We start from the raw sequence: 134,896 nt of genomic DNA, 5'->3' as shown, positions 1-134,896 counted from the left end.
ACGAAGTGCGGGAATCGTCAGAGGTTGCATCCACACCTTCATATGTATCGGGCACGCCACTGGGCAAGCAGCCCGTCTATCCAAAAGGAGCCAATCAGCTGCTGGTTGCAAGTGCCACTCAGGTGGGAAATAATTTTAATTTTTTGGAAATTAATTATTGTCTATTTTGGGGTTTTCTTCTTAAGATCCTTTTCTTCCATAATCCCTATTCTATGATAATTGATCCCTGTGATTTTTTTATCCTTTTCTACAAACAGTAGGCATTTTTATGAAGTCTTTCCTATAAGACTTGCTTTTTAAAAATGATTTGTTTAATATTTAAAAAGTTTTTGATTATGCAGTTCAAATACTAAAAAAAATACCAACTTTCCTTAAGAAACCATTAAGTATAAGTGGTATTTTTCTTCAAGAACTTTTCCTATTCATTTTTTATCATTTCTTGTGATATTTTGTTTGAAAATGAATATTTAAATTAATTTATATTATGAAACTTTAACTCAACTCAACATGGTTAAGGAAAAATACTAAAAAAATACATGAAAAACCCTAAATTAGAGCAGATTAAGGACATTTATTTAAAGATGCATTCAATTACTACAAAATAATAGTTTTTTTGGAAGCTACACTGCGTATGCGTAATATTTATCTTTAAGAAGTTTCCCTCCTTATGTTGTTGCCCTTTTTTCTATAATTTAATTTCAAAAATATTATTTTAATCAGTTCTATCAGAAAAACCTCACCTTTATAACAATTTTTTACGGTTTTTCATAGTATTTTTTAAAGATTACTTTCTGCTTGATGATAGATCATGACCCCTAAAACAATATGACTTAAAATTACGTATACGCACGGTAGTACAACAAGATGCATAGACTTCTTTAGTTCTAGTTTCTCCCGAGAAGCTCATAACATTTTATTTCATTTCCATAGATGGATAAATATAAATATATATATTTTTTAAAATCCTACTCAATTCTTTTATATTTTTTTTTATTTGGTAACCCCTTTAGGTGTCGGCCTACAAGCGTGCCTTCCGCAGCCAGCAGCAGATGCTCAAGGCGGAGATGCTGAACCAGCAGGCCAAGCTCCTGCAGCAGGAGGACAACCCTCAAGCTAACTACCCGCCTTCGACTTCCCATCCCAAGGCCATGCCCACGCCATCGCCAGTGGTGGCCACTGGAAAGTTCAGGTCCGGTGAGGCGGCAAATGGTGGTTTGCCGTTAACGGCGCCGCCACTTCAAAGCCACCGGGCACCACCGCTACCCACTGGCCGGGCTGGAGTTCGTCCCATTGCCCGGAGGAATGGTGTTGGGGAGAGTAGCCGTGGCATGGCCATTCGTCATTCCAGGCGTGACATGGGAGGCGCTGCAACCACCTATCTGAGAAGCAGGGAGAGTGGCTCGACAGGACTACGGATTAAGGCAGATGGTAGGCTTGAAATATATTTTGCAATACTGTTTTTGCTTTTTAACACTGACATGCTTTATAAAAACTTTCTAAGCACTTTTTAACACTAAAACCAACATGGTCATACTTTATATTCATTTTCCAACACTGAACTATACATTCTTAAATGTTCTAAGCCCTTTCCAACACTAAAACCAACTGTTACTTACAGCCACTTCCATAACAGAGCCCGCACAAGCGATAAGACGCCGTTTTCCAACACTTACGCCGCCCACCTACCGATCACTTCCGGACTCAACAACAACAACAACAATGGGCCGGACAGCAGTGCCACAACTGAAAATAACAACAAAGACAAAAACAAGAGGGAGCAAGCAATCAATTAACGCGGCAAAGGAGAGAGACCACCAACAAGAGAGAACCAAACAGCAGGATAACCGTAATTGGGATCGCTATCGAGAGGGAGCACGAGCCAGAATAGCGGGAGACATGGCCATAGCCAGTGCTGCGGCCGCCACAACATATTCTTCAACAAGGCCCAGACGAACAAAGATGGCGCTGACAGCGCAGCAGCCGCAGCATTATCATTTGCGCCATGATAACGGTACTAGTAGTGCGCTTCTTGGCTTCCGGCGTGAAACGCCAAGCCGTGCAGCGTCAAGGCTGCTGCAGCGACGCGAAGATTCTGGCTTGCAGTCGCGCTCACAGTCGCAGTCGTCGTCGCATCTGCAGCAGCAGCAGTCGCAGTCGCAGCGCCGTCAATTCCATTACACCGTTAATCCTCCCTGGCGTCCCCTTTACTAAAGACGATGGTGGACAATAACCATCGTATTCCTATAATTATTTGGGGAGATAAGCAAGAAAACAAGAAAAATAATGAAAAACTAAGAAAAGAGAAAGCAATATCAAAAATTTAGAAATCTTCAGGGTTGCCCGTAAACACTGCTGCTCAACTGGGCTTGTGGAAACCAAAAATTTTCCTTGTGTTTTTGTACTGAGTGTGTTTTGTAATAATGCCGTAACATTCAGATACGTAACACGTACGTGTGGACACAAGTACATATATGCAGAGAGTAACAGAGTGTAATGAATTGTAAATTTACCGTTAGCATAAATTAACAAAATAAAAGTGATAATTATAAGAAATTTTGAAGTTTTATGATAGTTTTTCAACACTTATTTGTATTAAAAAGGGATCTGGTCACACTAAATAGACTTAATAACTAAAAAGATCATGCTTGAAAGCAATATTTTGCATAATTTTGACCATAATTTGCAAAAATATACACGAACTGAACAAATATCGGTCATAAAATATCTAAAATTAATAATTTTATAAAAACTATTTGTATTAAAAACTGATCTGGTCACATTTAACAGGTCAATAACTACAAAGACCACTTAGAAACAAAATTTTAAATTTTTTTACCATTATTTTTAAAGATATTCAAAAGCTGAACAAATATCGCTCATAAAATATCTGAAATTTAATTATTTTATAAAGACCTGGTCATACTTAAAGCCTCACTCACTCACTAAAATGTTTATACTGTTAACCAACATTGTACTATTTTTCTAACCTCTCTCTCTAATTTGCATAACATTTTCAACCAAAGAAATAAAAAAGCAAAAACCGATAACAATTTAAAACCAAATTTTAGCAAAAAAGAAAAAAAACAGAGATAGAACTAATGGTTAAAACGAGATAGACAGACAGACCGACTAAAATGCAACGGTAAACAAAATTCGAAAAGTGGACAACAGAAAATTGGTTGCCGCGTTGCTAATACAAGTGGTGCGGGTTAGTACTAGTAATGGTGACCCACAGTTCGATACTAATTTCAATACACCACAACATTCCGTACCACACCACACTAAACCAAAACAACAACAACACTAACAATAGTAAAAACCGAAACAGACAAACAAGACAGAAGAGAGGAGGAGACTCATAGGCAAACGCAACCTACTTCTCCCACTATTTCCCGTATCAACAACACAGCATTAATTTTTCATGCAGATTTAACCGTTACATGACAGGACCAACAAACGTTGGCGAAGGGACAGTGGAAAGGAAATGAATTTCAAAGAAGAATACAAAGTTTGAATAAAGAAAGAAAGAGAAGCCAACAGGGCGTATGAGTAATAAAAATAATCACTCATACGCAAGCGAGAGTACGCTTTGTGAAGAATTCCAACTTTGGTCACACTTTTCAAGAAAACCGTATAGTTTTTAAAGGAATTAAATTAATTTAATAATAAGAATAAATTTATAACTATTTTATTTTTTAAATTATTTTCTTAATCGTTTCACAAACCACTTTGGTCACACTGTGCTCATGCACATCAATGTCAAACTGGCAAGATAAGCGTCGACAACAACAATAAAGAACCTAAAGAAACGCAGGAGACAGCCCAGGATAGTCTCAAAAAAAAAAAAAAAAGAAGAGGGAGCAAGGAAAAAAAATAAAAAAATATATATAGCATCCCCTCGAAAGGAAAAAAAAAAGAAGAAGAACAGTTGCGACAAGAAGACGGCAGTTGGGAAGTAAGATTTTGGGGGGTGGGGGATGGTTGGTGGATTTGGTTGGTTTTTGGCTTGTTGTCAGACCAGCGAATTGTTGCCGCGTTCTTTGATAAATGATGATGCGTGCCACATGACTGGCCATATCCAGGACTTCAGGACGCAGTCCAAGACAACAGAGAACCAAAGAACCAGAGTGACAGACAAATAGGCTCAGTTTAACGTTTGAACTGAAACTTTCCGACTCGCCGACTGGACTGTCTGGGCCAAAAAAAGATTGACAGTTTAACAATGTTGGTAAATACCAACAGAAAAATAGGAAAAAAATTTAAAGAAAACCAAGCTAGTTTTTAAAACGATTGAGAAAGTAATAGTTTTATTTGAAATTAAATGGTAAGCTTTTAAGTTGGCTTTTAAGGGCTTTGTATATTTATTATTATTATCGAATTAGTTAATTTATTTTTTAAGCTATAATTTTTCCCTTAAAAGTGTGACCAAATTTCCAAGTTTTCACAAAGTTACTCTCTCTTGCATTTGAGTGATTAATTTTATTACTCATACGCCTTGTTGGTTTCCTTGATTTTTTTTTTTTTAAGTTTCAGAGCCTTATCTCTAAAGTTAAGAGACTAACTACTACTATAGCTATTTAGTATATACCTTTAACTAAAATTCCTCTATATATTTCCACTACATTTACATTGAGCACTTGCTCTGGTTTTCTAAATTGGTTTCGATTCAAAACAAAAGCCAATTTCCATTGGCATAAATAAATAAAAATCAAATTAAATTAATTCCAACACAAAGTGGCATATCCTGGGTGCCCTTTTTTTCCTTCTTTTTGGCAACAAAAGAGCATCGGAGCAGTAACCGGGGTATAACATACATAAAAGGCAATAAAATTAAATCAAATCAAATTAAATGCGCATATGTATGGCATTTTATGAGCTGCGCATTGCCCTTTTCCCTAAAAACCAAAAGAAGAAAAGGAATATAGAAGGTTAGTTAGTAAAAGTGAAAGGATTAAAGCGAAAAACCACACAAAAGGATACTTGGCAAGGGGGCCGCCACAACCGCAACCTATCCCAGCACCAATTCAAGATGCTTTCAGATGGGTCTATTTTACACTCTTTTTTTTATGAAAAAGGGTATGTTTAATTATTAAGTCTTAAAAAAAATTATATAAAATAATTTAATTTAATTTATAAAATTTTAAAAAAGAAAATATTGTCTCAAAAGGGGTCGAACTCGTTCTTTAAAACCTCTATAAACCTTAATTTTTCTTTAAAAATTTTATGCTTTTATTTAAAATAGAGCATCACACCTTTCATTATTTTTAAAAATTCCTTATTTTGTAGTTCTTTGGCTTTTATTTTTTTTTGTTGGCTCCTTATTTTTGGCAATAAAATAAATCCACCGCAAAGCCGCTGCGGGTAGATTGCTCGGTTGACCCCAAAAACCAAAAACAACAAAAATTCTATATTTAAGAAAATGTGGAAATGGCAATGAGAATTTTCACACAAAGTAGGAAAAGCAGCATCTGTAGCATCTGTTACGTATACATAATCAGCTAGAAGGTCCTTGGAAATATATACACGGTTGGCTTACGATTCTTGGAGCTAATTCAGTTATGTTGTCTTCCGTTTGGATACTTTTCATCGTTAATGTGTCGGTGTGGGAGTCCCAGAACTATTTCCAGTAAGCAAAAGCATCGAGTGTGCCTGGATTCCTGTACATTGTCGCATCATGTCCGAGTGCCCATTTCCTGGCCAGGATATTCCAACCTACCACCCCATCCTCCCATACGAAATCCGCTATTCTGAGGATTTCTTTGCTAGACTTTCTTGGTGCTTGATACACTGGGAGAATTTCCACTTTTCTTTTGTTTTTTTTTAGAAGATTTCTTAAGAGACGCTGTCGCATAATGTACGGCTCATAAAAGCATAATTTGTCAGAAAAAGCATGCTTTTTTATAATATTTCCCTAAAAAATCACCCAAAGATGCATTTCAAGGTAGGTTTTATAGGGTTTCTAGCTTTCGCTCTATCGCACTATATCTTATATTGTTTATTTTTGAAAAAATTCTTTATAGACGCTGCCACATAATGTACGGTCCATAAAAGTATGCTACAAAAAGTATAATTTTTAAGAAAAAGCATCCTTTTTTATAATTTTTCTCTAAAAAATCCCACAAAGATGCATAAAATATAGGTATTATAAGGTTTTTAGCTTGATGCCCTTTATCCTTTTTTTTTCTTTCAGTGCACTATCGCTCTATCGCACTCTATCTCTTTGGGCTTCCCTCTCTCCCACTCGTTTTGTGGTCATTTCAAATTTTCATTTCATTTGCCATAAAAAGGAAATTGGTTTCGTATGCCAGTTGACATGGCCCTTTACCACTAACCGGACGATCCAAAAGGGAGGATACCCCTAAAGGGGGTGTGCATGTGTGTGTGTGTGTGTGTGTGGCAGTTAAACACATAACTGCAGCAAACAACAAGCTGAAATACCTGACAAGGGAATGGAGAAATGGCAAGAGCAGTGGCAGTAGCAGTAGCTGAAACTAAAAAGGATAAGGGAAGGATGTCAGGACAAAGCATAAATGCCAGGAGCTGTGTTTAAGCTCCTTGGGCCACTCTATGGGGGGAATTTTTGTGACAGATTCGACCGAAACACAGACCCCAACCAACATGATGGAAAATGCAAGAGGGGCGAGACAGTGGAAGGAAAACAGGGACAGGAAGGATACTGCTGGACTCTCTGTTTGCTTTCTGGGGAGTTTAAGTCCCTAATTAATGAACTGCTTATGACACCCCTTGGTCACTTATTAATGAACTGCTTTCCAACGAGGTCTTTTTTTTTTAGGAAATAAAACCCAGGACACACTTTAGAAGCAAGTGATGCACCTACGTAGCATCCTCGTATATTTAAGATGAAAAGTTTCTTCTTTTTTTTATGGTTTTCTATGAATTTTTTGGTAGGCGGCACAATGAATTCCTAATTTTATGTTAAAATATATGGTTAAAACTTTAAATTAAAGGTGATTCGTTTAAATATTTAAATATTCAAAAATCAGGGGATGGTTTTGTGAAGAAAAATATAAGATTTATGATAGAAAATCTTTGTATGAATTAAAATAATTATGTATTAAAACAATATAATAATAATATTTGCAAATAAATATTTCAACTTACATGCTTTACTGTACTTTCATAAACATTTTGCCTTCAACCGTACTTCTATTTATTCGCTCTCTGTTTTTTTTATTAGCGGTACTTTATATTGGAGACGCTTCTCTTTAAATGATGTTCCATCCCCCTCTTGCACACCTAAGCACACGCGGAACCGCAAAAACGACCTAAATTTCACTTTATTTTAAGAGTTAAACCATAAAATATATTTAAATTGATAAATACTTTTATTAAAAATAATAACTTAGTTTTTTGTACATTAAAACTATTTTTTACGGACGAACGATGTTAAACTTATGAACTCACTCTAGGTAATGACTAACAAGCAGAGAGCGAAGAACGGGAGACACCTCAAAATGGACATAAAAGGGGAGAGCATAGGATCCAAACAGGATCCCAGGCTTTGATCAAGGGAGAGAGAGGGTCATGGCGAGAGCAGGTGCTGAGTAAGAACGGGAATGAGTGGGTGTGGGGATGCTTAAGGTTATAAAGGATCCAAATATAATCCCTGCCTTCGATCAAGGAAGAGAGAGAGACTGAGTGAGAACGGGGCTGAGTGGGTGTGGGGATGCCTAAGGGGATGTGAGGGTAATTAGGGAGAAAAGAGGTTGATTGAGAGAGAATGAGAGTAAAATAAGATGGCCCCAAAGATGGCCGATTTTGAGCATTTTCAAGAATTATTTCCATTCAAGGACTTTTTAAGGATTTTACATATTATACTATTCTTATTATAATTTTAATCCTTTTTATCCCGATGTTCTAAAAAAATGGAATTTCCATTTATTTAATAAAGATATTTGCATTATATCTTTTGGAAAATTGTGCAGGTCAAGACGTCCTTTTTAAATTGAATTCCTTTCGCTAGCTTTTCGGCCAATTTCCATTTCCATGCTCAGCACGCACGGTTTACAAAGTGCAACTAACTTGAAAAATTTAAATTTACTCTTTTTTTCATCCCTCCCCCCCTCAAAGCTCTCGTCTCCTCCGCACATTCTTTTTGTTTCCTTTTTTTGAGCGCGTTTTGCGGCACAAACAAATATTAAATTAACACTCAAACACACTTACACACGTTTACTGAAATAAATGGGTGAACAAAAAAAAAAAAAAAACAACAAAATGAAAAATACTAGAGCGCGCAGAAATTTTAGAGTTAAATTCAGGTCAGGGTTGCCAAGCGCCCGCGACGACGACGACGGCGATGATGATGGCAATGATGCCAGAGCAGCCACAGAAGTAGAGGCTACAACAAAAACAACAAACAGCACACAATGTAAGGCAGACATACACACACGCAAGGATATCAAGGAAAAAATTATAGAAACACAAATTTAAAAAAATTCCAAGGAATGAATTTTATTTAAAAACTTCATCAAAAAAAATGGAAAAACTAAGTCTTTTACAATTTGGGTTTATCAATTTTTAATATAACTGCTAATATTTTTACCTCCATTGTACTTAAACAGTGAAAGAGCAAGAGAAAGCACAGTAGAAAGGGAAAGCAATTTAGTTCAAAGGCATTTTCGAAGCATAAAAAAAAAAATTACAAAAAAAAAAACCAGAAAGTGCAACCGAAAAACGCACAAAAAATAATTCAGAGGGGAAAAGTGCAAGCGATAAAAATAAATAATGAAAAATGAAATAGGCGAGCAACAAAATTAAAAATTAATTAAATATGTATGCCGAGCATTAAGCTTTTAACTTAAATCTTTAATAATCAACTCTAAATAAATAATAAATAAGAGTCAGTCAGAAAAAATCGGTGCAAGAGTGCTCACAAAAACCAAATGCAATTAAATATTGAAAATATTTTCACAAAAATCACAGACAAAACAAAGCAAGCGCGGAATTTTTGACAGGACAACAAAAAAACAAAGGATATAAGGGAAAAGGACATCGCACCCCGTCGCTCATAAAACCGTTATGACACTTGCTTAAAATTCAGTGAACTGCAGTGGCTTTATTTGACTCACTGTGGCAGCTCACTTTTTTCACAAACTGTGACTTTTAATCACGATTTAAACAATAAAAAATGTAAGCAGTATCAACTGGACAAAAAAATATCAGAATATATATTTAAATACAATAAGGAAAATGGAATATAAGCAAACCCTAATTTTAGAACAAATGCAACAGCTCTTTAAAAGCTAACAAACATTTTTAAAAATCCAACACAATATTTTGTTTTTATATTTTAATCCAGATTAACAGAAAATCGCATTTGAAAACTTTTAAGGCATTCCCCATAAGGATCGGATTAAAATTGCCGAAGATATAGCCTTCGACCTGGGTCATTCTAGGCCCAATGCACTTTCCAGAATTTTGAAGGGGACCCCCTGGAAAATTTGACAAAAAATCTGAAAAATATTTTATTGCTAGATTTTGATGCAGGTCGATGGAGAATCGATCCACAAATCGTTTAAGCTATCCCTCTCAGGAATCGGATAAGAATTGGCAAGGATATAGCCTTCGACCTGGGTTAATCTGGGCCCCCATGCACTTTTCAGAATTTTGAAGGGGACCCCCTAGAAAATTTGACAAAAAATCTGAAAAATATTTTATTGCTAGATTTTGATGCAGATCGATGGAGAATCGATCCACAAATCGTTTAAGGTATCCCTCTCAGGAATCGGATAAGAATTGGCAAAGATATAGCCTTCGACCTGGGTTAATCTGGGCCCCCATGCACTTTTCAGAATTTTGAAGGGGACCCCCTAGAAAATTTGACAAAAAATCTGAAAAATATTTTATTGCTAGATTTTGATGCAGATCGATGGAGAATCGATCCACAAATCGTTTAAGCTATCCCTCTTAAGAATCGGATAAGAATTGGCAAAGATATAGCCTTCGACCTGGGTTAATCTGGGCCCCCATGCACTTTTCAGAATTTTGAAGGGGACCCCCTAGAAAATTTGACAAAAAATCTGAAAAATATTTTATTGCTAGATTTTGATGCAGATCGATGGAGAATCGATCCACAAATCGTTTAAGGTATCCCTCTCAGGAATCGGATAAGAATTGGTAAAGATATAGCCTTCGACCTGGGTTAATCTGGGCCCCCATGCACTTTTCAGAATTTTGAAGGGGACCCCCTAGAAAATTTGACAAAAAATGTGAAAAATATTTTATTGCTAGATTTTGATGCAGATCGATGGAGAATCGATCCACAAATCGTTTAAGCTATCCCTCTTAAGAATCGGATAAGAATTGGCAAAGATATAGCCTTCGACCTGGGTTAATCTGGGCCCCCATGCACTTTTCAGAATTTTGAAGGGGACCCCCTAGAAAATTTGACAAAAAATCTGAAAAATATTTTATTGCTAGATTTTGATGCAGATCGATGGAGAATCGATCCACAAATCGTTTAAGGTATCCCTCTCAGGAATCGGATAAGAATTGGCAAAGATATAGCCTTCGACCTGGGTTAATCTGGGCCCCCATGCACTTTTCAGAATTTTGAAGGGGACCCCCTAGAAAATTTGACAAAAAATCTGAAAAATATTTTATTGCTAGATTTTGATGCAGATCGATGGAGAATCGATCCACAAATCGTTTAAGGTATCCCTCTCAGGAATCGGATAAGAATTGGCAAAGATATAGCCTTCGACCTGGGTTAATCTGGGCCCCCATGCACTTTTCAGAATTTTGAAGGGGACCCCCTAGAAAATTTGACAAAAAATCTGAAAAATATTTTATTGCTAGAATTTAATGCAGATCGATGGAGAATCGATCCACAAATCGTATAAGGTATCCCTCTCAGGAATCGGATAAGAATTGGCAAAGATATAGCCTTCGACCTGGGTTAATCTGGGCCCCCATGCACTTTTCAGAATTTTGAAGGGGACCCCCTAGAAAATTTGACAAAAAATCTGAAAAATATTTTATTGCTAGATTTTTATGCAGATCGATGGAGAATCGATCCACAAATCGTTTAAGCTATCCCTCTTAAGAATCGGATAAGAATTGGCAAAGATATAGCCTTCGACCTGGGTCATTCTAGGCCCCCATGCACTTTCCAGAATTTTGCAGGGGACCCCCTAGAAAATTTGACAAAAAATCTGAAAAATATTTTATTGCTAGATTTTGATGCAGATCGATGGAGAATCGATCCACAAATCGTTTAAGGTATCCCTCTCAGGAATCGGATAAGAATTGGCAAAGAATTAGCCTTCAACCTGGGTTGATCTGGGCCCCCATGCATTAGAGTCAAATTAGAGTCCTGGGCCATATTAGAGTTTTCTGTCTTTATTTTTAATTTCAAAAGAAAGTCCTTGAAAAGCTTGGTATAAAATATTATTTTACCAAATATGAAAAAAGGAAACAATTTAAGTTTGATTTAATTTTTGAAAAATTATTGCCCTCCTCCTCGCTTCTCATAGGTCGCACTTAAGAAAACCTAAAAATTGAAAAAAATATTTTGTTTAATAATATTGTTTCCTGTTTTTTTTTTTATTAATAATTGGTCAGAAATTGTGCTCTGTGTATCTCTTCGTTTTTTATCTTTATCAAATCAATAAAATCTGCATCCCTTTCTGTGGAAAATAAATACAAAATAATTTGCATATTTCTGTTGAATTTTGCGCATTTTTTTGCATTTGTGTCTGGTAGTTGGCATATCTCTTTCGACGGATGTCTGTCAACTAAGGTTCTTATTTCTAGCATGTTTGTGCATGCTCTGATTTTTCTTTTTTTCACCATTTTTTATATGCATATTTTTCTGATATTTTTTTTGTTGTTTCTTTCATACATACTTTCTGGCAAGTCAACTTGAACAGATTTACTGTCAATGGCCCAAAGCAACATACCAGGCTCATATCTAGTCGCCCCCACGCTGCCCCACTGCCACGCCTCCTTCTAGCCATTTGGCATTTGGTGTGAAGAATGACATGCTAGAGAGTGAGAGAAAGAGAGAGAGAGAAGAACCCTTCAAAGCTTTTTGGCTGCTGTTTGTTTGAAGCTTCTCTCTTTTTTGTTTTTGGTTTTGTTTTTTGTGCGCCTTTTAAGTGGCAACTACTTTGCACCTCTCGGCGGTTCACACGCACCTGCCACAGCACACCTTGCCACAGCACACACACCTCAGTCTAACCAGAGCCCCCCAAACGTCCATTCATGTCTGACTGTCTGTGGTGCCGTCTCTTTCTAGTCAAGTGTTTTGGCCTTGGGTTGGTATTCACCTTTTTTTTTTTTTTTGAAAATCCTTTTTTTTTCCACCTTGGCACACATGTTACACCTAAGAGGCCACACACCAGCACACACCACACTGCGTATACGCAATTTATGTAATCAAAATGAAGTAGCAGACGAGGGTGCGGTGAGGGGGATGGGTATAAAAATTAAAATAAATAAATTATGTTGTGAAAATTAATGCAAAAGTTTGGGGCTATTCAACAACAAATTTTTAACAAGCTCATACAGAAAATAAATTACATAAACTTTTCCCACTAAAAACTTTAACCAATTTATATTTAAAATAGATTAATTTACTTAATTTAAGTTTTAAGGTAAAATAAATAAAAAAGGGTCAAGAAAATTGATGAAAATTCTCCTCCTCAGTATTTTGCAATTATTTGCAGGCCAAATTGCAAACAAATTTTATATAAATTATGGCCTATAATTGTAGGGAGAGGGGGCGGTGAGGAGACTGGAGAGAAGGGGGGCCTACGATTTATGGTATAAAATTTAATTTTGCGGCTTTTTAATCAACAGAAATCAAATGCAGGGCAACATTGTGTACGAGTTATGATTTATTCAAGCCCGCATATAATTTTTACTTCCAACTACATTATTATTTTTCATATCTTAACCCATTAAAATTAAAAATGTTTATATAAAATTAATATATTTAAAAATATTTCATTGAACAAAAAAATAGAAGAAAATATCCATACATATAGGGACATGTGGTGGGTTAATGTGCGTGTGGGATACTGCAATCAGGGGGTTAACCCCTCCAGAACAGAGCAGAGAGTCAGCTGTGGCGGTGGCACCCCAAATTGATGCATGTGCAGCAGCACGTTCCGGCAATGCCACTAAATCCCCTCTAGGACAACAGGCGACAGGCGGAAAGCCACAAAAAGGGGCGTGGCAACTGCCACTGGGGGTAGGTGGCAAGTACTACCAGGCAGAAGGGGCGATTGGGAGGGGGGGAACGAGTTCAGTGTCAGTTTGGTTTGGTTCGGTTCGGTTTATTTGAAAAAGCAGCATCGATATGTTATTTGCATGTGTCCAAAAAAGGGGGGGTGGAATGGGGCGGGGTGGGGGGCAAGGTGAATGGGGAGAGGGAGAGGGGGTGGTACAACCCAAGCAAATCCCATGGCAACTTTTTGCCACGCGAAACTTTCTCAGGCAAGTTTATGCATGAATAAAGTGAAAAGCTGCAGGCAAACACATGTGCACTGAGAGAAATTAAATATTAAATCTTGTATTTAGACTTTTTAAATAAGAATTAAAATTAAAAATAAAACAAGGTTATTAATTTATTAATAAAAATTGCTATTATCCTAACCTAGCTTTTCTTATAATTTCATTTATTTTATATGGAATATATTTTTAGTATTTTTTTGCAGTGTTTATTATCGCACACACTTATACAGATGCCGTTGCTGAAACAGAAACAGTTGCCACTGCAATATAACTGAAAAAAGTCATTTCGTGTTCTACCCAGTCGCGCATAATCCGGCGAAAAGTTGCACTTTATTTAGTACAGACATGACAACATATGTTGGCCAACTTCAAATTCACATTAGGCGGCTTGTTTGGCATTCTGGCAGACGGCCAAAACACCATTTAATATCAACTTTCTTTTGGTGGCAAGTAGCAAAAATTCAAATGCCCGCCAATGCTTGAATTAGAGATGGCACTGGCAATACCGTTAAGGATGGGCAAGGATTCTAATCAGAATTTTGTTCGGAACTAGTTCGCTGAAAGAGCTGGTAGAAAATTAAAACTTTTTAGAAAATTTTTAAAACTAAATAAAATAATAATAATAATGGTTTTAATAATAAATTATAAATTTTAAATTTAATTTAGCAGTATTTGTCACTCTAGTAGTTAATATTTTTAACTTTTTACATTAGCATTTTATTATCAAATTATGTATGACTGTTTTTATGAATTAAATTCATTTATTCTACAATTTATAATATTTTATATTTATTTAAAAAAAAACTAGTTCCGAAATAAAAGAACTAACCGCTTAAACTGCACAGCTGTTGCGATATTTTATCGCCTCGTGTGCAACGGTCACACCATTCCACATCACACGCACACATACCATTGCGCTCTTCGCTCGCAAACACACACATACGTGTACAAACACGCACGCACACTCGTACAAGGTGCGAGTACGAAAACAATTATTTTCCACATCGCTCGCATAGCGCTCGCAAACGATACGATTCGGTGGCGATAAGTGGATTGGATCGCACATTAGAACCATGTCAGCGGCTGGCAGATCGGACGACGATCCCGGCCAGAATCCTGCTGTGGACATAACGCCGGATCCGGTCCCATCTACGCCTCCCGTAGCCGAAATCGCCGCCTCCAGTGTGAGTGTTTTTCTGCCTTTTCTCTGCCCTCTTCCTCTCTTCTTTTCTACCTTCCGAGCTTGGAGCTGTGTTCTTTTTTTTTTTGCTGACGACGACGGAAGACACGTCAACTTCTCTGCAACATTGTGGGTCTGGTTGTTTACATTGTGGGGCTACACTAGACAACATGGAACCTGGTTTTCATCGGGTGGAGACTCGCAGGATATGTAGGATAGGAAGCCACTATCAGGGTTACTGGAGGATTCAAAATTAGTTGAAAGTTTTACGTACACTAGTCTGCAGGTTTTTGGTTTAGTTTTTATCTTAAATATTGTTTTTAAAGTCTGAAATGTCATAGATTACTATATTTTATTATTATAAACTAGCCTACAAGGTTTAGGAACTAAAATAGCTTATAATATTATGAAATTCTAGTCTAATTTCAGGTTCTAGTTAGTTACACCCTCCTCCAAAGCTCTAAAGAGTTCTTATAGACCTCTTCCTAGTCTAGAAACCATCTGGGAAGTCGTAAAGAAACCAAACCCATAACTAAACCCTTATCTTGAACACTGAAATATAGGAATTTCTTGGATTTTTGTTCCAGTTATCGTGTTTATGATTCAGAATTATTATTTATGTGGCTATCATACCTTCAAGTTTTAAAGATTTATCGTTATTCCGGCCTTGAAAGAACCCCCATATCATCTAGTTTCCATTGAAATCTCAACTAATATCGTATTATTTTCTCACAAAAATTTTGTAGATACGTTCCGGCTTGGCTGAATTGGAATTACGATCATCGCAGGTTTTGCAACGTTTGGAGAACGTTAAGATATCATCGACCCCGGAGGATGGTAGCCCCTCGACGGACAGCAAGGAGAACCATGAGAAGGAATCGGTTGACTACTTACTGCCGGCCGAGAACCGAGTACCCTCGAATATCCTCAAGTCGCTGGAACAACTCGTCTCGTATACGGACAGCGATGATGATCCTGAATTTCCACTGCCCGCTCTGGACGATGTCTCCCACCTGGCGCTGATATCGCACAGCATCGTGGCCTATCTGTCCCACTTGGATCGCCAACAGCTGCTCCGGGTGACGAATAGCATCTCGGGTGATGCCACCCGATGGCTGGGAACGTTGTTTCACTTCAATAGTCCCGCCAGTAGCTTTCACGCCGACAACGCAGATGCGGTCCTGAGGACAGTACGACTGGCGATTGTGGCAAGGTGTCCGGGATATCTGGAGGGCGGTATACCGGCCCTGGCCCAGCCCACGTTCTATATATCGGAGAATACGACGCCCGTGAGGCTGCAGTATGCCTGCCGGCAGTTGGGCATTCCACTGGATGCCATTAAGATCATACCGGAAAACAGTCAGTTCGGGACGATGGACATTGGACTGCTGCAGAAGCAGATCCAGATGGATGTGGCGGCCAATAGGACACCGCTCCTGGTGGTAGCCGACATTGGGGCCTCGCTCTGCGGCTACATCGATAATCTGATCCGGCTGCGGGATGTGTGCAAGGCGAACAACATGTGGCTCCATGCCAGTGGACACGGCCTGGCCGCTCTGGTCTGCGCCCAGTATCCGGGACATGTGGAGGATGTCCTGCACTCGATGGCCCTGAATTTGGGCAGCTGGCTGGGTGTGCCCAGTCTGCCCATCGTCCTGCTGCACCGTCCGCTCCAGAATAGCGCACTGAGTGCCTTCGAATCCGATCCGATTCTTTCCAGGCGCTTGAACTCGCTGTCCCTGTGGACGAGCCTGCAGGCGCTGGGACGAAAGGCGATTGCCGAGCGACTGCATGTCGCCTTCCAGACGTGCAGCATTCTGTTCGAGATCGCGTCCAAGTGCGAGGGCATCCGGGTGTTGAGTCACACGCCGGGCGCCCAAACCGGCGCCTCGCTGTCGGACATCATCCAGAGTCCCTTTGATATCCAGGCCCTGTTCGATGCCGCCGCTCCCGTGGTTGCCTATCAGTTCGATGGCAGCACCACCATTCCACTGGGGTGCAGTGGCTCCTCCTCTGTTGCCACCGCCGTTGCCGATCGCGATGTGGTGGATGGCCTGAAGCCACTGGAAAAGGTCAACAATGCTTCCTACTTCGATCGCCTCAACTCCTGGCTAGGCCAGATCTTGCAACGCGATTGTCCCAATGTGAGTAGATACTACTACTTGATGTGTTCGGTCGTCTAGATCCTCCAACTGCTCTTCCTTTCCAGTTCGATTTTGAGGTCATTGAACATCCAACGCATGGCAGTTGCATCCGCTACTGCCCGTTGGAACTGGGCCTGGGGGAGCAGCCACCCAGCTCTGAGAACCTGGAGAGCTTTGCCCAGAGCCTGGAGGCGCACGTGGACATCCTACGCGCCACCATCAAGCACAAGGCACGGTTCATCCATCTGGTGGAGCGCAGTGATGTCCTGCGACTCGTCCCCTTGCCCGAATGGGCCGGCATGGGCGGTGTCCGGTTCGTACCGGAGGGTTGGGAATCCCTACTAACCGATCAGGCCAAAACCGAGTTGAATAAGCTCAACATCGATCTGGTGGAGGCCCTAAAGTCCACGGACAATGCCTTTTCCTTGGGCGAGGGCACTGATGGACTGATTTGTGTACGCTTCGGCATGGTTACCCACGAGACGGAGGTGGAGGAGCTCCTAGATCTGGTGGTTACGGTCGGCAAGAGTGTGCAGGAGAACTCCAGGGTATTGGACACCATGTCGGAGATTGTCAAGAAGGTATAATCATTCGTAGTTGTCATCCCAAGCGATTATATAATTTTTTTTAATTGCAGGGCATTGAGGCAGTAACTGCAGACTTGCAACGTGAATCGGAGGAGAAGCTCTGGCAGGAGGGCATCCTACGGCATGTGCCCGTGGTGGGCAGGGTCTTCAACTGGTGGTCACCGCCCGCCAAAGAGTCTGGCATCAAGGGACGCAGCCTCAATCTTACCCAGGGCGTGGTCGAGAGCACCGAGAACATTTACAAGTAAGATTTGTTAATATTTTATTTAAAAAATGAAATCTAACTAATGGATCCTTTAAGATACCACATGCAAATGACCGGTGCCACTGCTCATCAGTTGCCGGCGAATCGATCGCCACCCACTCCCATGGTTCAGACGCCCGTGGGTGCGCCAACCACGCCACCCGTCTTTCCCAAGGTGGAGCCCGAGGTGGAGCAGACCACCACCAGCACCACAACCAATCCAACAGAACTGGCGGATGCCACGGCAGTCGAAGGTGCTCCACCGCCCACGCAAAACCATGTGGATCACGCTCGATCGGTTAGCCAGAGCAGTGGAGCATCCTCGAATGTCCCGGAACTGGTGCCAGCTAACAGTGCAATTAACAATAATTCTAATTCAAGTCTATAAACAAAAAAAAGAATCAATTAGGAACCTTTTTTTAGAGCAAAGGCACACCACCACCACAGCAATGGATTTCAAAAGCGGGAGAGGCCTTAGGTAACATATATAGGAAGCAGTCTTTAAAAAAAAATACTAAATTAAATATCAAAAAAATAACAACAATGCTGATATTAAAAAAAATTAAACAGATGTAATAGGCTTAGCTAAAAAAAAGAAAAAGGCTTCATTTAAAAAAAAACTTTCCCTTAAAAAAAAAATTAAGAATTCCAAAGAACTAAAGATGACCATAAAAAATCCAATTTAATTGCTTTTACGTATTTATATATATATATACACCTATATTTTTATTGCCCATGATGATGATCTTAATGCATATATATCTCCATATTATATTTTATTAATTTACCTTGTATACATTACATACCTTAATACCTTATATACCATATTATTTTATTGTTGTTGTTGTCTCTGAGCCCCAAAAGAAAGAAAATGCTTGAAAAAATCCCCAAAATCCAATTTACAGATGTATATTTATCTATATATATTATTATTTTTAAATAATATTTTATTATTATATTTTATCTCTTATGTATTTATTTGTTCAGAATGCAAGTACCTTTGAGAAAGATATATATATATATATATATATATAAACACATATTTTAAGCAATTGTTCAATGTTCAATTGTGCAAAGCAATAAATTGCATTATTCTAATTTTTTTAGAAGCTAAGATAAACCTAAAAAAAAAAAAGAAAAAAAAAACAAAAATATATAAATATTAAATTAAATAATTAAAAAAAAAAAGGTATATATTTATTATACTGCTGCTGTAATAAGAAAACAAAAAAAAAAACTGCACAAATTATGATAAAAAAAAATAATAAAATGTGAAATAATTTAGAAAGAGATGGTTGTTTCTATGTATAGCCGTGCTCCTCTGGTTTATAGACCCACCTTTCACTATTTTCCCACTTTAAGAAAAAAAACAACTTTTCTCCATCTAACTAATGCAATTAAATTTTATACTTTTATTTTATTTTTATTTAATATTTTGTTGGTTTGTGTTTTTTTTAGCGTTTTTTTACTTTTTCGCTATCTGCTTTTGAAAGAATTATTTTCCACCACTCTCTGTTTCATGGAATCTTGGGATATTCCGTATATGAGGGCATAAAATATTTTTCATTCCAGAATACTGTTTTGTTGTTTTTCCCAAAAAATTTCGACCGGGGGCGAAAGTGTTTTCTGGAACACACACTTACTTATTTCTTAATTTTCTTCGGGTTTCTGTTTTTTTTTTAGCATTTCGTATTTCTTACAAGAATTTTCAAATTTTTTTTTTAATGATTTATTAGAATTACTTGTTTAATATGCCACTAAGCGTTTCGATTTTTTTGCCTCTTTTTCTTGTTTTTTTTTCTTTACATTTTCTTTAACTATATTGTATGCATATTACTATTTAATTATATATATATATTTTTGTTTTAATATATATATATATATGTTGTACAACTTGATCTGTTTTTTTTTTGCCTTATTGCTGCTACCGTTGAGCGTTTTTCGAAAAAATTGTTTGCGAATTTCGTTCGTTAGAGTTTTTATCATTTTCGGTTTTTTGTGTTTTTAAGTTTTTTTTTTTTTTTAATAACTACAACGCGTACGATGACAACATTTAACACAGAAATATATTTACGAGCTAATTGTGTTGTATTTATTTTTTATATATTTATAATGTTATTTTTTTATGTGTAACCAGAGTTTTATTTTCGATCTAAGCTCGAAAATTCTCTGAAAGAAAACTCTTCAATATTAAAGAGGGGGGTTCGATTCCTTGTGAGAATATTTAATTATTTTTTTTGCCAATTTTTTTTTTTGTTGATTTGGAAACCCTTAAAGGGTTGGGTTTTATTGCAGGTTTTTTTCTAATTGTTTTACCCCCTTTTTTTTATTGAGAAGAGCTTTAATTTTTTTGTCAGTTTTTATTTGTATAACATTATATTGTATTTTTGTAATTGTATAATAAGCGAATAAAAAACTTGATTAGTTTGTTCAGTTTGTTTTTACACAATCTATACATATTTACTTTTTTTTTTTATTTAAAATTTCCCGCTTCCTTTTTTTAATTAAGATTATTGAGTTTAATTTCGATTTGAGTACTCGATTGTTTAATATCTTACAATTGATCGTTTTAATGTGCCATATATATATTTAGGGTTCGTTTCTATATATATATATATATATATATATATTTTGTATATATATAGCTAAATCTGTATATATATTTTTGAGTACGTTTTTTTTCGCTGTGTGGCTTGCATATATATTTCTTGTGTGTTGTTGTATTTTTTTTGGGCAGTGTTTTTTGGATTTAATTAGTTGATTGGCCTCATCCATGTATATTGTGTGTGTTTTGGCCTCTGGTCTCCGCTGATTTGTTCCGGAATTCCTCCTCCTTCACTTCAGGAATTCCTCACCTCGTGTGGGGGGAAGGGGGGGGGCAGTACTTTGTATCGTCTTTTAATATTGCTATCGGTTCCATGCCAAGTCAAATGTTTAATTCTCTCATCTATTTGGTTATTTGGTTACTATATTGTATGTGCTCGATGGCCTTTTGTTTTAGCTACTAAATATACAGTTAGCCCTCTAAATATATATACTATATATAATATATATATACTTTCTATATCAGTGTCCTTGTCTTTTGAATGTCTGTTCTATATATATATTTGTTTCCATTTCTTTTTATTTATTTATGTATATACTATATATGCATATGTGCTAGTTTATTTTTAATAAATGCATTCCATGTTAAGCTTAGGTTAATACACAATAAAATCGCAGGCTCAAATCCGTCTGTCCCTAAATATCGATTTAACCCGCCAGTCCCGGACGATTCCCCGAGGAATCCTCCACAGCACAACCCAAAATCCAGGACAGAGTCGAGCTCTAAAACGGTCTTCTTCTCTAAATGGCTATGTGGCAGTTAAAAATTAATAATAATTATATTATAATCATAAATAATTATAAATATTTAGTCTAATTTTTGGATTATATTTTTTTTTTTAACTTAAAATTAAGTTTTGGTGTATTTTCTTTACACGACAAGGAACTCAAACCCATATATTAAAAATATTAAACAAAATCTAGGTTATGTAAATGACTTAGTTGTAGTTTCTTAATTTATTTGTGCGTTTTAACAAATGATTAAATATTTTTTAAAAATAAAATGTTTTATTTTGTGTTGCTATTTTATATAAGAAACTAAATGGAATATTATTACTTGGAAACACCATGTTGGAATGAAGGAATTTCAAAATATCACATATATTTAAAAATAAACAAAAAACTGCCACACCCATTTATACGCCCATTGAGAGACCCGTTAGTCGGTTTATATAAAAAAAATTGACTCTCGACCTAAATGCCTTAAAAAATCTGTTTTTTTTTTTTGCTAAAGTTTCTACTACATTTTCGATTCTAGAACTTATGCCTACGATCCGAATTAATTTTTTTTTAAATAATTTTTTTGTGGTTGCTTGAAGGTTTTTAGGTTCCATTCTGTTATTTTTTCTTCCTCGGTTTTTTTTTTTTTTGGGTATACATACAATTAATATATATTTATTTGGTTTGTTGTTTCATAAATAAGTTATGGTAACTTTTTTTTTGGTTTTAAAAAAAATTGTTTCGTTTCGACAATTTTTGTTTTTTAAAATTTGTAAAAATATGCTATTATCAAAAAGGAATAACCGTGTCCTAAATGGATACATAATATACACACATATATATATATATATATGTATATGTATATATATATATAGATATATTCATATAAGTAATAGATCGCTGATATATGTTACAAATACAAGTTTCTGTGTCCTGTTTACTGTCTGGTATCCGTCGTTTTGGTCACTGTGTGCGTGTGTTAGTGTCCTTGTTGTCCTTGTTTAAAGTTAAGATATAGTTTATAGTGTAGTATATAGTATGTACAAAAAAGTCGAAAAGCAGGATTCCGGTCTAGGATACGATTACGATATTACGATATACGTTAAATGCAACAAATCAAGAAGAGGAACACTCGCCGCTCCAACAAACTTTAAACCCACCATTCCTAATCGTTCTCATCGTTCTGCTCCCCCGATTCCCGATTCATTTCTAGCCTATATATTTCTATCATACACGAATTCTAGGAAGACACCCCCCAAAACCCAATCCCAAATCCTGACCAATTCCATTTCCCCATTATATCATTTTTTTTTTTTTTTTTTGCCATTGGATTCCATTTTACAGCTCCGTCACCGCATAATTACTCTCGTCGGTTATCGCTGGCGGTGGCGGAGGCAGATCATCGTCATCGTCCACTTGTCCGCCACCTCCTCCGGTCACTCCTCCGCCGGTGACACCGCCTCCTCCATTGTGCAGGACCTTGCCATTGGCCGCCTGGCCCATTCGTCCCTTGGCAGTTGCCTCATTTTGCGCCTCCAGCGGCGGCGGCGGCAGCGATGTGTCCTCGTTGGTGTTTCCTCCTCCGACTCCTCCGGTGCCACCTCCGCCATTCTGCAGACCAGGTCCTCCTCCGCCGCCGGCATCACCCAGTGGCTGGGCGGCTGGCGGTGGCGGCGAAGTGGGCGTGCCGATGCGCGGTGGCGGTATGGCCTTCATCTGCGGCGGCAACTTCATCGGCGGACGCTGCAGTGTCCTAAAGGGGGGTTTCAAGCAAGGTATTTAATATTTTTTGAGTAACTTGGGGAAAGGTTTTTCGGCAGAAACCGAAAAGTTTGGAGGGCTATCATTTTAAGGTCTTTTATTAAAGAAATTAGTTTTTTTTATTTGGAAAGTAAGGTTAAGTCTTATTATGTGTTGAATATTTTTCATGTTTAGACTTGTCTGAGTGAGTATTCTTGAGTATTTTTAGAAGATAACCTTAAAATGATATAAAGGATGGTTTGAAACATGTTTAAAAAAAGACAAATTATAAATAATATAAAAGGCTTATGGATGTACAATATTATTTCATTTTGAGGCTTTTTTTTAGATTTTTACGGACACACGGACAAGCGGACATGGCAACAAAATATTCCAAAATATAGAATTATTTACTTTTTTTGAAGCATTAGAATACAGGTCCGATTAAATATAAAAGAAACATACATTTTGTGTATAATTATAGATAAAATTTAAAGATTTTCTTCAAAATAAAATAAAACAGACAGTCATATACATATGTTAAATATATATATATATATATATATAGTCTTGTGTTTTTTTACTTAAAAATGAAATAAAAATAAAAAAAACAAACAAATATTTCACGTTTGATTATAGAAGAAATTTAAATAATTCTTTAAAATATACTGGTTTTCATTTCTTAAATCTTGGCATTTTAGTTAACAATTTGATACAAAATAGGTTAATTAAAGAGATTAACTACACAATTTTTATATACAATAGTTAATTTTCAGATTAATTAACAAAAAACAAGACACTAACGAACAATATTCATAAATTTAAAGAATTTATAGTATTTTTTGGCTTTTAAAACAACGAAAAAAGTGCACAAAATTAGATCATAACTAATACAAACTATAGTTCTACATAATGCCTGTATAAAGCCCTGTATATAAAGCCTTGGGCCATAAAAATTAATAACTAACAAAGCTCATTAAAAGTAATTGTAAAAAATAATACCAACTAACTAATAAACTACTAAACTAAACTATACTGAAATTTCTTCAAAACCTACTTTGAATAATTCTGATGCTGGGCCTGCTGCTGCTGGTAGATGGACTCCACCTTGGGCTGCTCGGCATCCTTGGGTATTTCCGGCAGTGGGCAGTTGAGGATTGAGGGCTTGTACTTGGGATCGAACTTGCCGCCCTGCCGCAGTGTGGAGCACTTGTAGATCTGCTTGTCCCGGTCATAAATCGAATTATCCATGGCCGTGCTAATGGGTATAACATCCGATTCCTGTTGCTGCTGGTGCTGTTGTTGCTGTTGTTGATGGTGTTGCTGCTGCTGCTGCTGGTGGTGTTGCTGTTGCTGTTGCAGTTGCTGGTGTTGCTGTTGTTGCTGCTGGTGTTGCAGCTGCTGCTGGTGCTGTTGCGGTGACTTGAGCTGATGCAATTGCTGCTGCTGTTGGGAAGGCGGTGGCGGTTGCTGTTGCTGCTGGTGGAGACTCGGCGGCGGATGCTGATGGGCCGGAATCTGGGGGCCGCCCTGACTATTCTGCCGGCGCATCGTGGCCAAGTTGGAGACATAAATGGAGCCCTGGCTAACCGCCACCAGGGGCTGGTAGATCGAGTGCGGATTACCGTTTGCGGCCGCTGCCGCCAATTGTGGCGCCAAATGGGCCGGAATCTGCTGATATATCTGACTCTGTCCCGGGCCCAAGTGATGCGGTGCATGATGGGCGGCTGTCGTATACGTCCCATACTGGGCCTGGGCCTGTTGCTGCTGCTGCTGCTGATGGTAGATGGCATGCTGATGCTGCACTGCAGCTGCCACAGCGGCTGCCGAATGCGAATGAGGATGCTGATGTGGATGCGGATGTGGATGCTGATGCGGATGATGGCAATATATCGGTTGTGGTCCACCCAATTGTTGTTGTGCCTGTTGTTGTTGCTGCTGCTGCTGTTGTTGTTGCTGTTGTACCTGTTGCTGCTGGGCCGCTGTCGTGGGGGTTGCTCCTGCAATAGCTGCTGCTGCGAAGGGGGGTGGCGACGATTTTCAGTAAAAGTCATTGGCTTCCAATGTCTTGCATTGTTTGCTTAGGGTTGCATATTTACCATTATTGGGACCTACGAAAAAGGCACACACACACACACAACAAATTAGCAATAGGCGGGTCGGACGTGGGGATGGTGGATGCACAGGATGCAGGATGACGACGCAGTTGCAGGTGGAAACGTTGGATGGGCGCAGGTAATTTTTTTTATTTTTTTATTTTTTGGTCGCATGGAATGAGATCATATTTTGAAGAAAAAAAAAAAGAATACGATTCGTGATGAGAACAAATTGAGCGGTTTTAATAATTTCATTTACTAATTATATAAATATACTATTCAAAATGATTTACTAATTTTATAGAAATTTTATAAATAAATAAGATAAAATTTTTGTTTTCTAAATTTTAATAAAAACCAAGCCGTAGTTGAACTCGGTCTTAAGTTATCGTTAAAGGTTATCGATTTCGAAGGTTTTAAAAATGTCTATTATAGTTTAAATATTTTCTTTATCTAAAAGAAATTGTGAAAATGTTACATTTTGTACAAAAAACAGATTTTTGTCACAAAAAGAAATATAATAGTGACCGTAGTCGAACTCTGTCTGATGTTATTATTTAAGGTTTTTAGTTCAAGAAGGTTTTTAAAGCTTCTATAATTTTTTTAATACATTCTTTAACAAAAAAATGATGAAAATTATTCAATATTTTAAATTTAATACAAAAAACTATTTTTTTTTCCATAAAGTCTAATAGTGGCCTTTTTTTAGTCGAACTCTGACTGACTTTATTTCTTAAGACTATAGTTTATGAAGATTTTAAGAATTTCTATAATATTTAAAATATTTTTTTAAACCAAAACTAAAACAAAAACACCATTTTTAAACAAAAATTAATTTAAAAAACATTCTTTTGAAAAATCCAATTCGAAATCCCCAGCTCAATTCGATCTCTTATGCTTACAGAGGTCTCCTACTTCCTACATATGGAAATTCATGTACATTGATATAAAAAGATGGTAAACAAGCACTGAGAAAAAATGTTTATATCAAAAATATAACTATAAAATATATAAAGATTTATAAATATTTTTCAAAAAATAAATACAATTTTCAACTAGAATTTTAGCAATAATATAACAATCTTTAACATTTTTTCTCAGTCCTTGGAGACAATGGGCATGTGGGTCGTCAAGAATGAGATGTGTGTGGTTTTTGGGTTTCGATGTCCAGGCACTTACCGGTCATGTGGGTGGGGCTGTGGTTGTGCGAGGGCAGCCTGCCCAGCGTGTGGGTGCCCATGGCGCGCATGTTCTGCTGGATGTGGGCGTGGGCCATCATCTCGTGCTGCTGCCGCTTGCTGGGATGTTGCAGGGTGTGCGATCCACTGATCACCGGTGGGCTGAAGTGCCTGCAAATTAGATTATAACCAAAAAAAAAGTAAAGAAAACAAAGGCCCCCCCCCAGAAATAAAACCCCAAAAAATAATAAAGAACAACAACGGGACGAGAGAGAGCAGAGAAAGAGAGAAAGAGCGAGAGAATGGAGGCGGGAATCGGAGAGGGGCGGGTCGCATGGGAGAATGGGTTGTCAAAAATTATTTTTTTCAAAATATTTTCAAAAAAATTTTGGAGGTTGGAGGGTAAATATTTCAAATATTTACTCTTCAAATCAAGAAGATAAATCCATTAGCTATATCCTAGCTATATCCTTTTCGCAAAAGATCTCTACGATCGGAAACAGACATATTTTCAAACCAATATTTCCAAAAATCAAAAATATTTAGATGAAAATGGTATAATTTTTTCCCTTTTTCGAATTTCCAATTTTTTTTTTTTTTTTTTTGACAACCCTGGCTACGGGGGTTCTTCACAAACATACCCATTATGGTTCCTTGGCAGCGTCCTGGCTGCATTCATCATTTGCTGATGATTCTGCGGAGCCGGATGTGAAATATAGGATGGTTCGTCCACCTGGGCGTAGTCATTTCGCTTCCTGATATATATCCACGTGTGCGAGTCCACCCACACCATAATCGTCAGGAGTATGGCAGCTATGAAGCTGGCAATCAGCATCAGGACCAATCCCAGTAGTCCGCCCTCACAAAGTCCTCGGGCAGCGGCCAGGAAATTATGATGCACCGCCTTACAGTCCACCAGAGCAGTCAGTTGGGTGAGCAGGCGTTCACTGCTATTGAGATCGGCATTGACAGCTCCCAGTTTCGGCTGGAGGCCGGAAGACTTGAACAGCACCAGGGATATCTTCATAACGGTGGCCATGGCACTGCGGGCGTTGTTCAGCGAGTTTTGTGATTCCCGGAGGCGTTGGGTAAACGGATTCGTGTGTCCCGGTTCGCATTGAGTGTAGTGGAGCAGGACGTTGGTGGGCAGATCCCGGGGGGCAGTGGAGACCAGAAAGTCGGCTGGAGAGATGCACAAATCCCCGACGGCCACCGAGGAGGAGAGATACAAGCCAGACATTAGCCAGGATCCGGTTACGGCCAGCAAACCGCAAACGCTGAATAGGATGAGGGCACATCTCGAGTGCCGGGCCACGCCCACCAGCAGCACGGCACAGAGGACAAGTAGCAGAGCCAGAGTAGCCACCGTTCCCGGCCAGCGGATTAACTCCCACTGATCACCGCGCTGCAATGGAAAGAGTTACGATACGGAATCCAAAAAAGGATAAAGATAATCCCTTACCGTTAAGAAGTGTGTCATGGAGATGCTCATGAGTGGCCGTCGGATGTCGGATGCCGCATTGGTAGCCAGCGTAACATTACCCTGGACAATATTCAGCGATACGAAGAGCTTGGAGAGGGCGGTCTGATTGGAAACCGGCTGGTCAAAGATATCCGCCAGTTCCACCAACTGCGGCCGGATGCGATTCGTCAGCGTATTCTCAAGGATGTGCGTCTGATTCCGGATTGTGGTCACCAGATTATCCACCTTCCTGCCCGCCGTCAATACCTCCAATAGTCCATTGTGCAGATCATCGTTTCCATACAGTCCCAAGCCGATCGCAGCACAGCACATGACGGTGACGATCGAGAGAGCTACCTTCAGGCTGGTAATGGAATGGGCCGGACGTGGTTTTCGGTCACAGCATCGGGTCATCAGATAGAAGAGCAGTCCCAGCAGGGAGACAATAAGCAGAGCAGCCGGAACCGAGCCCAAAATGCCCAGACTCTGTGGGGTAAAGGAAGAGATGATGAGAATCATACAAGAATTCATTGATTACCAGGTAAGTGACTTGAAAATTTTACATTTTTAGAAGAAGTTTTATAATATTTTTTATTTTTTGGGGTTTTTTAAATAATTTTAAGCTTGTTTTTGTTTTTTTATATTTTTAAAACAACAAATCTATAAACTTTAATGAAAACTCACAACGTAAGCATTCAGATCATGGGTTATTTCCTTAATTACAATGTATGCGACTTCAAAAATTATAAATTTTTAAGAAGTAGGGACTTAAAATAGTAACTTTTTAACAAAATACTTAAAAAAATAATACATTTTTTAAAGTAAAGGCTTAAAAATACACATATATATATTTCCTTTAACCCCTATGGGGTCTTTACCTCCAAATAGATCTCATCGTTGGGTCGAAAGGTGCTGTTGATCTTGTGAAAGGTAATATTGTAGTGGGGCAGGGCGTGGAGCAGCTTGGCTATCACCGGCACCTTGTACTGGTCCGTGAACTCGTGATAGTCGCCCATCCTCGCCTGGTATCCTCGCCGCTTCCGCTTTCGCTACTACTTCTCCTCCTTTTCCTTCTTCCTTCTCCCCTTCGCGTTGGCTTTTATCGGCGCGTGGGCGTCCCCCGGCGTTTTGTTCCCTCTTGCTGCTAACTTGGGTTTGGGGATTTTGTTCCAGCTACGTGCTCACGGGCCTGAAAGTTTCTTCCTTAACCTCTTGACACCAAATCCAAATTGCCGTGCACTGCCAACCAAAGGATACAAAAAAAACAAGACACAAAAAGGGTTAAAATCATATTGAGTATCGTTCGTATAACGGTTATCGTAACCGTAATTAATTTCTGCCAGCTCAGCAGGTTAAAAGTGCAAGTACCCGACCCAGAAATATCTTAGCATACTTTTTGGGGGCAAAGAAAGGAGCTCTCTTTTTTTTCTAAGGACATTCTTATACTTTCAAAATATTAATTTAAATATATTTATTATTTTAATATTTTTATATTTTATTTCTTTTTCTTATTTTCCTTTTTTGCGATCTCCAAAGCCCCACACACACACAACAGCACTCTCTCGCAAACACACACACACACACGTATGTACCCATATGTGGGCGTGCATGCGTGGGCATGGCCTTAATTGCTCAATAAGTAGGTTGCCAGCAGCCGCCCCCACATTTTTGGGGCACTTTAATTTTTAATTAAACAATAATAACGGTTGAATGCGTAGGTAGCTCTGCTTTATCCGTGGAATTGCTGTGATTTGTAAAATAACTAACGAGTTACTTTTTTTTGGGCGTGAGTGTTGTTATTTGTCTCAGATTTTGGTTTTTATTGATGCTGAATGCGGATGCTGCTTCTGCCCAGCGCAATAACTGTTCACTTGTCTTCCTCTTCCTGCCTCTTCGCTTAGTGCAACAACACGCAGCGCACAAACAACAAACACACGGTACACGCGGGGACTAAGCGAGTAACGGTAACAGGCGAAGGAGTGCTCTCTCGTTGGTCTCTCTCGGCACACTCGCTCTCGCGCTCTCTCTCTCTAAATCTCACTCTCTCTTGTGCTTGCTCTCTTTGTCCCTGTGATGCGCATGTGTTTGTATATCTATTGATTAAAATTTGCTCTGCTTCTGCTCCTGCTATAGCTTCCTTATTCCTTTTTGGCAGTCTCTCGTAATTGCTGCGCCCACTTTCCGCCCACCACGCCCCCCATCCGTAGCCCATCTTGCTCCAACCTCCATCTCCTGCCCTAAAAGGAACTGCAGTAGTTCGCCCCATCCCTCTTCCACACACTACTACTAGTGCAACAATAACACACACACACACGAATACGAATACGAATACGCATAAATTAAATTCGCCAATTTGATTTTAAAATATTATCATAATTTTAATTAAGAATTTGATTTTTTTCCGGCCGTACACACACACACATAGAGACAGCCGCACAAGGAAGACACCAAAACAGAATCGTTGTACAACAAACAAAGAGAATACACGGAACTATTACTTTTTGTTGCACTCTTAATTTGATAAGCTTTTCTTAATCTTTCATCTCTGGGGCTGTTTTTGTGGTTTTTCGCGCTTCTTGCTTCTCATTTAAACCATTTGTTTCGAAAATAAGTCTTTCTTTTTTTGTATTTTTGAGTGAGCTAGTTTTTTTGTTTTTGCAATTTTAAAAAGGCAACACAACACACGAGCAGGACCTTCACATTCCGAAGACTGGGCAAAGTATGAAAATTTCGCGTCGTTCGATTTGGTCACACCCTCTGGATTATGCACACAGGGTTCGTTATTTTTTTTTTTCAGATTTTTTTTGTGTCCCGAACAGTGGGCGCAGGATCATGCGCGCAGGATACCGGGCACTTAGTGTGACCAAACTTGCTACACCACTGAATGTCCTTTTTACGGTTTAAAGCTCTCTTTTTACTAAAATGTTAGTTTTTTCCCTTAAAAATATTTGAATATTTGAATTTTTTCTTATTAAAACTTATTTTTTATATATGGATTAAGATTTTATAAAAAAAAAAATAAATTGTACAATTTTTAAAACTTTTTTTTCAAGTTGTAAAGAAGTTGTTGTTCTTTAAACAGCTATATTATATGATAGATAATTGTATTTTCAAATAATAACGGCATTAAAAGACTTAAATTAATCTAATTAACTGTTAAAATTCATAACTGTTCATATATAAAGGTTTTTCTTTTTAAAATATTAAAATATTTGAATTTGTTCGTATTTAAACATAGTTTTTATTTACGGATTAAGGTATTATTGAGAAAAACTAGTTTACCTCAATTCAAATCAAGGTTTTTAATCCTATTTTCAAACGAAAATTCTATAAGAATCAAACGCATAAAAATTGTATAATATATTTCAGTTAAAAAACATATGCTAAAACTCTGAAAAAAATAAAATTTATAACATTAACTTTAATGAAATTAAAATTTGTAGAAAACAAAGCACAAAAAATAATAATAAGAATATTTTTATGTTGATTTCAAGACTCTTTTTTTCAATTAAAGAAAAATTTTAAACTTCAAGAAGTAGTAGTTATTCTTTGGACAGCTATATTATAAGATAAAAAATTGTATTTTTTAATAATAACGACGCTAAAAGACTTAAATTAATCAAATTAACTGTTAAAATTAAAAACGGTTCATAAATGAAGAGCTATTATTAAACAGTGATGGCTAAAAGTTTCATAATACCTTACAGTATAGACAATATAAATAAAATACCAAGAACCATAAGAATAAAAATAATACTAAAACATAAAAAAAAGTTTGAATCATTTTTTTAACCTTCCTAAATATTTATTTTTAGTAATAATCTTATTTTCAAGTAAAAATTAAACGAAAACAATTCGTCATCACTGTTAACGACTTGCTTTGCAACACTTTTAGTGTTGGTTAACAACACAGCTGGCCCAGTGTGCGATTAGTGTGACCAGAGGCTAATCCCACCTACAAAGTGGCCAACAAATACGTGAGCATTTGTATGGCAATGTGACGAACGGTCATCGCTCGCAAAGAGCGCAATTTTTTTTTTCAGTGCAAATAGGAATAGCGAGCAAAATAACAAAAAAAAGAAAAAAGAAACGAATCAAAAAAAAAAGAGGGCCAAGCAGCTAAAAGCGCTTATTTTGGTGTGTCGGCGTGTGCCCGAATGATAACAGTTTTATGTAGTTAGATCCCACAATGAGTGTGCTGCCGTTTGTACGCGGTGTGGATTTTACCAAAAATGATTTTAGCGTAAGTATCGTCGGCCAGAAACAGGCCGTACAAATGGAAACAGGTCATCCCGGGGTATTAGTCATAATGTGTGTGTGCATTTTTGGGTTATTTTGTGCAGAAAACATTCCCCAGCAGTATGCGGCAAATGTCGCGGGTGCAGTGGCTCAATCTGGATCGCACCCAGCTGGCGGAGATACCCGAAGAGCTGGGCCACCTGCAAAAGCTGGAGCATCTATCCCTGAACCACAATCGACTGGAGAAGATCTTTGGTGAGCTGACAGAGCTAACATGCCTGCGTTCCTTGGATCTGCGGCACAATCAGTTGAAGAACAGCGGTATACCGCCGGAACTGTTCCATCTGGAGGAGCTGACCACTTTGGACCTGTCGCACAACAAGCTGAAGGAGGTGCCGGAGGGCTTGGAGAAGGCCAAGAATCTGATCGTCCTCAATCTCAGCCATAATGTCATCGAGAGTATACCCACGCCGCTTTTCATTCACCTCACGGATCTGATATTTCTGGATCTGTCGCACAATCGCCTGGAGACACTGCCGCCCCAGACCAGGAGGCTGATCAATCTGAAGACTCTGGATCTGTCGCACAATCCCCTGGAGCTGTTCCAGCTCCGACAGCTGCCGTCACTGCAAAGCCTCGAGGTTCTCAACATGAGCGGCACACAGAGAACGCTCCTGAATTTCCCCACCAGCCTCGACACGTTGGCCAATCTGGTCGAGCTGGATCTGTCGCACAATTCCCTGCCCAAGCTGCCGGATGTCGTCTACAATGTGGTGACCCTGGTGCGTCTGAATCTGAGTGATAATGCCATCAACGAGCTGAGCGCCAGCGTGGAGCAGTGGCAGCGCCTGGAATCGTTGAATCTCTCCCGGAATCAGCTAACGACCCTGCCCGCCGCCCTCTGCAAGTTGCCAAAGCTCCGTCGATTGCTCGTCAACGACAACAAGCTGAACTTTGACGGCATACCGTCAGGGATTGGGAAACTGGGTGCTCTGGAGGTCTTTTCGGCGGCGAACAATCTCCTAGAAATGGTGCCCGAGGGCCTGTGCCGATGTGGTGCTCTCAAGCAGCTAAACCTGAGCTTCAACCGACTGATCACGCTGCCCGATGCCATACACCTGCTGGAGGGACTCGATCAGCTTGACTTGCGCAACAATCCCGACCTTATAATGCCGCCCAAGCCGAGCGAATCGAGCAAGGCCACCAGCCTGGAGTTCTACAACATCGATTTCAGCCTGCAGACCCAGTTGAGGTTAGCCGGCGCCGCCGTTCCCGCCTCCATTCCCGCTGCCGTCACGCCCAAGGACTCCACGGCCCGTAAGATACGATTACGTCGCGGTCTCCGGCCCGAGGGCGGTGACCAGGACGCTGCCAAGGTGCTTAAGGGCATGAAGGACGTGGCCAAGGACAAGGAGAACGAACTGGCCGATGAGACCGGCAAGCCGGAGTCTCTGAAGCCGAAACGCTGGGACGAATCGCTGGAGAAGCCCCAGCTGGACTACTCCAAGTTCTTTGAGAAGGAGGACGGCCAGCAGCCGGGTCTGACGATTTGGGAGATCGAGAACTTTCTGCCCAACAAGATCGAGGAGGTGGTGCACGGCAAGTTCTACGAGGGCGACTGCTACATCGTGCTGAAGACCAAGTTCGACGACCTTGGGACCCTCACCTGGGAGATCTACTTCTGGATCGGCAACGAGGCCACGCTGGACAAGCGGGCCTGTGCGGCGATCCATGCTGTGAACCTGAGGAACTATCTGGGCGCCCGGTGTCGCACCATTCGCGAGGAGCAGGGCGACGAATCCGAGGAGTTCCTGGCCCTCTTCGACACGGAGGTCATCTACATCGAGGGCGGACGCACTGCCACCGGTTTCTACACGATCGAGGAGATGATTCACATAACCCGCTTGTATCTGGTGCATGCCTACGGGGCCACTGTCCACCTGGAACCGGTTACCTTGTCGCCCAGCTCCCTGGATCCCCGGCATGCTCTCGTCCTGGACATGGGCACCACCATCTACATTTGGCTGGGGAAGAAGTCGAAGAACACCCTCAACTCCAAGGCCCGCCTGATGGCGGAGAAGATCAGTAAGATGGAGCGGAAGAACAAGTGCGAAATCGTGGTGGAACGGCAGGGCGAGGAGAGTCCCGAGTTCTGGCAGGGCTTCGACCTGACGCCCGAGGAGGTGGCGGAGCTGGAGGAGCCCAAGGAGCATTGGCCCGACGACTACCAGCCGGTGCAGCCGCGCCTCTACCAGGTTCAGCTGGGAATGGGCTACTTGGAACTGCCGCAGGTGGAGCTGCCCGACCAGAAGCTCTGCCACACCCTGCTGAACAGCAAGCACGTCTACATCCTGGACTGCTGCACGGACCTGTTCGTGTGGTTCGGCAAGAAATCCACGAGATTGGTGCGCGCCGCTGCCGTGAAGCTGAGCCGGGAGCTGTTCAACATGATGGAGCGACCGGAGTGTGCTCTGGTGATGCGCGTTCCGGAGGGCAACGAGATGCAGATCTTCCGCACAAAGTTCGCCGGCTGGGACGAGGTGATGGCCGTGGACTTTACGCGAACGGCCAAGTCGGTGGCCAAGACGGGCGCCAATCTCACCCAGTGGGCCAAGAAGCAGGAGACCCGCACAGATCTGGCCGCCCTCTTCATGCCCCGCCAGGCGGCCATGCCCCTCGCGGAGGCCGAGCAGCTGGAAGAGGAGTGGAACTACGATCTGGAGAACATGGATCCGTTTGTGCTCGAGAACAAGAAATTTGTTCGCCTGCCGGCCGAGGAGTTGGGCCATTTCTACACCGGCGAGTGCTATGTGTTCCTGTGCCGCTACTGCATACCCGTGGAGGAGCCGGAGAACGGTGCCGAGGAGGGGCAGGACGACAGCAAGGCGTCCAACAACCAGCCCGAGGATGAGATTCAGTGCGTCGTCTATTTCTGGCAGGGACGCAATGCCGGCAATATGGGTTGGCTCACCTTCACCTTTACGCTGCAGAAAAAGTTTAAGGCCATGTTCGGCGAGGAGCTGGAGGTGGTTCGGATCTTCCAGCAGCAGGAGAACCTCAAGTTCATGTCCCATTTCAAGCGCAAGTTCATCATACACACCGGCAAGCGGAAGGACAAGGCTCTGACCGCGGATGGGAAGGCGCCGGTGGAGTTCTTCCATTTGCGTTCGAACGGTGGAGCACTCACCACACGCCTCATCCAGATTAATCCGGATGCAGTGCATCTTAACTCGGCCTTTTGGTGGGTATTAGATTCTAGGCTTTAGTTCTAGTTTGGAAGCTTAGATACTATACTTGAGATAGTAATTGATCTTAAAAGTTAAATATTTTATTTTTTTTTTATTCTGGTCTTAAAAAAAGGGGCATTTTTAGTTATTATTATTATTTAATATTAAAAATTTTATAAAAAATAAGTGGTTTAAATTTCAGAATGATTTGTGAAGGGGTTTCCTGGTTATAGGGAAGGAGTTTATAGATATAGGGACTATTTCCAGTCAGTATTATTTCGGTTTATAGGACTCTCTATAATATTCTATATCTCTTTGAATAATGCTCCAATTTGTCTTAAATTTTTAGAGAATATTGCTTAAATATTATATTTTTAGAAACTATTATTTATAATTTTACCTTGAAGTAACCCCTTAAGGGTTTAAGCTCTATAAGCCCATATATTTTTAAAAAACAAGTCATGCCTTTAAGAACTTCCTTCTTTTATCTTATCAAAGCCATATCTTATAGAATTCTTCAACATTTTATTGATAATATCTTTAAAGATAAAGATATATATATATCATTGATTATTATTGCTTATTATTTATAGCTATATACTCCATGTGCCATTTGAAACGGAGGACGATTCACAGTCAGGGATAGTGTACGTCTGGATTGGCAACAAATCCTGCAACGAGGAGGCCAAGCTGATCCAGGAAATAGCCGAGGATATGTTCAACTCACCCTGGGTGAGCCTGCAGGTTAGTAATCTGATATATCATTAAGGAGATATATAGAATCCACTCCTAAAATCTCTTTCAGATACTCAACGAAGGCGACGAACCCGAAAACTTCTTCTGGGTGGCTCTTGGAGGACGGAAACCATACGATACAGACGCCGAGTACATGGAGTATACACGTCTGTTCCGATGCTCCAACGAGCGAGGATACTATACGGTGGCCGAGAAGTGCGCCGATTTTTGTCAGGATGATCTCGCCGATGACGACATCATGATCCTGGACAATGGCGAGCACGTCTTCCTCTGGATGGGACCACGCTGCAGCGAGGTGGAGGTGAAGCTGGCCTACAAGTCCGCCCAGGTGTACATCCAGCATATGCGGATCAAGCAACCGGAACGGCCGCGCAAACTCTTCCTGACGATGAAGAACAAGGAGTCGCGTCGATTCACCAAATGCTTCCACGGCTGGAGCGCCTTCAAGGTGTATTTATAATTTTAAGTGTAGAGCGGAAAAGCGGAGAGCCATTTAATTCTAAAATCACTAGAGTTTTCAAAGGGATTCTTCTTTATAATTCAAGCATCTTAAACGATTAAGTTGCTTCTTTTTTTAGAATTTTTTAATGATTTTTTTTTAACGAATTCTCTCTTTTTTTTTGGGAAATATTGTGCATGTGTAGAGTTCTTTTTTGTTGGTTGTCTGAGAAGAATTGAGAAATTATTTTAAAAAAATAATTCTAAAGTTAGGAACAAAGAGCTCATTTAAAAAAAAAAAACGAAAAAAAACTAGGAAAGATGGCTTTAGGGGGAGGGGATAGGGCTATTGCCGTGACAGAGCAATAGCCTCTTAAAAAAAAAATCATGACAAAAAAGTAAATTTTTACAAACATCTTAAAAAAAAAAAAATTACAAAAAATCGTATCAAGAGAGAAAGAGAGAGAAAACCCAATCAAATTACAACATGTTTGTACTTTTTATAAAAATTGTATTTAATTGTTTTGTATAATTAATATATACATATTTTTTTATTAGCTCACTTGCTCCCGCCCTTAACTAATTAGCTAACAAACTCCAACAAACGCCAAGTATTCGCCCCCCCCTCCCAAACACACACACACTCTATTACGAGAAAACCTTATAAATTATAAATATATATATTATTTTATATATACACACCCACACACACACGCGCTATATGTAATACATAATTACCTATATACAAATACGCAATATTTATATATACATACGCTGAGCCGAAAGGATTACTCCTTGTGCTAGTCCTTTTTAAAATGTTAACCTACTTAAAGCTAGCCTGTAATAAAAAAAAAAAACGACATAAAAACGCTAAACAAACAAAAAAAAAACAAACATAAACAAAAAAACTAATTGTACAAAAATGCCACGTATTTATTTTGATTATTTTTATTAATCCAAAATCCAAATGCCACCATCCCCTGAATAAAACAAAAAAAGAAAAACCATTGAAAAAGATTTAGAAAAAATTGGAAAAAACCCCAATCTGTGTTTCAGGCGGAAAATTGAGGCTTTGGGAAGGAGAAACATATCCTTGATTTTGATGCCCTTTCCTTATTTTCAGTTTTATGATTCTAAATAATAATAATAATACGTATGAAAAATTTTGTAAGAAAAAGCTGTTGAGACCAAAATAATCATTTGGTTAAATATTAAATGAAAATTAACAAAATCTATGATTTTTCAAATTTTTTTGGGTTTGAAAATGGGAGGAAATGGAAATTGGAAGGGTTTGTGGAACTTTGAAAGGTATATTAGAGATATAGTTTTAAGATTTTTTGAAACTTTAACTTTTTATTTTTGAATTTTCTTTTTAAACTATTTTTAAAAAATTTTTTAAATAATTTTCAAGCACTGTTTTATGTTTTATGATTTCTGTATATAATTCATATAAGGCAGTGTGGTCGATAATCCAGGTAGGTGATGAACTGCATGCCTTAGGATGCTTTATTTAAATCCTTTAATAATTAATGATAAATTATTTGTTAAACTTATGTTTTAAATCAGCCTCTTAAATACATACTTTATTAATAAATTATTTAATTACAAAATATTTTATTTAAGATCCAATTTTTTTTATCAAGTTTTTTTTTAATTTAAATTTATAAAAAAACCTTATTATAATTTCAAATTAATGAACTTTAAACTTAAAAAAGTTTAAATAAAAAAAAAATATATAATGTTGCCAGACCATTTTAAGACGATACCCAATCAGTGTTTGCAAACACCCACCGGTAGCCAGCATTTAGCGCGAAAAAATTCGCTGCCCAATACTAGACGGGCGATTTGCTGTTTTTGTTTGTATGCGTGCGCGTGTGTGTGTGAGTGTTGGCGTCGATGTCTCTTTAAAATTTTTGGTGCTGGTGCAATTTTGTTGAATGAAAATTGAATTGGCGAACGATAAACGTTTGCCCGTTGGCCAAAATACCCGCCACACGCTGCCAGGTAATGGACGGCATAATAAACCATAATTCAATTATTTTAATCGAAATGCATTTGGTTGCAGATTTAACGCGCGAGGATTCTGCGTGCTCCGGTTTTTTTTTTTTTTAGTGGGAAAACCTCTTCAATAGCGGGCCATTGAGTAGAGTGGTAGCAGCGGCAGCCGGATTTTCCGTTTAACCGGATTTGCCAATTAACATGGAGCTGTTCGACATGGTCAAGGCGGCTCCGCCACCGCAACGGATCAGTCTGGCGGAGCCCAAGTCATCGACTCCGTCCCCCATACCGCCGGACTCACCGCCGGAGGCGATAGGTAAATGCGAGTGTGTTGAAGCCCTGCCGCTATCAGCACCACAGCAGCGGTCACAAAAGTGGCGCCAACAATGGCTTGTAGTTCAGGCACACAAAGCGGGAGAATAATAAGAATTCTAAGAACTACCAGAATAAGAATATTCCGAGAATTATAAGCTCACTTTTTGTTTTTTTAATCTTTAGATTTTATATTTCAATTGTTATTTTTGAATGAATCATTCCATATTGGTTCTATTTCATAATTTTGGTCTTATCTCCGACATCTTTCAATGATTTTTTACAGTTTCCCCTTAATTGTATTTATTATATGGCCTTGAAATGATAGATTAATGGAATTCCTATATTTTTCTTTTGATTTTTTAATAATTATCTTTTTTAATTGCTTTTATTTGCTTAATAATATCATTAGCTTTAATATTGTATTCAAAAATTGTAAATGGGAAAATTATTTCTCATTTTTTGTATTATTATTTCATAATTAATAACTTTTAACTAAAAAAATCTTGTAGTACGTCATATTTTAGACCCTTAAATTAATATAAATTAAGTAGAATATTTAGTTATTAATTTTTTTAATCATTTTAATATATTTTTCCTCCTAAAAATTGATATATCCTTTGATTATTATAACCTTTTACATATTTTGCTTTATTTCTGTTTAATTCTATTATTTATTTAATGTACTAATCTATTCTTTAATTCTATTATTTAAAAGCAACCGTTTAATGACCGAAGGTTGTCATGATTTTAAGCTCAGTTTGAAAAACATACCCATACCTTAGTTTAAAACTGAACTTCAATCAGAAAGGACCTATCATCTGTACCGAAACATATTCAAAATTCCCAAACCAAACTCAGTAGTCTACTAATATATTTCAAAAAGTTTCAAATGACTAAAATGAAAGATCTTATATTCGGTAAAAAAAATAAAATTTTATTTTTCCCAAAATTTAAATTCAAAAATAATAAAACTCTTCTTTTCCAAACAGAACCTGAGGATGATCTGAAGATTGGCGATCTTGAAGCCAAGAAGGAAGAGGATCTGATGGAAGGGGAAGGTGAAGAGAACAAAAAGGACGACGAGTCGCCCTTGAAACTTCCCGAAACAGTTCCAAAATCAAAGCCCAGTGAAGACGATGGCCAGGAGGACATCCAAGTAGATAAGGATTGGGATGACAAGTCACTAAACCAAAAGGAATCTCCGAAAAAACAGAGCCCAGCCATTGATGAAGTCGAGTCCGCTCCTTCCCCAACAAAAAAGCTAAAGGAAGATGACGACAAGCTGCCCCTGAACCAGGATAAGGATAACCAAGACGAGGACGATGAGGATCAATCCATCAATCTGATTCCAACTAAAACCAAGGCGCAGCAAAAGATGTTCAGTGACAACGAGTCGTCTGCCTCCCTGAGCTTCGACAAGGAGTGCCATGTCCGGGTGCGTCGCCTGACCACCAAGGAGATAAACAGTGCCGCCCGTTCAGTGTCCACCGCCACGGTGATTAGCAAGAAACGTGGACGACCGCGTCGCAGTAATCAGGGGGAAGCCACCACTCAAAAGAAGACCCGAACTCCGTCGCCGGTCAAGAAACAAAAGTCTCAGAATCAGGCCAAGATACACATTAAAGTTCCTTTGCTGCAGAATGGATCTAAGAAGCGACCTTATCAGGCTCTAGCCCGCACCCACACCCCGCCCCCCAGCTCATTGCCGAAGAAACCCAAGCTCCAGACCAAAGGGAAGCCAAAGGCAACTATCAACACCAGCCAGGATCTGATCAACACATTCGGCGCCCGATTCTTTGGGTGTGTGGTGAAGGTGAAGCGCACTCAGTTACCAGCAGTGTCGCCGACCAGGACTTATGGCGGCAGTGGTTCTTCATTCTTGGGCGGTGGTTCCAAGAAGGGACGACCCCGGAAGTCGAATCTGTCCGTTTCCTTCAGCGAAGCCGTCGAGATTCTGGGCAGTAACGAAAGCAATTCACGGCGCGCCACACTCAGCTCCAGTCACCTTTCGTCACCGAAAACGCCGGAACCGACACGTCTGCAGCGCGTCGATGACCGGGGTAATGTCCTGGAGGACATAGCGCTGAGTTCCTCGTCGCTATTCGTGGCACCGAACTCGGCGCCGCCACTAGGAAACCGCAATCGACGATCCTGCAATGGCTCGCGCCTGAAGAGGCCGATGCAGCGCCTACCTTTGGCCGATTTGGCCAGCCTGCGATTGGATGATGATTCCAAAACCGGCGAGGATGAAGATGCAGAGTATATAGGTCAGAAGATATAACAAATTTCCTGTAATTGTAACTAAAATCTGGGCTTTTTTTTTTTAGTTCCCAACGAGTTGCCTGGCGTGCAGCGATCTGGCACACCTCCTGCCAAAAAAAAGAAGATATCCTTCACCACGACAGTCAGCGACGACGACGAGGACGAGAAGCCAGTCATTAAAAAGTTAAAGGACACCTCCAAGAAGGACAATGCCACCAAAAAGCTCAAAGAAAAGAAATTAGAGAAAAAGAAAGATCAGGATAAGGAGATAAAGAAGGATCAGGATAAGGAGAAGAGTCCAAATAAGTCAAAGGATTCCCCCAAAAAAGACGAAAAGGAGATACAAAACGAAGGAGTTCAGACAGTAGTAGATTCGGAAGATAAACCGAAAGAGAATCCAAATACAGAGGAAGTATCCCCCAAGGAAGATGAAAAAACAGAACCAATCCATGAAGATAACAATGCCAAGGAAAGCTCCAGTGAGACACCCAACGCATCACAGCTCAACGAGAGCCCTGTGCCCGTCCCGGAGGTAAGCCAGGATGTGGCCGGCCTCGTCCAGCCCAAAGAGGTTGAATTAGAGGAGCAAGCTGAGGAAACCAAACATGACAAAGATGCCGAAACTGATGTAGAGGATAAGGATGGAAAGCAATTGAATTCGTTGGCCACAAGCGACGATGCCGATGATGTCGACGATGTCCTGGAACTGCAGACCAATGTGGACGACGTCCGGCAACTGCAGACGCCCACCTCCCGCCCCAATACACCGCCGACCAAGGAGCTGACCGTTGAGGAGACGACGAAGGAGCTGCTCCAGCGCATCGCATCACCCGATTCCGATTGCAGTTTCAAATCGGCAAGTAATGAGAAAATACCCAGTGGCGATGCCAGTAATGTGGTAGAAGCCTTAGAGGCCACACTGGGGGAGGCACCCAGTGGTGTGGGTGCTATAATCCCAACCGATTTGATTCCGCCCACAGATGAGTCCAGTGTATTAAACGGCAGTGAGTCCACCGATACCAACAGTGCCGCCGCCATTTCGTCGCAATTCTACTCCTCCATCGAGCCGATGCCCACTCTGGATGACGAGGTGCTCGACGATTTAGTCGGTGAGTTTATCCGTGTCGACCAGGAGGACGTATTGCAAGAGAGTTGAGCAAAAATAAAAAAAAAGGGTTGTTTCCAAACATTTTATTTCGTTTATACATGTTATGCTTTCTGTGCTATGTAGTTGTGATTGTGTTTGTCCATTTACTGACCTTTTGACCTTCTATATTAATAGTTTTATAGTTCAATAAGTTCTTTAAGATATAGATTATCTAAAAATTTGTAATGGTTTACCTTTCAGAACCCGACTTCCAACTAAACTCTAGCCGTCATGCCATCTCCAGGGGCGCCTTGGACGACATTATGACGGCGTTAGAATCCTAGGATTACATGAATCAGCCACAGCTATAGATACACCCACTCACTCATCCACACACATAGTCTCAGATACACAAATACTGGGGCAACACACAACGCAAGGTGACGAATATCTCGGTAGATTCCTTTCTAAAATTTAAGAAAAAAGTCATTTATTTTTTATTTGAAAAACATAATCATTAAGACTCAGCCCCCGAAATATATCATTTCTCATGAAACTATACTTGATATATATATATATATTCATATATATATTTGAAACAATTTTTTTTTTTTTCGAAAATAAGTTAAGATTTTTTTTTGGAGCCACTTCTAGTCGGCTTACTGGACAGGAATACATGGAAACAAGAAAAGAACTCATGGGCACACGCTACCTAGTTTACAATTCTTCGTAAAATTGATGCGTTAGTTAAGTCAAAAGTCAGAATAAAAACTAAAATATATATAAATGTATATCTTTATATATATATATATAAATAATATAAAAGAAAAAGAGTGTGTTAGAAGAGAAGTTACATATATGTCTATTGTTTAAGTTGCTTAAGAAGAAAGTTGGTTATATTACTTACATATTCTAAGAAATTCAAAATGTTCATTTGTTTAAATTTAAGCGTTTAAAATCCGTTTTTTTTCAATATATACTTTGATTTTCAAAAGAAGAGAGATTTGAAATCAAAAACTCAAGTAAAAACACCTTAAATTAGATGTAAATTTGATGTATTAATGAAAAACAAAATAATCTGTATGTATGTATAAAGAGAGAAAAAAAAATTCAAACAAAAAAAGAGAAAAATGTTTCAATTTTTTATGGTGGGTATTGAAAAATTATGTCTCTTTTTTGTTTTTTGATATTATTTTGATTATATTTTGTCTGTTTTATTTTATTTGAATCTTTAAGCTACACAAAGTTGCCATATCTCAATAAAGTTGCCAGATCAAGAACAAGCTTTGGCGCCAATTGTAAAAATTGCATGTCTTTCTAAAATGAGATTATTTTCATACATTTTTCTCCTTTCTTATGTTTTATTTTCAACTATTATTATTTACTTCATTATGTCATTATAATTATTTAATTATTAAGTTTAACAACTCAATGTTTTTTTGTATATGTCCTACGTTTTTGTTTTTCTATAACATTTATTTGTCAAATTACTATTATTATTAATCCAATACATCTTAAATAATTAAGATAATGTTAATAAAAAAGTAACTATTCTGGGTTCTTTACATTTTGATTTAATGTTTTATTAAATTGTATTTTGTTTAAGAGTTAAGGAAGGCTGTAAGAGATAGTATATGATTTTAAAATGCTTCATAGTTAAAGCTAGTTATAGCTAGTAACTAGTCATAGCTAGTTATTATTTTAAGACTTTATTTTAAAAGAAAAACTAAAATTCCTCAAAAAACTTGTAAAAAATTTCAGCCAATGTTGCCACACATGTCAAGAACTAGTGGCAGCCCCCCCAAAAGTTTTGTTTTCCATCCAAATGGCGGAAAGTCAAGAGCTCCCTTTAGTCGCAACTTTGACTTGTTGTTCGACGGTTGGCCTCTCCTCCAGAGTTTCCGGGAGACTCGTCGTCGATTTTCCGGTCAGTTTGGCGCGTCTGTGAAAAAATTCAAACGAAAAACCCAAAGAAATTGTGTTGTGAAAAATGGACAGGCTGGACAATCAAAGAAAGGGCCTAGGTCCCTAGAAAATCTAAAAAAAATTCAATATTTAATTAATTAATATTATAAATAAAAAAAAAATATATAAAATTGTAAACCAAATTAAAAAATATAGAAAAAAATGCCTGTGAAAAAGGTTTCCGTCAAGGAATATGATTCGCAGGATGAGGCCAGCACCGAGTTGCTAGAGAAGCTCAAGCATCTGGATCGTCGGGTGGAGATCGTCGAGGATGGCGCTGCCGGAGGAGCCGGGGGGCGTGGCCGCGGTGGCAAAACCTCACCCGCCTGGTGGCAGTCCGTGAAATGGAAGTCGGCCCTCAATCACATCGGATTGCTCGTTTCGCTGTCCATTTATTGCGGCGTGGGCGGCCTGGTAAAAACGTGTTTCCATTTTTCCCACTAGACCCGAACATAACTAAACAAATATTTAATTATTATTTATTTTTTTTCTGTCTTTCTTTCGGTTTCTGTTTCTGTTTTGGTTTATGCTTTTTTTTCCAGTCTTTTTTTTGCGATAATTTTGTGGCTACCGTGAAACATGCAAAAATGATTTTTGCCGAAAAATGGCCAGCATTCGAAATATTGTTTGGCGGCAGATCCGAAAAGTCCGAAAAACAAAAACCTAGAAATACAGTAAATAATCGGCAAGGTAGATTCATTAAATGCAACAAAATATTAAGAGTTTTTTTAGTGGAAAATATATTAGTATAAATAAATAAATGAAATAAAGGTAAAGAAGATTTTACTTAACTTTTGTTTAAGATTTTAAAGAAAAGTAAAGAAATAAAAGTTTGAGTTTAAAATTCTTGTAGTTTATGAGTGCTAATATTAAGCTTACAAATTTTTTTAAAGCTTAAAGAAAAATGAAAATCTTGTTTAATTTCTTAAAAAAAAACAATATTTTAGACTTCGTCAAACTTTTCTATACATTACTGTATAAATACGAATAAAAACAATTACCCAAACAGAACCCAAATTTATTGCAGTGAAAATACTAAAAATTAGCTCAAAATTAAGTCATAAAACTATTTTGTACATTTAAGTGCGCCGCCCTCGGAACCCCGCCCTCCGACCCACCGCTAATTGCCAGAGGAATATGCAAAAAAAATATATATATATTTATATTAAGATATTCCAGTCAGACATGAAAAGGGGTAGCGGGGATCAGGATGAGGAACTGCATCCATGGGGCAGACCATGTGCGACCATGGGAGCCATAGAGGGTCCAGGGTTTTTGGCTTAATTTTTTTGTTGTTATTTTTGGGAAATTTTGTGAAATTTGGGCCTTGTCTAAACATTTACATTTTCGCCAATGACGTCGTTTTGGCCAAGAAATAGAAACAAAAAATAAAAACTACAACCCGCACTGACCAGACCGCGTTCGAAATTGATGCCGTCAGTTGTCCGAGACTGCAAAATAGCTGCAGTTAATAGGGAATAGCCACCGAAGTACACTGAAGAAAATACTACACCTATAAATGTATTAAATATATATTAATTTCTAAACATTTCATTTAATACATACTGAATACTTAATAGTTTTTAAATATTATCTGTAACTCTCAGAGTAGTGTTATAAATTTTATTTCGAATTTTTGCCAGTGTAAGCTAGAAAAGGTACACCCGCCAAAGGACTGCGAGGGAGGCAGGAGCTTAATTGTCGTGTCCCAGGACTTGACATATGGCCGAGTGTCGTGCCGGCGTGGTATTTGTTATATTGCCTCTCAATTTCCTCAAGCACCGACAATTACGGGGCAAATGAGGGGGAGGTGGTGGGTGCAGATCCGGCAGGGATATAGCAAGGATATAGCAAGGATATAGCGAGGATTAGCTAAGAAGTAGGTGGAGTCGTGGGGTCTTCAATGAGCTGTATTAATGGCCATCGAAGTGAATCCTGCAAAGCTGATTGATATTCGTAATAGAAAAGAGATTTTATTTACCAGGGATTTTTTTTATTTAGATTTATTAAAAAGCTTTTCTATTTTTTAGAATAGTTTTCTTTTAATTTTCCTGGAAATGCAAAAAAAAAAGAAATCGAATCAATTTTTTATTGACTTCCCCCGGTTTGGCAGCCAACATGATTCATGATGGCCTTAAATTCTTGGTTATTTCTGGTCAAAATCAAATTAGTTTTTGTCTCAACCCCTCTGACCCCAGGGTTGGCCCATTTATATAGTTGGCCCTATCAACACCTCGCTGATATATCTGGCCATTTGCGCAGATTTCTGGCAACAAAAGCTGAGCATTAATCAGGCAACACATTCGCATTCATATGGATTATTGGATGGGCAATCGGTCCAATATTCCCCCTATTTCCCCCTATCACCTATTAGTGGACCCTTCAATCAGTAAAGAATTCCCACCCTTTCCCCCTCTCCTAGCTGTTTTTTTGGCCAGAATCTACACACATGTTGGCTAATTACAAGCACTTTGCATTCATTGGATTTTTTTCTTAATTATTTGACTATTTTTAGCTTTAAAATGTTAGTTTTTTTTTTATATTTTATTTATTTAATTTTTTCTTGAACCCTTTTCAAACCATTTATTAAACGGATATGAATTCTTGGACATTCAACGGATATCGCTTTGAAGTTTTTCTTTCGGAATTTATCCTGAGATTTTTCCTTAGAGTTTCCTTTAGATTTTCACACTTTTCTTGCCCTTTTTTTTGTTGTTTTGTCAGTTCAGTTTTTTTTTGTTGTCGGAAATCAGTTTTGTGTCAAGTGACCGGCAAAGGAAACTTGTTTTTCTGGGATTAGTTTACAAAAAAAAGTTGTGCCAAGTCTGTAAATAGCATTGAATTATGATATTAGTGCGGGGTTAAGAGGAGTTTTTTGGTTAAAGTGATAGGTTTTTAAAGGTATTGTTTTTATATAAAATAAAAGATATCTTTTATATTGAAAAAGATATAAAAAAGCCTTTCTCTCAAAGCGTTCTTAAGTAAAGTTACCCTAGCTAGGTATGGAACCTTTGAATATCTTCGAAAGACTCTTTCTTAAACACACCCTTTTTATTTTTTATTAATTAGAAATAAAAACCCCTAATCAAAAATCACTTCAGATAAGCCACTTTAAAGCCAAATCAATTTTAAAAAAGCCCTCAAAAGCATAAAATAAAAAGACTTAATTGACTTTGTTAACGAGCTCTGGTAACCATGGCGAGCAATTGGCTTTTATCCTGTTTATGGGTTTGTTACTGGTTCGTTGTCTTTAATCCCGGAAAAGTTTGTTTATTAATTAAGGCCAGGACACAGGATCCAGAGGGGAGGGGGATGGGGAAGCTGAAGCTCAAATTGCAGGCCAAACAGCCTCCCTATCACATATGGCCACAACGAAAGTGGCTATAAATCATTTTAATTAGCATTTTGTAGCATACTTGAAGGCGTCATCGATTCGTCCATGTGAGATGTGTCCTGTGTGTCTCTTTGTGTGTGTGTCTCTTTGTGTGTGTGTGTATGAGTGTCCTTTGAAAAATTTGAGTAATTTTAGGCCAAAAGAATTAAGTTGTTTGGCCAAAAAACACAGCCAATTAGACCAAAGTTAACCCAACCCTGATTTTTTTTCGCTTTCTTTAGACTTTTTTTTACTTTCTTTTATAAACTTATATGTATGAGTTACTCTCATATGTGTGTGTGTGTTTATCTGATTAACTGACCCATCCAAGCCTACCCAGACATGATTTTTCATATCAAGGACGATTCGGTTGGCCCTGAAATGGAAACCAAAACCAAAAATCAGGAACTAGGCTCGGCTCTCCCTCCATTCTCGATTGTTTGCAACAGGAAAGTGGAGGAAAATGGAGGAAAATAGTGGGAAATGCGGAAAAATCACGTCAGGCATACATTAAGGAAAATCGTTTGTCTTGAAAATCTTTTAAAGAAACTATAGTGAATATCTTAAAAAAAATTTATGATAATTTTTAATATAAAAAATAGTTTAATATTTTTTATTTTATTTTGAATTTTATTTTTCTTCAAAAAATCTTCCTTAACCCAAAACCAAAAGCAAAACACACATTTCTAACCAAAATCCTTATCCAAAAGTCACTTCAACTTTGGTTTGCTAATGAAACCATTAGGTTCGAACGCCCTAAGCTATGCAACACTTTGTTCTGTATCACTTTTCTACTTTTTTTTTTTGCCAAATTCTGCTTGCAAATTCCAATCATGTGTCCCCCCCAAAAAAAAAACACCCAAAAATTGCGTGCAAATTGCCGAACAATGACAGGACAACCGATTCGTTTCGATCCAAATCGAGACAAAGGTCAATACTAGAACCCCCCCTCCCTATAAAAAAGGAGGGGGTGAAATGATGAAACTTTTCCCTTGCAAATCCAAAGTGTTCAAGTGTATTAACAAAAGTGGCAGATGAAGTTCTGCGGCCCATCAATCGGGTCACGCATGAGGCATACAAATCACTGAATATTTCAATTTATAACCAAAAGAAAAACAAAAACAGTCAAGAGGTCAGTCATAAAATGGCTAGGTCATCCACTAACAACAAAATTTAAATTGAAAACGAAAGGAGAAAGAAAATCTAGTTAAAATACTTGTTTTTTTGAATAATTTTGCAAGAAATGGTTGTGGGTTTGTTTGTTTCTTGAAAGTAAATAATAACTAAACTAAACACTTAACTAGATAAGAAAAAAATCGTAGATAAATTTTTAATAAATTTAACTTCATTAGACTATTATCGGCAAGTGGCTTGTTTCTTTTTCATTTTTACACATGTCCAATCAACAGATACAAGATAAAAGATACAAGATACAAGATACTCGTACAAATTATTTCTGGCCAAAAGCCAAAAGTCAATAGCCAAAATGTATAAGAATCCGAGCAGGAAAATCAACCTCAAGTGGGAAGTGGCCGTAAAATTATGAACAAATTATGCGCCGACAGGCAGGTGACAAGTATCTGACAGATTTATGCGGCCAGTCACCGAGTGTGAAATGAATTAAATGTATACTATTTATCCCCCTTTCCCCCTCCAGATTACTCTCCATCCCACAAAAGCTATCCAACGTCGCGTGTCTTGGCTAAAAATAAAAATATTTGGAAAAATTGAGTCATTTTTGTGGCGGGATATCTTTGTTTTCCCCGCGAGACAAATTAAGTGGAAAATATATATATATCTTGTGATATATATATTTGTTTATGCCAATATTAAATTGAGGTTACAAAGTGCATGTAGCAGTTAACCCGATTTCGTTTAAAGCCTCAATCAATCAATCAACCATTCAAGCAATCAATCGTTAATGTCCCAGCCAGTTGGTTTTTAGCACTTATCAGTTTTTAACTTTTTAATCATTTGTTTACATGATGGACTTTATATATTAAGTTTATTTGTTTTAAATAAAAGTTTATGGATTTAAAAAAGCTTAAATTTGAAGGTATTTAAGTTTTTGGTTTTAATATTTAATAGCAATGTAGAAATACAAAATTTAAGATTCTTTTTAGGCTTGGTGTTCTTGGAAGGGACTTTTTTCCTGTAATATTATGTTTTTATTCACTTCGTGTTTTTCTCTGTTAAATTATATATTGTTTTAAATATTTATTTAAAGACTTCACCCACTTTTCTGGTGATTAAGGAATATATACGTCATTGTCTTGACAAAAGCAACAATTATTTTCCAGACCGACGCAGAGAATTTTTTCAGCATCACCTCTATTTATTTTTATTACTTAAGTACACTTACGTACACAAGTTTAATGAAATTAATTGAAGGTTTTTGATACTTTTATTTGTGTAATCCCTTAATTAAATAAAATGTTAATATACAAAATATTTATTGAAATATGTAAAATAGTAAAGTTTACCGGAAAGTCAGTGTAACTTTTATATTATAAGAAATAATATCTAAAGTAAGTAATATCTAATATCTAAGTACCTCAATACCTCATAAATTTTTTCAAGTGCCTCTATCATTCTCACATCATTCGCTTTTGTTGATGTTTTTTTTTGGGATTGGGATCTTCTGGGATTTTCTGGCCGCCCCTGGCCCAAGCGGCGTATGAGTAATATGCGTATACGTGATTTTTTAAATGCCACGGCAACAAGCAATCAGACAATGAAAGAAATGAGAAAAAAAAGCTATGTTTGTTTAATTATTTAACATATTTTTTCTTGAAGCGAATAAACTAGAAGAATTCTGGGGAAAATAAATTCCAAATCATTTGTAAACTATTTGGGGGAATTAAAGTATAATTATGATGATGATTGTTGCGGAATTGTTGTTGTCTTTTCCGTTTCGGCTTAAAATTATTAATTGTTGTTGTTTGTCTGTCTGTCAAAATAAACTATTCATAAAAATCTCATATTTTTGATTTGGATTTTTTTGTTGCGGATAGTCTAGCAATAATAATTTTTGTAAATTTATGTTTCGCTCTGATTGTTGATTTGATTTTGATTTATTTATTTATTTAGCATAAAATTAGGGGTGGTGGGGGGTTGGGTTGAGGTGATGAAAAATATCGTTGCAGTGTGAAATTTAAATTGGCCAAAAAAAAAAAAATCAACAGACGTGAAAAATAACAATAATAAGAAACAAATTTATGTGGAGTTGGCATGTCAAGGTTCGAATTGTGTTGTTTTTCCTCAAGTTTTCTTCAGGTTTATTTTTGTAGGTGGTTTCCCCCCTCAAAAAAAAAGGAAGTGCCTTATAACAAAACGTTCGACGTCAAATTAGCATAATTGAAAAGGAAAGTGGGGAATTTTTGGGGGGATTTGCTTTAAGCCAAGAAAGTAGTACTACTTCCAAACAAATAAATCTTGTATGCTCTTTTTTTCGTGAAATACTTGCCAGAAATTATTTGGCAAGACTTTGAGGTTGTTTTTGAGGAAAAACATATGCTTTATGATTTGTTGAAATTTGATTTATTTTCCTATTGGGTTTGGTCTCTTAATAATTTTTATTTACATGAATTCTCGTTAAAATGATTTATAGCAGATGTGGGGGTTTTTTTTAAAGAAAAGATATTCAACAGGTTCTTTGGGAAATTACTTTGAAACTCGTTGATGTGATGATTAAAAAAAAAATCATTAACAAAACATAGAGAAAAATATTTCCTAATATAATTTTATTTATGGTTAGTACTAGAATATTTCTGAAAATTGGTTCTTAAAGTTTATTTATTTTTAGCCAATATATTGTTTTCAATATGAAAAAGCGATTACCCCTCCATACACTGCAACCAAATACACTTTCTTTCGCCAAATTTAACCGCAGCAATTACCTGAATAGCATAGAAAGCAAAGCAAAACCAAGGAATCGCAACAAGAATATGCAGAAAACAAAATCGCACCACAAACCAAACTAGAACTCGGTCAAAACTTCGTCTTAGCTTGGCCATTCTGGCGCCTTTGCGTGCCAGCACGTGCAAAAAAAAAATCAGAAAAAATACTCCCCAAAAAGTCAGCCCCATTAACTTACCTACGAAACCCGTCCCACCTCCTTCTCGCCTTTCAATTACCCCACCCCATTCCTCTCAAGAATTGACGCAGCTTTGATTGTTTTCTTTTTTTTTTTTGGTTTTTTTTTTATTTGTCGACACAATCTTTAGCATTTTCTTTGACAGAAGGAAGGAGAAGTCGAAGCACGCGAGCCAAAGGACTCAAAGCAACTCAATTTTTAAAGAAATCGCAGCAGCAGAAGGCGATCCTTAAAAGCAGTTTTTAGAGGGTATCATAGAGGGTATATGGGGCTTGTCTGTTTGGCTAGGCTGTTATCTTATTTGAAAATTTTTGAAAAGAATAGGAAGTCTAGGAACTAGAGGCATAATATTTACAAGAGTAGTACCGGGTATTATACAGTGTTTTGGTTTGGACTTTAAATTATAAGAAATTTAAACTATATAAACATTTATATAACATTAATGACTATGAAAAAGTAGCCACATATTTCTTAAGTATTTTTTATAGTTAATTAATTTTATTACATTTTTTTTATACTTTATATTGTGTTTTTTAATTCTTAATAAACCCCACCATATGTGTGATTTATACTCGAAGTTCGAACAGAAATAAATCGCAGGCTTGCAGAAAGTTGCGTGCAAAATTTTTGCATGTCAAAATGGCGTTGATTGATGATGACTTTTAGTGCGTTGGTGTGTGTGTTTAAGTAGAAGTAGTAGTGTGTGTGAGTTAAATGCATATAATGCGCATACGCAGCGTGTGACAGGAAAGGGGAGTTGGTGTTGGTGAATAAAAAAAAAAGGATGTTTGAGGCCACGGACTTGACTCAACATATTTTCCGCCAAGAATTGAGCGACAAGCGGTAAACAATAAAATCACTTACACCCTTACACACACTACCATACACCCTCACACACACTCTAACACGCACTAGTGTAAATAAATTGATGTAATACTTTGGCTGGAACTTTGACAGGCAACAAAATGCATTAAACTTTTGCTTCACTCCCATCGAAAAGGGGGGGAAAACAGTTATGAAAGTTGCATAAGTTGATTATGGAGATTGGGGAGGTGGTGTGGGTGTTCATATATGTACTATGGACTTAATACTAAACACACAAGCGGTGGCACTTAATCGCCTTAAGGTCTTAAACTTTAACTTGAAAAAGTTTAATTGATTTTGAAATATTATAGTTAAGGTATATACAACATTGTTAGACTAATTTAATACTTTATTCCGCTCTAGAATAGCTAAACAAAACATAGTATTTAAAAACCAATTAAGAACCTTCTCATGATCATATTTGAGTGGCAGATTTCTCCCCCCTCTTTCAGAAAAGCTATCACTTTCATGATTTGACCGACACTTGTTCAAAAATATGATGCCATCTTCTATGCAAATTGAAAAAAAAATCCGAAAAAAATCAAAAATAAAAATGAAATAGAATAAAACACACAAATCATTGTGAGCCGCGAAGAACTGGCAATCTCATTAGCGAACAAATTCATCCGGCAGCTGGCCACAACACAGTGTCAATCAAAAGTCTACACCCCCAGAATCTCATCCACCTCCCCCTCCTTGGATAGATGCCAAAAACTTAGGGACTGGAAGGGGGGTTGCTGCTGTGATTGCCAGTTCATAATTAGGAAATTAAAAAGCTATTATTTAAGAGTCGACAAGCTAACTTATTTGTTAGATTATTTTTCTTAATTTGTATGTTATTTTTTAGATTTTATTTTATTTTTAAAGTGTATAGTGTTTTTTTGTCTCATTAAGACACTTGATAAGTCAAGGGCTTGTCTGTCAGTTTGAACAAGTTTTTCGGTAATGAGCTTAAAATTAAGATGATTTTCCAAATTTGAACAGCTCCAAGACAGGTTATAGGTGTGTTTTATTTTATCTTTATAGTTTATTAGTTATCTCTTAGGGCTTAAAAATGACTCATAATTTATTCATGATTTAATGTAGTTGTAAGCTTGGCAATTTGCGAGCATAACTTGTTGGTTTTTGGGAAAATTTTAATGAAAACACGCAAGGTTTTTATCAACAATGAGACACGGAAATTAAATAATTGCTTATGTTTTTAGTCTCTAAAAATGATATTTAAAATGTAATTTATTGTTAATTTATTTGTACTTTAAGAAACAGTTTTTAAAAGCTTTTAATATCATTAGATTTGTTTATTTAATAAATTTCTTAAGAATAATCTTTTGAAACCCTGAAAAAAACCCTTATTTTTTATATTTAATAAATAATTTGTTGTCCTAATTTTGATGTCAAATTTTACGTTAATTTGGCTTGTAATTTTGGTTTTCATTTGCCATGTGGCACGCAATCTTAAGACCCTCTTCGACGGGCTTTAATCTTTTTGGTCGTCTCTCCGGCTCTTTTGCCTTCAGCTGCCATGTTTGGATTTTCTCGTTTTTTCTGGCTGAAAAAAACGCGCCAAAAACGCACACAAATCAAATCTGGTAGGTGGAAATGGCATAGAGCGGAGGGGGAGAGGGTGAGGAAGGGGTGGCCGCATATATATTAACTTTAACAGCTGATTTGTTGGCGTGGCATGTAAATTGTGCGCGTGTGGTTGCTACTTTTTTTTTTTTAACTTGTCACGTGTTGATGGACACGCAAAAAATAAAACATAAAAAAAAAACTGAAACGTATACAAAATTCAAATAAATAAATAAAAAAAGGGTGGGTCTGCTTTGTGGCAGGAGGTAGGTGGAGGGGGGAGTGGATATGCCTAGTAGTGCTCATGTCGGATTTATTACGACTTTTGACCTGACAGGCTCCAAGTGATGTCAAGTGGCTGCTTTTAATCCTATTTTCTGTTATTTTTACTTGAAAATGTAATAAAAGAATGGTTTTAAAAAAAATCATATATTTTGAATTAATTTTTAAGTTTTAAATCATTTTGAAGAGGTTTTTTATGAGTATATAAAAAGGTTAGGGAGGTCTTATATATCTTACCTTAAACCTTATCTTTTGAAAACAAAGAGCTTAGCTTCTTTGGTTTTACAAATTAATTTTAAATATATTATGTTACAGCTATAAACATTTATGAATTAATTTTATTTTATTTAAAAAAGAAATTTCCCTTTTAAAGCTAAAAAAGTCTTCTTAAAATCCAATCCTCTTTAAGAAGAGATTTCTGATAATTTCCGAATCCCGAGTGTCCTGAGGGAAATCAAGTGTGGCATGTGCCGCAAGTGTGGTGTGTCCAGTGTCCAGAGTCTAGACCCGATAATGATAACAATCTCGGGATTTTTTTTCGGCACTGGACTTTCGGCCCAGCCTACTTATTTGGCCCTTATTTGGGTCAAAAAAGAAACATTAGCATAAAATGGAGATCTGAACGTGGAATGGAATGGCACTTTTTGTGTTGGAAATTGGTTAATTAACAGCAGGTGGGGCTACAAAATTATCATACCACCTTTCTGGCTTTTTAATGTGATTTTGGGTCTTCTTTTTTTTTGTTCTTAACTTGGCCATAGTTTGCCGGCCTTGGCCATAATAATTACACATAAATATGTCAAGTGGCAAGAGAAGTTCAAGAGAAAAAAAAAAGTGCCAAGTGCTCTGAAATGGCCAGCCATGGGCGGTCGGCAATAAAATCCCATAATCCCATTTATATTTACGATTATAATTGGTTGGTCTTTTTTCCTCTTTCCTGATGCTACTAGGCATTTTTTGAAGTGTAATAAAGGGCAATATAAAATTTTATAAATGCCTCAAGCTGTTTCTGAAGTAATATATTATTAAAAGTTTTTATTGGGCCTTTTTAAAAGACAGTTTTTATGGGGAGTTCTTAAATAAATATAACAAATAGATTTTTTTTAAAGCAATGAAAGTGTTATTTATGAAATAATTTTTTCTTAAATCTAAGACCTCTCTCTCATTGAACAAAATTCCTGATCATAAAACACAAAAATTCCAAAAAACAACCTCATAAGACTTAAATTATGAGCAATTATCTGTTAAATTTTGTGAGTAAGAACTTCTGAGCTTTTTATTCACTTAATGTGCTTGTCAAATTTACGTTTTGGCAACATAAATCCTAAGATATTTCGGCTACCAAGCCAACTAAACATAAAATCATTCAACAAGTTGCGCCGTTAACATTTTACAATAGATCTCTGGGCCAGAAAGGCTTCAAAAGGCCATTCCGTTTTATTGCCAAAACACTCAATAAATAATGAAAAGTTAATGAACTGACAGCGATTTATGCACAGCCCAGCTAAGAGGAAATTATATCTAATTTTTGTATCAAATCATAAACTTATAAACTCATAAAATCAACAACAACAAAAACCGACAGGAAAAAAAAGAAGTGCTGAGATTCTTTGACGCGGCCCACCCGCGGTTTTAAACGCGCACGACACAAAAACGCACCGATACGGAAAATCTCCACGAAAAACGCCGGAAAATCCCAACAAAAAAATGAAAACAAGAAAAGGGAGAGTTTCTTTTGGGTTTGAAACGAAGTTTGTATGCTCTAAGAGATAGTTAGGATATAATTAGGGGACTGATTTTTCTAAAGAATATAGAATGAATAAGTCTTTTAATTAAAATCCACTTTTTAGGTTAATTTCCAGGTTAAATAACACAAAACCCCGTACAAAAGAGTATAACAAATTAGTGTTTTTTCCGCATTTTTCCTTGTTTTATTTTTTATGCTACTCATAAACAAACACGAGTTTTTGCAAGGGCTTCGGGGGAATGGAGAGGCATCGAAGTAAAATAATATTTAAGGTTAAAGGGGCGCCCAATGGACGCCGTTGGCCATTTTCGCATTTACACGACGCTTCCGTTTTGGCAGAAACTCTGTAACTTTCTCCACTGCCACTACTTTCTTCACTTTCACCCATTCCGTTCATTTTTCATACAATATTTATATATTTTTGGGCCAGGGTCCTGCAGGTCATTGCCGCCCTTGGAACTAATTTTCAATAAATAATATCAATTTATATTTATTATGCATTGGCTTTTGGCGCATTTGGTTTTTATTTTTCCCCCCCTTTAGTATTTCATAATAATGTGTTTTTTTTTTGCGTTTTTAGGCTAAATAATCATAAATAGCAAATTGAAAGATTTATTGTTATTTCTTCAAGTTCGTTGAGTGAAAGAGTCTATGGATTTTGGTTAAATTTGTGGGGTAAATGGTAAGAAGCTTTAGGAATTTATACTATTTTAAATAAAATGACTTTTTCTTTTATTTATAAGTTTTTAAAAGCCTTAAAGTGTATTTTATATATTTACTTCTGAGAACTAGACTCTTAATGAAAATCTAGTCTATAAAACTTAATCCTTAAAATATGCCTATCCTATGCCATTTTTTTTTGCCAAAAAACAAGCACAATGACTTTTGTTTTTTGGCTTCCATCAGCCTTCAATCCGTGACCTTGTTCCGGATCCGGAAAAGTGCGGCCATTCCGGAAAAGTGCCGCTCAGTCTACGGACTGTTTACGGAGCTTGGTGTTTGGTCTCGCGGAGGAAATGAATTATCACCCGCTAAATGGGCGCGCACATCATTATTAAACACACACCACCCTGCCCCTTAGAGCACCCTAAGCCTCGGGCTCCCCTTTTTAACCCACGCCCCTGGCGAAAGCATTTTCCCTGAATTTTCCTTCTCCTCCCGCAGCTTTGCTTTTTTTTGTTCATTTTTTCGCCATTGTAATGAAGAGAAATTGCGCTGGACATTGCCGGTTGTTATTATTAAAAAAAAAGGAAAGAAAATAAAAACAAAAACACAAGACAAAAGAATATATGAGGCAAGATAATATATAGAGGAGTAGCAGCTGCAAAAATGGGATTACGGAAACTGGTTGTTCTGGAAACCATATTTTCCTGAACTCTCCCGAACTTGTCAATCTGGATTAGGTCCAGCCCTGTTTTTGGTATTTTGGGAAGTTACTTGAAAAGGCACACCCAAAAATGAGCAAAATTTACACTCAAATAATTTAAAGGGTTCATAGATGAATATTACAAAATAAAATTAAAGAAAGATTATAATTTAATTGGAGATATTTTTACTTAAACCTTGGTTCATTATTAAAAACAATATGTTCAAAAAATATTAAGGACTTAGCTTTTAAATAAAACCATGAATCTAACTCTACCTTAAATATTTCTCTTCGAGAAATCTAATTTTTTCAGTGTATTGCCCAAGTCCCCATTCAGGTGGCCACTCCATTATTTCCATATGTCGTGCGTTAATTGCCGCACATGTAAGAATCCTTTGGGGCTAAAAGGATACGGGCCGGAATCTGATGGGGGAGATGGTGTTTGGCTAAAAGGAGGTTGAGGAGGAGGTGGATTAAAGCACTCAAGTAGCGCTGCGTGTGATTTATGATGTGCAAAATGGGGTGACAAAGTGATAAGTACCATAAGCTGGCCAAAAAGCAAAGAGTTTTGGACAACAAGGAAGTCACATGGCCGCGAAAACTGTGATTTTATGGGCTAAAACATTGAAGCCTAAACCATTTGTCATAAATTGTTGGATTATTGTCTTGAGAGTTAATATTTTATATTTCGTGTAAAGAATAAATTAAAAACATTGTTTGATGATTTTAGGTTTTTAGGGAGAAATATTTAAAAATTATAGTTAAAATAGTACTACGAAGAAAACACACTTTCAAAGTCCATAAGTAAATCATGATTTAAGCCAACTCGCATGTCATTTGTGGCCCTTTCATAACTCTGGGGATTTGCCTGTTTTCCGCTCCTCTTGGCCTTCTTCTGGTCAGCAAACAAAAAGCAGAAAAAAGCAAAATGTCCAAGATAAACCCATGTCTAATAATAATTATAATTTATGCGCCAGCACAGAAATAAACCCGCAGACACATCTCCCAGACACTCCCCAAACTTTCAACTTTCAACTCTTAACTGTGTAACTTTGAATTGCCACCAAATTACAGATCTGTCCGTCACACAACTACATATATATCTTATATATATATAGTACAGATATATACGGACCATCTAGAGTGTCATGACACCATTGGGGCTGCTGGAAAAGGACACCAAATTAATTAGACAAATGTTGATTTAGGGAATTGCAGACTTGACATTGCAACTTGCATTCTGCAACTATATAGAAACGAATTCAATTCATATTTTTGATTATTAAGAATACGTGCCTGGAATTTTCAAAAAAAAATAAAATAAATAAAACTTTATCAAAGTCAAGAAGTCACTCCAAGGTCTTGGGTATTTTTTTTTTTCGGTGAAAAAGATAAATTGTCTGACACATTTAAATTGAATTTCCATTGGCTGCTTTTGCCAGCATTTCCAGTGTGTGGTGTTGTTTTAAAAATAAAACTCAAAATCAATTTGTACAAACTATTTTTATAACAAAAACAACAAGATGAATTGAAGACGAAGAAGAGTACTACAAGTTAAACAAATTTCCACAAGATGATGTGCGAGAAATTGAATGAAGATTTGATTTTTCATTCTTTATTTTTTTCTTTCTAATTTTTTCGCACATAAAACGTGAAACATCAAACAAGCGGTGGAAAAAATTTCTAGTGAATGAGTTGCCATGATATTAAATTCATATATATTTATATTTTTTTTTTTAGTTATGGCTTTATGTTTATAAATAGGCAGCGGGGGTGAAGGCTAAAAGGCTAAAGTTCAAAATCAAATGGAATTCCTGGAATTCCAGAAAATTAACTATGTTTGGGTCTTGAATTTTAAATAACAAATTATTCCCAAATTTTACATGATGTTAAAGTAGTTTTTTCCATATCTTTTCTTCAGATATTTCGTCATTTAGAACGTCCTGCGGAAGTGGAGCGTCTGGACCATTTAAAGGATGTGGTGAAGACCCAAAGGGAGCGTTTTATGAGCACAATTTTAAACAACACCGAGGTGCATAATCTTAATGAACTCTTAGCCTTTGAATTGGCTAAGTATGAAGCGGTATATACTTTGAAAAATAAATTTTAAATATTAAAAAATTAATATTAAAAATTATTTAAGGCCGTTCAAGAGGCTGCGGAGGGGGGACTATTAATAGTGGCCGATAAAGACTTTCCAGAGCCATATGAGCGATGGAGTATTCTTCAAGCTGTGTTCTTCTCATCAACTGTGTTAACCACTATAGGTTTGTTAGACTTTATTTTTTAAACAAAATTATTTAATATTTACATTTATTTCTAGGCTATGGGAATATTGTGCCTGTAACTACCGGTGGTCGGGTTTTTTGCATTTGCTTCGCCCTCATCGGAATACCCTTCACTCTCACAGTGATCGCCGACTGGGGCAGATTGTTTGCAACAGCGGTTTCAGTTTTCGGAAAACACATGCCAAGTAAGTACATACAAAATATTAGTTATAAAATATATTATACAATAGGCAATTGAATAAAATTGAATACTTCATTTGGAATATTTTTTATATGTGTACGTCAACACGGCGTATGAGTAATAATCAGGCCCATGCGGAATTATACTGCCCTAGTGATGGCTAGCGATAGTTGCCAATTTGAAATTTTGTTGCTGAAAAAGTAATAAATACAAAAAAATTTATTTAAAATAATAAAAAAAAACATCGCCCTCCTCCTCGATTCTCAATGGGTGTACTTAAGCTTAATAAGTATTTAATTATTTTATTTTTTTTTTTAATTTAATAAAATTAATTGTTTGCAGAAGTCTTTCCAAATGCTGAACAAAGCACAAGGAGCACTAGATAACAGAGAGTGGTGGTCTATGGTGATCGTTGCATGAGCCCCCAAGCGTATAACTAAGCCAATTTCCATCCGATTCTTAAGCGGAATACCTTAAAAGCTTTCTAGGACGATTCTCTATAAATCTGCATTAAAATCTTTTTTTTTTTTTAATTTTTTTTGAATTTTTTCTCAAATTTTCTGGAGGATCCCCTTCAAAAATTGAGCTCTATATGGCCCACCGTGAAGGGTATAACTTTGTCAATTTCCATCCGATTCTTAAGCGGAATACCTTAAACGCTTTCTAGGACGATTCTCTATAAATCTGCATCAAAATCTAGGAAGCAAATTTTTTTTGAATTTTTTCTCAAATTTTCTGGAGGATCCCCTTCAAAAATTGAAAATGGCATAAGGAGCTCTATAGGGCCCACCGTGAAGGGTATAACTTTGCTAATTTTCATTCGATTCTTAAGCGGAATACCTTAAACGCTTTCTAGGACGATTCTCTATAAATCAGCATCAAAATCTAGGAAGCAAATTTTTTTTGAATTTTTTCTCAAATTTTCTGGAGGATCCCCTTCAAAAATTGAAAATGGCATAAGGAGCTCTATATGGCCCACCATGAAGCGTATAACTTTGCCAATTTCCATCCGATTCTTAAGCGGAATACCTTAAACGCTTTCTAGGACGATTCTCTATAAATCTGCATCAAAATCTAGGAAGCAAATTTTTTTTGAATTTTTTCTAAAATTTTCTGGAGGATCCCCTTCAAAAATTGAGCTCTATATGGCCCACCGTGAAGGGTATAACTTTGCTAATTTTCATCCGATTCTTAAGCGGAATACCTTAAACGGTTTCTAAGACGATTCTCTATAAATCAGCATCAAAATCTAGGAAGCAAATTTTTTTTGAATTTTTTCTCAAATTTTCTGGAGGATCCCCTTCAAAAATTGAAAATGGCATAAGGAGCTCTATAGGGCCCACCGTGAAGGGTATAACTTTGCTAATTTTCATTCGATTCTTAAGCGGAATACCTTAAACGCTTTCTAGGACGATTCTCTATAAATCAGCATCAAAATCTAGGAAGCAAATTTTTTTTGAATTTTTTCTCAAATTTTCTGGAGGATCCCCTTCAAAAATTGAAAATGGCATAAGGAGCTCTATATGGCCCACCATGAAGCGTATAACTTTGCCAATTTCCATCCGATTCTTAAGCGGAATACCTTAAACGGTTTCTAAGACGATTTTCTATAAATAAGCATCAAAATCTAGGAAGCAAATTTTTTTTGAATTTTTTCTCAAATTTTCTGGAGGATCCCCTTCAAAAATTGAAAATGGCATAAGGAGCTCTATAGGGCCCACCGTGAAGGGTATAACTTTGCCAATTTCCATCCGATTCTTAAGCGGAATACCTTAAACGCTTTCTAGGACGATTCTCTATAAATCAGCAACAAAATCTAGGAAGCAAATTTTTTTTGAATTTTTTCTCAAATTTTCTGGAGGATCCCCTTCAAAAATTGAAAATGGCATAAGGAGCTCTATAGGGCCCACCGTGAAGGGTATAACTTTGCTAATTTTCATCCGATTCTTAAGCGGAATACCTTAAACGCTTTCTAGGACGATTCTCTATAAATCAGCATCAAAATCTAGGAAGCAAATTTTTTTTGAATTTTTTCTCAAATTTTCTGGAGGATCCCCTTCAAAAATTGAAAATGGCATAAGGAGCTCTATAGGGCCCACCGTGAAGGGTATAACTTTGCCAATTTCCATCCGATTCTTAAGCGGAATACCTTAAACGCTTTCTAGGACGATTCTCTATAAATCAGCAACAAAATCTAGGAAGCAAATTTTTTTTGAATTTTTTCTCAAATTTTCTGGAGGATCCCCTTCAAAAATTGAAAATGGCATAAGGAGCTCTATAGGGCCCACCGTGAAGGGTATAACTTTGCTAATTTTCATCCGATTCTTAAGCGGAATACCTTAAACGCTTTCTAGGACGATTCTCTATAAATCAGCATCAAAATCTAGGAAGCAAATTTTTTTTGAATTTTTTCTCAAATTTTCTGGAGGATCCCCTTCAAAAATTGAAAATGCCATAAGAAGCTCTATAGGGCCCACCGTGAAGGATATAACTTTGCCAATTTTCATCCGATTCTTAAGCGGAATACCTTAAACGCTTTCTAGGACGATTCTCTATAAATCAGCATCAAAATCTAGGAAGCAAATTTTTTTTGAATTTCTTATCAAATTTTCTGGAGGATCCCCTTCAAAAATTGAAAATGGCATAAGGAGCTCTATAGGGCCCACCGTGAAGGGTATAACTTTGCCAATTTTCATCCGATTCTTAAGCGGAATACCTTAAACGCTTTCTAGGACGATTCTCTATAAATCAGCATCAAAATCTAGGAAGCAAATTTTTTTTGAATTTTTTCTCAAATTTTCTGGAGGATCCATGCATTCGCATATAGGTACATAGATACATATTATTCATAGGCTTGCATTGTTGTGTATTTTCCTTTGATAAAAGCTCACCTTGTCTAATATTTTCTTAGCCAAGCCTAAGTTTACCAATTTTATTGGAAAGACCTGGTTCTACGCCATTCTGGCCGTGTGTTTCCTGGGCGTTTACTTGGCCGCCGGAGCGGGCCTTCTTCTGCTTTGGGAAGACGACTGGACCTTCTTCGATGGCTTTTACTTTTGTTTCATTACAATGACGACTATAGGCTTTGGTGATTTGGTACCAAGTAGGTATTGTTTGTTACTGAATTACTAAATTTATTTAATTTGTTTTTAAACCCTTTTTTAGAGAAACCCAACTACATGCTGTTGTGTACCTTGTATATTCTGATTGGCTTAGCCTTGACATCGACTATTATTGAGTTGGTGAGACGACAATATGCCACCAGTTGGGCCAAATTGCAGGTAAATATAACAGATTATATATATACCTTACAATTTTTTAATAAATATTTTTTAGGAACTATCTGGACCCATGGCGGAGACTCTACGACGTTTGGGAGAAACTGCCGGCACAGGTCTGGATTATACAGCTCTACAGAAGGTCTTGACGGTAAAAACAATTTAAATCAAATGTTTGACTAAATTTTGAATATTCTTAATTATAAAATTATATTTTTTAGGTATCCATGCCCAAGTGGAATACGAACAAAAAGAACGAACACAGTCCCGATATTGCTGCCTTGGAGGCAATCACAAACGCGATATTAAAAGAAGTCAAGGAGGCGCAAAATAACAAACCAAAGGTCCTGCAAATTGTCATCTACGAGTCGTCTGTCTAAAAACCAAAATAATAATACTAATTTAAAAAATACATAAATCAGCAAAAAATAGAAAGAGGAAAGGGCTTCCGTAGCATACTTGTGGGCGTTTGGTGGAAAAAAAAATGAAAAAATATCATGAAGAAAAAATATCAAATGTAGTTAGGCTTCCGCTTCATCCATGGGTACAGTGGACACTGGCTAGAGCGTACCACTGCCAGACTTCCATAAGTCAGTGTCCGTACTTATAGCTATTATATAGTCAAAATGTCTAGGCAATAATCATATTGCTCATACGTACTGAGATCAGCAAACAAAAACATAAATCGGAAAACCACAAAAAAAAATAATTTAATATTCTTAGTCTTAGTTTTAAATTAAAATAATTTTTTTTTTGAGGAACTGTAAAGTTAAGTTACCAGTAATATTAATTGTAACACTTGTCCATACTATTATAAACTATCTGCATAAATGTCATCTTAAAAATAAATCGGAAAAAAGACTTTCAGAATTACACTTTGTTATTCATGTATTTTTATTAAATTTTCAACTATTCTATAGAAAGATTACGCTTATTTTTAAAACCAACTTTAAGCTTAGTAGGTTTTTATCGACTTTGCTTAAAAGCTAAAGTAGCTTTAACTAAATTTCATGGTGAGGCTTCTACTTTCTCTGAAAGCTTTAGAAAGAACAGAGATTTTCGAGGGCGGTTCACATTATCCGATTCTGTGCAAGACCCCTAAGAGGCTTCCTCTGATTATTACTTGGAGTACAGTAGGGGAAAAATAAAGGGATTTGGATATCCATCTGTGTTGAGTTTAATGCTAAACAAGTTATATTGTAAAATTATTTCCTTCTGCATTTTTTTTGAACCTTTGACTCTGTGAGTACCGGGTATGAATATTTTGATTTATTTTAGAAGTACATGTATAGTTTCAGGGTCTTATGGGTTGCTCATACTCTAAAAACCTTTAAATATCCGTTTTATTTTTTCCGTTTTTTCTCTTTTTTTTTTATATATTCTATATAAAATATATATATTTTTTACAGTGTATAGTGCACATTGTTGGCTATAAAAGTCGTTCGCACCGTGAGCAGTCGGTAGTCGGAAAACTGTGAAGGGAGCGCGAAGTGTGGGACGTGGGTCCATCGTTTGTGATTTATATACGAGTATCTGTATCTGTAATTGTATCAGTAACTGTATCTGTAACTGTACTGTATCTGTATCTGTATCGCCTTATAGTTGTTCCCTTATTTTTTATAATTTTTTTTTTTTCGGTATCCAACTATCCAGTGTCCAGTGAGGGAGTGAGTGTGTGGGTTGATTTTGTGCGATTCTGATTCTGATTGTGATTGTGATTCTGATTTTTTTGTTGGCTGCCCCGGCGAGGGGACATCTCCGATTAGTCGAGCGCTGGACGAGCAGCGAGTAGCATCCGGTCCACCGTTCCGATCCGATCCGATCTGATCCGATCTGATCTGGCCCCGATCTGATCCAATCCGATCCGATCTAATCCGATTCGATCATAATTCAATATAAAATTAATTTTATTTTTAAGATCCAGCCCGCATGGATAGCTGATAATCAAATAACACAAAAAAAAAACATAAAAAGTGATTCATACCCGATACTTTCGGGTCTTGTGTTTGTGGTGTTTCCTTTTTTTTTAATATTTTTTTACTGGTGAATTAAAGTTAAAAATAAAAGAAAATAAAAGAGATATCAAAACAAGGACAGAGACAGCGAGTAAGCAAGACCGAGCGAGAGTGAGAGCAAAAGAGAGAGGAGATCCTTGTAAAAAAAAAGAAAATGGAAGTTCTGAAAAAGGATGCAACCCTGGGCTCGCCCAGCAGCATGTTCTACTTTCTGCTGTTGCCAACCCTGGTGCTCTGGTACATCTACTGGCGCCTCTCGCGGGCCCACCTGTACAGGCTGGCTGGCCGCCTCCCGGGACCACGGGGCCTGCCCATCGTGGGCCACCTCTTCGACGTCATAGGACCCGCTTCGTGTAAATTTCCACAAGCCAATCAAAAATATTTAATAACTAACAGAGATAAACAATTCAATATTCAAAAACACTTTCTAAAAAACTATATTTAAATAATGAAAAACATTTTCATGCAAATATCTCCTTTAAATGCTTATTAAACATTAACTTTCTATTTTATCTTAAAGAAATCGTATTTGAAATACGTTTATTACATTTATATATATTTGAAACGAAATCATCATAAAGTTTTTTTGGAATTTGTCAAAATTATTAAGAAACCTTTATTAAATAACAAACCTTATTAAATAACAAGAAAAAATAGTGCATGAAAATTATTTATTTCCACTTCAAAATAACTTCAAAAATAAAAACTAGAAACTAAAATAGAAACTTCTATAATCTTGCTAAGCATAAGTTTCTTTTTAAAAATCTTTATTTTGGCTTTAAAAAAAAATATTTTTAAAGTAGTTTAGTAGTATAAACACTAAATAATTGAATCTACTCTCCTGCAGCCGTTTTCCGAACCGTCATCCGGAAGAGCGCCCCCTTCGAGCACATCGCCAAGATGTGGATCGGCCCCAAGCTGGTGGTGTTCATCTACGATCCCCGGGACGTGGAGCTACTCCTCAGCAGTCACGTCTACATCGACAAGGCCTCCGAGTACAAGTTCTTCAAGCCGTGGCTGGGGGATGGACTGCTGATCAGTACAGGTGAGGGGGATCGAGGTGGGGGGAATACTGGGGGAGGGTGGCACCACCGCATCACCAAGCTACCGAACCATCAAACCGCCACTTGCCACTAATGCAATTTGCGGAATCATAAATTAATCAAGCGATCCACAAGCCTGACAGTTGGCACAACAATGCCGCTATAAATAAAATCAACGTCGCAGAAAACTCACCGAGAAAAATCATAATATCCTTATATTTTTAAAGAAAATAATAAATATTTTAAATAAATATTTACTTATTATTTTTTTTAAATAGGGAAGAAACTAAAGTATCTTTTTGAAGAAAAGCTTTGCCGTCTAAACTCTTGAACACCTATCAGGTTTATTGTTTTCTATTTTCGAATTCCCATTTTAAAGAATTAGTATTATTGCTTTTCTTATTTAATATTTTTTGTTTCTGGCAACCTTTTTTATTAATATATTATAAATTTTATTTATTCCAAATGAAACAAGTCAGAACCATTTATTTTTGTCAACAAAAATGATAATTGGAATATAGAAGGGAAAAATATACAAGGTAGCTGTTTCTAAATCTCAATACCTAATTTTTAAAGCAGCGTTAAAAATTTTAATAAAAAACATAAATAAAGTATACGATTCTGTTTATGTGAATATGAGTTTTAATCATTTTTTTTACATTTGATCTTAATTTATTTTGAATAATTCATTTAGTTTTGGTACGAGATTTTCCAAGCTCTTATAAAATAAGATACATATTACTCAACCTTTACTTTTAAAATACCTACTATTTCCTTAAATTAACCTCCGATTTTGGTCTGATTTTTTGAAGTTTATATATTTCATATATTTTGTTGTGAATTGCAGGTCAAAAATGGCGTTCGCACCGCAAACTGATCGCACCCACATTCCACTTGAACGTCCTGAAGAGCTTCATCGAGCTCTTCAACGAGAATTCGCGGAATGTGGTGCGGAAACTGCGTGCGGAGGATGGTCGCACTTTTGATTGCCATGATTACATGAGCGAGGCAACAGTGGAGATTCTATTGGGTAAGTGATACCTATACATTTATCCATATATATGTATAAAATATGTATAAAATACAATCAAAAACTATATAGATATACGCACAAATATATAAACACTGGAGAGACACACAAAAGTACAGTCAACTCACACGCATTCCCCATAATACCCATTAGCGTTTTTGTATTCGGATGCGTGTGTCCGAGTCACCTAATCCCCAAATACCAGATATTATGTATATAGTATATATAGGGGGCATAGATCCCCCTTGCCAGCCCTCCAAAACACACACAATTGAGCTCAGACCCATTTCCCTATATACTAACAAATCAAAAATTTCTGTACTCGCTTTTGTTGTGCTCTCCCCTTAATGGACACAAAAGATATACATATATCATATCATGTACACCTATCGGACTTGATATATACATATATGATATTCCTGCCTCAAAATCCGCCAAATTATGTAGCCATTTGACAACAAAAAACTGCTCTCAAGACGATCATGTGGCTTGGTTACAAAAAAATTACGAAATTAAAATTAATGGAAGCCACCAGATGACTGTCTTTGTAATGCTATTCATTCATGATTTATTGTCTAATTTGGGGGATATTTTTTATAAGGATTTCAAGGACTTTTGGTGGATTTTTAGATGATTAGTTAAAGTATTCATTTAGTTTCATGAAACTCAAATTTTCAAGAGGGGTTTAATGTGTTGGTTTGATCGAATTTTTTTAAATACCAGTAAAACAAATAATAAATTAATATAATATTATATTTTATTAGTTCTTAAATTATTCATTTTTATGGCAACTTAAAAATATGTAGGCAAATAAGTGAAGGTTATAGGCTTACATTTTGGCCAACAAAATTGGCCATAAAAACCATTTAGAAGCCACCCCCACCCTGTCTGGGTGATTTGCTCAAGAAACACGTCTTGGCACTGGGCGGCACTGTAAAAAAAAAGTGAAACCATTTGGTAGGCACTTTTGGAGCATTTGGAAGGCGGCCAATGTTAATGACATTGTGGACTAACTATTGCATTTTTTGCGAACTGCATTCGGATTGATTTCTAGGCTATTGCATAATCCAAGTTGCCTTCAATTGAAATGCAGCCAAGATTGCTAAAAAACCAAAAACAAAAAATGGAAAAACTTAAATTAAAAAATGAAAAAAAATGGGGCTGGGCTGAGTAATTAAAGGCACGTCGCATTGCCATTAAGCGTTTAATCAGGAAAATTTGAATGCAACTGCCGCCGCCGTGTTTTCATTTTTTAATTTCAGTTTTTTTTTCCTTTTCTTTTTTTTTGTGGCTTGATGGGGTCTGATTTTGACTCTGACGCAAACCCGGACAATTAGCAATTAAGACCTGGAAAAACTGCGAAAAATATGCAATTTAAGAAAGTCAACAAAACACAAAAATACAAACGAAAAATAGACAGGAAAACCCAATGTCAGGTTGTCTTATTGCCCGCCAGATGAATGGAAATGGAAAATTTATAAATGAATGGAAGCGTCTTTTTTGCTCATTTAGGTTTTAAAACGATCTTTTAGTATAAATTGGAGAGCTTTAGAAGCATAAATGTTTTCATAAATGTTTAATTATTCCTTTTAATTTAATTACATTATTTTGATTCTACGTTTTTCCTTTCTAGTTTTCAATGAGGGAAATATAACCCTACAAGAAATTAATAAAATAAATTGAAGGAATTCTTGTTAGAATATTTATTTTTTTACTAGCATACATTTATTTTAAAGTTTTTTTTTAATGGCGCCTGAAAGATTGAAAATGTTGAAGATAAAACAACAAACAATTCAAAAGATGTTAGAAAAGGTTGCCACTTTTTGAAAAAATGATTCACAATAGGATAGGCTGAAACCTAATTTTGATAATTTAATGTAATTTTAATAAATAAATTCAAAAATTTAGCTTATAATTGTATTTATGCATTTCTTAAGAAGCTCCTTATTTTTTTTTAATTTTTGTTGCCTTACTTTTTACTTAAATAATTTTTCATTTAAGCCCAAAACCTTAAAAACCTCCAATGCACTAATTTTTGAGCGAAAATTCCCTGAGCGAACTTTTCCCACAGCACGGTATACATTTTGCTGTGAGGCTCGCGGACCTGGTCGTTTATGTTGTCATCTATAGATCTATTTATGCATTGTATCTACAATTAGACAGTCCGGGGATGGCGGATGGATGGATGTATGGATGGACAGACGGATGGACCGACGGATGGATGGACAGGAAGGGGGGGCACTCAGGGACAAGGAGGGTCACCGCCGCCTGTTGTCTGTTTGTTAAGTTCAATTGGCGCTTGGGTCAGGCGAGTGCATTCCACTTCCCCCCATTTGTACTGGGAGGCCCATCGCCAAATCTCCGAATCTCCAAGCCCCACATTTTCACTGAAAAAAATCCGAATTATGCTGAGTTTTTTTTTGGCAAATTGCTAATGAAGTAGGAGGTATCATATAGTCTTGATATGATATTTTTTAAATAATAAAAATCACAAAAAAAAATTATTTATAATTATAAATAATGATATTTGTTCTCATTCCATAAACAGAGACTGCAATGGGAGTATCGAAAAAGACGCAGGATAAATCTGGATTCGAGTACGCCATGGCGGTGATGCGAATGTGTGATATCCTGCACGCCCGCCATCGCAGCTTCTTTCTGCGGAACGAGTTCATCTTCACCCTCACCCGTTACTACAAGGAGCAGGGACGATTGCTGAACATTATCCACGGCCTGACCACCAAGGTGATAAAAAGCAAGAAGGCTGCCTTCGAGCAGGGCACCCGTGGATCCTTGGCCCAGTGCGAACTCAAAGCGGCGGCTTTGGAGCGGGAACAGCAGGAACAGGATAATGCCGGAGCGAATCCACCAGCTACGAATGGTGAGGCGGTCACTCCAGTGGCAGGACTTTCATATGGCCAGTCGGCTGGTCTCAAGGACGATCTGGATGTGGAGGACAACGATATTGGTGAGAAGAAGCGTCTGGCCTTTTTGGATCTGATGCTGGAAAGTGCCCAGAATGGGGCTTTGATAACGGACACGGAGATCAAGGAGCAGGTGGACACCATTATGTTTGAAGGACACGATACGACGGCTGCAGGATCATCATTTTTCCTGTCCTTGATGGGCATACATCAGGAGATACAGGATCGTGTTCTGGCCGAGTTGGACTCGATTTTCGGTGACTCTCAGAGACCAGCCACGTTTCAGGTAAGTGTTTTGGGGGATTTAGCTTAAGCTTGAAGGGACATGGCTTAAAGCTTATTGGCTTATTTTAATTTTTAAGCTTGACAGCTCTGGACTTTATAGTTTTTAAAATACAGGCTTTTAAACTCACGGACAGATTTTTACTAGAAGCTAGTTTAAAGAGGTTTATAGAGTTCTTATAGAGTTAAAGGCATTTTTGAAGTTTCCCAATAATTTCCTATAATATTTCTCCAAAATTCCATACCAGGACACACTAGAAATGAAATATTTGGAACGCTGTCTGATGGAAACCCTGAGAATGTATCCCCCGGTACCGTTGATCGCCCGCGAACTGCAGGAGGACCTTAAGCTGAACTCCGGCAATTATGTGATTCCACGTGGCGCCACGGTGACTGTGGCCACCGTCCTGCTCCATCGTAATCCCAAGGTCTATGCCAATCCGAATGTCTTCGATCCGGACAACTTTTTGCCGGAACGTCAAGCCAATCGACACTATTACGCATTTGTACCTTTTTCGGCGGGACCCCGTAGCTGTGTGGGTAAGTATTTTTACGAAACTATTTTACTAAACTATTATATAAGTTAATATTAAAAATGTAAAAATATTTATTTAAAAAGGCCGCAAGTATGCAATGCTAAAGTTAAAGATCCTTTTGTCGACCATTTTGCGGAACTACCGTGTCTATTCGGATTTGAGTGAATCGGATTTCAAGCTGCAGGCGGACATTATCCTGAAGCGAGAGGAAGGTTTCCGTATCCGGCTCCAGCCGAGGACCAGATGAAGGACAGTACATACTGTACACCGTAAAAAATAAGCTACACAGAACGGACACTTATCCATAAATACAGCCCCACCACCCTCTTTACTTGTTGGCAAGTGATAGTCACCGGTTTATACAGTAATATATTTGATAATATTAAACAAATAATAAACCTGCTCTTTCCCCCCCAAAAAAAAAACAACAACACACTCAATCTATTAAATAGTATAAATAATTAATTATTTTTTTGTCGCATTTAACACGAAAAAAACCAAAAAAAAAAAAACACAACAACTATCATCATCCTTTAACTGTTTTTTTTTTGTTTATTTAATAATTATAATACCTTTTTTTGTGTAATGATTTTGACAATAAATCTTTGGTGTAATTATACAAAAAAGGGCGTGGAAGGGTTTTTATTTTGTGGAAGGGGTTTTTAGTAATCTTAAATTAGTTAATTTAAGAGGTTTCTTTGATAAAAAGGGGTTTTCAAATGTACTTTTTTGAATTATACGCACAGAGTTACCAGATTCATTGGAAAATGAGGCCTTGCTCATATAAACTATCGGTTGTTTTTAAATTAAATTAAAAGCTAATAATTGTAAAATATTTTTAAATTTTTTAGAGTAAGCTTTAAATTTTATTAAATTACCATTAAGCTCTCTATATCTTTACAAATGCAGTTATCGATAATCTATATCGGTTGGTGAAAAATCTAACAGTGCTGTTATGTACAGAGGTGAGTCCAAATTCAAATTATTGGCGCAAACATAATATTAAGTTAAGGAATTAAAGTTAGCAAGCTACAATTATTCTTCTTTAATTTCCTAATATTTTTTTTTTATTTTCAGTAAAATTCAAGTTTTAAAAGGTTTCCATTGAATATGTTTAGTATATTCCTCCAAATTATTCCTTTAAATAAATAAACAATTTTATGCACTTCTCGTGTTCTTAGTTTACGTTCTTGCCGCATAAATTAAACGTTTAATAAAAATGACCAGATTCCAGGTCCCCGGATTTCTGCAACACGTGTGAGTCATTACTTGTATTTTGTTTACCTTTTTGTACCCTTGGATTGTTACCTCATGGACCGGGGTATATACACTTTTATATCAATGGGTGATCTAACAAAATGCATAATAAACTTCACTCCGTTCCAATAAACTGAGAATGACATCCAATATAGCTGGTGAGTCTGTCAGTGTGTCAGTCAGTTCTCTGATCGAAAAACTAAGTCTATGCTAGTTTTGTTTTTATTTTCGAAAACCGGTTGGATTTTACAGAGAGCGCAGTTTTTTCTACCGGATCCGGCTTTACAATGAGATATTGATTCGATTCGGGGTGTCAGTTGTCTGAGAGATGTGTTTCTGATCGGTCCGAGAAATCCGAGTTCTATTATCTGGTGTGCTATTTTACATATACGATTTTTTTTTCTGTGCTCCTACTATTTTTGTTTTGTTTTGATTTGTTTTTATTCAGAGTGAAATCCATTACAATAATGTATACATTATTTTCTTTTGTTATCAGTTTAAAGTTTCTTAGTATAATTTAATTAATTACTTAAGTTTTTAAGATCCCTATTTATATTAATTTATATTTAATATTGCCAGAACCCAATCTCAATATTTACCATCATGAATTTGGAGAAATACTATCTTTTATATTTTTCCCTGCTTATCTACATTGATTTTTCCATTGAAGCTGATAAAAAACGTAAGTATTCCTTTATTTTTTTTTGGGAAAATTGTTTGGAATTTATTTTCCTTTATCTTTTATATTTTTCACTGCTTATCTCCTGTTTTGTCATTGAAGCTGATAAAAAATGTAAGTCTTTCTTAATTTTTTGGAAAATTGTTTGGAAGTTATTTTTCCATTTTTTTTCTTAGTGGGCGATGCCTGCCAGGTGACGGATAAGCTTCCCGGTATTTGTCGTAGCTCCGAAGAGTGTGAGCCTGTCATCGATCCTTATATTAAGTCGGGAGTCCTCAAGCTCGATGATGTGCCATCCTGCGGTCTAACGCCCTGGGGAGAAATATTTTGCTGTCCCACCGTTCCATGTTGTCCTTCAAATGGGTAAGATTAATGTACAATTTACAATGTGTCCAGTCTTGTTTTTAAATTTTAATTCCGATTGAATTTTAGCATTAGAGTGACCGTTTCTATCGTTTCTATCAAGCAAGGCGTTATCGTATTTCAGGATATTTATCTTCAGGCTTTAGTAATTCCACTATTTATTCAAGGTTTTTTTTCTTTCGTTTCAAGCACTTCTCCTCCCAAAGAATGGACGCCCAGTACTAGTAGCTCCACTTCCACCGTTTTCCGTCCTAGTGCCATTTCCAGGGTGGATGTCCCCACAAACGAACGCCCTTCGGTGACTTTTTGCAAAAGACTTAGGACGAAAGTCCGTCAAAATCAACTAACCATTCACATTGTGGGCGGAGTTCCGGTCGAACCGGGAATTTATCCTCACATGGCCGCCATTGCCTATAGTAGTTTCGGTACCTTTGACTATCGATGTGGTGGATCCTTGATCAGTAGCCGATTTGTCCTAACCGCTGCCCATTGTGTGAATACGGAGGCGAACACGCCGGCTTATGTTCGCTTGGGTTCGGTGAACATTGAGAATCCGGACCGAAATAATAGGGATATTAGTGTGGTAATTGTATTTAATCGTATTTTGGCGAAAACTATTAGTAATCCTATCTTTTTCACAGAAAAGTGTAACAGTTCATCCAAATTATGTGGGCGGTAAGTATGATGATATTGCTGTAATAGAGCTATCCCAGGATGTGGAAGAAACCAATAATATTCGACCCGCATGTCTCTACACGGATCCTCGTGATCCTCCACTGGATTCGAGACTTTTTGTGGCCGGCTGGGGTGTCGTAAATAGTACAAGTGAGATATTTCGTCACTGAGTTTTAACCTCATTACGAGGATAATATTCATATATTTTAATCCCCAGCTCGGGCCAAATCAAAAATCCTATTGAGGGCTGGCCTGGAAGTGGTTCCCCTCAACCAGTGCAACATCTCCTTTGCGGCACAACCTGCCTCGATTAAGGCCCTTAAACAGGGCATCATCGATACCCTGATTTGTGCCACAGCGATGCACAAGGACGCCTGCAGTGGCGACTCTGGCGGCCCCCTCATTCACGAGATCAACATCGAGGATGGCATCTATTCGATTTTGGGGGTAATAACCTCCGGTTTTGGATGTGCCACCAGTACCCCGGGACTATACCAACGTGTGGCTAATTATTTGGATTTTATTGAAGGCATTGTGTGGCCCGATGATCGGGTATAATGAAGTAGTATACATATGGAGCTAGTGCAACAAAAACAAAACTAAGAAATTGGCAAGAAATTTTAATTTTATTTAAAATTTTATACAAAAATCTGTGATTTCCAAAACCAACAAAAGAGATGTTAAAACTTAAATTTGGTTGCAAAAAAAAGGTAAAATAAATACTCATTTTGGGGGAAAAGTAATCGAACTCCAATTAACTTTTATTTAATAAAATATTGCAAAATAAAATATTAAAATTTAGGGTAACACGTAGTCGAACCCTTACCCAGAATGGTTGCTTTTTATGAGCGACTTGTATCGGTTGGGGTAACAAAACCGGTTCGTGCTCAGCGGGAGAGCCAGTCGAGGTAGATGGAAGATCTGGGTGCTGTGATCGCTATCAGCTGCTGCTCAGCTACCGTCCGGTGCTTTGGGGACTTGTGGTGTTATGGGGGCATCAGGGGACCTCGGGCTCTTCTTCCCAAGAGTTGCCAAGCTCCCAAGCTCCGTCTCCGGCTGTCTGGTGGCTCTGGGGGCTTCAGTGTTTAGTCAGTTGCTTGGACGAAGCGTTGCTGAGCGGTCAGGGATTCTCGGAATCTCAGTATCGTCTGTCCATTAGTCCATTAGTCCATTTCGTCGTGATATAGTCGTTGTCTTCTTGACCAGAGCGATAGCCACCGGTTTATAATCTGTTTTTTTTTTTTGTTTGTTTGTGCCTTGTGGTTTTTTTTTTGGTGATTCTTTATTATTTTGCTTAATATTTTTTTTTTGTATATTTGGCTTGTTGTGTACTAGAAGAAGTCACACTACGTATACGTATTCCTTTAGACGTTATCAAAAAAAAAAAATAACACAAAAAACAAAAAATTAAAACCGAAACGGGTCGTGTCAAAGGTGCGTTCGATAAGCCGCAAAAATGGACCAAAAAACAAATATAATAATTATATTATGTATATATACATACATATGGTATAGGGGGGGAGGTATTACATGCTCCGGATTGTGTTGTTTTGTTGGTCAGCTTCCGTTTGTGATTTACACGGGGGAAAATGGGCATTACCCGGCTCGGGCTTCGGCCGGAAGCCATTTAAACGGATCGCATACCTCAATTACTTGCGAATAGAAAAGCCCGTGATGTCACTATTAGTCGGACAATATATATTTATTTTTTTAAATTTATTGAGAACTGTTATGATAATTGTAGATTACCGTAACGAAATTTTAATAATAACTAATAGAATTTTACTTATAGAGAAGTCCCTTCGGAAATACACTTGGAAACTATTATAAAATCTTACAATGTCTGTGCTTTTTGTTAAAGAAATTCCCTCTTACAAGCTTAAACAAATTAAATTAATATAATTATTGACTGAAAGAATACATATTAATATTAATAATAGATTATCTTTTAAATATACTAAAAAAAATAGAAAACTTGACCAAACAATTGCTTTTTCTTAATAAATTTCCTCTTATTTTCCAATTTTTTTACCTATAACCGTTATTAAAATGTTTAAGATTATTTTAAAATAAAATCTTAAGCTTTTCTATAGAACATATTCATTTCACACTGTCTATGTATAAAAAATATAAAAAAAAAACTTAAAAAGTAGGTCAATGGCAATTCGCAATATCAGCTTAAGGTTTTTTTGTTTATTTGTGTAAACAGAACATAATACTAGACTATTTTATTGTTTGGTTTTCTAGAGAGAGAATACCATAAAAAAGAGGTATTCTTTATATTATATTATCTTTATTCTTTATATTCTTTAATTTAAAGCTTTTTATTTATTGATTTATTTTCTAAAAACTTCAGTTGACCGAAAATGCCCGCGGACTTGAAGAGAAATTGGTTCCTATTTGGTGTACTCATCTGCAGTTTTTCCAGTCAAGTGGCATTTGGAGATGGTAAGGAACCCAGAAACATATATCTTCTTAGAGGATTTAAGATTATTATATTATTTAATATTTTTCAGAGGGTGATGAATGCAAGGTAAAGCCCAATATACCGGGTATATGTCGGGCCTCCTCCAATTGCTTGAACGTCGATGGATATATAAGATCGGGGGCCTTGTCCACCAGTGAGGTGCCCAGTTGCGGTTACGGATTACGCGAGGAGATCATTTGTTGTCCCATTGTCGCCTGTTGTCCATCCACTGAGTAAGCCTGTGTGTCCTGTCCTGTATGTGCTTTTGTGTGTGTCCCCCCCGAGCAAGTGCCATTGATGTTGCATGCCTCCTCCGATTATCGATAACGCGACTAGACTAATATCTTTTAACCCCTTATAGTCGTAGTAGTAGCACAACAACTACCAGTACTGTCAGAACCACCAGTTCATCCAGTACTTCCACCACTTCCACGACCACTGAGCGTTCGAGAGAACCCCGATTGGATGAGAATGAAGTCTTCTTTGATTTCAATAAGCTCCTGGGAACCACCATCAGGCCACAAAAGACCCACGAGTCCCTGAAAATGCCCACCCAGAGTGTGGGTCACTGGGAAATAGCTCCGCCAAACACGATACCGATTAGTACCAACACAGAACGGACTTCCGGCCACTGGAAATGGAATAGCCCCGAGCCCAGGATAATAAATCGTCCCTTCACCACGCCCCGTTCAAGGAAACCTCAAGGGGAGTCCATGTCCAATAACCGAGACAATAATCTGATACATTTGGTGAACGATCGATTGCGGCAGCAAGGCATGGAAATTGAAAAAGCGCGGGAAGTTAAGCCGCAGGTTCCTGTTCAGGTTCCAGTCAAGGTTCCCGTTAAGACTCCTGTTCAGGTTCCAGTTCCCACCCAAGTTCCTGCTCCTGTCAACGTCCCTGTTCCAGTTCCTGTCACCCAGCCAACGGAAACAATGGATCCCTTTAAGCCCTTCCAGTTTCGGGGCGAAGACCGAAAGCCGGAGTCTTCGGGGTTTGTCTCAGATCTGATTTCTTTCTTAATGGCATGTGAACATCAGTTGGCCTCAGCCAGGGAGCCGCATGCATTCTCTGTCTCAGGCAAAAGGATCTATTATCCCTAATACTAATATTTTATTTCATTTCTTTCGATAGTGATAGGTTTTCCAAGCCCAATTCTACAACAGGACAGGAGACCAGAGAGCGACCGGCAGTGGCAGGTATAGAGGCTTATATACCCTTAATATCCTAAATATATATCCTTAATATATACTTCTTTAGCTTGCAGAAAAATTCGAGGTGATACTCTGCCCCTTGGAGACCGTATCCTGGATGGGGTCCGTGTGGGATTGGGCGTATATCCCCATATGGCTGCCATAGCTTACAACAGTTTCGGAACGACCGAGTATCGGTGCGGTGGATCCTTGATAGACGATCGCTATGTCCTGACGGCGGCCCACTGCATCAGCGAAGAATTCAGGCCGGCCTTCGTCCGGCTGGGAGCCGTTAATCTGAATGAACCCGACCGGGGTTATGTGGACATCAACGTAAACAACGTGCTGATACATCCAAACTATGTCAGCTTCAGCAAGTATTACGATATCGCCATCCTGGAGCTGGCGGAAGCGGCGCCCAGGAACGATATTATAAGACCAGCCTGCCTGAACACCGATATCCGTGATCCGCCACTGGATGCCAGTCTCTATGTGGCCGGATGGGGTCAAGTGAATCGCACCAGTAAGTTAGTAGTTAGTTCTTTCTGGAAAAAGCCTAATCCTTTCATTATCCTTGCAGCCAAGGCGCGTTCAACGGTACTGCTGCGAGCACCATTGGAACTGGTTCCGCTGAGCAAATGCAACGAGGCGTTCGCCAACCAGCCCACGTCCTCCAGGTCCCTGAAAATGGGCATCATTGAGTCGCAAATGTGCGCCGCCGACAGGCAGCAGAAGAAGGATGCCTGCCAGGGTGACTCCGGCGGCCCGCTCATCCAGGAGGTGAACATCACGGACAGCATCTACTACATCCAGGGTGTGATATCGGCGGGTATTGGCTGTGCCAGTGCCACCCCTGGTCTCTATTCCAGGGTTGCCGCCTTCCTGGACTATATCGAGGGTATTGTGTGGCCGGATAATCGCGTGTGACCAAAAAAAAAAACAAATTTGGTTTGAATCTCAGGACTGACTTAAAATAAAGGGCTTAAAGTAAAAACGTAGTTAAATATTTTGTTAATTAAAAAAATATTTATTAAACTTTCCAGGGCTGCACTAAAAAAGTGAAACGGTTTAAAAAAACTACAGATTTTATTAGCTAACTTAAAACTATAATTTACTTTTTATAGAGTATCAAATAATTATTATATTTTTAATACCCTTTTAATATGGTAGCCCTGGTTTTGGGCTAACTGTCAAAGTTTTGCCGCTTGCATCTTGCCTGCTTTTTCGTAAACAAAGCCCTTGCTCGCGCTCTCTCAAGCTCTCGCTCTCACACGCTCTCCCGCTCACCGCCGCTGACAGCACTGCCAGTTGAGCGAAAAAATGCCAACGAAAGCTGCTTACTGAGCTTCCACAGCCAGCTGTTTACCGTTACACAGAACGGCCGGCTTACTGCGGAGGCATGCCACCAAAAAAACTCACCCACCGCTCTGCGGCGTTTACGGGACCTGCTTAAATGCCGCCGCTTCTGCATTTTGGAGCTCAGTTGGTCGCGAGGCAGCGAACGATAACCTTCTCCCCCTCCAAAAAAAGGAACTGGAGAACTAATATCCAAATACTGAGTGAGAGCGTTTCTCAAAAGAGAGAACCTACGACGGAGACAGTTTCAAAAACAGTTTCAAATTCAAAGTGCGTCTTTTTGCCGATAGAATCCCGTTAGATTCAAATTCGTATTTTCGTGTCGAGTCGCGTTTGTTGAATTGTTTTTTTTATTATTTTTTTTTTCAAGTGATTTGTGTTAAAAACAAAATAAATAAAAACTAAATAAAACAAAGACATCTAAAAATAATAATCCAGAGACTTCTATTAACTGTTAATGTAAGTTAATTTTTATTATGGGTCTATTCAGTGATGTGTTCTGTGTGTGTGTGTGTTTGTGTGTTTGGCGGAAAGTGTTTTGGTTATTTGTGGTGATTAAACAACGGTTTTTATCGGCACTCCCCCCCCCACCACCACCCACTCGTTATTGCATCCCAGAATATGGTGGGAAATTGATTCCGGGGGCACATCTGTTTGTCCACCGATAACACTGTGGGTCCCCAGTCTGTGGCCTAATACCATTCGATCCATTCGAACCGAACCAATTTGTAACCCCGCTCACCCCCTACATACTGTCTTTCATCATTTTTGAGGTAATCAGAGCAGCAAACAACAGGTGCATGGTTAATGATTCAGGATTCGTACGGAGGGGCAGAAACAAAATAAATGCAAGTTTCCTGTTTTTGTTTTTTTTTTTTGGATTTTTGGGGCTCTTTAAGCCCACCTCGTCTAAGCCAACTTGACAAATGAGCCAGACTTGGCAGGATATTCGGGTATTACCTTAAATATGCTCGGACTTAGTCCCAAATCGCTTCAGTAATCCCGGGATAAGGCTATCACTTCCCCGCTATCATCCCCACGCCAAAGGTGACAAGAGCGTTAGGGAATCTAAATTGAATTAGATTCTATTTTTTTTTGTTTTTTTGGAACTTTAATGAATTATTTGTTAGGTGTTTAAGAATTCAATTTTAACTTTGAGGCTTTATTTTAGTTTAGGTTTTAATTTTTAAACAAAGTCGAAGTTATTAAAGAAGAATTTAAAGAAGATGTTATTATAGAAGTTATTAAATTTCTTAAAATGGAAAATTATCCTATTAAATTTTAACTTTTTTAAAAAATTTTAAATTTTTGGGCTTTGTCTTTTTTCACTATCTACTTTTAGGCTCTTCAAAAAAATGGTGTAAGGTCTTTAAGGTCCGAGAATTCTTGTTCATATTTCCATTTTATTTGTTAATATTTGTTTCTATCCTTAATAGTATTCTTTTTCTAAAAAAGAATAGTCAAATAATTTCAAAAACTATTTAAAAAGTACTTTCAAACTCCTATTTTAGTTTATTTCTTATTTTAGTTCTAATTTATTTTCATAATGTCCTGCTTAAAGCTATAAAAGTTTCAAGGTTTCTTATTCTAATAAATGTTAAGTCTATCCACTTTAGTTTTCTGATTAGAATTTTATATTTAAAAATTAAAACAAAACTTTACATGCCTCGAAGCAATTACATAGTTTTCATGGAATATTTATATCCAAATTATTCCAGGAAATTATACAACTTTATTTATTACTTTATATTCATTTAAAGTAATTTTAAAGTTTATGATTACAAAAAAAAAACAGCCTTTAAAACTAAAAATCCCAAATTCCAAAGCACATATTCTCTTTTTAGTTTTCTTTTTTTTATTAAAAGTTATATAGTTTAAAATTCCGAAAAATAATTAAGAATTCCTAACAAAAACTGTGAAAATAGTTGACACTTCCCAGCCACCTATCATTTGGTTCATAAATTTGCGTTTGGTCAGCGAATTTTGAAGTGAATTTTAAAGGATATCCTCTAGAACTTCCTACCTTACCCCCCCATACCCATACACCCCCTTTGCAAATTCGTCCTTGGTCCTTGGACACTATGTGGTGTTGGCGGTTAGACGAGTGGCTATAAATGTGACACTAAGTTAATAAATTTATGGCTAAAACACACCCAACACACACAGCTCGTGATGGCTGATGGGTGATCGTCGATGTGCTCCTGCTGCTAATTTCCCTTTGGCCGGACAAGCGGACACACGGACACACGGACACATGGACAACTAGAGGGAGGGTGGTTGGGGTTGCACGGCAAGAAATAAATTATACATCATTCATTTTATCAGATCAAACATTTGGCGTCAACAGCTAGCGAAGGGGGGACAGCCACGAGGATAGAGTGATAGAGTCCCCCCCTTTAATTTTGATAAGTGCTATCTAAATAGAATAATGATAATAAGCTCTGGTCACTGGCATGTTTTTTTTCTTTCAGTGCTTGTGAAATATTCGTGTGTTGTCGTTGGCGTTGGTATTAATAATATTTTTATTGGCCGCTTATTTGCCTTTCTCTTGCCGTGTGTGTGTGTCCACAACTTGACCCAACAAGAGTACTATTCGGTATTATAGACCCATACTACACATATACATATCTATGATGTTTAGGCCTGTTTTAATTAATAAGGTCTAGTAGAAGCACCGAGGTCAACAAGAAGACAATACCACACGTGGGTGTTGCATGAAAATCTTTTAAGTTTTTTTTTTTGTGCTTTAAGAAGCTTTTAAATAACAAGATAATATTAAAAACTTAAATAAATAAAAAGTTGGGATATATTGGATGGCCTTAGGAAATTAATTTTATAAACTAAATACAACTTTGGCAACTTTGTGAAATAATTCTTCATTTTGTAACTTCTTTATTAACTTTTAAATAATAGTTACGATTCGTAGTTCCAATGAAAACTTTTACGTAGTATTTTCATTCCATTCCAGTGAGATACTTTTGTTTAAAATAATTGTAAAACGACATAAAATCTCTTAATTAATTGCAAATTTCACTAAAGCCGATTTCAAAAGACTAGAAGACAAACAGAAGAAGATTTTTCAAACATTTTTATTCAATTTTGCTTATAACTTTTAATGTAATACCTTTAAAGGTACTTACTTTTAAAGGTACTTTCCCTTGCATACTGCCATTTCATTTCTATATTATTTTCTCTTCTATATGAACTTTTATAAGAAAAGTGTGTAAGCCAGCTTTAAGCCAACTTTTAGACTCTCAAAATCATGATTTACAATTTTCAAAGATTTCTTATAGATTTCTGTAATATTTTCACTTCCATATGAACTTTAATAACCAAATCGACTTGTAACGTGTGTAAAGCTTACTTTAAGGCTCTCAAAAAAGTGATTTAAAACCTCCAGAGATATGCAAAGCACTCCTGACATTTATTTAGAAGCAAGTAGAGTACTTTTCGCACCAAAACCATTGCCATTTCGGCGGTGGCCCCTCATCATCAGGTGCAACAATATTGTGTTTATGATCGACAGTATGAGATAAAAACCATTTTAAAGGTCACAGCTGCTTATGTGATGAAACAACAATTTGCACTTTTTATTTTTCAAAACATTGAAGTGTCCCCCGGACTCATTATAATGTCGGGAGGGGGCTGGGTGTTGTTGAATATTCATGTGCCAAATGTAATCACATTTTTGTCTACATTGTTTTTTTTTTATATTTTTGTGGATAGAAAAACACAAAAAGAAGAAAAGGAATGAAAAAATGAAAGAAAGCTTTCTTTTCCGGAGGCTGGAGGCTGATATTTTTGCTTTCCGGACCAAGTGACAGATTAAAGTGCAGCGTTTTATTTTCATTCGGAACTTAATCCTCTTCAATATCCCCAAATCCATGTCGGTGTCCTCGATTCCACCTGAGCGTGAATCAATGCTGGCCAAAAGACGGCTCCTTCCCCCCAACATCCTCCGCAAAAGCTACCAATTCTTCAACAGAAAGCTGACTTAAGCGATGATTTCTGTGATGTTTCCCGGGATGTTGTTCCTAGGAATGCAGCAATAAAAATGCCGAGATGGCTTTGGAATCCTCTCTAGGATGTTAGCCCAGTGGTGGGGGGTTGGGTATTACTTGGGTCTTTTGTGGGGGGAGGCAGGGAGTTTTGGGGCAGAAACTAAGCAGCTAATGGCGTTAGTTACTTAGCCCTCTTTTTTTTTTGTGTGTTTGTTGCGCCTTGACTGCCCCCCCCTTGAGCTGCACATAAATTTACACACAAAAGTTCATTTTGGTGTTGCGCGTAAATCTCTTCGCAAATCTCTCATTTCGCCAGCGAAGCGAAAAGAGTTTCGGGTGTAGATTAGTGCCTCGAAGTGCGACATACCCTGGGATTAAAATGGTATTTTATTTTAATCTCTATTAAGTGGGGGTTTTAATCAGTTTAAAATGGGAAGACAGCTTCTCAGGGGGAGTTGAAGTTTCTAAAGCTGGGGAGAGGATGGAAAGCATATCTAGGCTGCTAGATTTCTAGCTTTTAGCTTTCATTAAATAATAATTTTATTATAAAAAATTAATTTAAAAACCCTTAATTCACACTCTTTTTAAGTTTAATTAACTCTTTCGATCCTCTGTCTGCAGTTTTTAGAGCCGGAAATGACTCTTCTGTCTTGAAATGACAAGGGTTGCATATGAGGAGAGTTCCTACATACACGTAGTGGCAATGAGGCAACTTTCTGCCACTGCCCCACAACAAATGGCATACATAATAAGTGAGTGAGTAAGTGGGTGAGTGGGTGGGTGTGTATGAGGAGCAGTAGCCGGATCTGGAGAAAGAGCAAGGACCTGGGAGTCGGGGTAGACGTATTCCTGGCACTTAACTCTGATAAAGAATCAGCTGAACTCGGCAATGTGACGTTAGACATAATTTTTGCTTTATTTTTTTTTTGTTTTTTACTTTTATTTTTATTTTTATTTTGCAAGTATATGTATATGTATGTTTTTTGGGGTTCTGTTTCTGTTTCAGGTTCTGTTTCTGTTTGTGTTCCAATTTTTGTTGCTCTTTCTTAGGGGTTTCCTTTATCTTTTTTTTTTTTGGTCCCCCCCTCATGTTTTTTTTTTGTGTTTTGTTGAAAGGTCGTTGACAATGGCACTGGAAAACTCGGGAAGTGGGAAAACTCGAAAAGGGAAATTTATGGTTGGGCATTAAAAGAAAATTTAATCGATTCCCTTTGACTCTCGGGCTTAGCACGTGTGTGTGTGAGATGCCATTTCCCATTTTGCCGCTTAACCAATTTCCATACCGCCTCTTGTCTTTGTTGGAGACACTGTGAGAAAAATACGTTTATATTCTCTATTTAAATTCGATTTTTATAATAAATAGGCCCAGAAGTAAGCAAAGTTCATATTTACATATAGGTTAAAATTAAAAAGCTTTAGAATTGTACATTTTTGTTTGTTTTAATTCCAGCTAGGGTTTCCTTAAAATTCCCTAAAAAAACCCCTATTTCTTTATCTTTAAAGATAAAGAAATTTATATTTTTCTAGATATTTTCTATCTTTTCCATTCAATTATTAAAAATACTAGTAATAACTTTAATAAAAAACATAAAAAACCTCAAAAATCTTAACTTTTTCTATCATATTTCTCAACTAATTTATGTTTTGACTTAAAAATTGTTGAAGAAGTAAAAACTTTTAACTTTGGTTGATGTTTTTATTAAAAATATTTAAAATATGATTCCTAAATTTCAAATAAGACATTAAAATCCTCTTAAATCTTACCTATTTTTCGTTTATAATTCCCAATTAAGTTTTTTTTTGACTTCAAAGTCTTCAAAAAATGTGAAAACTTATACTTTGAAGATCCTATTTATTTAATTAAGATAGTTATGAGTTTAATCTTTCAAACTACTTTTAATAGATTTAAAAATGTTATTTCTTTTAAAAAATTCTTTAAAAATGCAACCTAACCCTAAATTTTTTCAAGTGCAACCCCTTCTCTACCAGCCTGTTCCTGTTACCATTCCCATTTGGTTTTTAGGCAAACAGCAGCGCGTGCCTTCGACTGCATTCGGGGTGGTGGTGGCTCCTACCAGCTTTTTCCTTCCTAATTTCCCAACCAGTCCGCCACCCCTACCAATCCTCCTCCTCCTGGAAGTGGAGGAAACCTGAAACACGCATCGTAAAACCCCCTCATGTCCTGCCGTGCTCTGTCACGTCCTGCGACTGCCGTATGGATTTCCTTAATGAAAGCGCCAAAAGAAAAACACTGGGAAACAGAGTCAAAAGTTCTGAAGAAGCGGCCTCCAAGGGGGTGGCTATATGGGTGGGCATATTGAGGCGGAAAGTACAAGGAGGAAGAGGGACAAGGACGACTGGTAGCGTTTACAATGCGTAAATTATTTTTCAGCTTTGTTGTCGTACTTGATATTTGAATGCCTGTTGCTGTTTCCACTCCCGCTATATGGCATGTAATTAAAAATGTTGTCACGGTCGCCAGAATTGGGGGATGGGGGAGAAACGGCAACTCTGGCGGTGACGTGGCCCTTAAAACGTGGCCAAGTTTAATGCCAAGACTCTGGGGGAGGAGTGTGTGATAAGTTGGTGTATCAGATATCATACTGCCCTATTGTCATAAATCTAAGGATCATTGCCTATAGAGGGTGTGCTTTATAGGGCTTACAAGTGTGTCCTTCTTCTCGTAAAAGCTCCTTGCTATGATCATGGTATAAATCCTTTGATGTGTGTTCCTTTTTTTTTGCTATTTTTTGGTCACTTGACAAAAGCTGATTAGCTGGGAACGTGGTAAGCGGAATGTCTGGGCCAGGGTTGCCACAATTATTTTAGTTTTATCAAAAATTAGGTGTTTTTTTAAGAGATTTTAGGGTTATTGTGTGGAAAATTGAATTTAATTAATGTTTTTCTAGTATTATAGGTAACCTTTCTCCTTAAAAGACACAAGAGAAGACAGTAGTAGTACCAGGTATCATATATAGTCGTTTAACTGTACAAAATTATTAGAATTTATAAAAAATAAAATTGAATAAAAATTTGTATTCATCGTAAAACCCGTAACAGCTCACTGGAACGTGATCGTGATCACCTCTGCGCTGGCTGACAAAAGCTGATTAGCCTGAAAGTGCTGCAGCTGGCGTTCGCACACAGTCTCTGCCATAAATCAGCACCCTTGTCAATTACGTGGGTGCTGTACTTTCCGGCATTCCATCAGTAAATTACAAAAAAAAAAAAAACGCGAAAATTCGCCATAAAATGTGAAAGAAAGGAAGGGCTCTGCCAGCTAATGGCCATAACATGGCCCATAATCTTCTTATTAGAAGCTCTCTCTTTTGGAGACTTTTGTTAATTTGCATTTTTTATTTATATATTTTTTTTTTTTTTTTTGGGAGGAGAAGGCTGACTTTAAGGAATCTCATTATTTGAAGAAAAATATTTTTTATTTAAAATGTCTGGAGAACCTTTTACTTTTTCTCTTTTTTTTTGGTTGCAAGTGTTAAGTGCTAGACATTTTAAATGGAAAGCTTTTAAAAAGGACCATTTTAATTCAATTAGTTGCTGGAAGAATAAAAAAATTATAATAATAATTATAATAATAGAAAATAGAAGAAGAAAATGTGTCACAGATGCCTTTCATCTGGGCAGGAGGCTGGCTGACTGGCTGTCAATTAGGCAACCTTGCTTCAAAATCAAGCCTTTTAAAATTGCCCGGCCGCAAATCGACAGGCCAGACCACCCACTGGCCCACCCACTTGCCACTCCCACTTGCCGGTACTCCCTCGTCAAATGAACTCATTAAAGTTAATGAATAACGAGCCGTGGCGAGCCGGGCCAGTCGCTTTTGATGGGCTTAAATGCGACTCGGCTCAAATCTAATCAGGTTCTGCACTCTGCTTCACTGTACAGTGAAGCTACCACCCCAGCCCTCTTCCCCTCTTTTTGGTCAACGGTAAATTAAGCTTATTAGATTATAATTGAAATAAGAACCCGTTGCCCTAAAAAAGTAAAAATATGAAATGGAAAAAAAAAAAAGTGTTTAATTGACTTCCAAGTATTTCTGATTTTTGGTTAAAGACTTAAGAATATTTAGTATAATAGGCTGGAAATGGCATTTTTAATTTATGAATAATACATTTTAAAAGAGAATATTAAAGGCAAAGGGCAAAAGGAGCTAAAGGGTCTTAACTCTGAGATCTAAAAGCTGAGATATTGGTTTCCGGGAATTTACATTAAAAGCTGGTGTTTCTTCTTCACGGTCTTTAAACTGGTCTAAATAAATATTGAAATAGGATTTAAGAAATAAAACTCATTAATATTAAAGCTCTTTTAATATAATAATTAATATTCGTTAACAAACCCCTTTTTTTAATGCAAATTTTGTAATTAAATCACTTTAGTTTCTCGGAAATGGAAATTCTGCCAACAAAGCCAAATATTTTTTGGCTTGAACTTTGGAATTGGAAACGGGCGGATACTTGATTCGTGTTGGCTTTTTAATTTTTTTTTTTATTCTCTCACTCTTTCTACTTTTTTTTTATTGTCCGGAACCAGGACGAAGCCTTTTTGTCAACCATTCAAAGCTTCCTGCCCTTTGACCTGGCTACCCCGCAGGAGTAAACCCCAAAAGGACGACTGCCGAGAGAGCAGGTGTAAGATTCGACCACAATTGAGGGGGGGGGGGGGGGGGGGGGGGGGGGCATAAAGAGAGGGCCCAGGGCTAGGGGGTAATAGGTTAAGGAAGCCAGAAAAGTTCACCGCACGCGCCGTCTGTCTTGAAGTTCATCAATAGTCGGGTCACGCATATGGCGGTAACGACTTCCAAAAATACGGGAACTCGTTCGGGAGCTCCCTCCCCCCCTAAGCCCCCTAAGAAAGGGTTGCTCAATTATGCAGGGTTGCCATCAGCTATTTTGAAAGTGTTTTCGAATGCTGGCCGCCCAAGCAATTAATTTCTCGGCTCGTGACTTTTTAATTTTGGAAATTGTTGCGAAAAGTTTTAAATGAAATTGCACCTTTCACCGATGCGTTCTTAATTCTATTTTGCCTGTTTTTTATGCAAATGTGAAAATGCTCTCAGCGGAATCTTTTGTGTTCTGAACACAAAAAAATGAAAATAAAAAGCCTATGGCTCGACACGTAAACAATGTCAGACTCTCTGTTCCCATTTCATGAGCAAAATAGCGAAATGCGGGTTCAAGGATTGCAGAAGCTGTGAACTCGAACAAAATATTGTGCAAAAAACAAAAAAAAAAAAACCGAAAAAAAAAGAAATCCAAGTCAAGGCAAAAACCAAGGGGGAGGTCAAGAGTCGTTCCCCAGATCCAGTGCAACCTTTGACCCCCTTTTCAGTTTCGTTTCTTTTTTTTCGTAAACCACATAAATGCAGTTGCTCTCGTTGGATAAACGGATTTTCTTTAAAAGGATTCCTTTCAAAAATCAATACACACAGGGGGGTTGGGTGAGGATTAAGTGTTAATGGGCATCCCCCTCTCCTTCTTCTCTTTCGACCTTCCACAAATCTCTGTTTAAAATTTTTGCACTAATTTGCAATTAGGAAACTTTTCAGGGATGCTTATCCTCTCAGTCCTCGGTTCTTAGTCCTCTGGGTAGCCTCTCTAACCGTGTTTGAATTCCTTTTGCCACAAAATCAAATAAAAAAAAAAAATAAAAACAAAAAAATGTTAAAAAAAAATTAATTCGCCTCGAGTCCCATCGAGATTAATCATACGCACCGTTAAACATTCTGACATTCTGAGTTGCAAATGGCGGTGCGGTATATATATTTGCAAAAGTCCTTTTGAAATAGTATATAGACACAAGAGATTTAAATTTTAAAGACTAATTGTTAATAAAGATATATTTATTCTATAAAAAGTATCATTAATTATAATAAATACTCAAACTTAGGACTTCTAGCTTTCAAGTTCTTAAAATAGTGTTATTGCTATTTTTTGTTACTAAAACCTTGGTTTCATCGAAAAGCTTGGTTTTAAAAACTTGGTCTATATGTTTAGTACATACAGATAGTAGTATACAGATCATAAAAAATTACTTTCAAAACTAAATAGATATTTTTCTTATCAAAAAACCGTAGTGGCTTGAAAGATATTTTTAGAAAACAGAGCCTAGGTCTACAGCTATAAGAACTACAGCTCTACGCACAGAATTAAAAAACAATAACTTATCTAAAAAAAAACTCTTGACCTAAAAATAAACTTTAAACTAATAAAAAATTAAAATCTTTAAAAGACAACTTGTATGTAAAGACTTGGACATGAATTCAGAAAAGTCTCAATATAATCGTTGGAAAAAATATGTACATGATGTATATTTTAAGGCCGAGACGCCACAGGCCATTGACCAAAATCAATGTGGCCCACTTGGGAGTTGATTTTTTTTTTATTTTTTTTTTTCACCGGAATTTTTGCAAGCATTCCCAGTACTACCCTACTACCAGTTACCAGTTACCAGTTACCATTACCGTTATGTACCGTTAGGTTCGGGAAATACTCCGGCTAGCAGTCAAGTTGCTTTGAAAATTTTTGTTGCTATTGACAATTGGCGATGTGGCAAGGACGAGGGTGGAGGTGTCTTGCAAATTGCAGCACAGAGAATAGAGAGAGAGAGAGAGAGAGGTAGAGGCAAGTCAATGACCGAGGGCGAGTTGCATGGGCGCCCTCCCATGGGTGGGCAGTCAACGCCTTCAAACACAGACACTGGCACACACTCGCAGGGACTTCCAGGACTGACTTTGGCAGGACTCTCTCAGGCAAATGGTCTTTGACTGCAAACTCAAGTAGAAACTTGTCAATTTCTTCCGACCCGCAGAGCTCACCCCCCTCCATTGCAATGGGGGGTTTTTCCAACCCAACCCATCCCACCCATCCAGCCATGCAGCCATCCATCCAGGCGTCCTCGTCCTTCATACTTCGTCCTGGTCTGGTCTTGCGCTTTTATAGTTGTCTTGTTCGAGCTGCCAGGCAAAGTAGCAAAATCAAATAAAAGCAACGACAACGACGATAACAGCCTGGAGTTATCCTAGATAAGGTCGAAGTGTTAATACCCTAATCAGGGAGGGAAGGGTCCTTGCCAGGGTAAGGCTCTTACATATGTCATGGAAATGCTGGCTGGGGAAGGGAATTTATAAGGATATTTTAGAGGAAAATATTGGCAGGCATAAATATTTGTTTATTGATGTTTTTAACTCTTAAATTAATTTATAATTTCATTTAAATATTTATACACTTTATATTAAAAATGTATTTCACAATTCAAGTCTTAATAATAAGCTAGTTTTTTGGGTTTGAGGCAATTTCTTGAATCTTTTTTTTTAAGAAATGACCTTTTTTGTATAACAAAATATACATTTTAAAACTTAATAAAAATTAATTAAAAATAACTAATATATTCTTTATTTAAAACTTAACTTTCTTATAAAAATAAATGTCTTTTAAGTTAATATTCTAATTTTTTCCATTAGAGAATCCATCCATCGTCTTTGGTTTTAACTTTAGGATTTTTCCAGTTTCCCTTCCCCAAATAATAACCGCAAGGCGAGAGAGGGGTTCAAGGGGGGGGGCAGGGTAAAAATCGATGGTGAAAACCGCTTAAGAAGTTGCAAGTTTTGTCGGGAAAACTGCCGGAGCTGATTAGCCAACGGCTTGCGAAATCAATTTCCGTTTAGAGTTTTCGTCCCGAACGGAGGAAGGTCCTGGTCCTAGAAGTGCCCGAAACCCAGAAGCCAGTAACCAGAAGGAGTAGCAATTACTTTGAGTGCCGTGGCTTGGCGAATCATTGAATTATCCATTCAACCATTCAACCATTCAGCCATCCAAGCATTCCTTCATTCATTCCATTTATATATGGTAGTAGGTAATGTCCCCCAAAACCCGAACTCGACATGCAAAAAAGTATGCAATTATTTGCACGCTTTGTCCTTTCCGCGGGGGGGACAGAGATCCCCCATCCAGGATGGAGGAACTGTTGCTCCTCGAGATAATAGAGACAATCGTCAATGGCCTGTGCGCCGTTACACGCCAATATGATTGATACAATTAAATTAATTAGCCCCCGACATGGCCGTAATGCGCTTCCGCAACTCGATTTCCGATTTCCGATCGAAAGGCAACGCAATGCGCAAATTAAATAATTGCGCAATTATTTTCTATATGTATGTTTGGATGGCAGGGAATACTAGTATCATTAGGAATGCCATGAATACGGAATCAAAGCTATCGATCCGTGAGTGGAGTGGCAGCAGTGGTGGGAGGTCAGTGTCCAGGATATGCACACAATTCTTGACGTCCTTAAGGACCTTAAGTTTAAGGGTGTACTTTCGGAGTAGCTTTTTTTTTATGAAACATAAACTGGGGAATGGTTTGGCAGTTATATCTTATTTTTTATTCTCACAAAATAGATATATTTATTCTTTTATTTTTTTGTGTATTTTTTATAATCTTTTTTTATATTCTTTCATCTACTTTTATTTAATTTTTTATAATTAAAGGTTTGAAAAAGTTGTTAGAGAAAAAGTAGAGTTACTTAGTCCCTTTTCAAGGTTTTTATTGAGTTCTTCAATGTAATATTTCTTATAATAATATTTCTGTTATAATATTATTATAACAATGTAAAACTAATGATATAAAATATTTAATCTATTTTTTAAACATTTTTTTAAGCAAAAAACTTACCAACTTTCGAAGAAAAAACAAAAAACCTTAAACCCTTTAGTCCCCTCGCAAGGTTTTCTTTGTTTCCTTAAATATATTATTTCTTCAAACAATATATCCATTATATTCTTTTCCATTTCTTATATAACTAATATTAAATGAATAAAATTAAATATTTATATATATATTTTTTATGAATATTTTTTAAACAAAAAACTTACCAACTTCCGGAGGAAAAACAATAAAGTTGCAAATGGGATTCTGCGTTTGTTTGTTGCTTTGTTGCTGTTGTTGTTTTTGTTTACAAAGTAACGGCAACTGGCTTATCAATTTCCATGTACCTCCTACCAATACCCCCCCCCCCCCCCTCTGGCCAACCCCCCTTTAGAGCCCCAACACCATTATCCTTCATGCCATATACCTTTTTGTGTGTTTATTTGCCTGCTGGCAGCCATAATCAGTCAATGCCGCATCGCACCAGTTGGCCAAAAAAGAGCACAACTGGTAACAGAGGGATGGGGTGGTGGGGTTACGAGTTGGCCAAGAGGTGGCTGACGAGGTGGCTGGCAAAAATTCAAGGGAAATGAGACTGTAAAAAGCCTGATAAAAGTTTCCAAGTGAAGTGAGTCTGGTTGTCCTCCGGTGCTGGATAACTGCTGGCTGGCTGCTAATTTATGGACGCACCCGATTCGAAGACGCATTATTCGAAAATTTGTGGCGTTTTTATTTATTTTTTGGATGACACTGAGAGAAAAAGTATCTAATATTTTTGAGAGATAATTAGAAACTCAAAGAAGAAATATTGAGAAAATTTGAAAGATAAAAATTAAAAGGACTTCTTTAATATGTATTCTTTTTCGAAAGTTAGATGATGGAAGCTTTAAAAATAGTACAAGTTTACCCTATGTATTAAAGTTAAATTATTAATTTAATTATAAATCTATTAATTCCAAGTTTTAAACTTAAGTATTCAGTATATTTTTTAAATAGAGTATTTTTTGAGAATTATTTTATAACTTACCATCCTTACAAATCCTAACTTACAAATTAATAATCAGAGCTTGACTAAAACACACTTTTAGTTAATTTAGACATTTAAGAAAATATTTAGAAAATTATAAGAGGATTATGGTAAAACCTTTATCCCTAAAAAGTGTGATTTTAAGTCTTAAAACATATTCTTATATTTAAATCAAGAAAATAACCAAAGGAATACATTTACACGAAACCATTTACTTCAAGAGATACTTTCAAAGAGTTATACATATGTTTAAATTATTTAAAGTATTAATAAATTATATTATTAATTTTCTTTGGAATAAGAACATATAGTACCTTGTTCCTTAAGTATAAACCTCAACAATAACCCCCTGATTTTCTCTCACTGCAGTTGATGAAAATATATACGTACTTTCATCTGCCATTCAGCTGCCTGCCTGCCGCTCGCGACTCGTTCTACATGACAAATTTTTATGGCCAAATAATTTGACTTTCTCTCTCGTTGATTTTATGGCCGAATGGGGGAATAGGGTGAGGGGCGGTACGGAGGGCGTACGTGGGCGTTGGGGCGTGGCCGGCTATCAAAATCATTTGTTTGCTAATTAAATACACTTGCTCAGCCGCCGAACGTTGCGTGTTGATGAGCGATTAACTCGCGAATCGACAAAGCCTTTCCCCCCCTCCCCTCCCACGAAAGTACTCTGGTATATAGAAGATATATATAAATTGGTAGTACTTTTTACAAAACAAGTTGGCAGCAGGTGTCCTGGAAGGATAAAGCATGGAGGGGAAATTAATTGCGAATTTGTTATTTAAGGAAATGAGTCTCCTCCCATTTCGAGGCCGGAAACATTATTTAAAATTCACAAAATGGCTAATAAAGTAAAGTAACTTAGCTAATCGGGGAACTGAAATGGAAATAATATTTTAAACTTATTTAGAACTAAAGGTTCTTTATTTATTTTTCAGTTTGAGAGGTTTGTTAGAAGAGCTTCTAGTCTCTATAATAATATGTCTAATACTCTTCAATCTCCTCTCGCTTGCCACTTTAATTGGAAAACAGCAGTTGTAGGAGGAACAGGCCAAGGCCACACCATAAAATATATACATCTATTTGAATTTATTTCATATGTAAATAATACCGAGTGATATTTCGCAAAAAGAGACAGGTGGTTGGCCAAATATAGAACCAGGATTGGAGGGGAAGAATAAATGAATGGATTGCACTTTAATTAAATCGAATTGGCAAAGCGGACATTTCTGGTCCAGGGATTTGCATTCTTCGACTTACAAAGAAGCCTCAAAGCTAAGCTAAGTCATCCCCCCCCCGTCTGTTATTTCTTGGTTGTGGCTTTTGGGCCACAAAACTCCATCAGTCTGCCACTTCATATGGATATCTATATGTATACCAATGGTATATATATGTATAGGTTTCGCTAGCACTTGAGCATAGCATTTAATTTAGCGTTGCTTAATTAGGAAAGTTTTGTGAAAAGACGACGCCGATTTGGTGTTGAACAAGCCATAAATATTGGGGCGGGGGGGGGGTTTGGGATGTCTCGACCTTGAGACACCAACGCCGCCACGTAAAGTTGTTGCCTGTCGCTTCTGGTTGTCACTTGTTAAACGCCCTTGTTGTTGTCCTTGTTTGCCATCCTGCCATCCTACCATCCTGCCATCCTAGTACTGGTGTACTTGCCCCCTAGTGGCGCACTCCTTCCGCTTCGGTGGGCGTACGAGGGAATCAGTATTAATTACTTCGGACTCTGGTCCCTGGGACATGAGGGAATTAACCAACACTAGGTGATGGAATTTAAGCAGAAAAATCAAAACAAATGAGTCAAGTAAACGTGCCAGGACTAGACTAGGGTTTTATCAGTCATCACTCGAAGTCATCACTTATTTTTATTTAAAGATTTTTAAAGGTTAAGTTTGGTAGTGTGATTTCTATAAATGATCTCTAGGGCATACAAGCTTCTACATCTTTTTCTATTCCTTATGGCTTGCCATTTTTCCACACTTTTTCCCAACTTTTACTTGGTTTTTCCCACCTGCCCCAACTGGCTTTTCCCATTTTTTTTGTTTCTCGAAGCCAAGTTTGTCGCCTAATGAGCAAGTAAATCGCTTTTCTGAACTCAACAGGATGGTGATTGATGCAGTACTGGCTTGCTCTTGAAATACTTTGAAGAAAAAGTTAAAATAAAGAAACTACCACAGCTATAAAACCGAATCCAGAATCAAAATCAAATGTTAAGGCCAAGCCAAAAGGAAAGGTCTAAAGCCAAAGTCGAAGCCAAAGCTAAAGCTAAATCCAAAGCCACAACCCGCAACCCACAATGCGCTGTCTATCAACATTTTAAGCTAATTAGCGCACAGGGGATAACACACAGATGGCATGGGCGTGCACAAAAAGGGGGCCGGGTTTGGGCACATACCAAGGGGATATAGAAGAACATCAAATGTGGTAAGCAGTAGCGCAAAATAATTTTATAACTTGGCATGCGGGAGTGCGACTAATTGACAAATGGATAAAATGCTGAAATTCCCATGTCATCGAGGCACTGAGAGACGAGTCTTGAAGAAATGATTAAAGTTTAATATTAAAGACATTACTAGCACTGTCTTTGGAGACAAATCCAACAAGTGCCTGGGGCTGGGCTATTATTTATTATACCGACGATTAAAACTGAGCTTAGCTTTTGTTTTCCAGCACAATAAATAAAACAGCAACGGGAGTGGAAAATAATCGGAGTGGAGCCCATTGCTGCACTGCACCAATGCAAGCCCTGCAATTTGCAGAGAACCCCCCCCCCCCCCTCCCAGGAGAGCGGCCTCTATAGTGTTCACACACGCCTCTATTTTAGTATATACAGGACTGTGTGCCTCATGAATCATTTAGGAGCATATAATGGACTCTGACACACTGCCTAGACACTGCTTTCCCACCGGGAAGAAGGGAGCCGCAGGATTCTGGAGGGGAGGGGAGGGCGGTGGGGCAAAGATGCAGGGAAGGCGTATCGGGAATTGGCGCCCAAAACTGGGCCGCACATGTGAACACAGATAAAGCTGTCGAGGGCAAGAAACTACTAATGTCAGAGGGGTTAGGGATAGGGGCCATAGAGCTATAGGAGGCTATAGGGGTTATAAAGGGCTATAGGGGGCTGTCTGCCAAATGGCATGTTCAAACAAAATTAAGCTCACCAACAGTAGTTGTTGTTGTTTGTGTTGTTGTTGTTGTTGTTGTATTTCACGGGTCATCAAACCAAGACTGCAGAACTGCAACTGCAATGCCTGGCCATATAGGGTGTCCTGGTTTAGAGGGGGAAATTATTTATTTAAAACTTTCAAAAGCCATTAAGCCACCAAAAAATAATCACAAATTGCTTTAATTTTAAATGTACTCATATAGAGTTTAAAGTGTTTATTTATTTAATATTTAATAGATTTTTTTAAATCACTTTTATCATTCTACAATAATCCTTAATATCATAATTATACAAGCTTAAATTATAACATTATATACAATATACAAGATACGTTATTATACAATATTTTATTTAAATAATAAATACCAAAATACTTATTTTTTTAATATTTATATTATGAGACTTTTTCTTAAAAAAGAACTTAAAGTATTTGATTAAGAAACCCTAGTTTTCGTAATACTTGTATAATATATCTTAACCATAATTAAAACCATTTTTTTCGATTGATATATCCTTTATTAAAAGCTATTACTATACCAAGCCTATAGTCACCAATATGGACTGCCGTCTACAGTGATCTTAAAATATCGTTTCTATCAAAAATTCTTAAAATAGTCTTGAAATAGGATCAGAAAAACCTAACAAAAATCCTTGGTTTTTAAATAAAGTCTCTAGCTCTTCTCGAAAAAAAGAAATCCATTTATTTAACTTTTATTCAACTTTTTCATCAACCATTTCACTTCCTAGCTTTCTAAAATCTTCTATCACACCCCTTTTATCCAAAATTAATATTTAAAATGACAAACCCCTGGCTTAAACCAAACCATCTTGAAAATTTTATAATACTTTCAAAAGTAATTGAATTTCAGCTTGAAGAACCAAAAAACCCATCTGAAATCTTATTAGAAAATCCTAGACTTTTGAAGGGTTTTTGGTGTTTTTATGGCCTTCATTTTGTTTTATTTGATTATAAAGCCGGGAGTGTTCTTCCAGGAAATTAAACGCTACCTGCTCGTCTAGCTTGTGTGCCTAACGTCCCTTAACGCTTCCGCAGTAAGCGGTTTCAATTATCATTCTTGATATTTTTTTTGTCGTCCTTGTTGGGTTTTGGGCAGCTTGGCAGGCAGGCAAATCTCAAGGACACCCTGTGTCGGTTGTGTCTCTTTTTTTTGGCGGGAAATGTTTTTATTTCCTTTTATTTTCCAGAGACGTTGTTGGTGCGGCATGTTGCTGCGGCCGAGGCAAGTGAAGAAAAATTAGCAACAATAAATTGAACGGAAGTTGCTCCTCAAATTGAAAGAAAACGGGAGGAAACCCCCAGAACAGGAACTGAGGAATTAGGGCCGAGAAAGAGTAGAACCAGAGGCGTGGCATGTTTGTCTGTGGCTGCCACTGCTGCGGCCATACGGTCAACATACGTGCCGCACACACACTGTGCCTGCCTGATGTCCTTCCTCCTTTGTTTTCCTTTCGCTCAGCCAACTGTCTAGATTGAAATTCCAGACCAGAGTCGCCTTCTCTCCCTCCGAAAAACACAAAAAAAAAAAAAAATAATAAAATAAACGGCATCTCCAGCCACACCTTCCGACACCTACATACACTGTAAATAAAAAAAACGAATAGAATTCAAAGCAAATATCAAGTATACGCCATGTTTACCAAATTCCATGTACGTGTGTGTGTGTGTGTCTGGAAAACATGGACAGACGCTGCATACAGATTTTCAATTTCCATATCGTGTTGCCTGTCTGCAGGCTGCAGGACTCGCCTCCTTTCGGCAATTTCCGTTGCAAATAGCGTAACAAAGGATAACAAAAACACAACCGCATCTAGCCGAGGACAAACAACAAACACAACAGAAACTAGAAACCAAAACAATAAGAACCCAAAACAATGCAACGTCCTGGCAAATAAATGAATTAACCAGAAATCCCCATTCCAGAGCAGCAAGTCAGGCGACAAAAGTGTCTGCTAAACTATCGTGGTAGTAGGTTATTAGTATACAAGTATGGCCTATTGGAAGAACCTGGTTGAATGGGTTTCTTATAAAAAAAGCTAATAAATATTTCCACGAAGCTTAAATTCGTAGTACATTCGTAAAGGCTTATATTTAAATGGGCTTTAATAAATAGCATTTCCTAAAAAAGATAAAGTACTGGGTATTGGAAGGTCCTTCTTCAATGGGTTTTTTAAATTAAACGTTCATGAATATTCTCACAAAACTTATATTAAAACAAACATCAAATCAGGACCTCTTAAAAGTCTTTAAATCTTAAACAAATAAGAAAGATTGTTTTTTTTGAATAAAAGTTAGAGCAGGCAAAGTAAGAGTTAAAGAGGCATAGTGAAAAGCATTTTAATCCTCTAAAGAACTTGTATTTAGTCTTAGTGAAAGTATAGAGTAGGGAAAGTCTTTTTTTAAAAAGAATAAAAAAAAAGTTTAAATAAAGAAATCTTAGAGGAAATAATAAACCTTGAACAAATACAGCTAAACATCATATTTGGATGATATTTTAGTAATTATAATACAGATAGTTGGTTTCTGAAGACTTCCTTCGATTTAAAACAAATTAAGTGTCTTAAGAATATTACTTATAATAACTTTATATATATAGTCTTAAATATCGTAGGTCTCTTAGCAATGATCGAGTATTATTCAAGATCAAGATCAATAGAGTATTCAAGATCGTAAAAGAAGTATGTGGTATTGGAGAAACAGTTTATTAAGAAACTACAAGTCCAAGTTCAAATAGAAGAAGTGTATAACGCTACAAACCTTTAACAAAAGCACCTCTAAAACAGAGTTGGATTATATTTTTCTTGATTTAATAATATTATAAAATAATCTAACTACACACAAGTGGACAGGAAGCGCGGTTTACCTTGTTAGATCCCTTTCAGTAAAAACTAGAAAACTTTTTAAATAGTATTCCACACATGAGATCTACACAATTTTTTTTTTTAGAAATATAGCCTTGAGATTTTTTTTTCAACTTTTGATCTCAAAAGTTTACCAGGCAAGCTCTAGCACCAAACAAAATCATTCCAACGCGCCGAATCGAGCTGTGAACAACTCACTGAATTTAAATAAAATTTCAATCAAATCGAAATATCAATTTAATTTTTGAAAAATAATAGTTGAAAAAAATTTTAGAAAAAATATTAGTTGAAATAAATTTTGGAGAAATAATAGTTAAAATAAATTTAGAAAAAATATTAGTTGAAATAATTTTTGGAAAAATAATATTTGAAATTATTTTTGGAAATTCAAAGTCAAAATTAAGTTAAATTAGTATTAAATTTTTTGAATTTTTTGGCTAATATACAAAATACAAGTGCGCGTCGTTCAAACCGTTTTTGTTTAGACGTTAATTTTTTTTTGGAATAGTAATTCCGAAAAATGGCAGGCTCTGTGAACAGCTGGAAGAGGAAGTGGCCGGGCTCTAGTGCTGTGATGCGGGTGATGATGACTACCGGGGATGCAATGACCGCGTCCGAGGTCGCCCAGGTGGTGAAGTTCTCGCTGCGTTGCTCGCGTAAGCCCACAAAGCGGTATATCGAGAGCATGCTGAGCGATGCGGTGAAGTTGGACTTTGCCACCAAGGACGATGACAATCGCTTTCAGTTTCGCGACGAGAGGCGTCAGGACGAGGCTATGGAAACAGATGACCCACAAGCCGCCACCACTGCGGACCCACAAACCCAGAACGCCTCATCCGACAAACCGGCCAGTGGGCGGAAGCCACGCCGTGCTATCGCCAGCGGTAGGGTTTGCAAGCCTTCGAAGACCAAGGCCAAGGCCAAGGCAGCTGCATTGAAGCGGAAGGCCACGAAGGCTATGCCTTCGAAGGCCGTTGGTGGTACGGTGGCGAAGATCAGGACTAAATCAAAACCGAAGAAATCGGTCGCCAGGAAAATATGCAAAAGCCCAGCCAAGCGTCGGGCCACATATGGCAGAGCGAAGAGATCCGGCATTACACGGCCGAAGAAATCAAAACCACAAGCCAAGAAGTGCAAGAGTACCGATTCTGCAGAGAAAGAGAACAACCTTCCAGAACAACAGACTGGCGAACAAGCGGCTACTAAAAAGTCTAATCCTACTTCTAGCGGCTTAACCTCCATGATGGAATGGTTTGCCTGCTTATGGAAGAAGGCCATGGGATATCCAACTCAACCGAAAGAACAAACGGCTGCAGATCAAGCTGAGTTCACTCCGGAACAGCAAGAGGAGTTGCGGGAGATCTGTCGGGGACTGAAATCGCTGGACCACGAAACCTACGCGCAAGTGCGACAGTGTGACTTCGGTTTCGAGTGGTCCAGCGATGAGGACACGGACATGCCATCCCACTCGACAGTCGGAACTAAACGTCGCAGATCTTCCAAGGATATGAACGAGAGGCCTTCAAAGGTTCAAAGGACAGATAAACGCAAGTCGCCAGCCGGTAGTGGAAGTGTCTGTAAGAACGAAAAGAAACCGGATGAGTCCTCCGATATGGATGTCACTCCGAGTACTTCAACAAAACGTCGTAAGACTAGCAACGAGATAAACAAGAGAGCTTCCAAGGTTCAACCTAAACGTCGTACTACGCCGAAGAAGAACAATGTTCCAACTTTGTCTCTGGATACTAACGATAATGATGGTGATGGTGATCTTGAGGTTCTCTATTCGGCATTCGCCCCCATGGATTGCTCGTCGAGCCTAGACGGCACTGAGGAGATGAAACCCAAGCGTCGTAGAACTTGCAGAGAGATAAACAAGAAGCCACCCATGGTTGCATTTAAGCGGCGCAATGCCCCGAAGGTAGTACCCCAGAATCTCAAGGTTGAGGATGAGACCAATCCATCTAAAACTCGTCAAACATTCGCAACTCGTAAGGTCCGCAAGGAGGTAGACAATGACGATAAGTCCTCCGAGGTGCTTCACTTGAACACCCAAAAGCAGATCTATCTCGCCTACGACGAATACATTGATTATGATTCGGACAGTGATCTATAAATCCTGATCCTGATGTTCAACTACCTATCGTTACCTATCAACTATCTAACTATCCAACTATCTCTGTTCTCTTGTGCTTGTCAGGCTCAAAACATTCCAAGGCATTGGTTTCAAGGCTGTTCCCTCCGACGACTTCCTTCATAGAACGGCCGAACCTTCATTTCATCCTCCTTCTTCCAGCAGTCTCTGCATGTTCTTGTTATTCGAAAAAAATTAAACCAATTCACCAGCTCGCCGATTCGTGCCTGACATAAAAATAATAGTTTTCTTTTGGGTTTTGGGGATCTATTTTGACTTTTATCGCTACGGTTCCCTACGGTTCTCTTCCTGAAACACAGGGGATACCCATATTACCCCATCGAAGACTATACTTCTGCCAATTTTCATCCGATTCCCAAACGGGATGTTTTAAATGACTTGTGGAACCATTAGCTATCATTCTGCATCCAAATCTTGGAGAGAAATATTTTTTAGATTTTTTGTCAAAATTTCTAGGGGGTCCCCTGCAAAAACACGGGGAATGCCAGTCTGAGCCCAGCGAAGGCTATAACTCTGCCAATTTTCATCCGATTCTCAAGCGGGATGATTTAAATGACTTGTAGAACCATTAGCTATCATTCTGCATCCAAATCTTGGAAGGAAATATTTTTTCGATTTTTTGTCAAAATTTCTAGGGGGTCCCCTGCAAAAACACGGGGAATGCCAGTCTGAGCCCAGCGAAGGCTATAACTCTGCCAATTTTCATCCGATTCTCAAGCGGGATGGTTTGAATGACTTGTAGAACCATTATCTATCATTCTGCATCCAAATCTTGGAAGGAAATATTTTTTCGATTTTTTGTCAAAATTTCTAGGGGGTCCCCTGCAGAAATACGGGGATGCCAGTCTGATCCCAGCGATGGCTATATCTCTGCCAATTTTCATCCGATTCTCAAGCGGGATGGTTTGAATGACTTGTAGAACCATTATCTATCATTCTGCATCCAAATCTTGGAAGGAAATATTTTTTCGATTTTTTGTCAAAATTTCTAGGGGGTCCCCTGCAGAAATACGGGGATGCCAGTCTGATCCCAGCGATGGCTATATCTCTGCCAATTTTCATCCGATTCTCAAGCGGGATGGTTTGAATGACTTGTAGAACCATTATCTATCATTCTGCATCCAAATCTTGGAAGGAAATATTTTTTCGATTTTTTGTCAAAATTTCTAGGGGGTCCCCTGCAGAAATACGGGGATGCCAGTCTGATCCCAGCGATGGCTATATCTCTGCCAATTTTCATCCGATTCTCAAGCGGGATGGTTTGAATGACTTGTAGAACCATTATCTATCATTCTGCATCCAAATCTTGGAAGGAAATATTTTTTCGATTTTTTGTCAAAATTTCTAGGGGTCCCCTGCAAAAACACGGGGAATGCCAGTCTGAGCCCAGCGAAGGCTATATCTTAAATATATATATATTTAAAAAATTAAAATAAAAAAAAATTTTTGTTATTGTTTCCTTGGCATAACCATCCAATTCTGGAGAGGATTACCTTCCCATACGGCCCACCAATATTTCCCAAACAAAACACAGTTTTTAAATTTTGAATTATTTTTTATTTCCAGGCGGTGAACATGTCGCCCGCCGAACATTTCTCCTTGTTTGGCGGCGGCGATGGCGGCGGACTGGCGGCGGCGCTGCATCCCTTCCAGCTGGCGGCCAGCACGGGGTCCGGAGGAGCGGGACTGGGCGGCGGCGCCGGCATGGGCGTGAGTGGTGGCGGCTCCGGCGGCCTGGGAGGTGGCGTTGGCGGCGGAGGTGGAGGCGGTGGTGCCGGAGCTGGAGGTGGTGGCGGCGGCGGCGCTGGAGGCGGTGGCCGGGATAATCTGAAGGACATCCACGACAAGTACACCATGGCAATTGCTCACTTCCTCGACTTGCAGGAGAACGACACCCTGGACATGGAGCAGCTGAAGGGGCCGATCCTAAAGTCCACCATCAAGTCCGTCTACTGGCTCTTCCTCATCCAGTACGCCGCCCTAGCCCTGCTGGGCGTGGTCCTCAATGTGGCCATAGTGGTGTACATCATGTACCATCGCCTCTACAAGGATGTGACCCACGCCTTCATCATCAACCTGGCGTTGTGCCACTTTGTGCAGTGCGCCCTTGTCCTGCCCATATCCCTGATGGTGATGCTGCTCCAGAATTGGATATTCGGCCAGTTTCTGTGCTTCTTCCTTCCCATGCTACAGGTGAGTCGAAGTAGTTAGTTAGCTACAATTATTAAATCATAAAAAAATTCCAAGTTGAGTCCTTGAAGTTGTCCTTAAATCAGAGAAAGGATCTCATTTGTGGCATTGCAAATTAAATATATGTTTGGCGAACCACTTCCATTGTTAGTCACAGCTCCGGGCTATATTTATCCCATTCTGGCATCCGGTCTCGCTCAATTGAGCAGCCGAGCGATGTCCTTTGGCAGCCTTCTGCCTCCCTGCCTGCCTGCCTCACCTCATTATGGCGGCAGGCATTCGTGATTGACACATACTCCTTCGAGGGAGGCAGCAGGACGATATGCTTGGGAGTCAGATATCACCAGAAAATAGATTCGATTCGATGCGTTTCGATTGAGAATTTTCTTTCCTTTCTTGTTTTTTTTTTTTTTTCGTTGTTGTGTTGTGAGGAAAACAAATGGGACCAGGATAATGCAGGAGGGTGGGGCTGGCTGAAATCCTGGCCAAGCCGTCTGACAATTCGATTAGGCCCCTTCGTCCTTCGTCCTTAAATCAGACAAATGATTACATTTACAACCTGCTCGAGAACCTGCGCCTATTAAGGAACAGAACGGGATGGAAGTGGAACCGAAACTGAAACATAAACGGAAATGGAAATGGAACAGGAGCCAGGATGATGGCAAGGATATGATTCGATTTGATTGCTTTCACAAAAGGGCGACAAATAGCTCCTGTTCACACAAATACACACATTTGTCACGGGCATGTGTGTCGGGTCCATGCCACGCCTCCCACTCCTGCTTATCCTGCCTATCCTGCCACGCCTTCCCCGCCTCTTTATCTAATGGAATGATTGATGGGTGGTTTTGGAAAGGCGTGGCCGGGCGGAGCAGAGCGGCAGCAGCTTCTGCCACAAATCTGTCAAGTTGCGTTAAATGTTTGCCTTAAAGCCCTCCCACCGTCAAAAAAAAAATGAAAGCGCTAGTTTCACGGAAATTCGAAAACCAGGAAATACATTTTCACAAAAAAGAAAATAGAAAGATTTTCCGAAAAAAATTAAAGAAAATATACAACATTGTATGATAAAAGTGATAGTTCTGGGAAATGAATTTTGCGATAAAATTAAAGCGACTAACAAAGAGGTCTTAAGTTTATTTTTATTATTCGTATTTATATTATAATACAAGCTTACTTTTAAATAAATATTCACTTACTTTTTATATATTTAAGGAACTATGAATTATAGTTATATATTATCCTGAGTAATGAATATGAGTTCGAATATATTTCATATCAAAAGCTCAAAGAAAGCGCCTAAACATACGTGAGTTTTCTAAGACTCCGTTTTTTGAGGAAAACAAAAAATAACCATTGTTTTTGTTTAAAATAAGTCCATAAAAACATAACCATTGCCAATTTTTACAACAAAGCATCGTCAAAAAGCAAGAATTAAATTACTAATAAAAATATAACATTTCTAAAAAAGAAATGCATAATGAATAACATAATATAACATTTAATAATATAGTTTAAATTTAATAACAATAATCATAATTCATTCGCTGCCTTAAAAAAAGCTCTCCTTCTGTAGTCTTCCGTAGTAGGTTTAAAATAGTAGTAGGTAGTAGATAGTAGGTAGTAGTAGTAGTAGTAGTAGGCAGTGGGTAGAATGCAACTTAAAACCTAACTAAACATAACAATTTAATTTAAACTATAAATTGTAAAACCTAAATTAAACAAATATTCAACCCAAGATATTTTATTAATTTTCAAATAAATATTTATTTCTCATATTTTATTATCTGACAAATTTTAATCTAAAACAGTGGTCGTATCCCGCGGGCATAGGAAATTTCTCTGTCCAAGCTCTGTTAAACACACCCACAGTACTACTTTCTGCTGTTAGTTACTAATACTAATGCATTAAAATCATATCAATTTCATTAAATCATATGTATGTACACACATATACATATGTATATTGGGTGCCGGCCACTGATCAAAAATTATCCCCAAAATATTTGTATATCTTAATTAAAAACCTTAAACTCAATACTTATATGCTCAATTTATAATTTTAAATTAATTAATATTTTTAAAAATTTATTTTTTTTTAAACGTACACACCCATACATACATAAAGCTCTTTATTGTTACATCACTGACATCGGGCAGTTCACGCAGGTGACGAACCACCCCTATGCCTTGATGTAAACAATATCCCATAGGCACCCGACATCAATAAACAATACAACAAAAATCCCAAATAATTTTCTATAATTTTATATAATTTTTAAATATTTTTTAAGACTAGATTGTTTCGAAACATAATTTATTATTTTTAAATAATTAGCGGGAGGCTGTGTTCTTCTTCTTCAAATATCGCCCCCGTGATTCCTATCCGATACCAGTGTTTGGTAGAAACTAATTCTGATGCTAAAGCCACCGAGTTGGCAGTCTTTTTTGTGCTTTTTCAATACTTTTCCCATCATCAACATCATCAAGCGTCTTTTGCCTTCCCGTTCTCCACTAAAGCGTCACGCGCATGCGCAACGCTACCCCGACGCTATATTTGAATTCTTGGAAAAATTATCAAAACAGACATCAAAACAGACGAATAGTGGAAATGTCGGTAAGGAAAAGTGTTGTTTTTCCAGTGATTTTAAACTTTGTGTGTGTGTTTTTTTTTTCTGGTGCTACATTATTTGTGTTTTTTTTGTTTTTTATTTTTTTTTTTTGGTGTAATGGTGTGCGTCCAGGAGGGGCAGAATTTAGATCCACGGACTCATGCTCCGGATTGCGCCGGCTGTAGATTCCGCTGTGCCGTGATTTTGCCGCGAAATCAGCTGGTCAACATAATTCCGATGATGGCGGGCTTGAGACCGGCGGATGTGCCATCGGGGGACTACCATGTGACTGTCGACACTGTGGAGCCGCCGCTACGCCGCTTCGAAACAACAGGTGAAGAAATAGTGCAGTACAACAATAGGGAAATGGACATGGAACGCCGTAAAGAGCCCGAAATAATCAATCTCGATACGACATCGGAATCAAGTTCGAATTCAAGGGAAAGTTCTCGTTCTCGATCGCCTTTAGCTGCTCCTCCACGAGCTCCTTCAAACAATCGTTCGCCATCGCCCCTAGCACTTGGCCTACGTGCTCCTTCGAACACTAGTTCGCGATCTTCGCTAGCAACTCGTCCCAGTTTCCGTTCGAACACTAGTTCACCATCTTCGCTAGCAACTCGTCCCAGTTTCCGTTCGAACACTAGTTCGCGATCTCTTCTAGCACCTCGTCCACGTGCTCCTTCGAACACTCGTTCGCCATCCCCTCTAGCAGCTCATCCAGGTTTCCGTTCGAACACTCGTTCGCCATCCCCTCTAGCAGCTCGTCCAGGTTTCCGTTCAAAGGTGCGATCTCGATCCCCTCTAGCTGCTCGTCCACGTTCTCCTTCGAACAGTAATTCGCGATCTCTTCTAGCACCTCGTCCACGTGCTCCTTCAAGCACTCGTTCACCATCACCTCTAGCAGCTCGTCCAGGTTTCCGTTCAAAGGTGCGATCTCGATCCCCTCTAGCTGCTCATCCACGTTCTCCTTCGAACAGTAATTCGCGATCTCTTCTAGCACCTCGTCCACGTGCTCCTTCAAGCACTCGTTCACCATCCCCTCTAGCTGCTCGTCCACGTGCTCCTTCGAACACTAGTTCGCCATCTTCCCTAGCAGCTCGTCAAGGTTTCCGTTCAAGATCGCGAACCCGACGTTCAGGGACTCGTGCTGATGCTCGGCGAGGTGCTCGTTCGTATTTTCGTATAGGATCAAGTTCCAGTTCTAAATCAGAATTAAGTTTAAATTCAAATTCAAGTTCGGTTTCACGCCGTTCTGGTTCACGCCATGATAGTTCCCGCCGTTCTGGTTCAAGCTCCAAATCGAATTCGAAGTCAAGTTCGAGATCCAAGTCGAGGTCGCGGTCAGGTCCGAGTTCGATATCAACGTCGAATTCCAATTCGGAGGATCCGATTCCCTATGATACATCATTTGATTTGCCGCTGGACAATGACCACAACGACAATGCTAGAATGGACTTGGAGGATCCGCTGAATATCGAGCGAGGAACCATAGAGCCCCAGCATCACGAGCAGGAGCAGAGCCCACTCCAGGTAGAGCAGCACGGCGAGGAGGTGGCTGTGCGTTCTCCAAACTACATGGAAGTAGATGATTACCGGGATTACCAGACGCCGGAGGAGCAGCAGGAGGAGCTGCTGTTAAACCAGTTTTTTTATAATCAGCAGGATTTGATGATGGCTGAGCTTCAGGAGCGGAAGAAGCTCGAACAGGAACAACAGCTGGACCCGGCGAATAAACGCGAGGAGATTCAGCAGCCACAGCCGGAGGATCAGAACGGCGAGGAGGTGGATGAGAAGATTGAGCACCAAAAGCAACTAGAGAAGGAACCGGTAGAGCACCCCCAGCAGGAGGAGCAGCTGCAGCAGCCGATGCCACAGGAGCTTGAGGAGAAGATGGAGGAGCAATATGCGCCGGAGTTGGAAGATCATCCGGAGGAGCCGGAGTTGGAACATCAACTGCCCAATGGCCAACACACCGTCGAGCAGTACCAGGAGGGGGAGCAGGAGGAGATGGAGGAGCAGTATGAGCCGGAGATGGAGGAGCAGTATGAGCCGGAGATGGAGGAGCAGTATGAGCCGGAGATGGAGGAGCAGTATGAGCCGGAGATGGAGGAGCAGTATGAGCCGGAGTTGGAACATCAACTGCCCAGTGGCCAACACACCGTCGAGCAGTACCAGGAGGGGGAGCAGGAGGAGCAGCTGCAGCCGATGCCACAGGAGCTTGAGGAGGAGATGGAGGAGCAGTATGAGCCGGAGATGGAGGAGCAGTATGAGCCGGAGATGGAGGAGCAGTATGAGCCGGAGATGGAGGAGCAGTATGAGCCGGATATGGAGGAGCAGTATGAGCCGGAGATGGAGGAGCAGTATGAGACGGAGATGGAGGAGCAGTATGAGCCGGAGTTGGAACATCATCTGCCCAATGCCCAACACATCGTCGATTCGCAGCCGGACATTGCACCCCTTGTCTTGTTTCCCCGCAACCTCTGCGAATGTGCCCTCCGGTTCATCTGCAACCCTTCGACCTTCATGGGCAGCGTCGCCGACTGGTGCTCCGTGGAGGCTATCTGCATGCGGCTGCGCGACATCCCTGTACCGGGCAGGGAAGGCCTTCTCGAGGAACGCATGAGCTTTGAAGATCTGTTCGATGTTCTCGGCCTGGACGAGAACGGCGAGCAGACAGTTTTTCGTCTTGATCAGCTCACTCCCTTGATGAAGCCTCCGGCTTGGGTTGTCACCCGCGATATGGACGGCATATTTAACGATGGCAGCGATGAGGATGAAGCGGGCGATGAGGCTATCGGGAACATGGGTGGAAACTCAAACTCCCTAGACTTGGCAGAGATCGAGAATCCCGAAGAAGTAGAAGAGGAAGAAGAGGGCGATGAGGCTATCGGGAACATGGGTGGAAACTCAAACTCCCTAGACTTGGCAGAGATCGAGAATCCCGAAGAAGTAGAAGAGGAAGAAGAGGACGATGAGGCTATCGGAAACATGGGTGGAAACTCAAACTCCCCAGACTTGGCAGAGATCGAGGATCCCGAAGAAGTAGAAGAGGAAGAAGAATATGTGGATGTCGGCGTGGAAGAATTTGCCTTCCCATGCCCATTAATCATTGTAGAGGCCGATAAGGATAATGATGATCAGGATAGCGTCGAGGATATAGTGGTTGTCGAGGATATGGTGGATACCGAGAATAGGGATGAGATTATCATTATCTCTGACGATGGAGAGTACTCTGACGACAATGACTCCGATCACGACTGGGAGATGCCCGCAAACATTGATTCTGATACATCCGAGGCTTCAAATAGATCTTCAAATATTTAAGAACGTGCCATATTAATGCTGGAAATTAATCAAAACTACTGAAAATATTCTATATATTATTTTATTTTATAATACTTTTAATATTTAACAACAAAGCTCAGAAGCTTTAATGAATAATTTTTTTTTTTTGCAAGAAAACTTTATAATTTTTAATTAAAGTTTGACAAACTTACATCAGAAAGAGCACAAGAGAGCTTAAAAATTTATGTTATCTTTTTTATTTTGACAATTTTACTTTAAAAACTTACATAAAAACATGTATTAAAAATATCCTCAAAAACTTAACTATATATCCCACATTTTTATAAAACTTTAATTAAAATTTAATCATTAAACTGGAAACTGGCCTTCAAAACTAAATAATTTCAATTAAAGGAAAGGATTTTATAATCTTTTCAATAAAACTTGCTTAAAAATATTTAAATTTAAAAACAAAACTTAAAAGACTTCAATAAATGACATGAAAGACTAAAATAACCAAAAACTGCTGAGATAATATTTATAAATTTAAAATAATGCGTTAATGATAATAAAAAGCCAAAGATAATAATAAATAAAACTTAATTTTGAAACTAAAATTAAAAAGGAAATTTAATATTTTTGGAGTTAAGCTTAGAGGTTTTATAAGGTATAGGTATATCATAAATACATCAAATTAAATTTAAGACTTTAAGAAAAGAAAAAAGTATATATATCTTTCCCCCCCCCCCCCCACAGGACATCCCCCTGCATGTGGCCATGATCTCGCACATTCTGATCGCCTGGGACAGGATGCGTTGGCTGAATGATCCGCTGAAGGGACGACTGCCAGGATTCGTCTGCTGCTGCGCCACCTGGCTGACCGGAATGGTGATAGCCCTGCCATATCCCATTTATACCAATTACGTGGAACTCGGGGTAAGTCCTTTACACTCTTACACTTTTCATTCTTCACTCATGATGTCCTGACAGCTCCTTGTTAGGTTATTATTTTGGCAGCCAGGCAACCTCTTCTTTTCCAAAAAAAAATAAAAAAATAAAAAAACCTTCCAAGCGGATCAAAGCGGACTCACTAGACCGGAAAAGCGGCACAGAATTCTGCCTTCTGCCGGCTCCTGACATGTGACAACGAATTTTCCCGATTCTCACAAGTGGGAGAGAAAATCATTTTCATTCTATTTTTTTCACCCATTTTTTTTTTTTTTTGGGCCAAGTTCTGCTCAATTTCTTGGTCGTTAACATGGCCCTGTCATCGGTCGTCTCTGTGTGTGTTGGCCTGCATTTTGTTGCCAAAATATTTGGCCTGCCACACCCACAGAGCCACAGAGCCTCAGTCGCCCTCAGTAGCCAGCTAGGGGCATAAATATTTATGGCCCATAAAGTGTTGCAACATTTTGATACACTTTTCCAGCCTCTGGCAGACTGTCAAATCATCACAGCAGCCCAGGAGTACGAGGGTACGAGGGTACGAGGGAGTAAAGGAGTGTATTCTGTATATTTTTGTTGCAAATTTTCCAAAAAGGAATATTGTCGCCCAGTTGGGGAATTTTCCTTTCTGCCAAAATGTGAGCCAGGGAATGCGAGAAGCCGACCTGTCGGAAAACCTCAATCGAAAATCACAAAGCCCTTTGTGTTGGCTCAAATAGTTTTGGTTTTTGGAGTTGGATTTTGGATGGCAATTGTTAACAATTATTTTGCTTTAAATATTTATCAAATTATTCCCCATTCTTGCAATCGCCTTAGTTAATAACGCAAAGAACCGTGTTACTTGTATCATAACACTACCCTTTTGGCAAACGACCTATCTCAATCATATTTTGATTATTCGAGACCATTATCCTTGAATCCCTGAAACCTGATCGCCCTCGCCGTTGGGTTGATTGAACCCTCATTGCTGGTGGCAATTCTGTATATTTTATTTGGCAATTCACTGACCAGAGAATAACCTGTCACATCGAGTGGGGGCAACAAGTTGCAAGAGTTACGAGTTACAAGTTACGAGCTACCAGTTACAAGTAATCCTCGGGGGTGTCTTTGCGCTGCGACAGGACCCGGCCCAGAACAGGTCCTCGGCTCGGTGCCCAGTCGCCTGTCAATAATTTCATTAATTCAATATTTGCTTATAATTTGATGGCTCCTCTCCAAGGAAACTCAAGCTCTGTGCCTGGGCTTATTATCCCTGAGAGGGGGGGGCCTGTGCGCCGCTCGGGTGGGGGCCTCTCTGTTCCCAACAATTTATGAATATTTTAGCATTCTATTAGAAAGACACACAGAATCAGACTTAGAGACACACAGTGGCTGTGAATGTGTGGGGATGTGTGTGCAGGTCCTTGTCCTGAATGGGTGTATAAACAATTCCAGGCGGACTCTCTGATTGCCAATTCACAATTGGGCCAACTGCTCTACAAATCTTTCAGCCAACCTACATCCTGTTTAATAAGCAAAAGTTTCCCATAGTTTTTCCTTCAGACGAAAGTCAAACATTCAAAACAAACACAAAAAAAAACGAGAAGTTCTTCAGGTCAGCTGGGTTCAGGTTTTATATTGTTGCACGGTACTTGTGGTTTATAGAGGTGTCTTGTATTTATTGGAAATCTTAAATAGAAGAAAGCTACTCTATATAGTGTTATTTCTACAGATATACCCAATTATACTTATACATCAGTCCTAGATCTCGTAGGCTATAAGATATTGTCTTAATATTTTGTAGCTAGTTCCATGCTTATACAATTTTTTTTTAAATTTTTTGACACTTTCCACAGCTATATAATGTAATGGATATATGGATCTAATCATAGATAGCTTCGTAGGGCTTTTAAGGGTTCGTAGGGTATCTTCTCAACCGCTTCCCATAAGCCACAAATATTTAAAAATAATTTATAGTTGATTATAACTAAAATATATACTTTTATATAATAGTATCTCTATTAATAAAGTAATATAGACCCAAGTACCGGGTATCATATCGTCTATAATCGCACCTTTGTTTGTCTTCCAAAAGTATTAAGCGATTTCATAACTGTGGCCGGGCATTGCAAAAACTTTTTTGTTTGTTTTTTGTATATTTGGCCTGGAAAAGTGTCAGAAAGTTTTTCCACCACACACACACACCTAAACAAATTGAAAATTTTCCATATTTCTCTACGCATTCCATACAAAAAAATATATATATATCTCACAATTTTTTTTTCACCTGGCTTCCCTTTGTGTTCGGCAGCCAAATTGATTTTATAAGTTGTCCCCAAAAAACAAATCAGTTTGGAAAAAAAATATCAGTATGAAGAGAGAGAGATAGGAGGGGCAAGAGAAATTCATCCTTTTACCTTCATCAAATGGCCAAATAAAAATTGGCAGCTGACCTGGCCAAGAAATTTTCCAAATACACTTTTGATGATGTCTGCAGTTTTTTGTTTGGCTTCTTATTTAAATTGGTAACTAATTCCTAGAGGGTTGGTAGGGTTTTTTTTCTTTTAAAAATTATAACAAAAAGAAGAGTTATGGCTATAAAATAAAAGATAAATTAGGAATTATTAAAATAATAGAAGTGTAAGAAAGGCAAAGCTAAGTTCTTAGGTTTTAAACAAAACAAAGTCTTTCTAAAATACTTTTCTCATTTATTTGTATTTCTAATTTACTTAAAAATTTAATTAATATAAATATTTTTAAAAAATTTACTCAAAGGCCTCATATACAAATATTTTGATTTAATTTCTCAAGAAATAATTCATAAAATTGTTTCCATTTCTTTAAGATTCCCTGGCAAGTCTGGATTTTTCTTCAAAATATTTCCCAACATTTTCTTAAGTTTATGTTTAGTTTTTTTTAGTTTATTTTTATTTAGTCTATTTTTGTTTGTTTGTTTTTTAAACGGCTTGAGTTCCCATTTCTCATGAGCATGGAATTTGTGACTGTTTCCCGGCCAAGGACTTGAGTGGCCCAAAGTTGCCGCGAAATCGTTGTGTATGCAAAGGACATGCCTTTGTCTTCGAATCCTTAAAACCCAGCGCCCCCAGTGTTCCTCCTCCTCCTCCTGCTTAGCTCTCTGCGGCTACAGTTTATTTATGTTTACCATTCAGTTGTTGCTTCTTGAGTCCTGAGCTTGGGGTTGCGACTCCTTCCCCACTTGGCTCCTTGCTTCTAGCAGCTTCCCCGCCTACTTGCGGATATCCGGTTGCCGGCGTTGACTTTGGCGCGTAGCATCTCCTAATCCTAGTACTAGTTCTAGTCCTCCCCCTCGCCCTTTGTCCGGGTCTAGCGTTCTTCTAGGACCCTACTCCATCCTATTTGTAGGTATTACCAAACAGAACTTGGCCGGATATGCGCCTGCAAAACGAAAATGAAATTACGCCGGCGGGGCCTGGAAATGCGAAGAAATAAAATGCTTGGGAAAACAGCTGAAAATTCCAGTCACTGGGCAAAAGAAATGTCTAGAGTAAACATTATCAAGTCCCCGGGATTGACAAGATAATATAGCCAATGGATTCGAGTAACTTGCAGATAGACATCGTCCTTGGGTCTTGGGGGTTATGAGGGTTAACCATACAGAGATAAAAGCCTATATAGAAGGGTGATATATTTTGGAAAATTCATTTAATATATATTTTCTAAGAATATTAAATAGTTTTTATAGTTAGTGGAAGCTTATGAAATCATAAGCTTCATAAGGTTCAATTATTTCATTCTTTTAAAAGATATATATTTTTATATTTTAAATACTATTATTATCCCTAATCTCTCTTATATTTAAATATTTTAATATCTATCCTTAGTGCCTCCTAATTTTTCTGGCTTTTTTCAAAGTCTCTTCCAGTGGAGATGGCCAGTGGATGGTGTATCCCCTGGGACAAGGGCATTCAAAAGTTGGTAACTCGTTGCAGACTTTTTCGAAACTCCTTTGCCGCCTTGCATCTCTAGTATCCCCTTGTCTCCTCTGTATCCTTATTTTATATTTTACTTTTTCGTTTTTTTTTTTATTTTTTTGCCATTTATCTGGCGCAGAAAGAACAGAAACTTTAAATACAATCAACTGGCCCCATTTGCCTTGGCTCGGGGCTCGTTGTAACAATTTGCAAAAATTACACATGCACACACCACAGGCACACCCACCCACACACACATACACTATACATCCTTGTGTATAAATGAGACTTCCGCTTAAAGCGGAAATCAAATGGTCCTTTGGTCCTGTATCCTGTCTGGCCTGTGCTTGGGCCTGGGTCCTGGCTTGGTCGTCGTCTTCTTCATTATTACATATTATGAATGTAACTTTGTTAACCAGGCAGCTTGTGTCTGTGGGCGGCGAGTCCTGCAGCATCCTTTGGCCGGCGATCCTTTGGTGGCAAGCTCACAAAGGCTGCGTGTAAGGATGGCAGGAGTAGGTGGAACCGGAGGAGCCGGAGGAGGTCTTATTAAATTGCCATTTGCCAGGTCATAACGACGCCCCATGCAAATTGCTCCATTGTCGTTTTGCAAATTAGGCATCGCACTCTCCCCTGCATCCCATTTGCAAAGTTTTCTTTTTTAAAAAAAATTTCAACTGCAGGCTGCAGAAACTTGTTCAACTTTTCAACATCAACAGGATGCATCAGTCAATTAATCAATCAATCAATCAATCAATTACAGAAGCGAAAACCATGCCGATGGTGTTCCAGGTTAGAGTTTCATGAAGTTCGAGGTCAAGTGGGAGGAAATTTAAGACTTTATGGGTGGGGCTTTTGGTTTTTTGATGAAAAAATTGTTTTAAAGTTCTGAAAGTTTTATTTTATATTTTAATATTATTTTTTAATTTATTAAATAGCTATTTTTTGCTAGTTTTCTCGCTTAATTGTTTTAAAAAAAAAAAAAGCAATTTCTTATCTTATCTTTCAAGTCTAAGCTTAAAGTCTATACATACATATATTTTTTTAAAGAATATCCATTAATAAAAATTATAAATTAATTCAAAGCTTTACTTTAATAGACTTCTAGTTCTTTACAATTTTTCTAAAAGACTCTTAATTTTCCCCAACACCTCTTAAGGGTCTTTAAACTTATCCTGCCTTCCCTTCTTAGACCTTCAAGCCAACTACCAGTTAAAAATTCCTTCATTTTCCTTTGAAAATAGTTCCCTCCGGCGCATAAAAAAATGAATAAAATGAAAAATTTCAATTAAGAAATGAAAATGTAACTCCTTTGAGTCCTGGCTTTGATTTTCTTGCTATTTGACTTTTTGCTTTTTGAGGTAAATTGGATTTTTTTCTTCTAAAGGAATTCTATGCCAGAACTATTTCAGCAGACTTTCAGTTACCCTTTCATTTACTAATAGCAATTGAGATATAAACGTTTACCAACTTGTTCGTTTTTTACGTGAAAATTATTTCCAAGCCATATAACTCGGTTTTTATTCAAGCTTTTAGCATACAAGTTTTTATAGACTACTCCTTAACTTAATACTTGATTAAAATTTAAGCTTATACCCGGGGTATAATTTCCATTTTATTTTACGCTTAAACTAATTTTCACTTCTGGCACTTTTATTTTCTTTTTTTTTCACTTTCCCTCGGTTGCCTTGGCTGATTGGCATTTTCAATTATTAAACAGGCAGACGTAAACTCATTTCCAGAGCAATTCACACCAAAGGCGAAGCCAAACATAGTGCTCCTCATTCCAGAGGCGGGGCTATAGCTCCTGCTTCTCCACCCACACATACATTAGGGCATAAAAATTCTTATTGGAGAATCGTGAGATTTCATCGAAACTGCAAGTTGCTCCCGTTTCGATTCGTTTAACGGAATTTTAATGTCCTGCGATGATGTTGCTGCCTGCCCCTCCCCCCACCCCCCTCTCTTGCTTTTGTTGTTATTGGTGTTGCAAATTGGGTGGCAATGTCCAGTGTGCCAGTGGCAGTTACCCAGTTACCAGGATCAGGACATCAAGGGGAACAGGACATCGGAAAGCCTGACGATTTTATGCGTGTTGCAATCGCCCGTAAGGCAATCAATTTTTATCACCACCTCTGGCCTTTCCTCCCGAGGCTGGGTCCTGAAAAGCAACAGCTGGCCCACCCACTAATGATGGGGAGTGGAGCTATGGCTGAAAAACTGGGTCTCCATCTCCGAAAATGGCAAGCGACTTTGACAAATTCCCAATTGCAGGCTGACAAAAGTGCTGCCATCTCGTAATTCACTCACCTGCTTTTCTCAGGTGAAGTAGAGGTGGCTTTAAGGTTGAGACAATGGTTAGATACTCTATGTATTAAAAGTATAATTATTTAGGTAAATAATTGGGAAAAGTCTGAAAATTGAAGGAAGAAAATACTAGTCTAGAATCAGAATGGCTTTTGTTTTTAAAAAATTTATTAAAATGCTATAATATATATAAATTATTAGCTTCAAGGCTTAATATTCCTAACTAGCTTGGAAACAAATAGAGCCATAGAGCCTTTAAGCCTTTTGCTTTTAAACTCAGTTCTTAGTCTTCTGAAAAAGCATCGATTTAAAGGATAAACCCTGTAAAAATATATTTTAATACGAATATTTTTAGAATTTTAATAGAATTTTCAACAAAATAATAAGCCCCTTTCAAGGGTATTGAAAACAAAAGGTAGAACGAGGCTCTGGTGTATTCCTGGTAAACGTTTTACATATTGTAAAATAACAATATCAACAAATTCGGCGAAAAGACGGCTGCCAGCAGCGAAATGGAGTCGAGCGAGGGTAGCTTAAATAGTATTATAAAATTAGGATATTTAAGAAATATTTCTCAGCTTTTTAAAGAACTTATAATCACTTAAGAACTTGATCTGAAATATACCATTCATTATTATATTATGTATATCTGGAGAATATTTCTAGATAATTTCTAAAGAATATAAAATCCATTAATTTTAAATGTAATAACTTTTAAAACCCCCCCTTTCACATACCCCACAATGCTGTACTAGCGGTTGTCAAATTTCTGCCTGCCAGAGGCCGTGAAATGACAGCTTAAATTTCGTTATAATATTTATGCGTTTGCTCTTTGTTGTGTTTGGGGTGTGTGGCATGTGTGTGTGTGCTGTGGGTGGCTGAGTACCTTGAGTGCTATATGGCATATACTATATACAATATAAAATAAAATATAATATATGTCTACAGTTGCCAAGTGGAAAACGAGTGCAGAGCGCACTTTAAATGGGATCTTCAAAATTGTTATGCGGTTGAATCAATCGTGTTGTGTGTGTGTGTGTGTATCCTTCTCTTTAAACAGGACCTTCTCATTCTCGTTGTCCTTGCTGATGATGCTTGTGGGTGTAAGCAGCTTATTGCTCTAAATCACCTGGCCATCAACAAATAATAGACAATCGAGTCAAAGGAGTTTGAAAACAACTTTCTTTTTTTTTCATCAAATTGGAATTAGAATTCAGGGAAGAAGATGGTTGAAATGGAAGGTTAAGTGTAATGTGTATTAGAATTCAAATGTATTCATGTATTTTTGGAAACAAGTACATGGCGTGTATAAAGTATACTTATTCCTTTGTTGTCCTGTCGTTATCCATTGTTGTTATGCGCATAAGCATAAAATATTAATAACATCAACAGCCAAAAAAAAAAAGCAAGCAAAGAAAAGCAACAATGGCCAATAAAAAAAAAGAAAAGCAGAAGCAACAAATGCAATTTTCTCATGGGTATGGGAAAAGTTTGTGAATTCCGTTTCTTTCCACTTTTTGGAAAAGTATATGAGAAAAACAAATACGTTGAAATGGTTTTGTGATAACCAAGTCCCACTAGCCCCGACCACCTACCAGGACTGCTATCTCCAATCGGCGGACAGCGGCTTTCCCCCGCCTCCATTTCTTTTGTAATTTTCCAGCTTTACTTTTCCTACCCCTCCCCTCCTCCCCTTGCTTTAGCCTCTCTTGGCATTCGGTTTCCACTTCGTTTGCATTTCTCCCTGTCACTTAAAACAAGTGAAAAAATAAAAATCTGAAACCCAAAATCAAAATCAAAATAAAAGACTTGAGCGACGAGTGCGCTTCCTGGTGCTCGTCCTTGTGATTTTACAGAGAGAGAAATATAGGGGTTACAAAACATACAAATATAGAAATAGGCTTTGTTTTTGTTAGTTTATATTATATTTTAAAATTTATTCAATGCTTTTATGAAATGGTAAAATATATTAATAAAAGGTAAATACTTAGAATATATACTATACACATATATTGGTATATTTTTGTAGAAATACTTTGTATAAATTTTTTAGAAAAAGTTCCTAAATTTAACAGTTTGTTTAGTAAAATCCAATAATTGTTCAAGACTAGGAACCAAGCCGAAAGAATTTATTTTTAACTCGAATAATAACTAGATTATATAGTTAAATAAAATATTAATATGTAGTATTATTCGTAAGGCTTTTCTCGAGTCCATAAGACAGTTTTATGATTATTCTATTAACCTGTTAATGGAACTTACTATTCTATTAAATTATACAGCTTCTTGGTTCCTAATAAAAATGTAATAAATAATATATTAATATTATATAGCTTATTATAAAGAGGTTTCTTATCAGAGTTCTTTTTAGTTAAAGAACCTACAACCTTAAAAGACTTTTAGCCATGGAATATATTATTTTTTTTGAGTATAAATTTTTATTATAATAAAAAAGCTATTTTTTTAAAATCGTCCTATTATTTCTCTCACTGCCAGAGTCTCATCTTTTCTGGTTTGTGTGTGTTTTTGTGCACTTTACGACTTTAATTATGTAAGTACATAATTGTGTTATTATCGTAAGCTGGCTGGGCGCAACACATGCCGGATCCGGGTTCGGGTCCAGCTAAATTTTGGGGCTTTGGTCCTGCTTCTAGTCTATGTCCTTGTCCGTGTCCGTGTCCGGGTCCGGGTCCCGGGTCTGTCTCTGGGTCGTGATCCGAGTCCAGGGGGGTGTTGTGTGTGTGTGTTTTTCCGTGACCTCGTCTGGCCGCTTGGCAAGCATTTTACGGCCATTAAGTCCGGCAGTGTCTTTTGCCCGGACACGGACCCGGATTTTGCGGAGGCCTAACCACTCTGGTCCGTTGTTTACATTATAATCTTGCCTTCTGTCTCCTGCCTTTTGCCAGGACCGGCTACTGTCCTTTTTCTCCCCCCAACCCCTAGCCTCTATTGCTTTCTTATTATTTAAATTATGAAATTTTACTTTTAATTATGCATCGAATATACATTTTTTTTTTTGGTATCTTCGTGCGGAGGAGGGCCGAATATTTGAAAAATGTTGGTTCTTTTCTTGTAATTTTTTTTCTTTGCAATTATTTTCTTTTAATTAATGCTCATGTATGCGTGCCGGAAAAGTTTCAATTCAATTATCGCTTTGATAAATATATGTAAATAATGCTCCGAACATCTGAGCCTGACAAATGAGTCTTGGTATCGTATTTTTCTTGCGTGGGCCACAGACATCAAATTTCAAAGAAAAAGTTACAAAACAAACTCTCCCCACTCCCCCAGAATGTAAATACAAATGTTAAAAAGTCAATACCTTGTGGAATTCATCGAAATACATTTTTAAAAAGATTTTTTTTTTTTAAGAAAAATTTAATAAATTAGAGACTAACAGAGGGTCTTGTCATAATTATACATTCCAACTAAAAGGTTTTTTGTTAATAAACTTTACTTAAATAATACAAGGACTTCCAGTCATCTGTCAAAGTCAAAATTCCCAAATTGGAAGTAATACTTTCTCTTATTTCCTTCCTATTGCCAAAGTTATAATCATTTTCTTGGCAAAAACGGAAATAAATTGTTATTAATGTCTTGGCTTTCGGGGCGGCTTCCTATGTGCCATATATCCCAGCCAGGAATAAACCAAAAGAAGTCGATAAATTGTTTGGCAAATTGTAAATTTTTATATGTGTATGAGAGGGTGTGTATGAGGGTGGGATTTAAGCCAATTTAATGGGCTGGCCACTTGTTGAGGGCATCTCCAGGCCATAAACTGTTTACGGGCCAGCGTTGAAATTGATTTGTGCCCCACACGAATCAAATCAATTGCATTTTGCTCCGCCAAGGCTCTGCCAAGGTAATCATAACTGGAGTTGAAGAAAGGCACTGAGGTAGTGGGTGGTAGAATGGGGTGGCAAGTGGATGTCTCCCCCACCACCACCACCACCTTCCCATAAAAAGGAAACGGCACGGAGATGAGCCTGCTGTGCAAAGGGATGTCCATAAAAGCCGGAAAAAAAAAATACAAATATAAACAAGGACACAAACCAAGCCGCAGGAGGAGCAGCAGGAGCAAGAGGAGTTATAACCACAGCCGAACCCCAGAAGTCCCCAGAACCAGAATGGAACCAAGGTCACCAAAACGAACGATCTGCCGGGGAATCCTAACCGAGAAGATGCCCCCAGGTCTCGTTAAATTGCGTGCAGCATCCGTTGCCGCCACGCCCACGCCGTACTTTGCCCCTCTATATCTTTGCTACCAAACCTCCACCCCTCCTCAGCCCCATCCCCCCCTCAATGCACAGTAAGAAAAATGATTCATAACCCCACGGAATTTTTGGCCAACTCATTGCCCCAAAAAAATAAAAAAGTTTCTTGGCCAAGAAAGTTCTTTGCACTTTTTTGTGTTTACTTTGCCGAAATTTTGACTTTTCTGCTATAATTATCGAAAACTAATTAAAAAGTTTAGTTTACAGAAGTTGCTGTGGGCTTAGAGGAAAATAGAGCTACTAAATTATGGCTAATTAGTAAGGAACTAGAGTTTATGGCTTGCAATTTTAGAAGAAACAGTATTAAGATTTTGGGTTGAAAAAATATATATATTTCAAGTTAGAGATTTAGAAGGGTTTTCAATAAAAGAGTATATATTCTCCTATTTCTTCCTTAAATTTAATAATTTAGCTTATATTAAAATATCATTTCTATAATATTATATATATTTCTTTAAAGTATAAAAAAGACCTCTCTGCTAACTAACATTCCCTTTTCTTATATTTTTTTAAATGGTTTCTATAATATTTTCAATATTACATTTATTTTATTTATGTTTATAAATATTTTTTAATTTATTTACTTCATTATTATAATAATATTTATTTTAAATTTAAGTTAAATCCTATTTATTAAAAGTCTCAAAGTCCCAAATAGCTATAACTACTACCTACTCCTGGTGTTACTTTTCTCAGACAATCAATAATTTCCTTTTCAATATTTTCCAATAGCTTCCAAACTTTTCCATAAATTTTAATAACTTTTATACAAAATTTCTATACTCTAAACTTGTAAATAAATATTTTTTTTTTACACATTTGCCAGAACCATCTAAACTGAAATTCAAACAGAACATTAAAATAACTTTCCCTACATCTGTTGTTGAAGGTTTTTGGGAAATGTATGTATTTCCATACAATCCTTACAAATCCTCAGCCTTAATCGGACCCTGTCAGAGTCCTTCTGTCCTGCTGGTTTATTGTCAATAAATAGCACCGTTTTTTCTCTCCGTGATCGTTTATTGTCGTTTATTTGCATTTGACTGTGCGCAGTGGGCAAAGTATTCAAAACAGATTTGTTGGCCAGATTGTACAGCGCTAACAGTTCATTACCCAAATGACTGTTTTTTGGATGGGGGAATGGGGGTATTTCGGGGTATTGCGGGGCTACAGAGGCAGAACTTGGACTGGGGCGATTTGGTTGAAAAAGGTTTCATTACAATTTCGGGGAAAACTTTTCCATTGGCGTTGCCTTTCCAGACGACAAGTAGAATGAGGAGGAGGAGGACTTCTCCTTGGTAGTTTGCGATTTGATTTAAAAGTTGAAGCCTCTGGCACCCCAACCGCCCCTCCGTTTTTAGTCGGAGACAAACTTTTTAATAGTTATTCATACAAAATCATTTACGAGTGGCCCTTTCCGGTAACAACATATGCTCTCTGCATAAAAATGAAGTTGCATTAAAAATGAGCAGAAATTATAACCAAAGAGGCGGAAAATAAGAAAAGTTTTTCCAAGATAAGTTGCTACCCTTTATGGGGATGAGATATTATCATTTTGTCCTTCACTCTATGGAGTGTGTACTTGGGTTCTTGGTTAGAAATACTTACAGGGTTGTTGGAGCCTGGTCTGAGTGCCTGTTAATCGGTTTTTAGATTAAGCTAGTCTGTCAGTTTTAATGCCTCTGATTCTATAGTATCTAGGTATTATAATTTAAACTTCTCTAAAGTATCTAAATATTTTTGATTAGAAAAATCTCTAGAGCTATCAGAACCTTGTCTGCTTGTCCAGGTATCCTCAAAACTACTTCTAGACTTAGACTCTCATATTAAGAGTTATCGACACCAGATGTTGTATAAAACCTGTTTTCAAGACTAGAAATCTATAAAATAATATGGAAAAGATTTGTGGACTATATCCTATAGGTTCTTTACAGCTGATAGATCGGAATAAGCTTCTGTTCTGTGTTTTTGTGGAAAGAATGTTAAGACTTCTGGGGAAATCATATCCTCAATTACATCATGTATCTAAATACTATATCTATTTCCTCTAACTTACCTTATTACCATTAATACAGGCCATCATGTGGTCTATCCAGAATCCTGACTGATCATTTAATACCAAGACTTTGAAAGACTTACCACGACTTACCGCGACGCTTACCGCTTACCATCGTTTTCATTTAATGAGAAAATAACTTGGATGCGGCCATAAATTCATTTCCGCTCTTTGTTTAATTTCCTCTGCTATCCGAAAAACTTTTCGCTACGCGCGAATTCATATGTAATTACAATTACGACGTAATCTCTGCTCCCCGGGTGGCAGTGTCACACCACCTATTACCTACACCCTGCCACTCTTGGTGATGACCTCCACCCAGCCCCGCCAGGCAATCTGCTCTGCTCGGTCAAGGTCGCGCAAAAGTTCGCTTAAGGTGAGGCGACGGCGGCGGCGTCGTACGTTGCGTATACTTGATATTTTGGCCTCCGAGTGTCAGGCACCAGAATTGATTCAATTAAAGCTTTTCTCCCTCGCCAATCGATACACAGAAAACGAACCGGGACTTCAAAGTATTCCGAAGGGGAGGCCCTCTGTAATTATAAAATCAATTCAACTATTTCTCCGCCACTTTTCCCGTCGACGAAACCGACGAATCAATTTCAAATGCCAAGTCATTGAACCTCTGTGTTGTTGCCACAAATTATTGTTTTGTGCCTCCAATGTGCTCTTCGGTCTGGTCTCCTTGCCTCGTTTTCACGGTAATTATTAATGGAGGCCCTTAATTTCGTCTAGCATGGAATATTTATTATAATTGTTAAATTAAAAGGAATTAAGACTCCAGATTCAAGTCAAAAACTTTAAATATTTAATAGACTTTAATATGAATCCTTTAATTTCAGGACTACTTGCCCCAACTGGCTGGCATAGGAGTCTGCGTTGTTAACTTGATGGACGACATGCAGGAGTACCAGCGTGGACTTTTTCTGCTCATGTGAGTTCTTGGATGTCCCTCCCGTTCTTCCTGCCACTGACTGCCTGCCGACTATCTTGTCTTACAATCCTTGCAGGTACTGTGGTCCTGCCATCCTGCTGTCCTACCTGTACATTCGCACCTCCCAGGAGCTGCGGCCGCCCGAAGGACCCTTCGCCGTGATGATGTACGAGCATAGGGCCGATCTGCGAATGCGACAGAGGTGAGTCGGTGATTTAGTTGAAATATTAGCCCAGCCGGCTAATTGGACTGATTAATTCGGTGATTTAACAATCAGAGACTAACTGGCTGGGTAATCCGAACACCCATTAGTCACCGCTAATGAGTTTCACTTTGAATCTTTAACTTCTTCTTTGGGTTTCTTTTGGGGGATTACTTTTTCAATAAATTACAAAGTCATTTTTAATTCAAAATTAGAAAGAGATTTATTATATCGGTTTTTATAACCACTCTGCACCCTTTCCTTTCCAGAAACTCTTCAACTTCTTCGGTGGAGCCGCGTCACCACTCCGGCGGCGGGGTGGCCGGCCTGAGCAATGGCGGTGGCAGCACTTCGAGGTCCTACGACCTGTACAGCGCCGAGTTGGATGTCAATCGAGAGAAACGGAAACAGAGGAACTTTGGAACCATGGCGGCCACCCAGGTGGTGTGCATGTGTCCCTTGATGATACTGCGATTCGCCAAGCTCTCCCTGGAGGAGACGTACGAGAACTCCAAGCACTTTGACTTCACCTACCTGATGTTTGTGTGGGTGGCCTTCCTGCCCACCGTCATCTTTCCGTGCATTTACGCCTCACAGATACTGCCCAGGTAAGTAAAGAGTAATTTTTTGGTGGTTTTTCTTTATTAAAGGACTTTCACTTATACCTATGACTAACCAACTATTATTTATTTTTTTTTATTTTCTATCCCAGGGACGAGCAGGAACGTCTGAGGGGCTACTTCCGGCTTTCATCGAAACGCAAGCAGAAGAATCAGCGTCGCAGCGATGCCACCGGAACCGGCGGCAGTTCCCGCGAGGACTCCATCGAAAAGGACGAGCCCTCCAACACCACAGGTAGTGTGCAGCACGGTAGTGTTAGTGGTGGTGGTGGTGCAGGTGTAGGTGCAGGTGGTGGGGCAAGTAGCAATCCGGAAAATCTACAAAAACACGCCACAAAGCTGCGACACGAAAGGGAGCGATCGGGCGCCTCCGCTGGAGGGGATCGCTACTCGGGAGCACCCTATCGCCAGGGCAAGGATAGGGACAGGGCAGGTGACAGGACTAGGGATAGGGAGAGAGATAGGGACAGGGATAGGGATAGGGACAGGCGTGGTGGGAGGGGGGCAGGCGATGCCGGGGTCGTTAATAATCTGGGCAAGGATGTGCGCGGCAAGAAGCATGACGTCAAAATAAACATCATATCCGACGGCGGAAGCGGCCACGCCCATCCGCACCGGAAGCTGGGTGGCGGCAGTGCTAGTGGCAGCGCCAGCAGCAATAGAAGCCGCCAAGGTCAGGGCTCGAGTCCGGGACAGGGCCATCGCAGCTCCCTGAAGCTAACCGCCGAGTGTCTCTCCAATGTCACCGCTTCGACCTACTGCAACGGCACCAACGGCAACGGCAGCGGAAACGGAAACAGCATCATCATCCCGGACGACAGCAGCACCAGCAACTACGGCGACGGGGAGGAGAGCTCCGTGGTGAGCAGCATGATGGTGCCGCCGCAGAGATGGCCGCCCGGCGGCGTCGGCCTGCTGCGCCACAAGGACGTCTCTTTCAGCGAGTGCAGCAGCAGCACCTTCTCCTCCAGCACCCTGGAGCGGGACCTGGAGATCATGGACCAGCTGGAGCGGGAGCGCAGCATGGACATCCAGGACATGTTGCAGCGGGAGCGGGAGCGCGAGAAGGGGGGTCGTGGCAGACAGTTGCCGGACATCGAGAAGCTCTACGCCCAGCGCTCCCCCAAAGGGGCCAGCAAGGCGGTGGCCAGGGGCTCCAGCGGGGAGGGTGGCCTGGCCCTGGTCCTGCCGGGCAGCGATCCTCTGAGCAGCCTCTCGCAGTCCCAGTCGCAGTCCCTGTCCACGGAGTACAGCCTCTGCTCGACTCTGGAAACCGGCGTGTCGGTGGCGCCGTCGGACGATAGCCTCCAGAAGCCATCACAAATCCGGCCGAGCCTCGAGGAGGTCGACGACGAGGAAGTCGTGCCGCCGGACTTCTACGACAGCTATACGCCGGGCGGATCGCAGAATCTGCCGCCCGGTGCTGCCGCCGTCGTCGCCGCCGCCGCAGCCGCTCCGCCCGCCTACCAATACCAGTACAGTCGCAGTCGCTTGAGCCGGAAGAGTTGCGGCTCCGGTTCCATGTCCGGTTCCGGCTCGGGTCATCATCATGGTCACGGGTATGGGCAGCACGGCAGCGGGGGCGTTGGCGTCGGCCATCCCGGACGCAACTCGAAGCGGGACAGCTTCAACTCCCTCAACGGCACTGATCTCATTGCCGGCGCCTTCTGCGAACTGGATCCCACGCAGCCGTTGAACAAGATGGCCGTAATCGAGGGCCGGATGCGCCGGAGTAGTCCCCGGAATGCCAGCTTTAGTTCCGGCTCCGGTGTCTCCGGCGGCCGGAGCTCCATGAAGTCCTCCTCGCGGGACTACGACTACGGTCATGGCTCTTCCAGTCACTCAGCTCATCCGGAATTGGATTTCAGGGAGAATATATTCGCGGAACTGTAAGGGAACTTGGAAGAAGGATCCGAAACTTGCAGGGAAAGTCTAAAAACAAAGAAGAAGGTAAGAAAGTTATAGAAGAAATCTACAAAGTTGTTGGAAAAGAAAGAAGTTGGCCGGGATTAGAACAATTCTTAGAGACTTTCTTAGAATTCTTAGAAGTAGATGGGACCTAGAAATTGGAATGGGGGTTTAGAAAAACTACCAAGGTCCTAGATACTAGTTGAAAGAGTTTAGAAAAATTGGGAAGACTTAAAAAATAATCTGAAGAGCTCTAGGAAATCGGATTTCTTTCAAAATAGTTAAAGAGTTCGGAAGATCCTTTGAAAAGTATCTAAAGAGGTCCAGAAAAATGCCTAAATCTTAAAAATGAATATAAAGATCTTTAGAAAAATACCAAAGCTTGCAGAAAGATTCGAAATAGAAATCTGAGAGATCTGAAGAATTTTTAAAAACTAGAGATTTAAAGAAGAACTCAAAAGGAGATTAAAGATCAGGAGAGAATAGAAAAGTCTGTAAAGAAAGGCTTCATTAGAAATCGGAAAGAATTATGGAAAAGACCAGAAGGAGTAAGAAAAAATCAAACAGGACCTAGAAAAAGTGGGAGGCCTATAAAAAGTATGAATCACGAAAGAAAACTATAGATGGGTTAACAGAAAATCAGGGGGAGGATGAAGAAAAAAATATTCAAAAGCCAAGCTAAAAGTCAGGACAAGCCTGAAGGTAAAAAGTTGCCAGAGCAGTCGCTGGTGGGAAATGGAAACGAAAAGCTTTAGCCTGTTGTTGGATTGCGGATTTTTTGCCAAGAATTATTAGAAACAAGAGCTAAGATTTTAAGTAGCAAAATTATTGCCAGAACGAACAAGAAACTGTGTTTTTTTTTTGTTTTTTGTCTATAGAATATACAGTATAAGGTATATTTGGAGTAAGTTGCTCACAAAAAAAAAAAAACAAAAACAAAGAAATATCTAAAATCCAAAAAACATAATAATAATAATAATAATAATATTAAATAATAAAAATAGAAAGTTATTGGAAAACTTCATCCTTAAAAGGTTGTTGAAAAATGATTGTTGATTGTTGCAATTGAGAAAGAACGAGAGTTTGATTGAAAATGGATGGTTTTGAGAAGACTTGAAATCAATGGGGCTATATAAGATATAAGAACTTGAAAAATCAAAGATGCATTAAAGTTAAAAAGAAAAACTAAATCAACAAGAAACTGTGCCAAGAAATATAAATGCCCCCAAAAATGTCGATGTCTTTTAAATGTTTAATCTGAGCTGTGCCAGTGTTTTTAAACTTTTTTCCCCTCGCCGCGAGCTACATACTTAAAACTTATATAAATTATACACAAATACGATATATATATATGTATAAAGATATATATATATATATACATAAACGAAACATATATGCTAAGACATATTAAATATTAAAGTTTATTGAATGTTAAAATCAAAGTCAAACATACAACAAGAATATCTTTAATATAAGAACTGGCAATTCTTCAGAGCCCCTAAGAATTGCACGCACACACACACACACACGCATACTACTACTACAACTACACTGAAAGAAAAGATATATTCCCCAAATAGAACATAAAGATAATGTTTAATCCTTTAATGTGTCTCCGTGTGTGTGTCTAGCAGATAAGTTTACAATTTTTTCTGTGCTGTTGTTTGTTTGATTGTTAGTTTGATAGTTTGTTGTGGGTGGACTGTGCAACGCCCTACTGTGACCCCTAACCCCCCCGAGAATAAAACGGTGGTGGCTGGGGCGGTGCAGTGGTGCGATATTTTTTGGGTGGTGCGAGAGAACAAAAAAAAAAAACAAAAACTAATAAAAACAAATTTTATGTGAGTTGAACACACAAAAGGAAATCTCAGTATTTTATTGGATGGTGGTGGTGCTGGTTGTCTTTTTTTTTTTGGGTTAAATCTACAGTAAATACCTACTATGTGAACTCGTAAAATCTTTTTCAGGATTCACCTCAATAAAAGTACGCAGCAGGCCTGGAAAATAATTCGCATTTGCCATAAACGCGCCCAGGGAGCTGGTAAGTCCACTGGGGGAACAACAACAGCAACAAAACCAAAAAAAAAAAAAAAGGACACGAATAGGGTCAGTGCACGAGTTCAAAAGTTCAACGCGAAAAGCCACGGATTTCCCCCCGGGCTATATAACCCCCTTCTTCTCCGCTCTCTTTCAGCCTCCGGCTCCGGCTCCTGCTCCGTCTCCGGTTTCGCTTTCGGCTTCGGCTGCGTCCGTCCACCCGTGACCTGACCCAGTAAAATGATTAAGTGCCGTTATTTAGCAGCTGGCTAGATTTGTCCTCTTCCCTGCCAAGCCATTTCCCCTTCCAACGCACCATCGTTCCACTTTCCGTTTGTCTCCATTTGCGTTCATCTCTCTTCCTTTTATTTTATTTAACGCTTTCTTGTTGGGCTATACCCTTGCGAAAGGTACTGTTATTTAGAGGACCCACAAGTCTGATCTTTTGGCCAAAAAGGCTTTTTGGTGGCCATATTATAGATAAATGTTTATATGTATACGGATATGTGTATGTAGTTCACAATTATCGGATATAGTTCGCTGATGCTTCATCAACATTTGCTGCTGCAAAGCACGTTTATTTTTAACATTTTTTTTTTTAACATTTATTTTTACAAAACCTAGTCTAACCTCCAGAAAGTAATTTAAAAATCTGAACAATATCCCGCCCACAGATTCAGATCGATTGGTAATATGAGTCATTTGAGGTGCCCTGTTTAGAAATCGGATGCCTATTGGCCAAGATATAGACATCGCTGTCATTCCCTGTGTTTTCCCTGCGAAGGTCCAGAAGTAAACAATAAATTCCCAAAAATTATCCGTCCCTAGATTTTGATGCAGATCGATGGGGAATACTTCTACGAGTCATTTAAGGTGCCCCACTTATAAATCGGATGCCTATTGGCAGAGATGTGCGCATCGCTCGAACTCCATATACTTTAAATGGGAACTTTCAGAAAGCAAACAAAGCTTCACTAAAGCGTTGTTGAGAAAGTGTTCTAGCTGATAATTACCTGGTAAGTAAATATCCAAAAAGGTGAATAGAATATTGGGATGCGCTAACATTGCTTCTTAGCTTATACAAAGGTGAAGTTGCCGGATGCAGACGTCGATTGTAGAGGATCAACGCAGGATGGCCGCCCGAAAGTCGCCCCCAACGCAGCATGGCGCCCGAAAATCGTCCCCCAACACCAAGAGGATCTAAAGGTATCGATTTTCGCCCATAATATTGGAAAACCAACCAGAGTATTCTACGTGAACCACATGTTTGTAAATCAAGTATAAATCTAGAAGCTGTAGTGTAGTCTAGTATAAATTTAGTATAAAACCTGTTCAATGTTTAATAAAGAAAAATGTTTGCATGTGTTTTATTAAGGGAGGAATAGATTAAGCTGGAACAAAGAGGAAAAAAGATTTGGAAAAAATCGTGATGGTTAGCCTTTCCATTTTTTCGAAAAAACGGTCGAAAATGAGTTGTTCGATATCGAAAAACGTGGTATGCAGTTCGATGGACAATGGAGTGCTGATTCCGAAAATGTCCAGAGTTGCCAGATCGGACCAGAAACAGAGATTCTAGAGCCCATATCTCGGCCGTTTGTGGTCCGATCTGGCAACGCTTGGCGTTTTCGAAATCAGCGCCCCAAAGTCTATCGAACTGCATACCAATTTCGTCGAAATGCGACAAAAAGTTTTTCGGCGAAAATCGGAAAAAATCGTGATGGTTAGCCTTTCCATTTTTTCGAAAAAACGGTCGAAAATGAGTTGTTCGATATCGAAAAACGTGGTATGCAGTTCGATGGACAATGGAGTGCTGATTCCGAAAATGTGCAGGGTTGCCAGATCGGGACAGAATTGAGCTTTCTAGAGCTCATATCTCGGCCGTTTGTGGTCCGATCTGGCAACGCTTGGCGTTTTCGAAATCAGCGCCCCAAAGTCTATCGAACTGCATACCAATTTCGTCGAAATGAGACAAAAAGTTTTTCGGCGAAAATCGGAAAAAATCGTGATGGTTAGCCTTTCCATTTTTTCGAAAAAACGGTCGAAAATGAGTTGTTCGATATCGAAAAACGTGGTATGCAGTTCGATGGACAATGGAGTGCTGATTCCGAAAATGTCCAGAGTTGCCAGATCGGACCAGAAACAGAGATTCTAGAGCCCATATCTCGGCCGTTTGTGGTCCGATCTGGCAACGCTTGGCGTTTTCGAAATCAGCGCCCCAAAGTCTATCGAACTGCATACCAATTTCGTCGAAATGCGACAAAAAGTTTTTCGGCGAAAATCGGAAAAAATCGTGATGGTTAGCCTTTCCATTTTTTCGAAAAAACGGTCGAAAATGAGTTGTTCGATATCGAAAAACGTGGTATGCAGTTCGATGGACAATGGAGTGCTGATTCGGAAAATGTGCAGGGTTGCCAGATCGGGGCAGAATTGAGCTTTCTAGAGCCCATATCTCGGCCGTTTGTGGTCCGATCTGGCAACGCTTGGCGTTTTCGAAATCAGCGCCCCAAAGTCTATCGAACTGCATACCAATTTCGTCGAAATGAGACAAAAAGTTTTTCGGCGAAAATCGGAAAAAATCGTGATGGTTAGCCTTTCCATTTTTTCGAAAAAACGGTCGAAAATGAGTTGTTCGATATCGAAAAACGTGGTATGCAGTTCGATGGACAATGGAGTGCTGATTCCGAAAATGTGCAGGGTTGCCAGATCGGGACAGAATTGGGCTTTCTAGAGCTCATATCTCGGCCGTTTGTGGTCCGATCTGGCAACGCTTGGCGTTTTCGAAATCAGCGCCCCAAAGTCTATCGAACTGCATACCAATTTCGTCGAAATGAGACAAAAAGTTTTTCGGCGAAAATCGGAAAAAATCGTGATGGTTAGCCTTTCCATTTTTTCGAAAAAAACGGTCGAAAATGAGTTGTTCGATATCGAAAAACGTGGTATGCAGTTCGATGGACAATGGAGTGCTGATTCCGAAAATGTGCAGGGTTGCCAGATCGGGGCAGAATTGAGCTTTCTAGAGCTCATATCTCGGCCGTTTGTGGTCCGATCTGGCAACGCTTGGCGTTTTCGAAATCAGCGCCTCAAAGTCTATCGAACTGCATACCAATTTCGTCGAAATGCGACAAAAAGTTTTTCGGCGAAAATCGGAAAAAATCGTGATGGTTAGCCTTTCCATTTTTTCGAAAAAACGGTCGAAAATGAGTTGTTCGATATCGAAAAACGTGGTATGCAGTTCGATGGACAATGGAGTGCTGATTCCGAAAATGTCCAGAGGTTGCCAGATCGGGACCAGAAACAGAGATTCTAGAGCCCATATCTCGGCCGTTTGTGGTCCGATCTGGCAACGCTTGGCGTTTTCGAAATCAGCGCCCCACAGTCTATCGAACTGCATACCAATTTCGTCGAAATGCGACAAAAAGTTTTTCGGCGAAAATCGGAAAAAATCGTGATGGTTAGCCTTTCCATTTTTTCGAAAAAAACGGTCGAAAATGAGTTGTTCGATATCGAAAAACGTGGTATGCAGTTCGATGGACAATGGAGTGCTGATTCCGAAAATGTGCAGGGTTGCCAGATCGGGGCAGAATTGAGCTTTCTAGAGCCCATATCTCGGCCGTTTGTGGTCCGATCTGGCAACGCTTGGCGTTTTCGAAATCAGCGCCCCAAAGTCTATCGAACTGCATACCAATTTCGTCGAAATGAGACAAAAAGTTTTTCGGCGAAAATCGGAAAAAATCGTGATGGTTAGCCTTTCCATTTTTTCGAAAAAACGGTCGAAAATGAGTTGTTCGATATCGAAAAACGTGGTATGCAGTTCGATGGACAATGGAGTGCTGATTCCGAAAATGTGCAGGGTTGCCAGATCGGGGCAGAATTGAGCTTTCTAGAGCCCATATCTCGGCCGTTTGTGGTCCGATCTGGCAACGCTTGGCGTTTTCGAAATCAGCGCCCCAAAGTCTATCGAACTGCATACCAATTTCGTCGAAATGAGACAAAAAGTTTTTCGGCGAAAATCGGAAAAAATCGTGATGGTTAGCCTTTCCATTTTTTCGAAAAAAACGGTCGAAAATGAGTTGTTCGATATCGAAAAACGTGGTATGCAGTTCGATGGACAATGGAGTGCTGATTCCGAAAATGTGCAGGGTTGCCAGATCGGGGCAGAATTGAGCTTTCTAGAGCTCATATCTCGGCCGTTTGTGGTCCGATCTGGCAACGCTTGGCGTTTTCGAAATCAGCGCCCCAAAGTCTATCGAACTGCATACCAATTTCGTCGAAATGAGACAAAAAGTTTTTCGGCGAAAATCGGAAAAAATCGTGATGGTTAGCCTTTCCATTTTTTCGAAAAAACGGTCGAAAATGAGTTGTTCGATATCGAAAAACGTGGTATGCAGTTCGATGGACAATGGAGTGCTGATTCCGAAAATGTGCAGGGTTGCCAGATCGGGGCAGAATTGAGCTTTCTAGAGCCCATATCTCGGCCGTTTGTGGTCCGATCTGGCAACGCTTGGCGTTTTCGAAATCAGCGCCCCAAAGTCTATCGAACTGCATACCAATTTCGTCGAAATGAGACAAAAAGTTTTTCGGCGAAAATCGGAAAAAATCGTGATGGTTAGCCTTTCCATTTTTTCGAAAAAACGGTCGAAAATGAGTTGTTCGATATCGAAAAACGTGGTATGCAGTTCGATGGACAATGGAGTGCTGATTCCGAAAATGTGCAGGGTTGCCAGATCGGGACAGAATTGAGCTTTCTAGAGCTCATATCTCGGCCGTTTGTGGTCCGATCTGGCAACGCTTGGCGTTTTCGAAATCAGCGCCCCAAAGTCTATCGAACTGCATACCAATTTCGTCGAAATGAGACAAAAAGTTTTTCGGCGAAAATCGGAAAAAATCGTGATGGTTAGCCTTTCCATTTTTTCGAAAAAACGGTCGAAAATGAGTTGTTCGATATCGAAAAACGTGGTATGCAGTTCGATGGACAATGGAGTGCTGATTCCGAAAATGTGCAGGGTTGCCAGATCGGGGCAGAATTGAGCTTTCTAGAGCTCATATCTCGGCCGTTTGTGGTCCGATCTGGCAACGCTTGGCGTTTTCGAAATCAGCGCCCCAAAGTCTATCGAACTGCATACCAATTTCGTCGAAATGAGACAAAAAGTTTTTCGGCGAAAATCGGAAAAAATCGTGATGGTTAGCCTTTCCATTTTTTCGAAAAAACGGTCGAAAATGAGTTGTTCGATATCGAAAAACGTGGTATGCAGTTCGATGGACAATGGAGTGCTGATTCCGAAAATGTGCAGGGTTGCCAGATCGGGGCAGAATTGAGCTTTCTAGAGCCCATATCTCGGCCGTTTGTGGTCCGATCTGGCAACGCTTGGCGTTTTCGAAATCAGCGCCCCAAAGTCTATCGAACTGCATACCAATTTCGTCGAAATGCGACAAAAAGTTTTTCGGCGAAAATCGGAAAAAATCGTGATGGTTAGCCTTTCCATTTTTTCGAAAAAACGGTCGAAAATGAGTTGTTCGATATCGAAAAACGTGGTATGCAGTTCGATGGACAATGGAGTGCTGATTCCGAAAATGTGCAGGGTTGCCAGATCGGGACAGAATTGAGCTTTCTAGAGCTCATATCTCGGCCGTTTGTGGTCCGATCTGGCAACGCTTGGCGTTTTCGAAATCAGCGCCCCAAAGTCTATCGAACTGCATACCAATTTCGTCGAAATGAGACAAAAAGTTTTTCGGCGAAAATCGGAAAAAATCGTGATGGTTAGCCTTTCCATTTTTTCGAAAAAACGGTCGAAAATGAGTTGTTCGATATCGAAAAACGTGGTATGCAGTTCGATGGACAATGGAGTGCTGATTCCGAAAATGTGCAGGGTTGCCAGATCGGGGCAGAATTGAGCTTTCTAGAGCCCATATCTCGGCCGTTTGTGGTCCGATCTGGCAACGCTTGGCGTTTTCGAAATCAGCGCCCCAAAGTCTATCGAACTGCATACCAATTTCGTCGAAATGCGACAAAAAGTTTTTCGGCGAAAATCGGAAAAAATCGTGATGGTTAGCCTTTCCATTTTTTCGAAAAAACGGTCGAAAATGAGTTGTTCGATATCGAAAAACGTGGTATGCAGTTCGATGGACAATGGAGTGCTGATTCCGAAAATGTGCAGGGTTGCCAGATCGGGACAGAATTGAGCTTTCTAGAGCTCATATCTCGGCCGTTTGTGGTCCGATCTGGCAACGCTTGGCGTTTTCGAAATCAGCGCCCCAAAGTCTATCGAACTGCATACCAATTTCGTCGAAATGAGACAAAAAGTTTTTCGGCGAAAATCGGAAAAAATCGTGATGGTTAGCCTTTCCATTTTTTCGAAAAAACGGTCGAAAATGAGTTGTTCGATATCGAAAAACGTGGTATGCAGTTCGATGGACAATGGAGTGCTGATTCCGAAAATGTGCAGGGTTGCCAGATCGGGGCAGAATTGAGCTTTCTAGAGCCCATATCTCGGCCGTTTGTGGTCCGAAAATGTGCAGGGTTGCCAGATCGGGGCAGAATTGAGCTTTCTAGAGCCCATATCTCGGCCGTTTGTGGTCCGATCTGGCAACGCTTGGCGTTTTCGAAATCAGCGCCCCAAAGTCTATCGAACTGCATACCAATTTCGTCGAAATGCGACAAAAAGTTTTTCGGCGAAAATCGGAAAAAATCGTGATGGTTAGCCTTTCCATTTTTTCGAAAAAAACTGTCGAAAATGAGTTGTTCGATATCGAAAAACGTGGTATGCAGTTCGATGGACAATGGAGTGCTGATTCCGAAAATGTGCAGGGTTGCCAGATCGGGACAGAATTGAGCTTTCTAGAGCTCATATCTCGGCCGTTTGTGGTCCGATCTGGCAACGCTTGGCGTTTTCCAAAACAGCGCCCAAAGTCTATCGAACTGCATACCAATTTCGTCGAAATGAGACAAAAAGTTTTTCGGCGAAAATCGGAAAAAATCGTGATGGTTAGCCTTTCCATTTTTTCGAAAAAACGGTCGAAAATGAGTTGTTCGATATCGAAAAACGTGGTATGCAGTTCGATGGACAATGGAGTGCTGATTCCGAAAATGTGCAGGGTTGCCAGATCG

At 38.6% G+C, this 134,896-nt stretch overlaps 11 protein-coding genes and 1 long non-coding RNA gene across 25 annotated transcripts in view; 11 read left to right on the top strand and 1 right to left on the bottom strand.

The window, feature by feature from the left end:
- The window catches only part of LOC108128498 (uncharacterized), a 6,644-nt gene extending 4,098 nt beyond the window's left edge, over positions 1 to 2,546 (top strand). Inside the window, exons 5-7 of the mRNA XM_017246166.3 lie at positions 1 to 122; positions 1,011 to 1,428; positions 1,619 to 2,546. The exon at positions 1 to 122 is cut by the window's left edge and continues 942 nt beyond it. Of these exons, the coding sequence (XP_017101655.2) occupies positions 1 to 122; positions 1,011 to 1,428; positions 1,619 to 2,211 (1,133 nt within the window). The 3' untranslated portion in view covers positions 2,212 to 2,546. The remainder of the gene's footprint in view (positions 123 to 1,010; positions 1,429 to 1,618) is intronic.
- An 11,880-nt stretch (positions 2,547 to 14,426) lies between these two features.
- LOC108119477 (pyridoxal-dependent decarboxylase domain-containing protein 1) lies at positions 14,427 to 18,314 on the top strand. The gene is made up of 5 exons (XM_017232682.3): positions 14,427 to 14,663; positions 15,406 to 16,803; positions 16,869 to 17,384; positions 17,441 to 17,634; positions 17,692 to 18,314. The coding sequence occupies exons 1-5, from the start codon at positions 14,553 to 14,555 to the stop codon at positions 18,020 to 18,022; spliced, it is 2,550 nt and encodes an 849-aa protein (XP_017088171.2). The 5' UTR covers positions 14,427 to 14,552; the 3' UTR covers positions 18,023 to 18,314.
- A 2,571-nt stretch (positions 18,315 to 20,885) lies between these two features.
- On the bottom strand, positions 20,886 to 30,192 carry tty (tweety). Of its 3 annotated transcripts, none has more exons than XM_017232680.3 (8): positions 30,129 to 30,192; positions 28,313 to 28,673; positions 27,435 to 27,920; positions 26,614 to 27,377; positions 25,974 to 26,143; positions 24,798 to 24,809; positions 23,756 to 24,713; positions 20,886 to 22,711 (listed from the first exon to the last, which is right to left on the bottom strand). In XM_017232680.3, the coding sequence occupies exons 2-8, from the start codon at positions 28,448 to 28,450 to the stop codon at positions 22,297 to 22,299; spliced, it is 2,943 nt and encodes a 980-aa protein (XP_017088169.2). In that variant the 5' UTR covers positions 28,451 to 28,673; positions 30,129 to 30,192; the 3' UTR covers positions 20,886 to 22,296. The 3 variants fall into 3 exon arrangements, with proteins under 3 accessions (XP_017088169.2, XP_017088168.2, XP_070132487.1); XM_017232679.3 differs by having other exon boundaries at positions 29,933 to 30,173; XM_070276386.1 differs by lacking the exon at positions 24,798 to 24,809 and having other exon boundaries at positions 29,933 to 30,173.
- A 1,225-nt stretch (positions 30,193 to 31,417) lies between these two features.
- fliI (FLII actin remodeling protein) lies at positions 31,418 to 37,325 on the top strand. Its single transcript, XM_017232678.3, has 4 exons — positions 31,418 to 31,677; positions 31,778 to 34,914; positions 35,494 to 35,644; positions 35,706 to 37,325. Exons 1-4 carry the CDS (start codon positions 31,624 to 31,626, stop codon positions 36,114 to 36,116), a joined length of 3,753 nt encoding a protein of 1,250 aa, XP_017088167.1. The 5' UTR covers positions 31,418 to 31,623; the 3' UTR covers positions 36,117 to 37,325.
- A 618-nt stretch (positions 37,326 to 37,943) lies between these two features.
- Positions 37,944 to 43,749, top strand: HP5 (Heterochromatin protein 5). 5 transcript variants are annotated; one of them, XR_011441867.1, is made up of 6 exons: positions 37,944 to 38,098; positions 38,160 to 38,408; positions 39,397 to 40,674; positions 40,735 to 41,525; positions 41,650 to 41,778; positions 43,518 to 43,749. XR_011441867.1 is itself a non-coding variant. In XM_070276579.1 (5 exons), the coding sequence occupies exons 2-5, from the start codon at positions 38,294 to 38,296 to the stop codon at positions 43,544 to 43,546; spliced, it is 2,466 nt and encodes an 821-aa protein (XP_070132680.1). In that variant the 5' UTR covers positions 37,944 to 38,098; positions 38,160 to 38,293; the 3' UTR covers positions 43,547 to 43,749. The 5 variants fall into 5 exon arrangements, 3 of the variants coding, with proteins under 3 accessions (XP_070132680.1, XP_017088172.2, XP_017088173.2); XR_011441866.1 differs by lacking the exon at positions 43,518 to 43,749 and adding an exon at positions 42,018 to 42,317 and having other exon boundaries at positions 37,945 to 38,098; XM_070276579.1 differs by having other exon boundaries at positions 40,735 to 41,778.
- A 109-nt stretch (positions 43,750 to 43,858) lies between these two features.
- On the top strand, positions 43,859 to 63,561 carry LOC108128482 (TWiK family of potassium channels protein 7). Of its 3 annotated transcripts, none has more exons than XM_017246096.3 (8): positions 43,859 to 44,135; positions 58,940 to 59,101; positions 59,162 to 59,285; positions 59,342 to 59,491; positions 62,399 to 62,590; positions 62,653 to 62,768; positions 62,824 to 62,916; positions 62,987 to 63,561. In XM_017246096.3, the coding sequence occupies exons 1-8, from the start codon at positions 43,884 to 43,886 to the stop codon at positions 63,143 to 63,145; spliced, it is 1,248 nt and encodes a 415-aa protein (XP_017101585.1). In that variant the 5' UTR covers positions 43,859 to 43,883; the 3' UTR covers positions 63,146 to 63,561. The 3 variants fall into 3 exon arrangements, with proteins under 3 accessions (XP_017101585.1, XP_070132684.1, XP_070132685.1); XM_070276583.1 differs by lacking the exon at positions 43,859 to 44,135 and adding an exon at positions 58,754 to 58,862 and having other exon boundaries at positions 62,987 to 63,557; XM_070276584.1 differs by lacking the exon at positions 43,859 to 44,135 and adding an exon at positions 58,768 to 58,856 and having other exon boundaries at positions 62,987 to 63,557.
- A 696-nt stretch (positions 63,562 to 64,257) lies between these two features.
- Cyp4g15 (Cytochrome P450 4g15) lies at positions 64,258 to 71,221 on the top strand. Of its 2 annotated transcripts, XM_017246097.3 has the most exons (7): positions 64,258 to 64,336; positions 64,684 to 65,133; positions 65,628 to 65,825; positions 66,671 to 66,853; positions 69,402 to 70,063; positions 70,308 to 70,599; positions 70,679 to 71,221. In XM_017246097.3, exons 2-7 carry the CDS (start codon positions 64,935 to 64,937, stop codon positions 70,840 to 70,842), a joined length of 1,698 nt encoding a protein of 565 aa, XP_017101586.2. In that variant the 5' UTR covers positions 64,258 to 64,336; positions 64,684 to 64,934; the 3' UTR covers positions 70,843 to 71,221. The 2 variants fall into 2 exon arrangements, with proteins under 2 accessions (XP_017101586.2, XP_070139116.1); XM_070283015.1 differs by lacking the exon at positions 64,258 to 64,336 and having other exon boundaries at positions 64,522 to 65,133.
- An 860-nt stretch (positions 71,222 to 72,081) lies between these two features.
- LOC138927760 (uncharacterized) lies at positions 72,082 to 72,645 on the top strand. Its single transcript, XR_011444254.1, has 3 exons — positions 72,082 to 72,223; positions 72,432 to 72,534; positions 72,634 to 72,645. It is a non-coding gene; the product is annotated as an uncharacterized lncRNA (long non-coding RNA).
- A 62-nt stretch (positions 72,646 to 72,707) lies between these two features.
- On the top strand, positions 72,708 to 74,317 carry LOC108128481 (serine protease persephone-like). Its single transcript, XM_017246095.3, has 4 exons — positions 72,708 to 72,894; positions 73,084 to 73,477; positions 73,536 to 73,719; positions 73,787 to 74,317. The coding sequence occupies exons 2-4, from the start codon at positions 73,292 to 73,294 to the stop codon at positions 74,125 to 74,127; spliced, it is 711 nt and encodes a 236-aa protein (XP_017101584.3). The 5' UTR covers positions 72,708 to 72,894; positions 73,084 to 73,291; the 3' UTR covers positions 74,128 to 74,317.
- Positions 74,318 to 74,657: 340 nt separating this feature from the next.
- Positions 74,658 to 78,227, top strand: Hayan (hayan). 4 transcript variants are annotated; one of them, XM_043213007.2, is made up of 8 exons: positions 74,658 to 74,789; positions 74,908 to 75,003; positions 75,926 to 76,017; positions 76,086 to 76,269; positions 76,398 to 77,030; positions 77,171 to 77,235; positions 77,297 to 77,752; positions 77,810 to 78,227. In XM_043213007.2, the coding sequence occupies exons 3-8, from the start codon at positions 75,936 to 75,938 to the stop codon at positions 78,154 to 78,156; spliced, it is 1,767 nt and encodes a 588-aa protein (XP_043068942.1). In that variant the 5' UTR covers positions 74,658 to 74,789; positions 74,908 to 75,003; positions 75,926 to 75,935; the 3' UTR covers positions 78,157 to 78,227. The 4 variants fall into 4 exon arrangements, with proteins under 4 accessions (XP_043068942.1, XP_017101591.2, XP_017101590.2 ...); XM_017246102.3 differs by having other exon boundaries at positions 74,659 to 74,789; positions 74,905 to 75,003; XM_017246101.3 differs by having other exon boundaries at positions 74,659 to 75,003.
- Positions 78,228 to 78,431: 204 nt separating this feature from the next.
- LOC108128570 (hornerin) lies at positions 78,432 to 125,893 on the top strand. Of its 2 annotated transcripts, XM_043213071.2 has the most exons (7): positions 78,432 to 79,044; positions 102,059 to 102,685; positions 109,333 to 109,512; positions 122,933 to 123,024; positions 123,101 to 123,226; positions 123,496 to 123,834; positions 123,939 to 125,893. In XM_043213071.2, the coding sequence occupies exons 2-7, from the start codon at positions 102,068 to 102,070 to the stop codon at positions 125,737 to 125,739; spliced, it is 3,156 nt and encodes a 1,051-aa protein (XP_043069006.1). In that variant the 5' UTR covers positions 78,432 to 79,044; positions 102,059 to 102,067; the 3' UTR covers positions 125,740 to 125,893. The 2 variants fall into 2 exon arrangements, with proteins under 2 accessions (XP_043069006.1, XP_070132373.1); XM_070276272.1 differs by lacking the exons at positions 78,432 to 79,044; positions 102,059 to 102,685 and adding an exon at positions 105,195 to 105,296.
- On the top strand, positions 98,858 to 100,453 carry LOC138925654 (nucleolar and coiled-body phosphoprotein 1-like). The gene has a single exon (XM_070276527.1). It carries the CDS (start codon positions 98,858 to 98,860, stop codon positions 100,451 to 100,453), a length of 1,596 nt encoding a protein of 531 aa, XP_070132628.1.
- Positions 125,894 to 134,896: the final 9,003 nt, after the last annotated feature.

Source organism: Drosophila bipectinata, chromosome XR (genome assembly GCF_030179905.1).
Source record: "Drosophila bipectinata strain 14024-0381.07 chromosome XR, DbipHiC1v2, whole genome shotgun sequence".
Taxonomy (NCBI): domain Eukaryota; kingdom Metazoa; phylum Arthropoda; class Insecta; order Diptera; family Drosophilidae; genus Drosophila; species Drosophila bipectinata.
Note: the sequence above shows the minus strand (reverse complement) of the source record. Positions and strands in the feature narration are given on the sequence as shown.

Excerpts from the sequence above, each read along its gene's own strand:
- Hayan (XM_043213007.2), top strand. The coding sequence starts at position 75,936 with ATGCCCGCGGACTTGAAGAGAAATTGGTTCCTATTTGGTGTACTCATC. Across the intron at positions 76,018-76,085 it reads TCAAGTGGCATTTGGAGATG|AGGGTGATGAATGCAAGGTA; the intron begins GTAAGGAACCCA and ends AATATTTTTCAG. Across the intron at positions 77,031-77,170 it reads CGAAAGCCGGAGTCTTCGGG|TGATAGGTTTTCCAAGCCCA; the intron begins GTTTGTCTCAGA and ends TTCTTTCGATAG.
- HP5 (XM_017232683.3), top strand. The coding sequence starts at position 38,294 with ATGGAGCTGTTCGACATGGTCAAGGCGGCTCCGCCACCGCAACGGATC. Across the intron at positions 38,409-39,396 it reads CTCACCGCCGGAGGCGATAG|AACCTGAGGATGATCTGAAG; the intron begins GTAAATGCGAGT and ends TTTTCCAAACAG. Across the intron at positions 40,675-40,734 it reads TGAAGATGCAGAGTATATAG|TTCCCAACGAGTTGCCTGGC; the intron begins GTCAGAAGATAT and ends TTTTTTTTTTAG.
- LOC108119477 (XM_017232682.3), top strand. The coding sequence starts at position 14,553 with ATGTCAGCGGCTGGCAGATCGGACGACGATCCCGGCCAGAATCCTGCT. Across the intron at positions 16,804-16,868 it reads TGCAACGCGATTGTCCCAAT|TTCGATTTTGAGGTCATTGA; the intron begins GTGAGTAGATAC and ends CTTCCTTTCCAG. Across the intron at positions 17,385-17,440 it reads TGTCGGAGATTGTCAAGAAG|GGCATTGAGGCAGTAACTGC; the intron begins GTATAATCATTC and ends TTTTAATTGCAG.
- LOC108128481 (XM_017246095.3), top strand. The coding sequence starts at position 73,292 with ATGGCCGCCATTGCCTATAGTAGTTTCGGTACCTTTGACTATCGATGT. Across the intron at positions 73,478-73,535 it reads ATAATAGGGATATTAGTGTG|AAAAGTGTAACAGTTCATCC; the intron begins GTAATTGTATTT and ends TCTTTTTCACAG. Across the intron at positions 73,720-73,786 it reads GGGTGTCGTAAATAGTACAA|CTCGGGCCAAATCAAAAATC; the intron begins GTGAGATATTTC and ends TTTAATCCCCAG.
- LOC138925654 (XM_070276527.1), top strand. The coding sequence starts at position 98,858 with ATGGCAGGCTCTGTGAACAGCTGGAAGAGGAAGTGGCCGGGCTCTAGT.
- LOC108128570 (XM_043213071.2), top strand. The coding sequence starts at position 102,068 with ATGTCGCCCGCCGAACATTTCTCCTTGTTTGGCGGCGGCGATGGCGGC. Across the intron at positions 102,686-109,332 it reads TCTTCCTTCCCATGCTACAG|GACATCCCCCTGCATGTGGC; the intron begins GTGAGTCGAAGT and ends CCCCCCCCACAG. Across the intron at positions 123,835-123,938 it reads GCCTCACAGATACTGCCCAG|GGACGAGCAGGAACGTCTGA; the intron begins GTAAGTAAAGAG and ends TTTCTATCCCAG.
- fliI (XM_017232678.3), top strand. The coding sequence starts at position 31,624 with ATGAGTGTGCTGCCGTTTGTACGCGGTGTGGATTTTACCAAAAATGAT. Across the intron at positions 31,678-31,777 it reads TTACCAAAAATGATTTTAGC|AAAACATTCCCCAGCAGTAT; the intron begins GTAAGTATCGTC and ends TATTTTGTGCAG. Across the intron at positions 35,645-35,705 it reads CACCCTGGGTGAGCCTGCAG|ATACTCAACGAAGGCGACGA; the intron begins GTTAGTAATCTG and ends AATCTCTTTCAG.
- Cyp4g15 (XM_017246097.3), top strand. The coding sequence starts at position 64,935 with ATGGAAGTTCTGAAAAAGGATGCAACCCTGGGCTCGCCCAGCAGCATG. Across the intron at positions 66,854-69,401 it reads AACAGTGGAGATTCTATTGG|AGACTGCAATGGGAGTATCG; the intron begins GTAAGTGATACC and ends TTCCATAAACAG. Across the intron at positions 70,064-70,307 it reads AGAGACCAGCCACGTTTCAG|GACACACTAGAAATGAAATA; the intron begins GTAAGTGTTTTG and ends ATTCCATACCAG.
- tty (XM_017232680.3), bottom strand. The coding sequence starts at position 28,450 with ATGGGCGACTATCACGAGTTCACGGACCAGTACAAGGTGCCGGTGATA. Across the intron at positions 27,378-27,434 it reads CCATGACACACTTCTTAACG|CGCGGTGATCAGTGGGAGTT; the intron begins GTAAGGGATTAT and ends TTTCCATTGCAG. Across the intron at positions 22,712-23,755 it reads CAGCATCAGAATTATTCAAA|GACACTGCAGCGTCCGCCGA; the intron begins GTAGGTTTTGAA and ends ACCCCCCTTTAG.
- LOC108128482 (XM_017246096.3), top strand. The coding sequence starts at position 43,884 with ATGCCTGTGAAAAAGGTTTCCGTCAAGGAATATGATTCGCAGGATGAG. Across the intron at positions 59,492-62,398 it reads TTTCGGAAAACACATGCCAA|CCAAGCCTAAGTTTACCAAT; the intron begins GTAAGTACATAC and ends ATATTTTCTTAG. Across the intron at positions 62,591-62,652 it reads CTTTGGTGATTTGGTACCAA|AGAAACCCAACTACATGCTG; the intron begins GTAGGTATTGTT and ends ACCCTTTTTTAG.